The sequence below is a fragment of the Melopsittacus undulatus genome, chromosome 17, assembly GCF_012275295.1.
Source record: "Melopsittacus undulatus isolate bMelUnd1 chromosome 17, bMelUnd1.mat.Z, whole genome shotgun sequence".
Classification (NCBI taxonomy): domain Eukaryota; kingdom Metazoa; phylum Chordata; class Aves; order Psittaciformes; family Psittaculidae; genus Melopsittacus; species Melopsittacus undulatus.
Window position 1 is genome coordinate 6243 of NC_047543.1, and position 136214 is coordinate 142456.

The following is a 136214-nucleotide window of genomic DNA, read 5'->3' on the forward strand; positions in this document are numbered from 1 at the left end:
AGAGCTCCATTGGGAAAACACAGTCCAAGCAGTTTGGAAAGCAAAGTGATGTGCAAGAATTGAGTCATGCCCTACAGGCAGACCTCTGGCTCAGAACTCATGGTGATTCCCAGATGGGAGCCTGAAGCTAGTCCTGGCTGAAGTGAACACTAGCCTAAGGGTCAATCCTTCCTTCCCTTCTATCCCCCCCAAGTATATGTGCAAGGACATTGATGTTTGCATAACTACCTAGGTCTTTTTGTAGTCTGAATGTAGGGCTGAGCAACAGCAGAGCTAGGCTTGAGTTCCCACAAACCCCCAGTAGCCTGTGTGACTGAAACGAGTGTTACACATGTGACAACACACACACAGACTGTACATGAAATGCTTTGCATTGACAAAAAGGTCAGGACTCCGACTTCAATTCTGCAATGTTTGAAGTATTCCTAAATTCATTATAAACTGGTCTTTCAGAAGAAGAAGAGCTTTTCCCCTGCCAGTGAGTAGGAAATAGGTTTGGGTGCTTGTTCTCTAATATAACACAGCAACAGATTTAAGTATTTAGGAGAGTTTTTCCTAGAGGATTAATTAGGTCTCAGATGTTTAGTGTTTTGCAAGGAAGTCAAGGTTCACGTGATAGAACAGGAAGATCTGGACTAAACGCACTTGATTTCTTAGGCCGAGCTGTAAGAACCAACAGATACATCAGGATAAGCGCAAATCCCCCCTAACCCCACCAATTCCTTGAAATTCTGAATTATACAGAAGGCAAGCAGAGGTGTCACTGAAGCCCCTGTGACAAATGAAGGCTTCGTGTCCATCTGCTGAATGCCTGTGCCTGTGAGAGCCCACAAAGCTCAGCACAAATAGTGGGAGAAGGGAAAGATGAGCACACAACATATAGCAAGGCCTAGTGGAGTAAGTATTGGGAATGGCTGCAAGCAGATTATAACACACACACACATGAATTGTCATTAAAACCATGGAGAACAACCCTGAGAGAAGCTGCAGCAACCCTGGAATAGGAGGGTTTGGTCATTCCCAGCTGCCACATTACTGTGAGAAAGGGATTGAGAACAGATTCGCTGTTAATGTGTTTTCAACTGTGATAGCTCTGGGGTCTAAGAATCTGCTTTCTGTTAGGAAAACCCATAAAACTTTCAACAGATGATGAAGAACATATCTTCCATTGGCATAAAAGCAGATTTCCTTGCAGGAAGGGGTGGCATATTGAAAATCCCCTAGAAAGTAGAATACAGGAAGAATAACTGCCACTGGCAGCAAGCTCCAGCTCTCAGCAAATACACGTGTTACAAAGCTAACAAAACAAATTGACTCAAGACCTTGCATCTGTGCACAAGCCAGGTTTAATACTCTTTTAAACTTAAGATTGGGCCTTCAATTGTCTATAATCAGTGAAGTCCTTTCTGACTTCCATTTCCCACTTTAGTTGATGTCTCTTGAATTCTGTGTTAGGGCTTTTTCCGAAGCCAAGACTTGGGGGATTTTGTTAACAGTGCAATAAAAATAACTTCCTAGTGTCAGAGGGGAACTTTAAAGCCTTTTTTTGTGTGCTGCTCTGTTCTTTAAGAAAAAAAAAAATACAGACATTGTTTCTTTAAAAGGCTCCATCTGCAAATCCCATTAGATGTGCATATAAGGTTTCGGATGATTAATAGTTGCTGCTTTGCTTTGGTTGGAGGACCTGGGTGCATGTACATTAACCCCTCCCTCCCCTCTCTCACATTTCACTTCACAAACTTGTCACTCTCTCCCCAGCACCGTATTTAAAAGTGTTTCCCTCATGTCCAGCACTTCACGAGGAAGGAAGCTCCAGGCCTTGGGAAGCAGTTCAGAGCAATCACTGCCTACACCTGGTTACTGTTCTCCAGTCAGGACAATGAAGACATTCAGAAGAGTTCCCAAAGTAACAATTCTGCAACAGCCTAAAACCCACAAAGAACCTTTTGTTTAGGGATGAAATCTATTCTGTAAGATTTGGAAGATTTCCCTTTTGCTCCTTTGCTGATTTTGAAGCCTGAGCTATACCCAGTCACCAGCACTGGTGTGTGAACAGGATTGGAAGCACATGGATCCCACCAGCAGCAGCTGCATGCGCAGTCCACAACCTCCTGCCCCACTCTGGGGGTGCCTGCGGAGCACCCCCATGGATGTGACCACAGCTTCAGGGCTGAACCACTACCCAGCAGCATCATTCTCCTTCCATCAAAAGTCAGATTTTGCTGCTTATCCTGATTTCTCAACTTCCTGCCTGGTGACTGCTCCCCACAGCTTCCCACACGAGGAGCGGACATTTGTGGAGCAGCATCCCTCTTTCCAACACTCTGACTGGCATTTTGCAGCAACTGAAGCCAGAAGACGACTCAACCCAGGACTGGCCTTGGGTTCTGGAGAGTCAGAAGGCAGCAGCCCAAATCCAGTGAGTGCAGCGGTGGGTATGAATGAAGATGGTGAGGTACCAGTAAATACTACAAATGAGACTGAGAAGAAATCATCTAAAAGAAAAAAGGAGAACTCAGGTAGGTGATATTCAATCAGGGTTGTGGGATAGCACAAGCTGTAGAGGAGAGCATCTGTAAGATCAGGCATTAGGAAATAAAGCTGATGAGGAAAACACTTGGTAATTCTTGACTGGGGAAGCTTACACAATAACACTGAAACTAAATGGCTTATTCTTTGATGACCTCTGGTGTTTGTATCCCACTCCTGCAGATCTTGTGTACTGAACCAGGCATTTTACTCCCCAGCACAACGCACATTTGCTGTAACTAAACAGGAACCGCATGGTGCGTGTACACTGAGCTGTAAGTCCTAGGATGGGGAGCTATATATTGCATACCTGCCATTTGTCCAAGTGTGAGAAAGCTGCAGTCAAAGACAAAGATCTCTCACCTTAAGCTGCCTGTGCTAGCTGGGAATGTTATAGTAGGGTTTTGACGTCTCAGTTGCTGGTAAGAAATACAAGATGTGAAGTCTCCCTTCAGAGAGAAATTCCGTTTTGGTCTAAATATTCAATGTTTTTAAACTCAAATTACCTACAAAAGGTTTTCCCCATCAGGACAATGTCCAGCGAGACAGAAAATGTAGACAGTTTTCATTGTCATCCTAACTAGCAAAATGCATTCTACAGAGTAACAGGCAATCATTTCATAGTTATAGAAACCTCTGCTTTGCTGCTCTCTCAAATGAAGATATGTGAAATATGCATAAAATTGCTTTCTCCTAAGGAAGCTGTTAAAAATTAATAGGCTTACATACATCCATTTGCTACATTCATTTACAAGCTACAGTGGGCTTTTTCCCACAACACTGCTATGAAGTGGAGACCATATTCCAGTATTCCCATTTTACAGGTAGAGAACACAGTGATAAAAGTGTTTGTCTATTTATTTATTTATAGGTTTTGTGGGTTGGCTACAGAGCAGCAACCTTTAACCCAGCCTTCACTTCTCCAGGTGTTTTCTTTGGAAAGCCAGCTTTGCCAAATTTAAGTTCATTTTCCCAAAACACAAATGTAAAGAAGTTTAGAAAATACATAATCAAAGTGAGTGATACTTTTGTTAAAGCATTTGCAAGCCATGGGAAAACAATGATTTCAGTATACTCAGATTAGAGGGATAGCCTTATTCTTAAAGAGACTGATTTAAAAGCACATCTCCCTGTTTTAAGTAGAAGGCAAATGTTGCTTCTATTCTCTATTACCAGCACCCTCACATTTTCCTGTCATACTTGCTGCTGTCCCATATAGTTTTCATTATAGGGGAGCTGTAAGCAATGACATCACTGAAAGGTCTGGTGTTTCCTGCCTCTAGCAAGTGGTGCTGTCTGTACACGTTATTACTTGAGTGAATGCAGGACAATGAAAACATCCCAAAGGGGATTCCATGGCTTTTCATTTCACTCCTTTCCTTGCTTACTGGACAGCAGACAGAATTATTTGATACCCCTCCTGCAAGCTTTTCCTTCCTTCTGTCCCCAGACAAAATAGAAGGGGAAAGTCTGAGCAATTTCATTGTGGTTTCTTTCACTTCTACAGCTGGTCCAGAGCTGCAGCTGGACATAGCACACACTGACTGGTTATTCTAAGTAGAAGATAAGTCTTTTCTCTCCTCTTGAGAACCTTCCTAGATACCCAGCATCTCCTCTGAGACTAGGCTAGTAACGAAAAATATCCTGAAATCACTTCAAGACAAAACCTACAATATAAACTATTTCCTTTTAGCTGGTGCCTTATCCACCACAAGTTTCCCTGAGCCGCAATAGAGACACAGCATTACCATGATCTGTACCAGTGCATGCAAAACCCACTGGCTCTTGCGAAGACCCTCGTTATTACACAACACACAGTGAGGGGTTTGGAACATGGCTCATTGCAGAGTTTTCTGAGAAGAGTCTACGTCAAACACATTTCTCAGACAAATAAGCAGAATGTTATAAAAGTAAGAAAAAAGCTTGTTAATCTAAAACTTCCTTTGAAGGTACAGTAAAAACATGCAAAGAATGGTTTTCTCATGGCAATAACAGCAGTTACATCTACTACAAGTACTTGTGGGTAAACATGCACACAACCTTCCCCTCCTCTACTGTTTAGATGCCATATTCAGTCTTGACTTCACAGGCTTGCCAAGTGACCTGAAGGTAGAAGTTAACCTTGTGTTGGCTCTTACAGTTGCCTCTGCTGTCCATCCACAGCCATTAACATGTCAAAATAGAACTTCAACCAAGTTTGCCTGACTTGTCCTAACTTGTACTTGTGTTACGATGTACTTGAAGTTCTCAGATCTCCAAATATAGTACTGTAATACATCATAGAATCTGACAGCTTTATTTTATGGGAATGAAACAGTACAGAAACAATACAAAAAGTGCTGGCTTTATTGCATGTGGCATGCTAGATCAAGTGAGAGTGATAATACAGATATAAGGAATGAAAGTTAAAACATGGGGAAAGAAACTATTTTGATGCAATGATAGCATGAATGAGAGCTTCTTTCCCATAGCTGCTCATTTCTGATCTCACAGACTGAGGCAGGCTCTGACAGCACCCAATTCTGTGCTGTCCAAAGGCTGACAACAACAATAAGTCATACTGAGCTTGAGAGGGCACATGCAAACTTCTTAGAACCTCCATTAGTAGTTTAGCTCAGACCTCAGCAATACACAAGTTCATAAAGATCAGTGCAATTCCAAATGACACAATATATGTGCTTGCCTCTTAGAATCCCAGAATTCGAGCACCAAGGCAGAACCAAGCAGCAAATCCCGGAAGGAAAGGACAGCTTTCACAAAGGAGCAGCTACAGGAGCTGGAAGCTGAATTTGCCCATCATAACTACTTGACGAGGCTCAGGAGATATGAGATTGCTGTGAACCTGGATCTCACCGAAAGACAAGTAATGGATGAACCCCTGCTTCCCCAGCTTCTTCCTCCCCCACAATTTCTCCCTAAAGCTAAAGCAGATCTGTTACTCAAGGGTGGGCTTTTGCAATGGCACAGAGTAATTTCAATACAAAGCCTCCACATTCTTTTAAAACACATTTGTTACAAGTTTCTGTAATAGTTAATAAAAGTAATTCTGCTTATCTGACTAAAGACACCGATATCTACCAAGCTGTTGTTTACCAGCACTCATTGGTACATATTGAGCTTACAGATGGAATATAGATACCACCTTAGACTGCAGTTACAAGGAAGTTATTAGAATGATATATGTTTGATACATGCATTCTGTCTGTGTCAGAAAGTATTTTGGGGGGATAGAGAAAGACAAAATTACAGAGTTCTGGAGAAGGATATTTCTGTTCTCTCATTGTGATCTCAGGGTTTCCTTATTAAAGCTAAGTGAACAATTTAGGAGCTGCTCAATACTATCCACATCACAGTTCCTGAAGCATTAGATTGGATGGACTAGATGTTAAAAGAGATGCACTGTGCCCATTGGATTGACACATTTAGTTGACATAAGGACAGATTCTAGGCAAAGCACTTATACTACCTCTGTGGGTCTCAGGGAAACATCCACCTGGAACAGTTTAGAAAGGGTTGCTCCTGCCTTTGTTAGATGGATTACCTCAACTTGTGAGGTTCCTTTCACCTTTTCTTCTAGAATTCCACACAACATCTGTCTATGAATACTTGCATGTGTGCATAGGTCTGCTTATACAGCTGAGATTGAGGCAATAAGTAATCATTTCCTTGTTATCACTCAGGTCAAAGTATGGTTTCAAAACAGAAGGATGAAGTGGAAACGTGTTAAGGGTGGGCAACAAGTGTCGCCACATGAACATGACACAGAAGATGTGGACTCTGCTGCCTCCCCCAGCTCTGACTAGTCCTTGCAGCAGTGAGAGAGAAGCATGGAGAAAGTCAGTCATCAGAAAGTGGATGCAACACTGCTCTGGTTCAGCTACACCACGAGATGATCCCACCTGCAAAACCTGCAGCCATGACTCTTTAACAGGTATATGATACTACAGAGGCAACTAAAGAACACAACAGAAACAAGCCAATGGAGGGCATGATTCTGATCTTGTCTGAATTAATTCAGCTCTGTAGAACTTACTACCGCAGATGTGTCTTCATAATAAAAGCTAACACTGAATATGAACCAGGCATCATGTTGTGTAGGCTCTCAAGCACTCAGAAGATACAAGCTATCAGTCAGTGAGTGATAATGCAGCTGTGCCTTTCCCTCATCACACCTCTTCACTCTGCATTCAGACTTGCCCAGGTACATTTTCGTCATGCCTTACTTTAGAAGAAATAGACGCTTTGGTAGTCACTGATTCTTTCATGCAAATCAAATTGAACACCTGTATGTAGGTAGTGAGATTACAACATAAAAACGAACCCAGAACTAGATATGCAGAACTCTGCTTACCAGTTGCAGAAGAGGTGGCTTTCCCATTGACGCTCCAAGAGACGTGCCCTGTTGATGCAGTCTCAGAGGGACATTTCTTCCATTCTGACTGTAAATCCTGAAATGAAATGGCTAATCTGAATTGCAAATATCTTTTCCAAGAAACCATATCCCGACAACTGTAACCAACTGTCCCAGCAGGTACAGCAGAGATTAAGCCCTGTCATTGGTTTGTTTTCAACATTTCAATCTAATTTAACTAAAGGAAAACTCCTTTTTAGTGGTGCATTTCTTTCAGATTCATGCAATCTCTCTGTAAATCCACAGTTTTCTTTGGGAATTCAGGACTGTCGGAAGAAGCAGAAAAATGTTACCGGTAGTGATTTAACTGACTTTACTGTCTACAAATTCTTGTTTCATTTTTCACTGGAGACAAAACTTGCCTTCCAATAAACACATACATGTGTATAGTTAAGTTACGTATTAAACTATCTGTTAATCTGGGTATTATGTGGATTTATACTCATTACTTACTGTCTACTAGATCAGTATCCGGATTTATGAAATGTACAGTTATGTGACCAGTGTCACCCTTGAGAAGTGTGGAGGGGGAGAAACTGCACCAGTGATGTTTCACAGGGCCTCTGCACATCCTACACTGTCAGATCCAACAGTCCCTAGAAGAATGGGTTACAAGGATGCTGGAGAGGGGCTTTTCATCAGGGCCTGTAGTGATAGGACAAGGGGTAATGGGGTTAAACTGAAAAAGGGGAAGTTCAGGTTAGATATAAGGAAGTTCTTCCCTGTGAGGGTGGTGAGGCACTAAACAGGTTACCAAGAAGTTGCAAATGCTCCATCCTTCAGTGCCAGGTTGGACCCAGTCTTGGGTGACATGACCTAGTGTGACATATCCCTACCCATGGCAGGGGGGGTGGAACTGGATGATCTTACGGTCCTTTCCAACCCAAATGATTCTATGATGCTAATTCAAAGCTCTCACTTTCTACCTCCTAAGACCAAATACAATAATATCCTCCAGGGTCTAGGGAAGCAACACCAAACATTAATTACTCTCTACTGAGATGCTGCTCTGCTGTCAATGTAATGTGGAAGCAAAAGCTAGCCTACCATTTTCCTCCTTTCACTGGATATACTTCTCACTTGGCCAGAAAAGCCTAATGTTTTGCTAAGGAGTACGAAGGTTAACACACACCAGATGGCAGAGGAGCAGATTTCTGTGGAAGCTGGAGAAGTGCTCAGCTGGAAGAATGAACAGAGGTTTACTGCATTTCACAAAGGAACAAATCCCATTGAAAGTCCTGCTGCCTCCTAAAGGTCTGCAGAGCTGCTGCCCTGTGTCATGGAGCATCCCATGTTTTATATAACCCACCGGCCTATGGGCAGTGTGAGAGTCTGCATGTATAGAATGCTATGGAGACATGCAAAGCCCTCACGTAGGACATTGTGCCTGCTGCTGAGCTCACATGCAGCCGTTGTAGCTTTACAAAGAGAGTAGTGGAAATCCAGAGCTTGTGGTTAGCAGTGATTAGGGTTTTAGGCAGAGTGAACCGCTATTACCAACACAACAGCCATGGACTTGAAGGTGGCCAGAGCTCCACCTGATCACCTTTAGCTCACCCAAAACAGATTTCCTCCACCCCCTGCCAAGAACTCCTATGCTTCCACCTTCCAATGGCCTTTCATACCCCAGGCACCGAGATACAACCCGTTTCTTCCCATTCACAGATGAGACAGGTCTGGGGTCACAGAGATGCCATACTGCTCCCTGCTTGGCACACATCCCCACTGACACAGGGTGCTGCAGGAAACCCAGTGCACCCCCAGCACAGAGCTGGGATGCTTGGCAGCTACTGAAAGCACTCATTTCTCCTTCAAGCTCCCACTCTGTCATGAGCTAATGAGGAAAGACCTGAATCCCCCCCCATGCACAGTGTTAATGATGGGGGGTGCATGCTGTGACTAACGAAGCAAACCCTGCAGTTCACACTATCTGGAAAACAAAAGAGCCCTTTGAGCAAGCATTTCACAGCCAGAGATTCTGAATGGGTCGTGTTCTACACGAGCAAAGCTTACAAATCCCACTTCCAGGAGAATTTCCTACCACAGAGGCAAGCACACAGAGCGGATCAGGGCAGCTTACAGAACAGACACACAGCTTGTCAGTTACCAGACTTTCCCCCCCACCTCTTCCAGTGCTCAGATCGAGTTTCATCAGCCACTATCTCATAGTTTGGATAATTCCCTTCCCTTGAGGAAAGCACACAGCCCCTTCAAGAAATATTATATGTCTGTGTTAGTGACTGGGCTCTGAGCACTGAATCCGTGCAGCGCTTCCAGGCAGATGGACAGGAAATCCATTTTCTCCCAGTGATTACAGTAGAAGGGCTTCTGTCTGACTGGAACATGCCTGGTGTGGCTGTAAAATAATCTCAGCATCAGGCTATCACCTTTCAGGCTGTGTTTGGGAATTACGATGGGGTGATTTCCACTGCAGCCCTGGGTATGGGCAGCTGCCTGCAGAGCTCTACTGCTTCTTCCCCCCCCCCCCCCCCCCCCCCCAATGCCACATTGTTTTAGTTTCTACCCCGAGGAAGGATTTTCACCCAGGACCAGTTTTTTCCCCCACTATTCCCTCCGTCTATACTCTCTATATTTTAAATAACTTCCACACAAGGGTAAGCAGCCGGTTGTCTGGAAGCTCCCTTGGGAACAGTTTGCAAAGAGATAACAGGAGTGAGTAACGGAGAGGATGGTGACTTCATCCCGTGGAGGTTTGAGTGAGTCATGTTTCTCTCTTTCCTTTATAAAGAGTAGAACATTTCTCAAAGCTCCCTCAGTCATGCCCATTCTGTATTCCTAGATTTTAACCCTTTTCTATACATCCACCCTTTCCATTCTGGGCACAGTTTCCCATTCAGAAAAAGAAGAGTCTATCAGATCTAATTTCATTGCTCCATCCACCTTTCTTGGCTGGGGGGGTGACCTCTGGTGCCAGTACCATGATCACTTACAAATCTGGCCAGGAAATTCTTTTCCAAGGAAAAGGCTAATTCTCCATGATAAGAATTCATGATTGTTTCTGCTTGAAGCTCATTGAAATGGAAATCCTGGATACAAACATATCCAATACTCTATGCATTCTACCAAGGAAATGACAAAGTGCAAAGGCTTCTTCTTGAAGAGGACGAGCAGCAGGGACTTGTGTCCTGCTTCTTGCTGCTGTTCTGAGTCAGAGGAAAGTTATAAAGTTCTTCAAAGTATCACCTTGTAAAATAAATCTGGTAGAGAATGAGCCAATGAGCTGAGAAATCATCTGTCTCAATGAAACATTTCAGGCACATCTCTGCCTTGTTTATTTGCCGAAGAGAACACAGACACAACTGGGGTATGTTTTACATTACACAGCATAAGGGTTTGTGGCATTCCTGTCTGCATTGAAGACATATTTATACTGTTAGGTTCCATTAGGAATCTGTTTAATATCCTGTGAACGCTCAGAGTCCTTTGCACAGTGCAAGCAGGAAGCCTTTAATGCACATACTGAGAAGACATTTCCAACCACTCAAGCATCAGATAAATATGCATGGAAAACCAAGGCATTTGACTGCAGTAACCAAATTCTTCTTGTGCTTTTGCAAGACTTCTTAGAGAACAAACCCCTCACTTCCAGCAGAGTTGTTCATAAAGCCCAGGAAAGCCACGAAGGAAAGAAACTCAGTGGAAAACATACCAAGTCCAACATACCCTTTGCATTTTAACTGGGCAGCCATCAATGGTATAAAACTTAACTGCTGGATTCAACACTTAGGAGAGAGCAACCAACAGTGTACCCTGGCAGCCAGGAGGCAAACTGCATCCAACACAGCAGAACCGGCTGCTCGAAAGAGGTGGTTATCCCACTGTACTCAGCATTGGTGAGGCCTCATCTTGAACACTGTGTGCAGTTCTGGACCCCAGTTTGTGGATGTTAGGGTGCTAGAACTGCCCAGAGGAGGGCAACAAAGCTGGTGACAGGGCACAAAGGTCTCTCCTATGAGCAGCAGCTGAGGACTTTGGTCTTGTCTACTTTGGAGATAAGGGCTGCTGGGTGACCTCGTTGCTCTCTATGGCTTCCTGAGGAGCGGATGTTGAGAGAGCGGTGCTGATCTTCCTGGGATGCAGGGACAGGATGCCTAGGAATGGTTCAAAGCTGCATCCGGGGAGGTTCAGACTTGACAGTAGGAAACATTTCTTTACCAAGAGAGTGATCAAACACTGGAATAGGCTTCCTAGAATGGTGGTCAATGTTGTCAGTGTTTAAGAGGCATCTGGATGGTGCCTTAATAATATACTTTAACTTCTAGTCAGCACTGAACTGAACTATTCTATTCTAGTTGCAGTCACTTTGACATCTTTTACATACATGAAGAATATAACTCACCATTTGGAAAACAAGGGTAATAGTGTTGGGGTTGGAATATGTGCATAACTTCAAATATGAAACTTGGCTTGAATTTTCACTTCCCTTCACAGTTGCTAAGGCCAACTTGACCAGCATTATTTTTAGGAGAAAAATGAGCTCCTCTCCCTGCTGTAATTTCATTGTGTCTCTGCCAAAATCAAGATGAGAAGATGCCAAGAAAAAGGATGAGCTCATTGCATTTAACGGTATGAGGATTCACAAATATAAACTGCATTACTCTATTCAGAAGCAGGCAATGGTATGCAATACGGTTTTAAAGGCAGGTAATTTTGATTAGAAATTAAAAGAATATGCTTTATTCTTCAGGTGTAAAACTGGCTGCTGATGTGGAGAGTGCATTTCTTGCAGTACTAAATGATGTACCACATCACTTTAAAGGAGAAGGGATCTAGGAAATTCCTCCTGCTCGTAGTCAGAGAACTGCTCTGATTGCCCTTCCATAGGGGTGGAATTCCTGATTATTCACCATTGTTGTTCCTGCTCTTTTATGACCTCACATTTAGAGAACAAGAGAAACATTATTGGTAATACAACAAAGAGTCATTTGGATTTTCCTGTTCAAATCTCAGGTATAAATTTCAGCCTCTGGAAGCTGGATTCAGCATCCTTTCCACACCTGCTGGATTCTGGGTTGCATTGAGCTCAGAAAGTTCTTGCTCCAGAGAACAACAAAGCCTGCTCAGTGAGGCTGTACTAGTTCAGAGAAACCTCTCAAAGCTGACTGATCATCACACATCACCTCACCAGCCAGGCACCCCCTAAGCAAACTGGGGCACAGGCTCTTGCATAAGCCCCATGCAGACTTTCCACTGTGTTGCATAAAAATACAGGAGTCTTCAACAGGGAAAGACAGCTCAGATGTCTATAAGAAACATCCCAGTTCACAATGTATCAGACTGCTTGGCTGGACTTTTGCATAGGGCTTGAGCAGGTACAACTAAATCATTTCATGCAAGATAGGTAACACCAGGTGTCAAAGATTGCCTCATTCTCTGTGTGACCAAAATGGAAATAAAACCCAAAGATACATCATTTCCCTGCATCCTTATGAAAATCCTTTAGCTCCTCTGCCAGGTATCCCATGGCCTCTATTTGGAAAGCAATAGGAAGATAGGACCCATTCCATCTCCTCCCACAACATCACTGCATCACAGTGCCCTGTGACTTTCCCAGTGGTGTCCGCTTCAGTGTCTCACTGACACAAAATGACCTAATTTGTTATGGCTGGTAAAAACCAAAAGGAATGAAATCCAGGGACTGTAGTTAATCGGGGTCAGGTTGAGATGATTTATGATCTGAGGAATGCACTGACTGCTGACACTATCATCCCACCAACAGCATCAACCGGGCTCAGCAACACTTGGAATCAAATTAAGATGGGGATTTTCCAGCAAATGGGAACTAGCACAGGTAAGACCTAAGGAAGAATGCAGAGCAGTGAGCAGATGAGGATGTATTTGATCTATAAAGCCAGGCACCTTCTCTCCACACACCATCAACCACTTCACCTTCAAGTCCTGATTTATCATGATTGAGAGGAAAGATGTTGCCAGGAATAGGTCTATGCCAAGAAAATTTCATCTGTCTGGAATCTGACAGGAAAAACTGGAAATTTCAGAGGGAGGTGGGATTTGTCCTGGTTCAAGTGTCTCCAGCATCCCTGTGTTCACTCAGACGGCTCATGTCAGCCAGCCAGGCTCACTGAAAAATAGTGTCAAATGGTTTTTCATCTCTCAAGAACCTTGAGCTCATCCCAAGTCAGCAGGCTGTGCAGTGTAACCATGACCCTAAACAGCAGGAACCTTCAGCAGGTTCCCCCATGCCTTTTGCCTGTATCTTATATCAACATCCTTCTTTTCTCTATGGGTTGGTGGAAAGGATTACGGAAGAGTTACTTGATTTTCAAGTCCAAGGAACTTTAACACACTCAGAAGTTAAATACAACATGAAAATAGGTTCATTCAATACTGATTTTCTCTGGAGAGAATTCACTGGTGTTTATTTTCCTTGTTATGGCTCTGCTGCTCCATTCTTGCTCACTTTGCATACAGCTCTTACTTGCGCAAGATGCAGCCATTCATGAGCCCAGTGAAATCTGTGCCTGAACACATACTCCAGGCATACCCTTTTGCCCTCCAGTACCAAGAGGTACTTTAACAAGCCTGGAAAGCCCAGCAAGGAGCCTGAATCTTACAATAAATCCTGGAAATGTCCTATTTCAGCAAATACACAGCATTGCTGCTAAAGCGACCACAAATGGCTATGCTTGTCATGTCAAAGAGGAAAGGTATGTGCAAGACTGACAATGACCAGGTTTTGTAAACACTATGGGATGCTATGCAAATTACTTCATCTTGTGCTCAAGATTCCTCCCGACATTAGTGCAAGTTTTAACCTTAATGTGTTCTATGAAGGTCTGGAAATACATAGTATATTGAGTCTGTAACCTGGAAATCAGCCTTCTGTCTACTGCTTTTCTAAAAGACTAGAAAGGAAGCAGTTGTCTCCTGACTGTGTTATTACTGAGACCCAAGGGCTGGTTTGGGCCTTTTTCATTGTTTTGGATTAGTTTTTTAATCTCCATTTGTCATAGTTTAAACCCATCTGGCAACAAAGCCCCACGTAGCCACTCATTCACTTCCCCTTCAGTGGGAGAAGATCAGAAGGGTAAAAGTGAGATAAAGACAGTTTAATAAGTAAAGCAAAAGCTGCACATGCAAACAAAGAAAACCGAGGAATTCCTTCACCACTTGCCATTGGCAGGCTGGTGTTCTGCCATCTCTAGGAAAGCAGGGCTCCATCACATATCATGCTTACTTGGGAAGACAAACAGCATCACTGCCGTACATCCCACACCTTCCTTCTTCCCCCAGCTTTAAATGCTGAGCATGACACAAACGGCAGAGGAAGGGAAAGAGAGAAAGGAAAGTGGTTTTAAGCCCAGAAGTGGTGGTTGGACGAAGCCTCTGTAGGATGCTGTGCTTCTTATTCCACCCAATGTTGCTGACACATCCTCTCACCTGCTGGCTAAATGGAAAGCGCATTCACCCTTCACCTTCCTATGCCCTAAGAGGGTCTTTGCATACTATTCCACAGGGATATGAGCCCAAAACATATAAGGCTTCTTAGAAAATGAATTACCACTGTGGAGAGGGTGGAGCTGTGATCCAAAATGCTTTATAAGCAGCCTACACTGAATCATCTATGCTATAACTCAGTGGCTTCATCTAAAAGCACATGCTAAAGGAACAAAAAGAACATAAGACTGAATCACACTCTGGTCCCAGTGGAAGCCCAGAGTGCTCCAGTTGCAGCACAGGGAAAACTAGGAATGTAACTTCATCCTTATAAATCTTTCTGACTCACTATCATCTGCAAAGCTGTCAGTGGATGCCGAGTGTGGCAGTAACTACATTTGGCAGTGCCCTTTGCTACCTGCAGTTTAACTCCCAACCAAGCAGACTGCAATAACATGGGGTATTTATTCAGCTGTGCCTCTCTTGTGGATCCTGGGGAGAAAAGATATGTTCTGGCCTCATTAATCACTTCACCCTTTGCTGGAGCAAATAAGAGTAGCCACAGGGGGTTGTCTTTGCTCAGGAGGTTCTGCAAGGCATGGGGTTTGCTGAAAGAGACACCTTCACTAAAAGAACATAAAGGAGGGGAAGATGATCTGTGGTGACTACAGATGAGAAAGTGAGGGCAGAATAGGAATAAGCAGTGGTGCAAACAATTCCTTTCTGTCCCTCCCAGCAGGTCAAGCACCATCTCCACTGGAATAGCCAGTGCTGCACCCAAGGTAGGAAGTGTTTCTTACCCTACAGACATTGAAAACAACACACATCAGCTACTCCCTGATCCTGCCCAATTTGTGTCACAGGAGCAAGGGTGTATTCCCGGGCTGCAAAAGCTTCTGGGATTCACAGGTTTGGGTGTGGATTTGTTTGCTCCCTGCTCTGAACCATGTATCTTCCTTTGCAAGCCACAGTACAGTGCTCCCTTCCACAAAGACCTCTGACACACGGAGGCAAGGACAGTATGGAGTCTTGTTCTTCAGGCCCACTATAGCTTCACTTTTCAGACCACCACAGATGCCAGGAGTTAGAAGAGAGCCATGGCATCTTTGAGCCTCAGCTGCTGTTCGATGACTGGGATATGTTTGTACTGTAATGGTCAGGGCCCCTACAGCTCAGAGAAGCTGACTCAGGATTTGATGGGAACCACCATCCCTGACCCCACTGTAGTTGGAAGACTTTGAAAGCTAAGGAAGTATTTTTCCCTTGTCCAAGTATGTAAAAGGATTAAGCACCAAGGGATGAGAGGGAAGTGTGTATGGAGTGAAGGTTCAAAGCAACCTAATGGTCTGCCGTGTTGCTAATGTTAGACATCAGCTTTGCCAGGCCCGGTACTCCATAACTTCAGCAGCTTTCAGGCACATTTACGCTGACTTAAAATGGCTTTTAAATAGCTAATTTAAAATGGTTTTCGTACAAAACACATTGTATTTGTATATTTTTAGGTTTTCAGGATGCCATACACCAGTGTGTCTGGCAAAGCAGCATGAGCCCCATCCCATCAAGGGTGTCATTCAGAAAATGGATGACTCACTTCTTCCCCTCACTAAGCACCAAGTTCTCTCTATGAAGCCTACTTGGCCCAACACCAGGACTGAAAACAAGCTCAATACCTGATGAAGCAGGGTTCTCTCTTCAGCCTTTCAGAACCTGGGGGTTTAACATAAAGGCTACTACAGGAAGACAAACCTCAGCTCCTTCAGCTCTGTGACCTCCCAGTCCCAAGGCAGCATCTTCAGAAGATAAGTTCTCTCAGATTGTAATTCTATGCATTTTTCTTACTGCTTTTAGAAAGAGCAGAGGTTACACATGGTTTCCACTCCATCTCCTGGTGTTTACAAGCTTTCTCCCCTCCCTCCTTCCGCTTTCTGCTTACATGTAATAAAAAAGTCAGAGGCAGCAAGGCAAGAGAAAAGCAAAAAGGGTTTTGTGTCCCTGGGGGCAGATTTGCTGTATTATTTACAATACATTTGAAATGGAAAATGTGGAAAGAGTTTTGGCTGATACTTCTGCTTCCACGTGGATGTTCTTGGCTTCTTTACAGTGCTTCATGTGCAAGAATAAAGTCTGCATTGATTGATTGAGAGCTATCTCTGGAGAACTGATTTTCCTACATACCTGGCTTATTTTGCATCGCTGGGTTTCTCTTCATCTTTATGTAGTGAACGGGGATAGCAGATGATGTAGCACTTTGTAAAAGTATTTTACAAGTTAACTGAGCCCAGTTAACCTTAGCTTTAATTCCATGCACAGCCCAATCCGAATGATTCAGTTTTCAGGAGATCTGTGCTAATAACTTCTTTCATGATGCTTTGCAAAGTTTTGTTCTCATATTCTGTCAGATCCCTGTTTAGTTTCTGATGTAACAGAACAATTCCTGAGAAGAGGCAGTAGGAACGCACGGATTCTGCTTTTTGTCTTCTAGTCTTAACAATCAACCAATATTGTCCAATACCGGACAACAGAAACTGATTCGGGACAGGAATCAAGATGGATTTCTTGAGTCTATCAGATTCCTCTTCTGTCCTATCCTAGGCTCAAGATACCTCCCTGACTACCAGGGTTCTGGCTGACTTCTTCCACACAGATGGAAGATGAGCAGGTATGCTGTGAACTGACAGTGTGGCAGAGAGAGAAAGTGGTTCAAAGTCCTGCAGGAGGAGCCTGTCACTAGACCACTGCTCTCCATTACCACCACACTGCCTGGGACCCTGCAATTCCCTGCTGAGGGAAAGCCTGACCCATTGCGCCGGGATTCCTGCTCCCGTATTCCTGCTCCAGCCCTTCCCACCCCACAGCCACCTCCTGCGAACGGGGGAATGAGGCAGGTGGGCCCTGGGCCGCCTGCAGTGCCCTCTCCTGGGCTGCAGCAGCACAGACGGCCCTTTTGTGGCATGACAGCATTTGGAGGGTTAAAGGCTGCTGTGAGTTTTGTGGCTTCTTTCCAAAAGGTTTCAGTTAACACCAAAGGTCTCCTTATAGCTCACTCGCTTTAATAGATTTTTCCTATTGACTTCTCACTTTATAGACTATCATTTCCTTTTCTGCAGGGGAGCTATTTTCTGGGTCACTGATCCAGCCAACTTAAAAGGGATTTCATTGATTAGGTTTTATTGGTGGTTACTTTAACCATAATGGGATAAGTTGCTAGTACCTGCTAACAACTACGTGTCTTGCTTCGGTACCCTGGTTTCTTACCTCTACAAGTGAAATCTGGGTTCCTCTCTCCTGCCTTGATGGAGTGCCTGGTAGCTGCTAGCACCTCCTTACTACCTCAGTTGCTTTTGTCCTTCTTTTCAGTACAGCAAGTAAGTTGCACGGCCAAGTGTTGCTGACAAAATCCTCTACTTGTTGAATGTGGCACCTTATTCCAGTTGTGTCTGCTTATCTCTGGTCATCCCTACAGTCACACAAATACCTCCCAGCTGCCATGAGGAAAGCTAAATATAACATCGCAGCATCAGGCCTTGGAAGCTGAAGAGAATGACAGGGAATTTCTTTGTACTTCATGTCTCTTCACAGGACACAGGGAAAAGGACTCGAGGGGAGCAGGCTGCTGCTCACTCCCATTTCCCTAAAAGTCCCTTTCTTGGCACTTTATCTCCATATATCCTGAACAGATATTTCTCTATTTGCTCCCACAACTGCCCTGGTACATTATAGCTGTATGACAATCAATTAACTGCTCACTCTATCACAATAAAGCAGCCGCCCATCTTTATATAACTCTTTTTAATTGTTTTCTTACATTATAACATTTTGCTAAACTTCTTCGGCCATAACTTACATAATTTAATTTCTCAAAGTGCTGATAATCTAATTGCTTCCTTCCTGCAGACAAAGTGCCGGAGCCATCTTCTCTCATTCAGAGCATTATAAAAAGTAGCTGGCATGAATACCTAAAAGAGCAGTTTATTCACAAGACCTTATAGAGAACTGCTTTCTCCAGAGTCCCTGTGTTACGCCTCAGGCAGCCACAAAGAAATCTACCCAGACACTTCCTTGCACTCTGGGACTATCTTCCCTATAGAAAATCACTTTGAGATTAAAAGCATGGCAAGGCTCCTAAGCAGAGCTCTATGGGCTGGTGGAGAGCTCCTGCCATATCATAGAACCATAGAACAGTTAGGGTTGGAAAGGACCTTAAGGTCATCTAGCTCCAACCAGCCTGCTTGAAATTAAACCTTGACATTGGAATTACAAGTAAATAATTCCTGCTGCCACAGATCCTCTTGCAGGTTGCCAAAAAAGGCTGAAAAGAAGCAATCTTTGCCATTTAAGCTTGAAAAAAGGAATGTATCAGCAGAAAGACATTCAGTGCATTTCAAACCGTGATTAATAACCTCTGTCTGCGATTCACAACTCCCGAGTCTCCTGCCAATTATACCCACCCTGTTTCCCTGAGGATTTCCACCCTGAGGAAAGATCCTCATTTCTTCCTTTCCTTTCCTTTCCTTTCCTTTCCTTTCCTTTCCTTTCCTTTCCTTTCCTTTCCTTTCCTTTCCTTTCCTTTCCTTTCCTTTCCTTTCCTTTCCTTTCCTTTCTTTCTTTCTTTCTTTCTTTCCATCCAGGAGGATGGATTAACTATGCCAGAGCTGGGTTTGAGCTTCTTTGGCCACAACCTTTCTTTGCTACGTTCACATTAGTAAACTATATCATCAAGAACAGCTACAATACCCCAAAATGCTACATGATGGACACATTAGGAAGGAGATTGCATTTGTAGTCTGCAAGTTGCCAAGTGAGAACTCACGTTTTCTGTTTCTGTGCAACAGAGTGGCCTGGCTGATTTCATGTCTAATGTTAAGAAGCCCCAGTTCTTCATCCAGCTGTTTCTTTATTGTCACTTTTCTAAAAGCTATAGACCTGTTCATGCTTCATTCTGCAGCACAGAGAAGTTTGGGGGTTTTTAACTTTCACATTGTCACTTTCTGAGACATTTGCCATTTGTTCCTGTTTCTGTCAGGATCTATCACCAGCAGCTTTATGTGGCACTAACCATCGCTGGTGCGGACTGGGGTTCCTCAAACCAGTACAACAGATGAAGCAGTTAAACCTCGGGGGTGGACACAGGACAGGGAGAGGGATTAGACACACAACTCAATTGGTAACTAAGGAAAATAAGCCATAAACCCAGGGAAGAAACATTTTAGGCAGTGTGGATTACTGTGTTGGAAGAAATCTATTGCTAATACCCCATAAGAAAGAAGCAGCTCCCCCTGGTTTTGTATCACTTCTCAACCCTTCACATGCTCTATACTTCAAGAAAAAAAGGTAATAGAAGGCAATTAATCATCCTGAATGTTAATTGCTGAGCCTGCAAAGAGAAACTCCAGAATCATCGTCCCACAAGTGATTAGTCGGCCTTTGAAAACAAACATGAGACATTTGCACAACAAGCTCATGAGGACCAGAGAAGAAATTGTCAAACAAGGGACATAATTTGCCACCTGTAAATTTTACTAATCTGAATATTTCCTGATGTGAAGGCAGCAGCTTTCCCAGGAATCTCAGCCTCCTCTCTTCTCTCATACCCTGTTTATAAACTCTTAATCCTCCAAATCAGTCCCCAGCACTATTTGTATCATTTTGATTTTATGAAACCAGAAGAGAGAATTCACATAGATCCCTGAGGAAAGCACAGGACACAAAAAGAAGCAGGTCAACAAGCAAACTAATTTAAAACATGATTCATCCCCCAAGGCCATTGTTGTCATCAAGGGATAAATCAGAGACAGGCCTTACTCGTGATCAGCAGCACCTGGTTCACCTTTGATACATAACTCATCATCAATACCAGCTGTGATTGATCTCTTGAATGTGCACCTGGATGTAAGCTTCCTGAGAACACATTTTCATTCTGCTGCCACAGACAGGTCATGACTGTGTTTCAATTGGGTTTCATGATAGAGTGGGAGTCCTGGGAATGCTGGGACTGGCAGAAAGATCAAAATATACATGGACTAGGTCCTTACAGATGTTATTCTGCATAATGGGCATTACTTTCATAGCGAGCACATCAATGTCACACTGGTGGTGGCAGCTATAGAGAAAATGTCAAAAATGTACAGCCCTTTTTAGTCTTGGGGACAACTTTCCCTTTTCCTTCTTTTTCTCTCAAGTATCTAGCTCTCTTCCAGGAGATGGCATTCCATGAATTATTGTCTTCTCATCACCGCTCCCAACTATTTTGGATATTTTTTGTATGATAAATAGGATCAATAAATATTAAATGTGACCATGGAACTTAAAGGAGGGATTTGAAAGAATGGCAGGATGCACTGGTATGCACAAAAGCAAACTCACTTTTCTGCTGTGCGAATGCCAGGACTAGATTTTTATTTTGTATTGTTGTCCTTCAAGAGAATAACACTGATTTTGATAGGCAGGGCTTTCATTGTTTTCATTCCAGAGGAATGAGTGAGGTTTTTTCCTCTAAATCTTGTTGAAAGTTCAATAACTTCCCCAGAACAGAACTGAATGTACCTGAAGCTCTGAAATGACTGCAATGTGCGTGAGAAACAGCAAGCCTGATGGTGTGCCCCGCTGGGTGGGCGTCTGGAAGGGCAGGCTGAGCACAGCTCTGCCACTCAGCACAGGCATAGCTGGAGCGCCTTCGGAGCCTTTCATCAATGAACTTCGAGAGGTTTATTTATGAATGAGAGCTCCGTCATTGAATGAATACCAGGGCGCTGCGCTCCGATTGGCCCCGGAGGCTAAGCTCCGCCCACTGTTCACGGGGCGAGTGCCAACGGGAGCAGGGATTGGCTGGCGTGCCCCAGCCCGGAGCTTCATTCACAAAGTCGCTGGAACAAAGGAGTGGGCGAGCCGCGGGCGCGAGCACCGCGATGGGCCAATGGGAGGCCGCCCCCGGCCCCGCAGCGGCCTGACGGCCCAGGGGGGCGGGGCCAACCGGGCTCCGCGTGGGCTGCGAGCCGCCGGTGAGGGACGGCCACCGGCACGGGCACCGGCACCGGGACCCGGGGGGGGGGCGCTGGTCCCGGCCGGAGCTGACGAGCTCGTTCCTGCCTCGGTGCCCAGGTTGCGGCAGCCGCGGAGCTGCCGGGAGCGCTGCCCCCCGACGGGCCCCGGAGCAGGGACCAGACCGGCTCGCCGAGAGCCGGCAGCCCCGCGGAGGCGCCGGGATGAAGGCGTACCTGGACCAGCGGGTGCCGTTCACGCTCCCGCAGGTGAGCGGGAAGGGGTCAGGGGCAGAGGAGCGGGACCCCTTCGGCCGGGTACCCCGCGCTGATCCGCTCCTCCCGCAGCAGCCTCCGGGCCAGGCGGCTCCCGGCGGAGCTCCCATGGGCGTTGGGAAGAGCCCCGCGGACCAGGGCTTGCTGCCGGCTCAGGACTCGGAAGGTAAGGGGGAGCAGGAGGGGATGGTGACAGTGAAGGTGAAGCCGACTGGACGAGGAGCGGCTCCGCCGTCCCTCCCCAGCGCTCCGCTGAGGAAACCTCTCGCTTTCCGCGCAGAGCTCTTCCAGGACTTGGGCAGGCTCCAGGAGACCTGGCTGACAGAAGGTAGGTGCTTCCCTCACTCCCTTCTGTCTCTTGCCGTTCCCGTGCTCTGTTTGCCCAGCTTCATGCTGTACTCGCTTTATCCACACTTGCTAGCCTCTGGCTTGCGCGAACCAGGACGCGTGAACCGCGCTATGGTGCAGGGAGTTTGCTGGTGAATGGAGCTTGGCAGTTGGCCACTTATTTCCCTGGTTACAATTTTCGCTTCAGGATCCTTGTAACTGGTTCTGTTTCATGCTAATTCCGTAAAATCAGAGTCTGGTTTGGGTTGGAAGGGACCTCTTTGAAAGGGACGTTCCTGGAATGGACACTGCTCAGTTTGGTGTCTAAATTGTTCTGTGTTTTGACTTCAAGAAAGAGCAAACTTCAAATCCCAGGAAGTCCCATTAATGCAAAGTGAAACGGCTTTAACACCGTGCACTGAATTTGCTTAATTCCAGTGCTATGAATGATTGATTTTGATTTGATTAATAAACATTTAAACCAGATCGTCAAGCACAGCCTCTTGCTAAAGACAAAAGCGCTTATTAGTGCTTATTATAACAAATATTTCTCAACAATACTATAAAAATACACATACCGGTGAAAAAGGGGTTTTTAAGTCTCCAAAAAGGTTTTTGTCAACTAAGAAAGATTAAGGGTGGAAAAAAAAACCCCAAATCAGATATTTCATGTTCATGTCAAGCTGAAATGAAGCTGATCAGGCAGCGTTCAGGACTGGGAGGCTGTTCAGGATTGAAGCCCTCACTGAACTTGCATCAGGGCTGAAAAATGAGCTGCTGCTCATGTCCTAGATCTCTTGAATGGGCACACAGGCTCGAGACTGGTTTCTCTTAACTGTTCACCAGTCTGGAGCTGCTGAGTTTGCTTCAGAACTGATTTCTAATGGTTGGTAATATTTTTAGCTCACTAATCTACATAATTCACATAGAATCTCATACAATACGTTTGTGAGCAGCAGGGTGTTTGCAGGAGGGATTCACAAGTATCCTGGGATGAAGGGAGAGTCACACATGGTCTCAAAGCACTGCACAGAAAGAGGGATCTGCTGCTATACATGATCAGTAAATGTTCATGCAAACTCTATTGCATGGATATGGTTGGATTATAAGAAGATATATATATATAACTATAAGTATAGATGCAGGTTTGGGGAAAGCAAGAAAATGTCTATCTGTATTGCAACTATGTGAAGTAGATAGTGAATATTATGGGTTGGAACTAAACCTTCTTTAAGGTCCCTTCCAACCAAAATCATTCTATGATAATACAAAAATACATATTTTCTCCTGGCAACTTGGCCTTGTAGCCTTCTACTACAGCACTGCAAGTAGCACTGTGCAGCAGTGGGGCTGTGTGCCCTCACTCCAGCCATTCAAATCCACTGCCTGTTGTTAATGCGGTGTTATTCCCTAAGGTTTATTTTTGGCACGTCTTGTCTAGCTTAGCTTCAAGTGACTGAGATTAGTGGGTTTCCATTGCCCATGTCCCTTTACTTGGACTACATCACCTTTGCTTTAGAGCTGAGGGGGCGCACGCTGCAACATCCCAAACTCCGTTGGTCTGTTCTGTACCAGCAGCAGCATTTCTTTCAGCAGTGTTTTGTGAGAGGTTCAGTGAAATATCGACCTGCTGCAGGCAATCCCCTGCAGTAAAAGGGATGGAAAAGTAATTATTAGAAGTAATAAAATATTCTAACACAACATGTGCTGTGGTTAAGGTTCTCCCAAAGCACATCCCAAAGCTTAGGTCTTTACCACATTGGTTTCTGCCTCTGGATAATGGAGCACAGCTCAGGAGGTGGACTGAGGCCACCTGCTCTACTGGAAGGTGTCCCTGCACATGGCAAGGGGTTGGAACTGGATGAGCTTTAAGGTCCCTTTCAACACAAACCGTTCTATGATTCTATGCTAATGTTGTTAACTGTTTCCCTGCTCACTGCATTCAGCAGCATCTCGTTCCAATGGGATTGGCTGTTCTGAGGGCAATGAGGCCCTTACAGATTTGCAGATGTCTTTGTTAGACAACCTTTGACACACTCAAATATCCCAAACCTTGCTGTTGTTCTTGGACTTGTCCTAACAATGCTGTCCATGGGGCAGATGCCTCAAAATGAGCTTTACTGCGCTGATATGTGGGGAAAGAACAACCGGTTGCTGTCAGGACCTCTTTGACTACACCAGCATTTCCCATGGCAAACCACACATACTATTAACATTATCCACACTATTCACCATTTCCCCTTCCTGCTACCAGATATTCATTTTATTCCTCTGAAATATTCTCCTGCAAATGTATTAGTTGGTAGTTGCTTTTCCTATGCTAAATGCTTAAAAATCCCTGTGTGTTTTGTTTCTAATGAAAACTGTGAACCCTGAGCTAATAAACTTGCTGTTGTCCTTATTTCCAAGGTAAGGGAGAAAGAAGCTGGCAGATTTAAGGGGCAAATCTTGCAGGCTAAATAACTGTATTCATTAATCCCAAAGGGAAACTTGCCTTAGTCACTAAAGTGCATCCCAGCAGAAAGCTCAGATCTTTTCAGCATAGGCTTATTTCTGCCTTACTGTTAATTATACCATACAAAGAGCCAAATCTAATTCTCCTCTCCCTCTCTCCCTCCCCTGGCAGCTCAGGTTCCAGACAGTGATGAGCAATTTGTGCCTGACTTTCATTCAGAAAACTGTAAGTAGCACGGGGGTGATCACACATCTCAGGGGAGAAGGGCAGGATACACTTCAACCAAACCCACAAATGCAACACACGGGCATTGAGGCGAAAGGACTCGTTTTATTTCTGCATTGTTGTGGAATAGACTGTTGTGATGGTGACAAAAAACCCCCATGCTAACTGTCTGCATCTGCACAATGCACAAGTATCTTCATGCAGTGGGAGTTGCATAGTCCCTTATGCAGAGTGATTTCAACAGATACGTGTTTTAGTTGGGGTAGGTGTGAAGAATTAGCCCCCCCTGAATAGCTGAGGAAATGCATCACTGTGACAATCAGATGTTAGATTTGTGCTATTCCTCCTCCCAAAGCAAAAGAAATCAGCATGGAATTGTGGTGCTGTGACCCCTGCAGGTGCTTTTGGGGGGCTCTGCTCACCTGTGTGGCCCCTGCCTGAGCATCTGCTGCCAGCATGGCCTCTGTGAGGTAGTGGTCCTGTCTGCTGCATGAGGACACAGTATCCCTGGAGATGTGCTTGCCGGCTTGCTTGCTCTCTGTTCTTATGAGCAGATTGCCTGTACTCACACAGGAGTGTAGAGACTGTATCACAGATGTGTGCTCTGAGAACTGGGCAAAGCACTTCAGGTTACAATGGAGCTGAACGTTGCACAGGTCCAAGTGTACGTAGAGGAACCTTGCACACAATGGTACATGCAGCTCTTTCTGCTTTCCTCCCACTGGCCCTGCAGCACAGCCGGGTTTGCTCTCTGAGTCATGTATCTTGTTTCTTCCTCTTTTTGACCCAGAACTGAGGAGAGGGCTGGTCCAATGTTTCACACTGAATGAATGAATGAGCTGGTTGTAATGCAATAGCCTGTTCCAGCTAATAGGGGCCGGAAAGAATTGGCTGCTCCTAGCACAGCCAGCTTCTTGACACTTCAATGGAGTGCAGTGTACTGGGCAAAGCGGTTTGGTTTTGTCCATCCTTCCTTCCCCCCCCCCCCCCCCCATCAGACTCAGCTGACACATCAGCACTTTTAGATGGGTTCTATACATCTGTTTACGCCATGCATTGGAAAGAGCTGCTGGAGACAGGAAGGGAATGGATGCCTCAGGCATAGAAAGACCCTTTTCTCTTTCCACCCCTGCCTGGGCCTGGGGTGTTTGCATCAATGCAGGGGGGGTCATGTCTGGGGTACAGAATCCAGCCCAAGGCAGCACTCACCTGCAGCAGCTTGGCCAGTGCCAAGAGCTGTTTGTGCCAGGATTGATGTTTGATGGCAGCCCCAGGAGTGGCCGTGGGATCCACTTGTCCCTCAGAAGCAAACAATCTGAGGCTCTGGTACCTTATGAATTCATTTGTTTCTATTGCTGTCAAGCTGGCTGGATCCCTTTGGGTGCTGGTAGCGTGTAAGGATGGGCTATTCCGGCCCAGGCTGAAACCAAAGCAGGCAAAGGAAGCCAGGTTGGGGTTGGTTTTCCCCTCTTGCTGAGAAAGTTAATTCTGGAGAGGGGTGTTTGCAGCAGAAAGTGGCCTGAATCTCTTGTGCTTAGAGACAGCAGCCATCCCTCCAGGCATCCCCATAGCCACTTGTGCAGCACTTCTGAAGGGACAATGGGTCCCTTCTGTGAGGGAGAGCTGGCTTGAGGCTGGTTGGTGCACACAGAGCTCAGGTCAGTCCTGAAATGAATGCAGCAAAAAGATGAGGTTGGGCTGTTTCTTCCCATCCTGGAAACAATCATCACAGCTCTGAACATCCCAGGCTTTGGAAGCAGCATCACGTCAGCTTGAAGAGGTGGGAGGGAGCTCATGGGGAAGGACTGTAGCTTATGGAAAGTTCACAGTTGATGGGGAGGGAGATCTAGAGCCATGTACCTTCCTGGGGTCACTTTTCTTCCCTTCCTAAGTATCAGTGAGCTCCTATCAGCATCAGCAGAGCCCAGAGGCAAAGGCAGAAGATGCTTGACTGTGTCCTTCCACCGGGATCAGCTTTTCTGAGGAACTCGTGAGGGCAGTTCTACTCCCTGCTGGATTTAATCAAGCATAAAAAGTAACAATACCCACATCTTACTCCCTGGTGCTGTAAACTGCAACCCACATTTGTTATTCATGAAATTCTAACCAGCCCGAATATCCCTTCTTGTTTGCATTAGGCCACAAGCACAAACCACTGGGCTGGAAATGCAAAGAAACCCTTTTCCTTTGTGCCTGGATTGTCCCTGATGTTCTGGCTGAGCAGAGCCATTCAGGGATTCCCCCAGTCCCACATTCAGGCCTATTGGAGTGTCAGCATAGAAGGGGTTTAGCACAAGGAAACCTGCATTAGGAAATGACACAGGTAGCTGCAAAGTGCCTGTGTGGCAGCCTCCTGCCAGGGAAGCACCAGTATTAACCTGGTACAATTGATGACATCAGGTACTGAAAGGGATGGAAGCTGCTCTTCCACCTTTGAGGGATATCACAGTGAAAGCAGGGCCGTGGAAGTCAGACAACTGGTTTTCACTTGTATTGTGTTGCAATAGAATGCAATACAAGCAATAGTGTTTATTTTTGCTCCGAAAACCTTCAGCTTTTTAGCTGTGTCTACAAAACCCTGGACATTTATTGTCTATTGGACAAACGAAACTATCAGGATATCATGCTAGTGCATTATCGTTGAATGCTACTCCCAAGACATGCTCACCAGGGATGCCAGTGAAAGAGCATTGGGCTTGATGCCAAGCAAAACTTGGTTTTTATGTGGTTAAAACCAAGAGTATTTGCAAACTGTCCCAGCCTGTGCAGCTTAGGAAATACCCCCTTCAGATCCTTTCCAGAGTGCTTGAATGATCACAGGCCAGGTTAACACGTACCTTCAATTTGCTCTTGTAAGGTTGGTGTAGCATCCAAATCCTCCTAAACTGAGGGCAGAGCTCAGGTGCATCCAGCAATCACTTGTGCATCTCGTTGGTCCTCTGAGCCACCTGAACAAGCACAAGGTGGTGGAATCTCAACCAACCTTTTCCTGGCTGATAGATATAAATGTAAGCGTATTTCTCTCTCTATAACCAAGCAAAGTCTCAACCTGGTCTTTCATTTCTCTCCTACAGTAGCTTTTCACAGCCCTCCTGCTAAGATTAAACAGGAGCCGCAGAGTCCCTCCTCGGACCCCGTGCTGTCCTGCACCCATAAGCAGCTGTTCCAGTACCACAATGGCGAGCAGTGCCTTTACACCAGGTAACACAGCTTACACAGGGGAGAGGCAGGAGCTGCTCTGAACTCAAGCACTACTGCATCCTGTAATAAAGAGGTGTCATGACAACAATCTGGTTTGTCTGCTGAGTAAGAGCAGCATACACGTGCTGCAGTGGGATCAGAACTCCCTGGCACCATTGCCCACAGTCCCAGCTGCTTGCCTGAGCTTTTATATGGGTTCTTCAGTACAGACACATCCAGTTTTCTCTTTGAAGGGTTATTGCTATCGTGCATGGGGTAACCAGTGATCAGACAGGAAGGAGTTTATGCTGGGGGGTTTTGGCCTGGCTGGCAGCACAGAGGGGCACTGTGTCTCCCTGAGAGCTGTAATGCTCCAATATCTGTTTGTCCCCAGTGCCTATGATCAACCCAGACAAGTTGGAATCAAGTCCCCCAGCCCAGGAACCCCACTGCAGTCACCATTTCAACAGTTCCCTAGACAGGACAGAAGCTTCCTCACCCCTCCAGGGCCACCGCATCCCACATCCAGCTGTGGATACTCCAATGAAAACAGGTGAGTTACTGCCAGGAGGAGGCAGCCGCTGGGAAGAAGGGTTTCCCTGCTCAGTGGTTCAGGGAGGAGGGGCTGCAGCATCCAGATTAAAGCCCTCAGCTTCCAGCCATCACGGAATCCCCCCCATCCAAAGTACCTGGGACCCACCACTGCTGTCTGGGGCTTGAAGAAGTCTATAAGCATAAGCCTGTCAGGTTCTGTAGGTGCCATTGCAAACATCTTTCATGAGGGTCCCTTCCTTGCCCCAGCCACGTGTGCAGCTCCTGGAGCCCTTGTAACAGGCTGAGGCTGAGTTTCTGTCCCTCAACCAGCCCTGCACCGGGGCCAAGCAAGCAGCCAGCCCATGTCCTCTCCCCTCTTCTAGCTCTGTGTACCAGCCACCTGTGGAGATGTGCCGTTCCTTCCCCTCCTCCCAGGGCATAGCCCAGGAAGACCCTATTGCCTACCAGCGCCAGCTGTCTGAGCCCTGCCTCCCATACCCTCATCAGGGCCTCAAACGGGAGTACCAGGACCTGCAGTATGAGCAAGGCAGCCAGATGGGCAGCAGCCGCCAGTACCCAGCAGCTCTGGTGATCAAGCAGGAGCAGGCAGACTACATGTACGACTCAGGTAGGAAGAACTGGCTCTTTCTGGCTGGGTAAACCAGGCATCAGCAGGGGTGAGCAACCTCCTGGGTGAACATCCATCACTGATGGCTTTGAAACGCTACTATGGCATCTTCAGGCATGTGTGTGGTCTGGGAGACAGGCTGAGCACAAGAGAAAAGGGTTGTAATTCTGGAAACCTCTTCCTAAGATACCTCTAAGAGGATGAAGTTATCCTCTTATCTTTTCACAAGGGATAAGTCTTATTACAGCAGATCTGTCCATCAGACCCTGACATCACAGCATCCTCTTCCAGAGGGAATGGTACTTGTGGTCTCCTGATGTTTTAATGGACATTGCAGACTGTTTTCTTTAGCAGAATGGAATAGATAAGTCAAAAGCTCCTGTGAGGGTACAGAATCCACCACTGGGGCTATACTGATATTACACGTTCACTGGGTCTTTCTGTCCAGACAGGGCAAGCAAATGTGCAAACCCAGAAGAACGCCATTTGTGAGAGTAGTTTATGATTGTAATAACATCCAGTCTCAGTCCAGAGCAGCCTTTGCCCTTAGCATCAGCCAAATGTCTGCTGTAAGTACTAGCTGTACACAGGAATCCGAGGGAAATGGAAGGTAAATCTTCCCAAAGCTCCCAGTTACAGCTCATGTTTCAGGTGGGAATGAAAACCAGGTTTGAAACAGAAAGCCAAGATTCAGAAAACACAAGATACAGAACACAGGCCCTGCAGTGCTCAGGCACAAAGACCATGAGAAGACTTGCTGCTTGTTTTCAGATTCAGCCTGTTCTTTATGTTTTCTGAGCTGTTTGTGAGTGTATGATGTGGAAGAGACAGGGAGACTGAAGGCATCTGCAGTCATAGTTGTGAGGCACTGGCTACAGGAGACATTCAGATGCTGTTGCGTTCAGGTCTGTCACAATGTAAGGCCACCAAGAAAGCAAAGCGATGCTGCTACTCTCCATTAACATGATCTTAGTATTCCTGGGGAAAGGTGCTGCCTTCTCACCTGTGGAAACAGCAGCAGTGTGGTTATCTTAAACTCACATAAGGGAGAGGTGTCATAGAAACTTAACCCATTGTCCAAGGTTTTGTATGGAGTGGTGCACGGGTGACTGATCCTGGCTCCTCTGAAGGACATTATGAGATAGTGCTACAGAAATGTACAAGTGGGATTCATGCTTGGAAGTGTGATGAAGACGAGGTTGTGGTGGGATGGCTGAGACATGAAACGTTATCAGTCTGCCACTAACCTCTTAGGAGGGCCTTAGGAGGATGCTGGTTAGAAAGTGGCACTTACCTGCCTGCCTCTGGAGATCAAGCTCCTTCTGCTCCTGTGCTTCTTAATGAAACAAGTTTATTACTTGCTCTGTAGATGTTCCTGGCTGCCCTTCCATGTACACAAATGTGGAGAGTTACCCAAGCCATCCAAATACAGAAGATACACTAGGTAAGAACCGCAGTGACTATTGTCTTTTCCCTGCACTTCATTGCCCTCTGTACTACCTCTACAATTGCCTCTGTTGCTTCCTCTTGCAGGCTGCAGCTATGACAAGCAGATGAGGTCCTTCACTGATGATGTCTGTGTTGTTCCTGAAAAATTTGAAGGTTGGGAAAGAATGGCTCAGAGCTTGGGTGACAGATGGGGTTATCCAGCACCTCTGCCAACTGCTTACCCACTGTCTGCATAGCTGGTTACTGTGTTCCTGCAGCGGTGGTAGCAGGGGTTCAAACCTGCTTTTGTGAGATCCCATTTCTTGAGTTCTTTTAGCAGCAAAGAGGCCTTTTACCTTAAGCAGCTTAATTGTGAGGTCCTCCAGAGCTCCTCGGGGCAGAGCTGCTGGTGAATTGGCTGCTCTGCTGTGCTTGAACTGGAATACTCCAGGGCAAACAGCTGGGAAACGTGCTTTGTGTTTGGTAACTGCCTTTGCAGCACTACCTGAGCAACATCTGCATCGTTCTCTCCACAGGAGACATCAAGCATGAAGCTGGAGGGTACCGGGAAGTGCCCCCATACCAGCGACGGGGATCTCTCCAGCTCTGGCAATTCCTCGTGGCTCTATTAGATGATCCAACCAATTCCCACTTCATTGCCTGGACTGGTAGAGGGATGGAGTTCAAGCTCATTGAGCCAGAAGAGGTAAAACCATCAAACCATTTAGCTTCTCTACAGGCTCAGGGGAAGCAGCCACTGCTCCTGCAGCTGGAAGTTTCCACCTGGCTTTTCCTCTGCCCTGGGAAGGCTCCTGCCTACCAGTGGTACTTGCTAGACCATGCAGGGAGTCAGCCAATGAACTCTGCAGTGGAAAGGAGAATGATTTGCATCATGCAGGGTTCTTCAGTTTGAGTTCTACCCTTCTGGTCGAAAAGCTGCTGAGTAATTAGTTTGAATCTATTATTGTGTGTTTGTATGTGTTGTGGTACCATTGTACCAGAGAATCTGCTGGATAATGTTCTTTTGCCCTTGGGTTGGGTTCATGGACATTCAGGCATGTGGTTGCTTTATTCTCCAGGTAGCCAGGCTGTGGGGTATCCAAAAGAACCGTCCAGCCATGAACTATGACAAGCTGAGCCGATCCCTTCGTTACTACTATGAGAAAGGCATCATGCAGAAGGTCAGTTTGCAAACGCGGGTTTTAAGCCTTTAATGATGCTTCTCATGTTTGAGATAGAAAGTCTTTCTTCTTCTGTATATGGCTGCAGTCAGGAGAGCTGGCATTTATGCAGCTGCAAGGATGTATAATCAGTCTAGACTTCCAGCTGGTGAGCCAAGAACTGCTTGGGGTTGGTCCTTTGTGGCAGGGATGGTGTCTTCCAGATCCAGAGCACTGGAGAGGATAGCTGTGAGCCTAATCCTGTCCAGTACAGACCAGCCAGGCTCGGTGGATGCTGTTCCTACCTGCACAGTCAGCTGGCAGCATCCCACTGCCCAAGGGCTGTTTCAGGGGAGCCCAGAGCAGTAGGAGGACAGCACCAGGGGAAGTTTAAAACCCTGACACATCCCAGGGCGATGTGCTGGAGCAGGCAGAGGGTTTGCAAACCTCCCTGCTGCCAAGGAGCACCGCATGGTGCTGTCTGTGGGCCTGCAGCATCCATCCCTTCTCCCCTGCAGGTGGCTGGGGAGCGCTACGTGTACAAGTTTGTGTGTGAACCCGAAGCCTTGTTCTCTCTGGCCTTCCCCGATAACCAGCGGCCAGCGCTGAAGGCAGAGCTGGACCGGCAGGTCAGTGAGGAGGACACAGTGCCTCTGTCGCACCTGGATGAGAGTGCCGCTTATCTGCCGGACCTTAGGAGCCTCCCTGCACAGCTTTACAGCAAGGGATACACGTACTAGCAGTGCTGGGAGCACACTGCCACCCCTGCTTGTGTACAGTAGAAGTCTGGATAGTGTTCAATCAGTATAAGCCAGCCTGGGATGGCACTAAACTATGGATACCTGCTTCGGTCAGGAAAAGCGTTCAGGTACACATGTGGGTAAGCACCTGACAGGGCTCTTGTGCACTTGTGGTAAGACCCTCATATGGGTCAGGATGGGGCTCGGGCTCAGTGAAGCAGACATCGGAGCAGCAGAGCTGCCATCCCCCAGGGCTCTTACAGATACAAGGGTGCTACAGTGCTGCTGCTGACTCCATTCCTCCCCTACATGTATTCCACCTCTGTATAACCTGTCCTCAGTAAGGGCTGTATCTGACCCACATGGACTCACCTCTGCAAGGCCAGGCTTGCCTTCTTCCCAGGAGGGCTGCAACACAGCAGTCACAGATCATACAACCTTCCCTGTGACCTGCTTCGTGGGGATGGGGAACACTTGCCCTGTCCATGCGTAGTCCTGCCTTGTCACCTCCTTGCTCATAACACTTCATGCCCAGGCTATCTGTCTGAGCAGGACAGCTGGAGGCACTGGCCAGGACTGCGTTACCAATCCTGCCACTGTGGCAGCCTGTAGAGCAAATCCTGTATATTGATTGAAAGCCTCATTTCCCCCTCAGTCTCTCCCCCTGCATGGCTAATGCCAACCCTCCCAGCCTTGTCCCAGGAAAGGCAGCTCCCTCTGCTCTGAGGCCAGAGACTCAGAGCAGCCTTCTACCCCAACGCCTTTGCATGCCCTCTGCAATCCAGGGACTTGGTGTTCTGTCACCTCCAGTCCCTCCTGCCCTGCCAAGCACTTCCTCTGGTGTCCCAGAAGTGAGGGTGAAGGGGAACCCTGCCATTGGTATAAGCTGCCTTTACTATTTATGAGTGTAAAAAATACTGTAATTAATAAATTGGTTTATGTCTTTGGCCAAGTACAGCTTCATTCAGCCCCTGGCTGGTCCTCCCTTGCCTTCTGAGCTTGCTTTGCCTGGCTCCTCAGCAGCTTTGGGTAGCCCAGGCAGAGAGCTGAGGGATGCCTGGTTACTTCTGAACCATGGTGGAGTTCAATAAACAAACACAAGCAGTCCTACAGCCAGGACTGAAGGATCACAATGGAACACTGGCACCTTCTGCTGTACCTGCTGGCAGGGGAACAGCCGCAGAGCCAGGAGCAAGGGCAGCACCACCACAAGTCCTTCTCTTTCTTGTATGAAGAGCAAACAGTTGGGTTTTGACGTGTGCATGTACATGGGAACATGTGAGGTATTCTGCTGTGAATGTGGTGCTTGTGACAACCAGCTGACACATGGACATTGGCCACAGAGACTGATCATTCAGATCCACACCTCCCCAAGCAGAATAACTTTCTAGTTCTATTTAACTTTATGAAGATCTAAAAGCATGAAAAAGCTCAGGGCATTTATACAACGTAATAAACCAGTATATACAACATTCCTGCCCACCTCTGTACACAGGTTTCCAACTGAACTATTTGTTAATGTGAAACATTCTCCAATCCACAGAGTGTAGAATCTACTCACCAATGATTTTAGCAAATGGCCCAGCTTTAGAAAGGAGAAAAATAAAGATTGGGTCAAATCTGCAGCTCTGAAGTCAAGTTAAGTTTCATCTGCTCCCAACAGGAACAGTAATTCACAGATGGATCAGCAGCCACAGCACACACTGGTTTCATAGACAAGTGAGCTGTAAGAGCACATTGTAGTCAAAAAGCCAACAGTTGTGAAGTCACCGAGCCCTGCAAGTGGAAATAAAACACAAGGCATTGTAGAGAAAGGCGAGACATCTGTAAGCACTTATGCTCACAGACAGAGCCGTGCTGCAGAGTAGATGTGGTTAATTACTGCTCAATACATCAGCCTCCAGCACACAGAAGATGGTGATGAAGGATAAGACCTGCAGTCTGACCTGTGCCATTGGCCAAGTATGACTGACATCCTAGCTGGGTTTCAAGGGATCGTTTCTGCCTTATCCCAAAGCCACAGATACTAAATATCTCACCACAGACGGCTTGCATAAGAGACAGTTACAGTGAACAGGAAAATGCATAAAACAGGAAAAATGGAGACCAAGCAGCTCCTCCAAACCAGCCACTGTATAAGAGTGTGAGTAGATATAAATCCCTTTGTGCAGGGTACAGAAATAAACTATTCCAGCCCACATTTTTCTGCTCATTCAGAACACAGGCTGGAGAACAACTATTTTCTGCTCATTATCCTTTTGCTGTTGCTCAGCTCATCACCCAGATTGCAGACTCCTGGGGTTTTCTCTCTTAAAAGGAGAATGATTAAGGAACAATGGTTCAAGGACCACTTCACAACACTGATATCAGCTAGGGAATCTGACATTAACTGTTGACATTAACACACATCGCCCCCTTGTGCTTTTGCTCTGAAAAGACTTGTTTCCTGTTCGTGTTGGAATTAAGCTTCAACCCAAGGTCCATCCTTTCAGGACTCTTTGCAACAGTACAGAAGTCACAGTGAGAGTTCCTGAGGGAAGCAGGCTCATCGCCGCCTGAATGCCCGTGATATCCTCCAGGCATTGGGCTCCTCGTAGCGGTTGTAGAGAGGTTCCAGTCGCTGCTGCTTTTTCTGCTTACTCAGCTTGGTTGGATCAGAAACCTTGAAGAAAGCTGGTGCAAATTCCACCAGCCAGCGAGGATCAATAGTTGTCACTTCACGCATATACTCCTTGGTGGTCAGCACCAGCTCATGATACACCACCCTGTAAATAGGGACAGCAACTTTGGAACTCAGTTTTTCCCAACAAGAGAAAGATGGCAAAGGCTGGAGTATCTAAGCTTGGCCCTTTATCTCCCTTTCACCCTCCTTCTGCATAAGGTTCCTTATGCTTCAGAACACTCCAGAAGAACTATCTTATTTTTCCTCTGCTAGCTCACAATTACTCTTCAGTACAGAGCTACTTTGTTCCACTTAAAACGATTTTCCTCTCTACCCCCTCCCTAACACCCAGTGTTTTAAACTCACTTCCACAATACAGAAACACAGAAGTGCAGGCTTCAGGCCTGTCGTTGGCTCAAAAAGTCCATGTCACCTCTGCACAGGCACTAATTTTAACTGCAGAAAGAGCTAAAAAGCAGAGGCCTATACTTTGATCTGTACCCTACAAGCAATGCACACCACAAGCTTTTAACTTATGAAGTCTGAACTGAAACAGAAAATGACATGATATTGCCTTCCTTACCATTCTGGCTGCCTGTTGAAGAGAGCACTGGATGGGTGGATATAGACTACTTGTTGATCAATTAGTGTCCGATAGCCTTCCTGGGGATCCTTCTTTGCTGCATTTCGGAAGAAGCCACTACAGATGGCTTTCTGGACCCGAACTGTTGCCTTGCCACAGGATACCACATCCAGCTTGTGCCTGCCAGACAAGAGTTAGAAAGGAAATTAGAGCTGTTCAGGTCTACTACAATGTAAAACCATCGAGAAAGCAAAGTCACCACTTGTGCTTCTTGCCATGCTCACCTGTCCATAATGCCCAGCATCTGCTTGCGGATGTCCTGGGCTCTGCGTAAGGATCGGGCCTGGATAAAGTTTTCATAGCACCAGGGATTTGAAAACTTATTATTCTTCCAGGAATTGTAGACAGCCAGTAGAGTGAGGTGGTCACCTTCTGTCTGATGGAACTTGGCTTTCTTTTGATCAGCAAGTGCTTGTTTATCCTAATATATAAAATAGTTATCAATCAGCATCGAGACAATCCCCATGCAACATGAAGGACACGGGCTCCTTGTCACTCATACCCTGACATTTTAAATCCACCAATAAATAGGTGATGTAAGACTGAGAAGACAACACAAAATTTGGAGTGGTGAGTGGCTAAGCACCAAAGAGATGAGAACCTGAAGGTCACTGGCTCTCACTAGGCCAAAACCATGCCTGTATGAAAAGAAAGCCCAGAACTGTTCTTGCCAAAGAGAGACCCCAGTAGACCTCCCTAAAGTGCTTCCTATGGGTGACAAGGGAGCAATGAAGAAAGATGAAGGACCTAAGTGGCTCATGCATACAGTAGGAAGCCTATGCATGCACTGAACTAGCTATTTTTTCACCACTCTAAAAGCAACTTCAATTACTCATCATCAAAGGAGCTGAAGCAGCAGCTCTGACCCTGCTCACCTACCCACCTCTCCCCACTTCTCCAATGTGCGGATAAAACATTCATCAAATACTGTGGCTACCCAGATCAAAATAGAAGTTAGACTCAACTGCAGCAGTTCATCATAATGAAGAAATAATGGATTCAAGAAGAGTCTGCTACTGAGAAATCCTACCACAGCACAGGCTGCTGCTTGCTGCCTTAAAAGAAACCAGCATAGGGTAGGACTAAGGTTGATTTAAGATGTAAGGTTGGTTTAAGGCTGTACGTGTTTAGTGGAAAACACAAAAGAGAATATGGGATTTCTAACTTCCATCTTCCCATCTGTAAAGAAACTACCACAGCATCCACAGCTACAGGATGTTTAACCAAAAGGTACACTGGAAATGTAATGAATGAGCAAATAGTCTAACAAAGCTACAGATTTACTGTGTCAAATATGCTCACTCTGAAGCAGGGACAGAAAACCCATACAAACAGTAACACTGCCAATTCCTTACCTTTGGCCGGTAGAACACGTTCTGTACAGACAGCATGGAGACTATTGTCAACATCTCTTCGCTGCATCCCAGATGTACAGACATGATCAACATCTTACACAGCATAGGCTCCAAGGGGAATTCCGCCATCTGCAAGAAACCTGTTTCAAGTTACCCTGCAACATCTTGGGAAAACCTTGAGTTCTCTCAGTGCAAAAGAGAGCACTGGCCCTTTCTTCCATGCTTCCTTTCCAAAGCAGTGTGCTTTACCCAGAATAACCTTACTCAACATGAAGCAAATTATTTGGCTATATTCACTATTCCAAGAATATCCCAATACCTTATAGGCATTTTTAGACATTAATAAAAGTAATCCTATGAATAAGGAGAAATAATAGCTGCTCCTTAAACAGAAAAAGGTACATTAACTACAATAAGTGAAAAGCTACCCATAAAACACAAGAGAATAATAGCAAAAGGAAATCAATAGTGCTAGGCAAGGCCTTAGACAACTACTCTCATGTCACCCCCTGAATATTTACAACCCTGACAGTGCTAAGAAGTATTCTCTTTTGCCTACCCTGCGCCCAAGTCGAGTGAGCAGTCCCTCATCATCCAGAGCTCCCAGAGTGTACAGCTGCTCCATGGCGGTTATGAGAGTTTCCATTGGGGGAGCATCCATAAAGTCAAAGGAGAGCAAATCATTGATTCCCATGGCCTGAGGAGAGGGAGTGAAGAAAACCCAAGTTAAAACACTGAGAAGGAAGACACCAAACTCCAGCCACAGCCACAGCACCATTGCACGGTGAGGCAGACACTTGCTCCTTGAAATCCTTATGATCACATTAGCTTGCTACAAGCTGGGGAAATACCCACCTTCAGGGAAAGTACTGTACTGGCCAAATTTGTTCTCTGGATTTCAGGCACATTGGTGGTTAGCATTTCATCTCGGTAAGCACGCTCTGTATATAGCCTATAGCATTTTCCTGGTCCTGTTCTCCCAGCCCTTCCTGCTCGCTGCTTTGCTTGAGCCTAAAGGGAGCAAGGCATCTCAGTGATCAAACAGGCACAGGTGAACACAAGCCAAATAAAATTAACAACTAATCACAATTTTCTTGTATTAATAGGAAGAGATTTCCAATACAAACCAGGAAAGTATGTATTCCTTAGGCACAGCCTGAAGGAATCTCAGATTGTTACCAAAAACATGGCTTTGTTATTGCCTCACTTTGCTTTCATGTCCTTGTGTGCCACATCATCATGATACACATGACCAGCAGGGTTAAAAAAGGATTTCAAACACAGAATGCCTACCTGTGAGATTGGTGTAACAACCAGCTGGTCAATTCCAGTCTTGGAGTTATAAACCTTCTGCTTCACAAAGCCAGGATCAACGACGTAATATATTCCATCAATAGTCAAAGATGTCTCAGCTATATTAGTGGCAATGACAACCTGCAAACAGCAGTGATTTAGCAGCAGTTCTGTGTCTGATTGCCAAGCCAACCTTGCTGCTCAACTTAAACAACCCATTCTATGTGATACAAGCAGTTAAAAGTGCTGTCATTTATCATCTAAAGGAGAAATGTGTTCACAGAAGAACAGAAAGGAGCATTACCTATAATCAAAGGACAAGTTTCAAGTATATCTACATTTGGTTTACATTTGTGTAATATGGGAAAAAGCACGATATAATCTATAAATAAAACCAAGTGAAAGACCACTGTAAGCTTGTAAACACACTGCACTGACTACAGAGAGAATTCCTGCCTATCACTCACAGACCATATTTAGAGAAGAATCCTCCAGAGAATGTATCTCTTGTTATTCGCTGATAGGAAATTTACAACCATCCAACAGGAACCGCATTTAGGTTTCATTGAAGTTAATATCCCTTAAATGCAGCATTAAAAAGCAGACTGAGAACATTCCAGAATTTTGCTGCATCAGAGGTTTCAATATACATTTTCAGAGGCTTAGAGAACATGTATAGGCATGTACACATGCTACATGTACATGTACACATGCCTATACACTTGCGAAAACATGCACTAAACTACATATAAACCACCTCTTCTCCAAAACTACATTACTTTGTCTGAAGCTGTAACTAACAATCAGATGATCAGCAGTGTAATACACTCCACTATTAAAACATACCAGCAGAAACTGAAGCCACACCAAGCTGAACTTACCTTTCTGCTTCCTGGTGGGGCAGGGTCAAAGATCCTGGTCTGCATTTCACTGGGTAAAGCTGAATAGACTGGAAGGATAATTAACTCTGGAACATCAGGTCCTAGGGATTTCATCCTCTCATAGAGGATTTCACAGGCAGTGTCAATCTCTTCCTGACCAGTCAGAAACACCAAAATGTCACCTACACAGGAAGTAAATTACAGCATCCATAGAATCAATACTGTTCAGTACAACTCCTGCATGACCACCCTTCCATCCCTCACCTTTTCCATTCAGAGCAGAGTATCCCCAACTTTTGCTAGCCCTTGTGCAACAACTTAGCCAGAAGCAACTTACTTCAGTCTTTCACCCAATTTTCTCAGCATTTTATTTACTGTATTTTCAAATAACAGAGCATAGTGCTGAGAGCATTTTTCTCATGTTACTAATACATGATCCATGACTTGAAAGACCTTGCCTATAGATTAGTGTCTTTGAATGACCCATTACCCTAGACCACCACTTCTCTACTCACCTGGGGGCTCTGTCAAATGGATCTGCATTACTGTAATCAAACTGGCATCCAAATAATCTGTCTCTGGCTCTTTTGTGTACAAGATTTCCACTGGGTACGTTCTGCCAGGAATGGTGAAGATTGGTGCTTCATAGAAGTACTGAGAGAACTTCACAGCATCCAATGTTGCTGATGTCACAATCAGCTTCATATCCTGCCGCTTCTGCACTGTCTGTAGCAGCAAAAAACATTCTCAAGTTATTTAATGCCTCTGGGACTATTAACATATGGCACTTAAGCCAGAAAAATATGACCAGTAAAAGCAAGTCTAAGGTCTGAGTAGAGGGACAGGTCATTGCAGTATCAAGAATTTCAAAACAAACCATCTGCTAAGGTGACATTTCAAACCTACTGCAGAAAGCCTTTGTGAGATAAGGAAAAATCACAGCAGGAACACTCCTCTGCTCATCTATCATTGCAAACATCCTGGACTGCCAATTCTTATTGTTTCTGATAAATTTTACTTACTGTGTCTTCACGCAGAGGCTCATCTTATGAAAGTTTGGACTACAAACCCTTCTGAGCATTTGTTTTGCTTCAGAAGAGACTCTTAGAGCAAAGGAATGAACCTGACTTGTGTGCCTTTTCCTGTGAGCTCCTACATAGCACAAAGAGGACACCGAAGCAATGAACATCAAACGTTGCATTACCTTCTTCAGGAGTCCAAAGAGTACATCTGTGTGTATGGTCCTCTCGTGGGCTTCATCCAACATGATAATGGCATACTGGGTCAGATCAGGATCTATCAAACACTCCCTCAGTAACATACCATCTGTCATGTATTTGATAACAGTTTCAGGGCTAGTGCAGTCTTCAAATCGAATGGTGTAGCCAACCTAGGAAGAGGAGGTGCACAGAAACTGAAGCTCCAGAATTAAGTTCTTAGCATCATTAATTCGCAGTTTGATTATTTTTAAAGCTCACTGTACTACCTACACAGGCAGATACACACAGGCACACAAACAAACTAGCTCTAGGACTGATCTTTTCCACTTTTCTTCATGCTTATTTTGACATGATCTTCAGCACGAAAATTTACCTCTTGTCCCAAGCAGCAACCAAATTCCTCTGACACCCTCTTCGCAACAGACATTGCAGCCACTCTGCGAGGCTGAGTACATCCAATCTTTCCTCTTGATGTATACCCTGCCTCCGCCAGGTACTGGGTGATCTGGGTTGTTTTCCCAGATCCTGTCTCTCCAATAACAATCAAGATCTGGTTGTCATGCACAGCCTAGAAAAGGTCATAAAAGAGACACTTGTCAAAATTTATGAACAAAACACAAACCAAACCAACTCAACACAGTATATGTAGGACTCGACTAAGACCTGCTGCTGACCCAGACAAAAAAATCACACACATATTCTTACTGATCAAGTCAGCAAACTGCTTAACCATTCATCCCCTGCCAACATGATGCTAGTTTCAGTTTTGACTTACAGTCAATAGATTCATGGATGTTTGTTAAAATATGCAGATACATAATCCTTTAAAACAATTATTCCAAGCTACAGCTCTGCACTTAAAATGATTAACTGGCTATTCACATGACAACAAGCCAAACCAAGATTTGATGTTCCTGCTTGCTCAAGCAAGAATGCTGTTCCAAGAGCCTTACTTGTATCAGCTGCTCCTTCAGTCTGAAGATTGGGAGACTCTCTCTCTGCTCAATGATGGAAAGTTGGGTCTTCTTACCATAAGAAGCTTTGTTACCACCAAATGCATGTTTCTTCCACTCTGGGATATCATTGGGCATCATTCCAATACCTCGCATGTTTGCAGCAATTTGTCTTCCATCCACTAGGAAGGAAATAATCTCACCATTACATCTAGGTTCACACAGCAGAGACCCTGATGATCCTGCTCCTGTTACCCATCACCCATGCATTCTATACTTGTGGATTTAAGTATTTAAGTTCCCTACATGCATACCCCCACTATTACATTAATTGCCATATAAAAGAAACCCATGCTTCACCACCCACAGCATGCTTTTCATGGATAGCAGGATACACCTGTACATTTCCATTGACATTCCCATTTCCACTTTAGTAGCAAAGCGTTTCTTTGCCTCACTTGACAAGTGAAGCAGATAAACACAGCATCAAGATATTTCTCCTGGGTTGCTCAACTGTCACAAACATGGCACAGTTCACACTTCCACATATTCAGACATACCATCAGGGAGAGGATCCACCCAGTGTGTGTTGAGCCCCATGGGGATGGAATCCATCTCTGCTTCTCTCTGGGCTTGTTTAAGTTCTCGTCTTTCTTTAGCTAAGGCACTCTGCATCATTGCAGCCTGGGACAAGGAACCATCCGGATTCTGAAAAGCAAGAAAGAAGCTAAGATTTCAGGCACTCCCACTCCTTCAATTCTCTGTCACCACTGGTCTTCAGAAGCTTTAAAACATATTAAACTTTTTATCTATTTAACTTTCAGAATATCTCAATTAGCATGGTCTCATGAACTTCCATGGTTATGACTAATATGCAGCATCCCTACATTGTCAAATCAGAAGGATTATGGGACAGCCGAAGAAAAATAAGTATATCTAGACCATCTTCTGCTTTCAGAGGGTAAGAAAAAGCACAGCAGAGAAAGAATGCTCTAAAACACTTATGTGAAATGGTTGCTGCTGCAGTCTAACATGCATTTTGGTTCTATTATTTCACTTCACTGTCACCAGTTAAGTAAAGAAAGGATCTTCAGTTCAGTGACCATGTTCTTCTGGGCTCTCAGTAATGTCCAGGTGGAAAACCAGTTGTTAAACTCCCATATATTTAATTAAATCAAGTACATTGGGTTTAGTGCTGGATATCTCTTACCTTTACTATCTTGATAGGACTCATATCCATGCTCTGTTTAGTATGACCTCGAAGGAACGGTGGCTCTTCTTCAACTAATTCAATCTCCAGGTCTTCATCTGAAATCCAAATGAGAATTGTTAAACACCTTTCAGGTACATAAAAGCACCTCCTCAAACCATGCTTTCTGGATATTCTGGGTTATGATGTACTTACAAAGTTTGTGAAAACACCACAAATAAGAATGCACAGACAGGACACATCCAAATGGCACTAATAACAAGGCTAGAGCAACCCTAGTTCCAGATGTTTAAGATCACAACAAACTGTGAGATCCTTCACATTCACTTATATCACTATCTCTTTCGGAATCAAAACACATCCAGAAACACAAGGAATTTACAATAAGACTACTTGGAAATGGTACCTTCTTCATCATCAACTTTAGGAAGAATCCCAGTCTCCTCATCAAAATCAGGAAACTCTTCCTTGGAAAGCACATTAGCTGCAATCATCTGGGAAGAGAATGAACACAACATGAAGAAACACAGCTCATGTCTATGAGGTCTCGGTTCTAATACAATTAGATTTGTAAAACAGGAACAAGAGAATGTTGTGATTGCTGAACAAAGGAATGGTCCAAGGGCTGGAAACACCTCTGGAAACAGGCTGAGAGAGCTGGGCTTATTCAGCCTAAAGAAGAGAAGGCTCCAGGGAGACCTTAAAGCAGCTCCCAGTGCCTAAAGGGACCAACAGGAAACCTGGAGAGGGGCTTCTGATAAGGGCCTGTAGGGACAGGACAAGGGGGAATGGCTTTAAACTGCCAGAGGGGAGATTGAGATGAGAACTTGGGCAGAAGCTCTTCCCTGTGAGGGTGCTGAGGCACTGGCACAGGGTGCCCAGGGAAACTGTAGCTGCCCCATCCCTTGCAGTGCTCAAGGCCAGGTTGGATGGGGCTTGGAACAACCTGCTCTAGTGGCAAGGTGTTGGAACTGGATGAGCTTTAAGGTGCCACCCAAACCATTCTGAGATCCTATGAATACAAGAACACACCTGTTTTATTTCCCATTTCTCTGGGTCTGAAATCCGGGTGAGGCGCTTCCGTTCAAGGCTGTCATCCTCCACCTCTGGGGCATTCACCAGGGACAGGTGACTGGGTCTGTCTGGGTTTCTCATAGATGTTTCTTCATTAGTTTCTCCAACCAGGTTTCTCCTCCGGTTTGGATTCAAGTCTTCCCCAGTGTCTTGATCAACATCCTACATCAGATTAATTGATCAGTCTATTTATGCTGTGCTTCTCATCTTTTAACGTTAGTGCTTCCTCTAACACAAAAGGCAAGTACATTTCTCAGAGAGACTACTGCCAACAGCAACCCAGACACAGAAAATGCTAGTTTCTCATACTAGAAAAGGAAGACAAACACAGCAACAACTTGAGGTTTGCTGTCACTTAGCTACCACATCAAGTCAAAAACTTGTTAGGAACATGACATCACGAGACTATATAGGAAATGAGTAAGAAGTAATGGGCCACAAATATGGAACAGTAGGTCAAGGTTTTTTAACTCCTCCTTGAGGGGTTATGCATTAGCTTTCATCAAAAAGAGTTAAAAATGGCAAAAGAAGGGATAATCTTTAAAAATTCTGACACCACAAACTTATTATAAGCACTACAGAATGTCTTCCATACCTTCATGCTCAGGCTGGTTTTGGATCCAGTAAAGGATAAGACTTTAACTTTTACTCTTTGTCCTTTGCTCACCACATCAGCAACATTGGCAACACGTCCTTCTCTTCGAAGCTCTGAGATGTGGACCAAGCCCTCCCAACGCTTCCTGCAGGTGAAGCAGAGGGGCCTGAGATGTAATAAATTACTCTGATAGTCCCGATTCAGTCTGCATTATTTTGTTGTCAACTGACTGTGCATGTTCATAAATTAGCTTTTGTAAGAACATTCTCTGCTGAGCATTCCTTACTGCAGCCTTAGAACCTCTAAGATGCTAAAAGGAAAAGGAATTCACATGGAACAGTACCAGACTTATCATGAACAGCAGAAAGTACCTTAGTCCTTCCAGTTGCACAAAACATCCAAATTGCATTATACTTGTGACTTTGCCATTGTAGATGTCTCCAATGGCAGGCTCCTCAGGTGGGGGATGGTCAATGTGCTTGTCTCTCCATCTCTCATTGCTCCTCTCAACGTATCTGTCTCGATCTTTATGGTCCCTACTTGGACTCCAAGTTCTGCTCCTTGACCGGTATCTGGATTTTCCCCTGTTCCTATCCCGAGTTCTGGAACGAGACCTAGAGCGAGATCTGTGCCTTCGCCTCCTGTCCCTGCTACGACTCCGGCTCCTCCTCTTCTTCTTTGCCCTGAGTAGCAAACAGAACATATTTGCAGTGAAATCCCACATAAGAACAGAGAAAGCAGGAAATGCCAACTGCCACCACCCACTCCTCAGACACATGGTAGAAACCTACCGGTGGTCACTGCTCCTCTGCTTGCCTTGCCTGTCTGCACTGGGCATCAGAGCTTCAAGTTCTTTAAGGGCATCAGCTGCCACTTTTACATCATCTTCATCTAGCATAGTCTGTGAGAACAGAGAACTGGTCTGTAAGAAGGCTGATAATCAGTCTACAGAAAGAATAACCACTCACATGCCTATTTAGAAGGCATGTAAGAGGAAAAAAGATAAGATCTAATACAGGTTCTAGGGGAATAAAAGTAGTAAAGGCACAATATTGAGATGATTCTGCTTTATACAAAAAGCTCTGCCTCAATACATTAAATTATTACAAAAATAGAACATGCAAATCCCTCAGAGCATTTGAATGGCCAAAAGGTGTATCTAGTTTGTAATCCATCATGAGTTTGAGCACTATGTAACAAAGGATTCAACTACAACTTCCATGTCACAAGAGCCTCATCTTCCAGATATCCTGCAAAACAGCTTCCACGTGGCAACTGCTGGAACAACCATTTTTGGAAACTATAAGCAATAATATCAACCTTCTGCATTTCATTTCTCACAGTCTGCTTCTCTCCATGCATCAGCAAGAAACACACTAACATAAAAAAACTTGAGACAACTTAAAACTAAAAGAAACACAATCATAAATAATGTTTTCATATACAAAGGAAATCTAAAAGCATGACCGTACCCTGATATTGGGATTGTCTGGCCTGCAAAGAGCTGGAAACAATTCCTTCAGCTTCTCCTTCTCTGACTTGGGTTTGACAACTGTGTCTGAGAAAGAAAAGAAAAACCAAAACCAAAATAGAAAAGCTTCAGCCTTCTGTTTCAGTGATTCTGTGAAAGACACAAATACTTCCAATAGCACACTCAGAGTGGTTTTAGAGGCTAAAGAGATTTGCTAATCTACTGTTAACAACAGAGAGCCTCCCACTCCACAGTAAGATACAAAGCCTTGCAAGCCTCGAGCAGTATTACACCAGTTGCCCAAAGCATGGCCACAAACTAGAAGACCACCAAGCAAGAGTTTTGGTTTTCCATACCTTTGCTCATAGAGGATTTTGGTGGGGGCCGCATGGTCTGTATGAGACGGAGCAAGTTACTAATAAGGGAATCCTGAAAAATGGAATAAAATGCTTTAGTCTAAAGCACAACTGGAACCTGGCTTCCATTCTGAGAAAGCACCAGTGAGGGCTTATCAGCACCACAGAAAAAGGGCAATTCTGAAGATGTAGGTTCATTTTTAAAACATATCACTGGGCAAATCCTAAAAATATGTAATAAACTGAATCTGAAAACTATTCTGATTATTCCATTTAAGTGACTTTTCTAGTTTCAATCACCTTTGGGATCACCTATTGAAAACAACAACAGACATTAAGCCCAGCCCTTTCTCTTTAAAACAAGCAGCTTTATGAGATAAACCAGGCTAAGGAAAGTGCTCAGCTCTCACTCACAGTAAACTCAGCGCCATTCTTCAGCAGAACTGCTTTAAACGTCTCAAACGTGGTATTTTTCTCCGCGAGACTTATCACAAACTCGGCTGCGAGGAAAACACAGGAAGGAAATTAGGAGAAATAATTGCGAGGCCTTGTAAGTGCTTCACGTTGGGGTAGAAGCTGCTCCGCGGCTCTACCTACACCCAGGGCAGCAGCAGCGCTGCTACCACCAGCAGCGGGTCCGTTCCTGCCGCAGCAGCCCCCACAGAAGCTTTTCCTCCCCCTCATGGCCGGTTTTGTGAGGTAAAACAACCCTTTTCTTCCCCAGTCCGAAAGCCGCTCCGCGGCCGCCAGCAGCGGCTCCAACAGCCCCGTCCCAGCCCCGCCGCACGGTGATAGCCGCTCACCCAGGTCCTTGTCGTTGATGCCCAGGTGATTGTCCAGCTCCGTGCACACCTTGGACACGAGCGACAGGTACTCGAGCTGAGCGAGCTCCTCCACCGCCAGCTCCGCCATGGCGGCGACGCACTTCCGCATCCGGGCCGCGGCGGAAGCGCTGTGGGGACGGAGTGGGCGGAGCCTCCCGGTGCTGTCGGGCCTGTCTGTGCGTGCGGCTCTATGGTTGTGGCGTGGGGCGGGCGGAGCGCAGCCAGTGCGGACCCGGGCACCGGGCGGTGCTGTGGCCCCCGGAGCATCCCCCTGCCCTCCTCTGGCCTCGCTCCATCGCCTCCACGTCCCCATCGTGCTCCGGCCCCAGAGCTGCATCAGGACTGCAGGAGGGGCAGGATCCCCTCCCCGAGCTGCTGCTCACGCTCTGGGGGCGCAGCCCAGCACACGGAGGGGTTCTCGGCTCAAGAGAACAATGAAGCGGGGCCATGGGAGCTTCTCACCCGACACCCCCAAGGCCTTTGCCTCAGGGCTGCCCCATCCACTCGCCCCGAGCTTGTGTCTGTGCCGCTGAACTTGATGTGGTTGATTCCTTCTGCTCACAGCAATGGGTCTTCCCTTAACGCCTTCTCCCACCAAGCCTCCCATTTCCCCTCCATGCCCAATAGCTGCTGATCCAGAAGCTGCTCGGTCAGTGAGTGGTAGAGCAGCCACAGCCAGGGCACAGGCTTCTGAGCACTCTGGCCAGCATCCCTACCTGGAACAAGCCTGCAGGCCAAGAGGGCTGGTGTAAGGGCAAAGGATCTCTGGTCCCTGCTTCCCTCTCACCATGGTTGACGTTGAAGGCGCTCACCCCAAATAAGATACAGAAGGCACATCTGTACTATAGAATATATTATAAATTATACCATGCATCCATTAACAAAATATACAAAACCAACAGAGAGATCTCTATCTTAAGCCTGAGCATTCATTATCTAAACCCTACTAAAAATTAACATATGGAAAACCAGCATTTCACACTTCACAATTCACTCTGCCATGAAATGCTCCTCCCCAAATGCTGTAGTGCTTCATTCATTTACAGAACACTTCAACAGGCCAAGTATGAAGGTACACACAGAAAGAACATGGGTCCTGCTGGGCACTCCAGATCAAAGCAGATAACCACTCCATACTCCAAAACATCATCAACTACTGCTCTTCCTCCACATCCTTCCTCCTCCTCATTCTTGAGTAGGTAGCAAACAATATGCATAAGTGCAGGTGAGAAAAACACCAGTAGTTCCAAGTTAGAGAATGATCTTTACCTGGTCCCAGCAGACAGTTGTACTGGTGTAGAGATGGGAAACACTGCAAAATAGTTCTACTGTATTTCAAAATAAACATTTAAGAGTATCTCCCCCACAATCTATAAAAATAGGTTTAAAACAAAAATGGTATGATACATTTTATTTTCTTCACTTATTTTAATCATCTCTTATCTCTAAGGGTATTATGTCTTTTAAAAACTTACTACTACTGATCAACCTGGTCAGCCACAATCCTGATAGTGCTTCAGCTACAGTGGACACAACAGGAACATCTTGATTTGAAGTAGCAGTAATATAAAGTAGTTTAGGATTAATGGTCTTTTCCTGCAGCAAGGAAAAGTCTGCTTGAAAGCAAGAACGTAGCCAGCACTGCTGTCACCTCCAGAGGGACCAGACTCTGAGGAGTTAGCTCCAGGTACACCACTGCACAGCAGTGTATGTTGCTGGTCTCCTGTGATGCTTCAGAATCAAACCTCTCAACACATTTAGAAGAGTTCCAAATTAAAACCAAAATCTTGCGAGCAAACTGGATCCTACAGACACATCTGTGGGAACACAGGAGCACCTAGAACCACCACAGGATACTGCACCCATAAAACTGCTTCGGTTAATGCCTTGTTCCAACTGAACACAAGTCACACAGTCCCTGCCTCAAGCACTCTTCCCGTTCCTAAACACCACCAGAATTTGTACTCCAGCTCAGCTCTGGGTTTCTATCCTTTCCTCAATTCTTCTATGTGGTATTAAACACGAGAAGTTTGCACTACCCTTAAAGAAAGACTTTTAACATTTCCACAATAAGCCAGTAAAAGATTCTTCCGAAGGCCTTTCCTTCCCTCACATTCCACTTTAACATTTTATGTAAGCTGTACTTTCCCCTAAGAGATATGCTTTGTGCTATCAGTACTAGAGCTGGTTCTATTGCTGCTGGTAAATTCACTCTCCTGCTTCATGCTGCTACATTCTGGTATTCTTAGTTTAACAGTGATTCCAGTTTCAGACTTTTCAGAAGCTGTTTGATGCTTTAAGATGGCTTTTGTGTCTGAACAACCTTGTTCTCTAGAAATCATTTGTAAGGTTTAAGTCTGTCACATTACTACCATGCATTGGACAACTCAATTACTACATCATATCAGAAGAAACAACTTGCTAGTTGTGGGCATCTCTTGTAAATTAGGCAAGACTACATTGTACAGCAGCATTTTACATGGGCTGCTAGTCCAAAGCTTGTTAAAAGTCAACAAAACAAGTTTCCAGCTGCCTAAAAGAAAAACATCTTACATGTGGTAAGAGGGGAAGTTCTCATCCAGGTGGAAGTTTAAGGAATTCTACAGGGTTCCCTCATAAAAGGATTTGGTATTAAATTAGATTTACAAAGCTACTCATGAGGTCTAACTGTGAGGTCCAAATCAAAGGTGAAATTCTGGTCTCCAATTCCCAAGATGCTGTGACAAGCATTGTTTGACATTTCCATGAGAAAAACAAAGTCAAAAGCTCAAAGAAAAGCCAAAGTTGTAGTCACAGCTCCAAAAAGAACACAGCTGAGGCACAGCATGGTACTGCTGTGGTGTTCTGGGACAGTTTATTCAATGAAGATGACTCTTCCCTCTACCAGGAAGATTCAGCACCTACCACTGTACCAGTCACTGTTCCCAAGCTGAAGCAATTCAGTTACCACTTGAACCATGTTATTGTTATGTTTCTTCAGCAGTCGGAGGTTTAACTGCCTGTCACAGAACCCCATCTCACACAGACTGGAAAGAAGAGTGGCAGTTTGCTCTTCTGTAGCTGCAGACTGCTGGAAACAAAAGGAAGATAAGCTATAAAAAGAGTTTTTCCCATTTGAAGCATTATTCTGGAATATAATTAAAGCACAGAGATCCTTTTGTCCACAATTAAGCTGTTGATGTTCACTGTTAACTTGCAAAAAGGTGAATTACTACTCTTCCATGAGGCTGCAAGAGATATGTCCCCACAGTATGGATTTCCCTGCCTCCTCATGAAGCAGCATATTTCAAAAGGATGCCACTGAGTTGATCATTCTACTGTTGAATGAAGTCCTATATACAATCTCTATACATTTATAAAACATACACCTATAACTTTAAGGTTGGCATTCTATGAAACTCCCCTAGCATACAGGGAAGGTATTTACCTGTTCTATAGTGGGTGGTCCAGCAAACAGTGCTTTGTAGGCAGAAGCAGCAACCGACAAAGCACCTTTAACAAGTTCTCCTGCAATGCTACTTCCTTGAGGGTACCTAGAGAGAAAGAAATCAGCCATTACTTCAGGGTCAATAAAGTATGTGCTTCATGTGAAATGCAAGGCTCTTCCCTGTTGATGTGCCAAAGATTTAGTTCTTGGGGAGAGAAAAACCTGTGATCCAGAGGAATTACTCCTGTCTGAGGACTGACTTAAATGCCACATTATTCAAGTTATTTAATATTCCACTCAGTGTTTTATTACTCTTCCAGTGTATCTTCAGGTGCTTAATGGAGGCAATTTATAAAATCTACATTTTAAGAATCCCAAGATATTCCATAAAAAATCCAGACTTCTAGAAGAGTTCAGTTTGACCTCTTCATACACTTCTACCTGCCACCTCTACATCCTTTACCCTTCTGTCTAAGTAGACACCAAGATCTTCCAACAATACAGTATATCCAATCCAGCATATGTTTCCTTAAAGAAGTGAGGCCTTTCTGGAAAACACTAAGTGAAACCTGTCAGTCAGTGTGTTAACTAGGTGCCTAATTTAGCAGTTCTCAGCTTCAAACAGTATTTGTGAAGTCACAGCTTCATTACCTTGGGTATTCTGAGCGCTTCTGTTTACTAGCTAGAAATCCAGAAGATCCTAGCCCGTGATTGTCTTCACCACTGGGTTCTGGAAGAGGAAGAAGCAAATATCATTGTCAACATGTCCAGTAAATGGGAAACTGAAGAGACACAATATGCAGATAAACGGAAAGGAGTGGTATTCAATCCAAACTTAACATGTTAACATTTAGTTATCCAGATTCTAACTGAACTCTCACTGCAGTCAAAATAAGCAAAGTTTCAGAAGTCACTTGGCTGATAAGTCGGTGGGTGTTTACTTCAACAAGAGACAAGCCTGAGCTCTCAGTGACTGTAATAGCAGCTTAAATATACAGCTCATTAGTTTCAGAGCACGGTAATTTTCCAGGTATCTACAAACACTTCCAAGTCCCATCCTACCATTTCTTTCCATTTCTTCACTGATCCACAAACCCACTTATTTCTTTATTCAAATCTTCTACATGGTAAATTTTCAGCAGCCAGAGGAAAAAAAAAAAACCAATCATTACTTGGTAGATTTTTGCTCTCAAGCATAACAAGGTACCCAATGCAATACTTGGCATAAGGAATAGGTGATAACAATAAGATGCATCCTTCATCAAAGCACTATCAGTACCTTCTCTTATTTGATTATGAGTGGAGGAGAGATTCTCTGAAGCTGGTAGGTTTGGCTCTTGGAAGATATGACACTGAGGAGATGCAAGATTCCTGAGAACATAAGGAAAAAAAAATTGCTTTTACTACTTTAATTCTACATGCAGACAGGAAGATAAGTCAGGATCAAGTTTCCCATGCCTCTTGTACCCCCCTCAGCAGTGAGCACAGGCTATGTAAAAAGATGCAGGATTTACCTCCAGTACAAGATAAAAACATTGGTTACAACTATTTGTTTGGTCACTCAAGCACAACACCTGCAGACTCTACAGCACCATTAACATAACCATTTTGTTCCTGTCCGAGAAGCATACCTTTGTGTCTGGGTTAAGGTGTCTGCAGCCTCTGGGGTTAACAGTTCGGCATCCAGTGTTTGTGAAGCTGTCAACATATTGGTGACACTGTGGATCTGTGGCTGGCTTCCCCCTTCTGGATTCTCTGCTCCTGTTTCAGGTTCTCCTGTCTTCTCCAAACTGGGCTGGGAAAGAGCTGAACTATACATAGACTCCCCTAAAGGACGGCTGGTGTCAAAGCACTCAGGGAGAATAATGATATAATCCTCGGATGAAGCAGAGGAGCCCTGACTTTGAATATCATCCTTATCTTCAACATCATCAGAATTGCCAGTATCACTACAGGGACCTGCTCTCTCATCAGGTAGTGGTAGGTCACCTAATAGAGGAAAGAAAAACAAAGGACAGTAGAATACTAACAGTTGTCCATTTTGTAAGACTAGCACAAGGTCAGTATTGTCCTGGAAATTTCACTGAGTTTTTTAAGCAGCAGTTAAACCAGCTGCTTGTACCAAATACTGGCACCCATTTCCTGATGTCCTAGAACAGTGTCAGATGGTTTTATACCTCATTTTCTTTTGTTTAGCCCTTTTTACACCTTTATCTTAAAATCAAACCTATTTTACTTACCACAGACATTTTCTGTCTTTGCCTCTGACTGATGAATCTTCGCTGCCTTTTTGAAAGTGGAATTAGCTTTGATCCCAGAAGATTCTGCATTTATTGTATTACAACTGAAGGTATCTTGCAGTGTTTGTGAAGAGTCTAATAAAACAAGCAAGACAAGCAAAGCAGGATCACCACCTGCACTGCAGAGCCATTTGTAGCCAATAGCTGACTGCACAACAGTAAAGCCACAGAAGGCAGCAGAGACAGAACTTACTCTGGAGAACTTTCTTCTTTTGGGGGGGCTTATGGTCAGGTGCAGCATCCAGGGTTAGGGAACGAATGACAGTTTCACACACAAACTGAGTCCCACTCATATCTTCTTCCCCTTCCTCCTGGTTCAATGGATGTTCAGCTTTTGTTTTCACCAGACAGGTATCTGCAGGAAAGCAGGCTTCCCTCACTCCTTCCAAAGGGAAACAACAGGTTATTCTAATACCACTTCAGGGAAATGCTGAGTGCAAGAAGGACTTTTTAGGCTCACCAAGACTAACACTGACCCTCTATTAATGCTTCTCAAAAATGGAAAGATTATGGAATTCAGCTCAAGTTGAATGTGAAAGAGATTGAGAAGCATGGAGGCAACACCCAGCATGTCTGAGTATAAGCTACTCTATACAGGGCAAATTGTTCATTCTCCTGACAATTCTAGTGGTTAGACAAATGAAGGGAAACATTCGTATTTCTGAATTCTACATGTATTATGCTCCAACTTCTACAATCAGAGAACAGCATCAGACCACAGGTTTATAAGCAAACAACTGCTTTGGTTTTCCACAGAAGACAGGAGGTGGAGCCCCTCTGAGACACTGTCTGCTGACTGCACACAAGTGACAATACCCTCCTCCCCTCACGCCCAAGCTCCCTGCGACTCCTGCTTACCAGGCACTGGTTTGAATCCACTCCCCTCGTTCTCCTCCTCTATCTGACCTAAGCCAGGCTTCTCCACCAAAGGGCTATCATGTGGCAAAGGGGACATGCAGGGAGTCATGTCTGAAAAACAAAAGTAGCAAAGAGAGTAGGAACCTTCCTTCCTCCAGGTGGCAACCCTATAAGAAGCAATCCTTTTTTAAGGGATATTCTTCCAAGACAGAAGAAACTCAGTTATCTTACACAAGATCAGTTAGTGAAGTTAATCACTAACTTTGCAGTACACTGGCACTAGGTAAAGAAAGCAAACAGCAGCCTTCAGGTTCTGGAATCTTATGGCCTTGGGAATGTGAAAACAAGTTGAGACTGAAAACTACAAAGCATAACTGTCTGTGCTAGACAGCAAACAGACTACAAGAACCTTACCAACAGGAGTATTGTGTGGGACTCGCTCCAACTCCTGCACAATGTTTATGTCCAACAGCTCAAAGGATAACAAGTCCTATGAAAAGAAACGCCAGAGTTCTCATCAGCAAACCCTGAATGAAATCCTACACCATACTTCCCAGCACCAAATCCCATTAACTTAAAAAGAACTCACTTTGTTACTCAGCATGATCTCCAGAGAGCAGTTTTCCCATAACATCCACATCATAGAACGTGGCACACAATTGAGGGGAACAAGAGGCCCCTCCTTTGTCAGGGGCCAGAGAAAGGCCCCACTGACTCTTAGTCTGTCCCTTCCACATAGTGACAGTCCCAAAGACCAAGCTAAGAAAGTAGCTCTGCAATATCAAATGCAATATAGACTTCCTGAAAACAAAGTGGTTCTTTCAGATTTCAGAAGGGTTTTATTCTTACAGACATTTATGTACCTAGAGATGAAGCCCAAGGTGCTTTGCTTTATATCTATGCAGATTTAAGCACTTTACCTGTGCAGTGAGGAGGTCAACAGATGGGATATAAAATTCTCTCTCACTTGGGAGGTTTTTGACCTTTAAAGGAATAGTTGGCAGAGGTATTTCAACCTGCTCCATGATTTCACCCATCACTTGAGCACCAGTTTCTGTCTTAAAGGAAGCATCCTGCAAAAGGAAAAACCAGAGATGTCCCAGAAGCACCTCATGCAGCAAATAACAGTTACATGAAACATAAAGCCTGAATTCTGTGTGTAGGAACACAAGTAACTTGAAAGATATTTTAATCAACTCATTTTAGAGCCAAGAGAATAAGATCTAATATAAAGAGAATTCTGTAGTGTTTCAGTTAAAAGAACTAGACAAATATCTGCAACAGACTGATAACTAATCACATGTCTGTCAAAAAGACCTTACATAGAAGTTCTGCTTCTATTAAAGACACAAGTTAGAAGCAAACAGCTAAAAGAATCCCCTGGAAATCAATATAGCTAGGGACACTACACCACTGCACTGAACAAGATATATTGCTCCTTCTCCTAGGCAATTCAGAACCACCCCAAACACTGGATGAGGTACTTGCCTTTTTGGTGCTGGAAGTTTTAGCCTTCTGGCAGGAGTCAGCATCCTTCCCATTACCTTCTAGACATTCACCAGCTGGGGAAGGATCCACAACAATACTGCACCAGATCCTGGGCCCAAACTGTTCCCCTCTGTGCGACAATCTCCAGTGAGAGGTGTAAGTTCCTTCTATATTAGGAGCTACGAACTCAACTGAAACAGTTCCTACTTGTCCCGAGGGAAGGGATGGCACCAACACATCTTTTTTTTCAGAAGATGCCAAGGTCAGGTTTCCCCACATCAGTTTCAACTGAAATATACAATAGGAAAAGCAAAAGTTAACTTCACAAGCTTCTCTACACACTGGGCAGGAAGGAGCACTCAAAGTTCTTCTTCTGAAAGACCTTGTGGATAATGCCATGGAGAAGAGAGGCTGCTAGGAAACATTCTGACATTAGTCACTGTCACCACAAAGTAAGATGAAATTCAACATGAATGCCCTCACAGAAGAAAGGCTTTCTGAAGTCAGAAAAGCAACACATGTTGTAAACAAGGCTGAACTGTAACATAACAGCACTGGAAGATGTGTTCTAGGATGTTAATTGCTCTCCTCCTGTTGTCTGCAGTTGTAAAGAGTACCCAGACAGCTTTCTGTCCCAGAATTTCCAGCTTGTGAACTAAGAGGCCAAACAAAATCCTAAACAGGTTTTGACAGAGAATTCAAATTCCTAATGCATGCAAATATTATCTTCAAGAACTATTTTAGTGTGTACAAGTAATAGCAAAAGCAGGATACCTTTGTGTCTGAGCTCCATTCCACACTGCCAGTATTCTTCATTCGCCAGTGTTTGATAAACTTTGTTCCTGGTTTCAAGTGAGTCCCATCTGGCAAGTTCTCATCCACAAATACTGCACTTAGTACTGGGACAACTGCTTGGAAGGGTTGAGTAGGACTCCTGGGATTGGGGGAAGAAATAAACAGAAAATACAGCAAAACACCACCAAAATTGAGAAAGCCATTCAACTATTCCACTGGCTAAGACAAGAGGAGGCCATTTAGCTCAATTCCTCCTGCTAGCTCTAGAAGTGTTGCAAAATTCTAACATTGCAGCTACTGTTTTCAGATGAAATCTAAACAGTTTTACAGCTGTGCATTCCTAAAAGCAAAGGGGATGGGGAATGTAAAGGCTGCTCATGAGCCTCAGCCTAAGACCACAGAAAAAGAAACTAAGGTTACTGCACATGAACACATACCATGTACTTTATCCAAAGCCAATACAGCAGGAAGATAGACTGACAGTAACATTCCTTTACATCATATGCACATGCCTGGGATATATACCCTTGCTCCTAGGTTGGTATCAATATGTATGTTTCTGGTAATAACCAGCAGCTGGGTTCCTAATTCTCCTACTCTCCTCCCAGGTAAAACCAGTAAGAACCCTCCACCTTGCCAATTCCATTGAGGCAAAACTCTCAGAGGGTCCACTGACAAGTAACACTTTCACATAAGCTCCTGCTGTTGCTTTATATTGGCCTCACCACAAAAGGTCACACAGCACAACTAATAAATGCCCAGCTAACAACATCTCTTACAGGAAAGTGTTAGGCTGGAAACTCTCAGGTTTCAGAGTAGGTGAGCCACTCGTTTCCAGTACATGGACAGAGTTCCACAGATGAATCTTCCTATGCAATTTGAGCTGCTTTTTCAGCTCTCGGACCTCAGCTTTTCGCTGTTTCTTCTCTGCTCGCAATCTTTGCTTTTCTGCCTTCAGAAATCTTTTGTCCATCTGTTTCTGGAGCCTGCAGAGAGAATAAGCCACCTTGTTACAATACATTAAGCTGATTAGAATTCAGCTCTAGCCAACACAGCTTTAGTCTCCAAGGGAACACTTCAGGAAATGCCTCATGCTTCTAGACTGGATACCAGATGATTTTAAAAGAACATCTTCATAGTTGCTTGTGAAGATATTTTGAATGGCTTCAGTGAAAGAACAAACTTGAAGGCAGATTAGAGTATGCTCAAAGAAAAAGCAAGCTCTCAGAGCTTGCTGCCCACCTATGACAACATTCTGTCTTTTCTATGTTATTAAAAATGCTGTGAGATTCATGACTTAGGCCATTTGTAAGTCTACAGTTATTTTCTGCCACTCACAATGAAGTCCAAGTACAATTTCCATTTCTCATCATCACTAAATCTACACTAAAAGCTGAACATCAACCACACTTTGAAGTCAGGATAATCCTGTCAGGTACTGAGAGGTGCCACCATTTACCTAACTTGCTCCAGAGTAGTAGGCAGGCGAGGGGAGAATTCTGCAAGGCTGTAATTCTCAGCAACACATAGCACAGGTCTCCGCAGCTTCAGCAAGACATGATTAGGATCATGTGCATATGTTCCTGCTTCGCACTGTTCACAGATATTGTAGGCTGGGCAAAGGCTGCAAAGCAGAAGATGCAGAAGGTTACCAAGAAGCAAAGAATTAATGCACAGGAAAAGACACTGAAGGATAATTAAGGCTTAAATTTCTGCAGAGCAACAACTCTGTAACATGCTGCCATTGGAAGCAGTGCCTGAGGGACACAGAAGCTGGTTTTCTCACTTATACATCAATATTTGGAGCCATCTGGAATACATAGATCTCTCTTCCTGGCAAAACTGCAACACAGCTCCCACTTCCTTCTTGAATACACATTGAAAAAATCAATGCTTCCTTTAGCACACGCTATTAACAATTGTTGCTATGAAGGATAAAACATTCTACTGAAATCCAATGCCAGAAACAGCATCATATTTCTGAAAACACAGAGAATAAGTCAACCAAAGCATTCAGGGATGCAAAGCAGATTGGTCCTGCAGGACTGGTGAAAAACAGACTGGCATTTCCTGCCAGCAAGGAAAACAAACATCCAACCTCCTACTGGCATTCCATTCACTGCTGCTGCCTAGTTCTAAAGTGCTGACCTCTACAGCAACTGCCTCATTCAAATAAAGCCCTCACTTCTGACACCTCACTTAAGACACTTGTCAGAACCAATTTCATATTAAACTGACAATAATGAGATCTTTAAAGAGACATGACCTGCCTTAGCCTCACTGACTGACGGAACTAGCAGACTATTGTACACTGGTGGATGTAAGTTCTGCCCTTTTTTGTTTGCTTTTCTGTTTAGTTAACTGAACATTTTCCTTACCATTATTGCATGTTAAATGCAGAAAATGTAATAAGTGTTTGAGAATATAGCAAGTGTTATTAAAGTTCTCTCACTGTTTTAACAATCACATTTTCTCAAAACAGTATTAATCTTGTTATTATGCAGGTAAGGTCTAGCCACAACAGAGCACATAAGCTTTCTGAGACACGTATTACATGATATGAGACGCACAGCATGCTGCAGCTTAGAAACCTATAGGTCTACAACAGCAAGACAGCTTCTCAGACTCACTCCCATGTCAGGTTTCCCACACTCTCATCTCTCATGGTATTCTACCTGCACTGGTAACGAACTCCAACAATCCGGGCCTGGCAGTTGCAGCAGGAGATGAGCCAGTCACACTGGTTACCATCCTCTGACTGGATCTCTGACACTGGAGGTTCTGCTGTAATAGTGCTCTCTGGAAAATCCGGAGGCTGATTCTGCTGAACAAGCTTCTCATACAGCTTCTGCTCCAGCTTCTCAACAGTTTCCTTAACTACTTGTTCCCTGAACTGGAAACAAAGGAGTCAGGAATAAAACCCACCTACACAGCTTCAAAAGTTAGATTATACTGTCCCAAGTCTCCTAATACATAAACCATAAAGCAGTTCATAATCCACTTCCCATCCCCCCAGCACATTCCAGATTAAATTAAACAAGCATTGCATTCCTCAAAGGGGATTTGAGTTTTAGAAAATACCAGCCCAGAGCTTTTCACAAGAAAAATTCAGAAATCCTATACTCTGGCTTACAATATTCAGGTTCTTCCATAGCTTCACATAAAGGGAAGGAAACCGACTGCTGAGACATTAACCCCAACAAACCCCTCTGGAGTCACTTGAATTAGGTTTGGTCCACCAGGGATGTTTTAAATACAGGCACTAAGTCCCCCATCTTTTGTTTGTATAAAAAGGTGGCAAAGGAAGGGAGACTGAGAAAAAAGCTTAAATTAAAGCACACATACTATTGTATACTCCACCTTTTAGTTTCAAGAACTCACTGGCTAAGTTATTCTAAGCATTCATATCTAACTGCCTCTCAGTTATGCTTATTAGCTGTTCAAAACAAGTTAACACCCACAACTTACCTATAGGTTATATTAAATGGTCTTCTGAAAGTATTTTCTTAAACTGAACAATCAAGAAAAGCAAGGTCATCAAAAGCTCTGCTCCAAGTCTAGGAAACTAAGTATCACCCTACTGAAACTGGTTAAACCAGAGCATCCAACAGCAACACAGAATTTCATGCTCTCATCACAAGTGAAGCTCCTACAACTACCAGGAGCACAACAAAGGTTCTATCATGGGAGCTACTTAAACCTACACTTAAACTCATCAAGTGCATAAACCAAGCAATCCACTTTGCACAAGAAGTGGCATATATCAAACTCTTTAAGGTAACAGCTACACTGCACAGTCATACAGACATCTACCTTCCATTTATCACCACAAAAGCAAAAGGATTAAATGCCTAAATGCCCTTTAAGATTCCTAGTCACAAGTACTGAGAGCAAGTGTGATCAGATGAATAGTTTGCCATCATAGGGATCTTTTCTACCCACAGCCTCTTATGTATTCCTTTAATACTAAATTAATGAGAAAATACACTTACTGTTTCCAGGTAGCTAGTAAACCATTCTGGAGGTTTTTCATTTGTTCTTCCTGTTCTACTGTGGCTTACATTTCGCTGGGGAAAGAAAACCCACAAAAATAATTCACCAACCTCAAGTACACAAAGCTGCAAAACCCCTCACCTCAGCAAGTCAAACAATTGGGAACAGCTCTTACGTGGCTTTAGAAAAAAGAGATCAACTTATTTGGAAAACAGTGGGAAAGCAACACAACAAACACCTGACATTCTCCTGAGAGATTTCTGCATTGTTAGCATTTAAGTGTAATTCTGCATCAGTGCCAACGAAACCAAATCAACCAGAAGTTACCAGATAGCAATCAGGCTTCAAGAGACCAATTGCTTTGTTTATCAAAATAGTTAAGAATGGTCAACGTGAAAGCATCTGTATTTCTAAATGCAGCATCAAAATGTCTAGAAGACATTCAAACACTTTCACAAGCTACAATGGGTGCAGGTAGCTGAAAATGAAAACCAGCTTTCAAACTCACAGATTTCATGCATGCGTAAAGATGACAATCAGTCTATAAAGTGACTTACACTTGTGAATTCTTTGTTTTAATGCATACATAATTCAGCTCTGCCTCCTACCTGAGTTGCCAGCTCTTCATTTTTTAAGTCTTCCTCTAACCCCTGAGCCAGCAGAGAATAATGCAAAGGAAGGTTCTTCTCATCTTTAAGGGGTGCCAACTTTCCTGTTCCAGTTTTTTCATGTGGTTGCAAAGAACAAGAATATGAAGTTTCTTTCAGAGTAGAGTTTCCTTCATACACATTCATCTGGAGCTGATTTCCTTGTTTAACTGCAATCTAAATAAACAGTATATAAAATCACCATATTTGCTGCACTTACAACCAACACAGAAAATCCTGTAAAACACAGCACCACACTACACTGGAGAGGTTGGTGAAAGACTTGACACCCAAACCAAAGGAAAACCCAGTGAAATGCCAAGGCCCAGTAAGCTGATGTCTGATATGCTTATTAAAAAGTTGATTATAAGCAAAAGGATGAGAATGCAGATATTACTGCAGGAATATTTCACTCTGCAATAAAGTTGCTCAGATGAGCAGTAAACAACAGACATTCTGCCCAGGAGCTTACAGCAAGTTGTAATTTATGCTTATTTTGAAATTATTAGCAGACCATGAGCAAAAAGGTGAAAGCACTAATATAGCACAGCTGAAATGTACAGGAAAGCATTTTTTTGTCTATGTAGAATTAAACAATTCCAATTGCAGAAGGATGAATATGTTGGAAACCAAAGACCAGAGTCAAAGAAGGCATTTACCTTTAGAGCTTCCTCATATTCCTCTAAAGAAAAAAAAAGAATGAAATGTGAATTTTCCCTGTCTCAAGCAGCATGTAAGTTTAGCACACAGTATTTAGGGACCCCTACATTAAGAAGCATCTCCCATACCTTGTGTAAACCCTTTTACTAGTGCTACTGGAAATTGTACATACACCAACAAGCAAACATATTCTAGCGGCAAAGAGATTTTACATTCCATTAATTCAGTCATTTCCAATTTGGTCCTATGGATTGAAACCTCCCTTCCCTCAGGAAGGATTTCATGCCTAAGCATACACAAAACCCAGAAATCAAACAAGAAGTCTTCTCAACTGCTTCTCCAGAAACATCAACAACAGCTGGCGTCTGGTTACCAATTTCACTTCAATAAAGTAGTGGCTCACCTTTGCTGTTCACAGAGACCTGCAAAGAGAAACAGCAGGAATAGACATGAATGTATTTCTACAATTCTCTGAACATTAACATGCTTTCAGAATAAATGCACCCACTCCTTCAGATATTTGTTACTGCTGCCCCCTTTAACCATTCATCAACATTGTAGTGTTCTGGAGCAGAGCATGTTCTTAATTAGATCTGTGCACTAAGAAAAGGCCAGAACAAATGTGATCTCATCTACTGGCAGTAAACTGGTACTGCTATACAAGTACACAAAGGGGGGACCCAGTTACTTTTAATGCACAGCTGTGAAGTGTTTCATGATTTAGATACAAGCCCAACCCATCATCTACAGGTGCTCATTTATCCACTCTGCACACAGAAGTTACTAATACAAGAAGCTATTTAATCACTACAGCATTACATGATTCACTCTATTGGTATTTTAAAAACATCTTTAACAGATGCATCTATATCTTTATATAGATACAGGCTGGAAAACAAGGGGACAGCCTTTCCCTGAAGTGTTGCTGGAAGTATTCTGACATTTCCCCTTTGGGGAAAAAGAAATAAAAACATAGATCCCATCTCTGCAATTTAGTAGAGCTGCAAACCAAGTAATGGAACACAGAGTTTACAACAGTTACATTCTGTTCCAGAGCTACATTCTTCTTTAGATAACCAGAAAGAATATGAAAGGGTGAGGTTCTGCCAAGCAGGAAGTTACTCAACAGAGACATCCAGAAGTAACCAATTTGTTTTCTGAGTCAGTAATCTGCTTGGAGATTACAGCATTTGCATAAAACAAGCAGAGGATTTGAGTACATCAGATCACTGAGCTGAACATATGCTCATGACGGGGGACCTACATTTTTCAGAGGCAAGGACACAGATTGAAAAGACAGGGCTTTCCCATGGCTGTAGGCACAGTTACCACTACTTTATTCTCATCAAACGACAAAGAAGAATTCCCCAACAGAAGCTTTTTCCCCCAGAGCCCACAGAATAGAACAGGCTGTTTCTATGGGATGGAAAAAAGAAAGGCAGCAGCTTCTAAAAAAGCATTTTAAATAAGTATGCTACATTATGAGTGAAGCCACAAGACTGACAGCTATTTTCTTATCAAAGGGGCAAAAAACCCCCCACCTCTGATGGATAAGATACATTTCTGATAGACCCACTACACATTATCACGATGCAGGAAGGTTCACACCAGTGCTGGGAGGGTGGAGTAGAAGGTAATTTACCTCATCACTATCCTCATCAATGTATTTGATCTGAATGTTGTCCAGGTCAAACGAAACTTTAACCTGTAAGGATAAAGGAGGACAAAACCACAGTGAGACACAATGAGAAAGGACTACAGATGTTCCCAGTTAATCATGATTAAGGCTTTAACCCTGCCAGACCTCCCTTCAGTTTCTCCATTGAAACAAATACTGTCCTACAAAACCCATTCTGGAGCTGAACAACTTCTCCCAATGCCTCCAACCTTAACTAACTCCTATAATGAAAAGAAAAAGCTTTATTTCTTTCATGATTTCCCCTTCCCAGTTAATGTTTACCCCAAAACAAACAATAACAATCTTTCCATTCCAACAGGACATGCTCAGGGTTAGGAACTCAATCATGCCAAAGGTGCCTAAAGCCAACAACCACTACATCCTAACTTGTACATTCAAAAGCACCGAGAGGGCAGCTCATACAGGTGATCAGTCTCAAATGAGCCATAAGCAAAGGCACTTTTCATCCCCCTATGTTGAATAACAGCCTTTGAGGCTCACATATATCTGGGTATCATTTACCTACCAAGTTGGACTTTTCTCCACAGAAACTCTCTAAAAGTTTGATATATCTGAGACATGTTCTGCTAGCCTGAACCTCACATAAGAACACCACCAGCCTTAGAAGGCAGCAGATGGTTGAGATCTACACAGCACTTCAATGCCATAGCTACAGACATTCTGCAATGAACGTGCTACACACATATTCTTCCAGTGATACATCCCCAGTTCATTTCGGAATGAAGAGAATCAACTCAGCTTGTCAAGAAACAACCATGGTCTGCATCTACATTAGCTAGTACTATAGACTGTTCCCCTGAAACTGAAAGACTGGGTTACCCCTTAGGAACAAGGGACATTCAATAATGTATAAAAACACAGGCAACAGTTTAACTGATTCTACCTTGAAATAGTAACTCAGACAGCAAAGTGCAGAGACACCTCCTGGTACCACCTTGCTTCCATAACAAACATTACTGTCATGGAACACCACACCTTGCACAAACACACCCTCAAGCTTAAGAGCAACACTTGGCTTCCAGAGCCATCTGCAAGGAGGGTTCTGACCAGCTCAGCCATTCCTGTAGGGTTTATTTGCCAGCACATACTTTAAGCCTGAACTATCACCTCTTCCAGAAGAGTGAAATACAGCAAGTGAAGATGATGCGACTCAAGGTTTGAATGTGTAATTCACAATGCAAGCACTTCCTATGAGGTACACTGGAACACATTAGATACATACAAAGAACTGAGAGAGAGAAAACAGAACACTGCCAACATCTCTTTAAGATGCAACTTTTCAATTGATGCAGTTTCACTGTAACCAAAGGAATCCTTATTACATCCTTATTATAAAGGAATCCTTATTATAAAGGAATCATAACCTCAGTCAACACAGGCCTTTTCACTAACACTACAAATAAAACCAAACAAGAGCTCTTCAAGATACCAAATACATGACACACAAACCTCCATGAGCAACTATCTATGCACACATGAGCCAGTAACAGTTATTTCCAGATTAGCACACACAAGGCACCAGAAAGCAAGAAGCCAAAACCTGGCAGTGTCTCAGTACCCAGAAAGCAATGAGAGCCCTCCGGAAACTCTTCTGTAAGTACCAGAAGGGTGTTATTTTACCAGATTTACTTCCATGAGTAACAGAACGGGAATAAGAAGACCACACTGCACTGTATAGGGGTACAACGCCAAGAATCCGTAACTGTGGAGAAGAGCACACAGCTAAAGCCACAACTCGCAAGGAAAACACAAGTGACCCATAAAGAGCTTTAGCCCAAAAAGGCTTCAAAACACCCTCACGTACGCAATAAATACAAAAGTCAGCGTTAATGCCAAGAGCAAAACCGAGGCCGCAGCAGAAACAGCACCAGCCTGTGGAGCGGTGCACACGGCTCTGGCAGCCGAGAGCGGAGGCACCGGGACCCCGAAGCGCTCACCATGGCCTCCACGTCGGCCCACGTCGTGAGCAGCGGGTCCGACACGAGGAAGCTGCGGGTGTCACCGCGGCAGGTAACGCGGAGCTCCACCGGCGGCTCCATGGGCGCCGAGCCGCACGCTGCCCCTCGGCCCGACGACCCTAACATGGCGGCCCGAAAGCGGCCAGCCCCCCGCCCTCCGCGCCGCGCTACTGGCTGCTCCTCCTATCAATCATCCTCCTCCGCACTGTGATTGGCTGGTAGCGGGAAGAGGGCGGGGCCAGGCGCTGCGGGACCACAACAACAAACAGAGCCGGGCGCGCACGGGGGGGGGGCGACACGCACTTCCGAAGGGGGAGCCGCAGCTCCCACAATGCAGCGCGCCTGCCCCTGCGCACTGGGCTAAAGCCCCTGAGGCGGGGTCGAGGGACAGCAGCTCAGCCAATCAGCTTCACGCTCCGCCGCTCCGCCCCGCCCCCGCTCCCGGAAGAAGCTAATAAGAGGATGTTTTGACCCCACGTGCAGTGTGTTCTGCACGGGATTGGCTGCTCAGGTGTTGTGGCGTCACGGGGTGGCGGAAAGGGCGCGAAATGCGCTGCTGTGGGGCGGCTCCTGAGGAAGGTGGCGGAGCCGCTCCGGGCAGCGGCCGGTGCCTCTCGGTCCTCGGCAGGGACCGGGGACGGCGGAGGGACGGGGAGCACCGGGAGCACGCGAGCAGAGCGCTGGGCAGCGGTCCTTGCGCCTGCGGACAGCCGCGGTCAGGCGGGCTTTGGTTGTACTGAGGGCTTGTGGTACTCGCCGTAGGGCCTGGGTTGTGCTGGTCAGGGTGGGGAGTTCTCGGGTTCTTTCAGGAGTATGGCTTCTTTCTTCTTTGCATCCTTTTCCACATAGAAAGCTTTGGGGGTGTGCTGTTCCGCTCATTGCTGTGTCTCTGCGGCTGTGAACTCGTTCTGTTTGTTGCTTTGACTGCAAGAGACTTGGCAGGTTAAAACTGAACATTCAGAGCAAGAACACAGATGCTGTAAAGCCTTGCTCAAGAAATAGCAGCCAAGCATTCAGTATTGATTAGCATGTTATAGAAGAGTTGGACGGTGCAAAACATTGTCCATGGGATGCAACAAATCAGAAACAAAGCTGTTTACTTTTTTCTGTAGAATATTTTTGGCTGTGAGAGATGGACTTCTCGATGATTGCTGTTGGAGATGTGCAAAATGTGCTTTCTGCTATGCAGAAGAACTTGGAGTGCCCAATATGGTATGTCAGGAGAATAACATGAATCTGTGTTGCTAGAGTTTGAGGCTTTTGTTTCTTTCTTTTTAAATGCTTTGGAAGATTGATGGGTTATCAGAAAATAAAGAGAATTGAATTTCAAGAGTCCTGTGGGCTCCTGAACCCACCAGAACTGCACTGTCTTTTGCTCTTGCCACAAGAGTTGAAGAAGGTGTTGGTGTTCTAACACCAAGTTTCCTGCCCTGCTGAACTGGCAGTTTATGAAAATGCAGTCTTTCTGCAGTGGCAAAGACTGGGAAGTGCTGGCAGATCCCTGTATATCACATAATAACAGTATTTGTTACCATGCCTTGTTTTCAAAGGCAAAACTGTCAAATGTTTCCTAATTCTCTTCCCCACTATGATTTTTTCTTCTTAAGATCAGGCAAGTGACTATTTCTGAATCTTCTTTTGTTGTTCCTGGTTTATATGTAACTTTGTGCTCTCGTTTTCCTTCATTTTTCTCTTTGTAGCTTGGAGGTGATGAAAGAGCCAGTCTCAACAAAATGCGATCACATATTCTGCAGGTAGGATTGCAATGCTTGGCCCATCTGTTCTTAAATCTCTAAATAGATTTGTTTAGTGCTAATGTGTTTTGTGTTTTGGTAATGTAATATGTAGCTGTTTGAGGGGGAAAATCCATTCTGAATGAGAAACAACTGCAGTTTTATATGTGTCAAACACAACTGGTTAATTCATAAGAACACTAGAACAAGAATGCACACATTCAACTTGATAATGAAGGGTATTTACTAAGTGCTGTATGCCTAGGATCAGGTTTAAAACAAATGAAATTATTCCCTTTTGTTACCGTCGTGATTATTCTCTTTTCCCCCAGGTTCTGCATGTTCGAACTCTTCAGCAGAAAGAAGAGAAGTGTGACAAAGTGTCCACTGTGTAAGACTGAAGTTACCAAAAGGTAACTTTTTGCAATTGGGCTTGAGGATAAGAAGTTTGAACTCGAAGGAAAACTTAATCGTTGTCCTAAAAATGACTGAAATAATCAGGAAAAGTTGGGTTTTCTTAAGGTAGCTGTTACCTTCTAAAGGAGTAACTCTGTGCCTTCCCCCAGTATAAACCTGTTTCAGGTTTATATGCAGGTGAAGACACTGTTCTTAGCAAATGTTTGCACTGTCAGGGATAGGCTGTGTTACTGTTCAGTCATTACAACAGGTTTCTGTGTGCTAAACCTACATGAGGAAAACTATGACACCTTCATTTTGTGACAGTTTTAACTCCTACAGTAAGAGTTGTTTTGGGGTATTGTGTTGTTATTCCTTGGCATCAATTTCTCATTGTCCCATTTTCCACTTTGGAGTTTTACACCTTTTTTGTTCAGCCAGAATTGTAGGAGAACTGTTGCCATACATTTGTCTTAAAACAACTTCTGTGGTAATGTTATTTCAGAAGTCTGAGAGAAAATTCCAGATTTAAGCAACTAATTGAAGGATTGTTGGAAACTATCCATGCGTTTGAGCTTGACACTGGAATAAAATGTAAGTTGTATCATCACTATTTGCAGGGTATCTCATTTTCTGTGCAGTTTTCAATATGGGAAGAACTATCAGAAGTTTTTTTTTCTTGGATGTAGAAACATATATTCCATTAAGTTTTCACAATTTTTCTACAATAATCTCTTGCACAGTGTAAAGGGTTTTTACTGTGCCTTTGACTCCAACCAAATTCTTTTCAACTTGTTCCATCATTCTGAAATGACCAGTGGTAGATCCTACTCTTGCTGGATTATCCATAGAAGCAAAACTGCTTGGCAAAATTCTTTGGTAAGATCAATATTTTGCATAATACTTGAAGAGAACTCCTAAACAACAATCAGACCACTAACTCAATTGGATTTCTTTCTCTGACAGCTGTGTTTTAGCTGTATGTATGCTGGTTGCATCTGGTCTGTTTAAGACTGTTCAATTAATATATAATACTTGTTCTCATGATCAGTGTAAGGTAATATTTTTGCTTCTTATTTCTTGTTGCCATTTTTCAGTTTTAAACAGTCGTCACTTTCCTAAACCATCCACAGAAGCCACTGCTGCTGAGTTCCTATGCAAAGAGAGTTCTGTCATCCAAAGTAAGGGCTTCAGGAACAGGAAAAGTACTAAAGAAAATGGACAAGAAAACTGCACCTTGGTATTATTTTTTTTCACCCTTTTTTTTGGTGGATTTTATGGTGTTTTATTTGGAATGTGTATGTGTGCAGGTACATAAATGAATGAAATAGCAGAATTTGCTTTGTTTGCAGATTACTCTTTGACTTGAATATTATTTCAGACAAGAGCATCTAAATATTTTTGTCTTTCTAACCTACTTTTAAAAGTTTTTGCATGAAATGCCCTGAACTTGAAGAAAATACTGTCACTAAGTATTCTGTTACCCAAAGCTTTTTCATACTACTATTTAATGAGCTCTAAATATTTTCTGTGGTAGGACCATGATTATGTCTTAAGACTTCTTAAGCCATTACCAATCCAGTGTGTTTGCTGCAGGTGGGAGTTTTTTTCATGGTGCATTGGTTTCTAGTCTCAGCTGCTTAATGTTGAATAGAATGTTAAGGAAGATAAAACTTCATGATTTGAGCTGTTAAATGCATGTTAATTGCTCCTGTTAACACATTCCATTACTGATATTGGTCCAATAAGTTATACGTATTGGATTTTTGTATAGAAACTGCCAATTTAAATACTTAGTTCATATATATATCAGCCCCCACCCGCTGTAGTTTAAGTAACCTCCATTTATTTTATGGAAACAACCTCCTGTTATAACTAACTGTTCCTTTCTATTCTGTCAGCAGGAAGCTAATGTGGATACACAGCTTACAGATAGTAGGGTCAAAAGGAGGTCCCTAGGAAACAAACCCCAGAAATGTGGCTCTCAAAAAGGAATTTACATAGAGTTTGGTAAGAGCTGTTATTGATTTACGGTAGTTGGGCTTATGTATAGTAATGAAAGGTAATGAGGCTCAAAATCTGTATAAACACTTATTTCCCATTAACACCCAAAATAAAGACAAATTATGACAAATCCAAGTTGTTACATCAAAGGGCTTTTTCCATAATTTATTCTGTTGTAGAAAATAATGCTGCTGTAGTAAACCTTTAAGGCTCAGTGTGCAAGATCCAAAGAAGATGCTTACAGATGTGAAGAAAGTTGTTATAACTAATGATAACTATTGTCGACTAAAGAATATTAAGCTTTGTCATCAGTGATTGAGGCTCTAGTTAATAACCAGAAGTAAACATGAAACCTGATTAAGGAAAGAATACTTCCTTTCTCTCTCTCCTAGCTGGTGCTGACTGCTGTGAGAAACTGCTGTGCATAGTTCCTTCTCTCCCTGTTCCTTCAGGGAAGGAATTGCTCCTTTTAACAGCCATGTTCATCGCCTCTCTCTTCCTTATTGCTTCTGTCACCATCAGTCAGAGGACCCAAAGCAGATACTCAAATATATTGCTCTGTCTTCCAGTTCAAAATTCTAAATACTAGTGACTATTTTATGTAGGAATTGAGAAGTTAGAAACTTAACTCTTAGCTAACTAACCCTTAGTAGCTCTCTGTTACCAGTCACTCTAAACAATTTTATGCTGGAGCCATGTGGATATTTATATGTAGAAATTATTATCAAGAGGTTAAAATACTGTAGAATTTAACTTGATTTGTCTTATCAAAATTGCAAGCATCTATTTTTAGAAGGAACTAAGCTAAACACTGAATGTGGCAAGTCATCTTTCTCCAAATAATTTCAACCAGAGTAACAGCTGTTTTGGTTTTAGGCTCTGATTCATCTGAAGAAGTTTTCAAACAGTCAAGCAATACTGGGTAAGTAATAGTGATACAGGAATTCATATTTTCTAAAGATGTAGTCTCATTTCTATGCTTTCATTTCTTAGCACAGGATTAAGAGCATTCTTAACCTGTCAAGTGATTTTCAACTTCAGGGGCACCAGGGCAGAATGGGTGGCTGACTCCCAGCAGTTTGTCATATAATATGCTTTAAAGCTGGTTTATAAATGTTTTATTGCTCACCTAGACATTACATCTTCAAGAAAGGAGCATGTCTCCTATGCTTTAGAATGTCAATATTACCTTCAGGAAGGGGAGAGGATCTTTAAAAGAAGTGGCCCAAAACTCTGAAGGGATCTAGTTGTGGCGAGTGTCAATCAAGCAGCCTGGCTTCTTCAATAACTGTTTCAGAGAGCAAAAAGGGAAGATGAAGTATCATCTTTTATTATGTCTGTTGTTTCTTTCTCTGCTATAAAAGTAGATTTTGCTTCCCAACAGGTTAAAAGACAAAGAAGCACTTCAGATTTCAGCTCAAGAGAAGTTAGAACTTCAGAATGCTGAGATGGGGAATGAATATTCTTGCAATACACAGCATGACAAGCTGGGTGCTGAAGAAGTAATTCTACCAAATGTCATAGGTGTGTTCATTATGTTGGTGACAAAAATGATTAAGCTTGAAAGAAAAGACCACAAGTTAACATTTTGATTTCACATTATTAAATATGTGTACTTGCAGTCTTGTCTGTTGTAATTTTGTTGATGCCTACAGCTAATGACACCATAATACAAGAACTGTACCTGTAGACTAAATACTTAAAATGTGAATATTTTAAGTATATACACAGGAACAGAAGAGGCAGAGAAAGGACCTTAATCAAATTGCAAAATTTACTCTATTCTCCATCAGCCATATTATGCCTCTTAGTACTGACTGCTAATTCATGTAAGAAGTTGGATGAACACCTTTTCTCTAGAGGGAGATGAGTGCAGCATAAAATTCTAGTTTGGGGGAAATAAAAAGAGTTCTTTTTAAACAAAGTAGCCATTAAGTGTGTTCTTGTGCCTCTGCTTGTAAAATAGGGTTTAATAATCTCTAATACCTCTAAATCTTCAGGTGACAGTAATTCCTCGAAGGCAGTCTTGAGCAAGAAAAGCACTCAGAACATCACTGAATGTGCCCAAGCTGGCCGAGTGACTATGACTGAATACCAGAGTTCTCCTCTCGATGTTCTTGCAGGAAACCTCCTCACGGAGCAGTGTGACACAATAGGTAATGCCAGTCCCTTAAGGAGTGGGGACACATCTTTCTTTAAGAACACAGAAGAAATGGATGCAGAGCAAACTCAGTGCAATAGTAAAAGCAAAGAGTATGACTTAAAAGATAGCTCAGCGAGCAGGTTGGATAAAAGCAAGGAAATAGATGTTGCACAAAGTGTCGAAGCTGTGGAAATGGATGAACCTGAGAATGATTCTTCCCATGAGAAAGAACTTCCTGTGGAGAAACTGCTTCATCCAGAGCTGCCTCACTGTGCTGCCCTGAATCCAGTTTCCAGGAAGAGACTGAAGAGAAGCATTCAGAAAGTCAATGAATGGTTTTCAAAAAGCAATGAGATTCTCTCTTCCAGTTCTCCCCAGGGGGATTCTACTGGAGCAGCTGACATTTCCGAAGAAAGAGATGCATGCTTATCAGATAAAGATTCCTGTATTTCAGAGAAGACTGACCCTGCAGTGGGTTGTGTGGAAATTGCAGTGGTGCAAGGAAATGAGAGATCATCAAAACAAACAGCAGATAGCATCAAAGATAAAATATTTGGGAAAACGTATAAGAGAGAGAGGAAATCAAATCCTTCTGTTATCTTCAGAGACATTTTACCTCCTGCAAAAAAGGAAGATGTGGCTGCTGATAAATTCTTGGATCATTCAAGCAAAGACAGACTAAAGCGAAAAAGGAGGATTCCTCGTGTCCTGCAGCCTGAGGATTTCATCAGGAAAAAGGACGAAGAGGCAAATGGGTCCCCTCAAAGTGTTAATTGGTGCCTTGGAGATGCTGAAAACAAAAGATGTGATGAAAGTTCTGCTGTTAATGAGGGTCAGCTCTCTGAGAATCGGGAGCATAATACATTGGCGGAACTTGAGGAACCAGGGGAATCTGTATGGAAAACAGCTACTGAAAAGGTGCCTGGCAAGCCCAGTGCTGGGGAGCTGAAACTGAGTGACTGTGAACAGAAAAGCACCAAGAAAAGTTCTGCAGCAAAAAGATGCAGGCGTTCTACTAGATCTGTGTGTGCCCTACAGTTAGTAGTGGATAGAAGCTCTGATTCTGCTGACCTGGCTGAGCCACAGATCGATAGCTACCCAAGCAGTGAAGAACCCAGGAAAACTGATTCTGAGCAAAGACAAATCAGGCGCAGCAGGAGGCTGCAGTTACTTTCTGAAGAAATGACAAAAGAGACAGGAAAAGGAGTTGAAATGAAAGGAGCAAGAAGGTATGATAGCGATCCTGAAGGGGCTACCTTTAGAGTCCAAACAAATACATTAGTTCACACTTCTGCATGCAAAGATCTGGACAAGCCCTGGGTTATGTCGAGTTCCAAATCACTTACTAATCTCAAGGATAGTGATCTGGAAGCAAATGAAATACAGATTAGTCTAAAGAATTCATCTAATACTGCAGAAATTGGTAAAGCTGTCTTCAATCCTACATCTTCCTGTCAGCATTCAACTTGTAGTTCCTTTGTGCCTGATACAGGTTCTCAAGAAGGTGAAGTTCAAGGTAGCCCTCTTCTACAGTTTTCTTCAACGGCTGTTGTGCAACCTGCTTCCCACCCAACTGAAGAGGTGACTGAATCATGTACTGGACGTGATACACCAAATGTTCCAGGGCACTTGAGAACTGAAAAGTTGCCAATGGCTGAAAATGTTTTGGAATTGACCAAGGATGCTGAAGGGAGTGAGGTGGACATACCATTTGTGCAAAATATATTCAGGCATTCAAAACGCCTGTCATTCAGCCTTCATTCCATTCCCAAGAAAGTGTGTGCAGTAGAAGATTCTGCTTCTGAAACTTCTAAGACATCATGCACTGATCAGGTAGAAAATAAGCAGAGCAACTATTTAAAACCAGAAAACCTAAAAGGAGAGAAAACAACTGCTGGAAGCTTGAGTAGGGTTTGTGAGGAAGAGAAAGATGTTTCACAGGTTGCAAATCGAGGGACTCCGACATCAGTAGGGATGGGCACTGCTGGGACTGAAGACAAAAGCAGATTGCAAGGAGAGCAAGGGAAGGACAAGACATTGTCAACTGACACAGGAATAAAAAGCAGGTTGAGACAGAATCCAACTAAAAGTAATGTAAGGCAAAGTGATCAGGCTGATACAAGAACTGATACAAACACAGATGGTGAAATATGCTTCAGTTCAGAGAACAGTCGAGCAGGAAAGGCCAAAGTTGTTGATGACAAAGGACCAATAGAACCTTTTCATTCTGGCTCAATGATTTGTCCTACACCTTGTCAGCAAAGGGCTGCTGAATTCAGCTGTGAAGTCACTGGGGAAAAAAGTAGCGAAAGAGAAATCAAACCAGTAAAGGAGAATGAAGAAGAAGCAAGCCAGGCTGCCAGCACAGGGATGCCAAAGTTTTCACTTACAGAAGCTTCAGCAGAATCTTGTAAAAGGAATAGTGATTTTACATGTTTGTCTGAAACCCCTCATGGCTTACTGTGCTCTGATGATGAGATTGGAGAGAACATCAGCTTTTCTGAGGCTCATGGGAGAGAGAGATCTGCTGTGTTTGCAAAAAGAGGTGACAATGCTCTGGAGCAAGAGCTACACAATAGAAGCAGTAGTTCTAAGTCAGGATCTCAACATATTCAAAGACCTCGAAGAAGAGCACAGAAACTGCAATCTTCAGATGAAGAATCTAGTGAGGATGAGGATTTACCGTGTTTTCAGGCATTAATATTTGGCAAATCAGTGAGCACACCTTTGCAAAGCAGTAAACCAGCAACGTCTGTAGCAGAGGTTTCAGTGAGTCCCATCACATTGCCTCACACTGGAAGTCACAGGGACTGTAACATGCAGAAGGTGCCTGAAGCTGCCCTAAGCAATGAATGCATTTCCCCAAGCCAGGAGTCCGAATGCTCTGTCAACTTGTTTTCTTCCCAATCCAACACATCTGAAGAGTTAGTTGAAGTAGCACAGAAGCTCAAGATTCCTTCAGGACAAGCTCATACATCTAAACAAGTGAACGATGTGATAAAGAGTAAAGAAGCTTTCCGAAGTGGTAATGGAGGGCTGAAGAGAAGCAAAATTAGCTCCAAAGATGAGTGCCAAGAAGACCCAAGCATGGCAGCAATCCTAGGTACAAACCAAGGTTTCTATCTCTGCAGCTGTGTGTGTCATGTCATTGCACCTAGGTGTTTGACAGGAGCTTAGTTCTGTTTTTATGTGGTTCTTGCTCTTTTAAAGGAGTGTATCAGCCCTGAACAATCGACCAAAAAGCCCTCAGGGGGTTATTTCCTGAAAATTAAGTTCTTCCAATATTTTTTGTTCAGAGCAAAAATGAATAGAGTGGGCACTGGAGACCAGGCTGAGTCTGGCTGGAACTGATGTTTGTGTGAAATGCCAATTTCTTCCTGTGATGTGATAGCCATAAAGCCCACAGAGTTGTTTCCCCTCCTGAAATGTTTGTTGAACTTGACTCTAGAATTCTGTAGTGCTTATTTTGACCTTACAGCTTCTGTAAGTAGCTGGGACTCTCCCACTGCCATTGAAACACTGGGAGTGTGACATGATGTTCTTTGAAATGTTCAGTTAAAGTAGATCTGTGCTTCTAACTCCAGTGTTTTCAAAACTTGTCACTTTGTCATGATAGTTAAGAGTTGGCTGCAGGGGCTGTGTGGTAAGAGCCATGGTTGTTGGGTTGGTTTGATGTGGGTTTTATAACTAAGATTTTTCTTCTGTGTTCTTCAAGGTGAATCATCTGCATACAACAGTGAAACAAGTAATGCAGAGGATTCGTGTGAAGCATTCTCTCAGGATGAAATCCTTACTACACAGGTAAGTGAGCTTTTGCACTAAATTCAAAAACTGTTTTGTGTTGGAGCTACGTTGCTCCCTGATGTAGCTCCACTGACAGGGGTTCTATGCTATGCCCGGGCTGGATGGAATGGTGGCAGTGTGGTTTGATGGGGAGCTTTTAGGTTTGTTGTGGGATGGGGGTTTTCTGTCTGGTTAAGGTTATTTTACTGATTCAGTGAAAAGAAGTTCCACATGGTGTCAGTGCTGGAGCTAGAAATGTACCCAGTGCTGTGTCAACTACTTTATCCTATAGGGTGAAGGTTTTAGGTTTTTAAAAGGATCCCTGAAGCTCTGAGCTGCTTTCATGGGAAGGTGTATATGGCATGATTTTAGTAGAGGGTATTGGAATTTTTGAGAAAGTAATGAAATAAGAATGAAATACTTTATTCCTTTTAAACAGTCTTTGGGGCTTTCAGGAATGATGCCACATTGTGTATCCTTTGCAGCAGAAGAATATAATGCAAAATAACCTAAAGAAACTTCAGCAAGAAATGGCTGTACTTGAGGCAGTGCTGAAGCAGCATGGAAGTCAGGACTGTGAACTTTTACCTATCCAGAGGGAGCTGCCGCATTCCAGCAGTGAAGAAACACCTGGAATGGAACAGATGAGACAAGGAGGTAAATAGCAGTGAAAACCTTTCCTAGCTTTCTCACAGACAGTTGTGATTAGAGTTCTTGATGGTTTGATACAGTGTAATTGGCATCTTTAGCTAGTGAGTAAATGCTTCTGCTGCTTGTGAACAGAGATATGGGAATGTGTTGAGGGATTCATAAACTGCACTCAGTAGTGTAAATTTGCCTTTGGCCTGTTTTATATCCTACTTTTCCATATAATATGAAGCTGAGCATCTTAGTTTCAGAGATGCTTTAATAAATAAAATAAGATTTAATTGTTAGCCTGCTTCAGGTGGCTTTGTACTTTGTGTAGCTGTCTGTTTCGGGACTCTTGCCTCTCTGAAATGAATCTGGACAGAGATTTTTAGAGGGTGTTTGACTTCTTACCGGAACAACTAAGAATTGTTGCTTTTATTGTGCTTATTTAAGAAGTATTTTTCTTCCAGGGTCAGGGTCAACCTCAGAAGTCAATTTTGAAAATCACAGAGGCAGCAATTCAAAGGGATTTTCAGCCAATGATTTCCAAGTCTTGCCAAATGATTCTCTCAACAGTAAAATGAAAGAACTAGGGAAAGAAAGGTAAGTGGTTTGGGTTTCCTTTGTGTTGGTAGGGGGGAGAGGTGTTACTTCTAGTCTTGTAGTTTAACAAAATTGAGGGGTGAGGAAAAGCCTTGAAATTTTTGAGCTTTTGCCATAACTCAGCTGTGATGCTTAAAAGAGTAACAACAAAAAAAACCCTATTAAAACCAATTTTCCTCTCTGAAGGTCTCCAGAATTGTGCCTTCCATCTTCTAAGCACCATTTGTTAAAGAGACCAGGTTTGGAGCAAGTTCTTCAGTGTGACAGTGGTCAACAGAACAAAGCTGCTTCAGAAAAGAGAAAACCTGTGAAGGAAGTGGTGCAGGAACATAGTCAGCATCAGCTTGCAGCAGGTAACCTTGAAGATGGATCCAGTACATTTTGATTTCTGCTTTTTCCCGCTTTGTAACAGTTTTTCTATATCAGCAAGATGCAACTTTTTGTTGTAAATCAAGGATTATAATTTATATATTCCTGGCCAATTTAAAAAGATGTTAGTTCTTGTTTAGTTCGTTTTGGTTTGTAGCCCAACTGTAGCTGCCCATCAGGGTGGGGTTGGACAACATTTATACATTAATGGGAGTGATTCCCACATTTAAATTAGTACTTCTTGACAGATACACTACTAAAAGTTTCGCAGGTCTTGTGTCTCAGGTATAGATCAGGCAAAAGTAATGATGGAGGCAAAGGTGAAGTAATACACAAATAAGGAGAGGAAGTGACTGCAGCATATAGACTTCAAGGCAGAGCAACAGCCTTCTCCCATGACTAAAAGGAAGACAAAATTGTTTCAACGAGTAATTTCTCTTTTCCTTTAGAAAATGCAGATGAGCAGAAATGTGGGACCAGGTTAAGCAATGCATCTGTCTTATCAAATCTCTCTGGAAATGTGACCAAGAGTTCAAGTAACTCTTCCTCCTCTCTAAGACTTCTTAACCCTCGAACTGCAGAAGCAACAAATAGCTCTGTAGTGACTCAGAAAGCTAATAAAAGCTGTGCTCAAGAAAGCAAGTCAGAAAGAAGCATGTGTTTTCCTCTATCTGCTCTGCACAATACAGCTGGGAAAGAAAATCTTACAAGTCCAGTTGTGACTAATAGGAAAGCAATGTCAATTGTAGCATCAGGCCTGAGTCAAAGTGAACATGTAAGTATATTCAAGAAGTTTGAGATCACGTGTTAAGCATTCCTGATTATTATACTCCTCAACATAAAGAGAAAATAGGAAGTATAATGGAAACTAATCTTGCAGGACCTGCAGATCCAGCAATACAGCAACTCAGGTCAAACTTTTTCACTCCTAAAAGTCTGAGAATGCTTCTTGTAAATGAATGTTCAGCTTAGTGAAATTTGAACTTTTTAAATGAGTGCCTATTGGAAAATCCAGTTATTCCAAATGAAGAGGCTTTCATTTCTAGAAAGCCTTGTGGCTTGGAAGGGAGGGGGCTTGTGGTTGGTTCCCTGAATGTTCTCAGATGCTGCTTTGTTACTCAAATTCTGATCCAAAGTGAGAGTTTCTGTAATTAATCAATTCTGAGTTGCTAATAAACCTCTTTCATTAATAAACCTCCATGTCCAGGAGGATATGGCTTTTGGTTTAGAAACTACTGACCCAGAGCTCTTTGCTGTAGCACTTTGAATGGTGCCAAAGTTACTGACTTGTGAAGAAATGTATGTTCTGTGTGCCAACACAAATAAATCTAGGACTTTAAAGTAACTGTCGTACTATGTAGTACTCCAATAAACTGGAGTAGTTGGGGGGTTTAATCTGTTTTGCTAACTGCTTATTTTCTTAACTACTTTTCAGTTGGTGGTCCAGAAGTTTGCGAGAAAAACTCAGAGCACTTTATCTAATCACATTACTGAAGGAACCACCCACATCATAATGAAAACAGGTTTGTTGGGAGCTGTGTGAGCTAATCCTGAATATATACACTGTGTAGAATGTTAACTCTAAGCTAACCACCAAGCAAGACAGCTCAGCAGTATATCTGAGTAAGCTTGAGGAGAAGGTATTGTTTTGATAGAAAACTGGAAGTGGAACTTTGCTGTGTATAACTGCTGGTAGTTGTTAGTGAAGTTGTGCTTCCATAGCAACAAAGTAGCACTATTTCATCCTATTATTTGTGTGCTTAGTTAAGGTACTCAAGTTGGGCTTTGCTTTCGGTAGAGCTCAAGAATCCTATTGTAAGAAGTTGGAAGGAATTTGGTACAATACTACATTTGACAAATGTATTCTGAAACAGCATTATGTTGACTTGAGCAAAGCAAAACATTAATCAGGAAAATTAAGTTACTTTATTGCTGCATCTAGGCATAGCTTTTAACCAATGTTTTTAAAAGCAAGCTATTTTGAGCCAGATCTGGATGTAGGGATGTTCTATGCTATGCTTGCATTTAGCTTCGTAGAAGCACTTGTAGCTGGCTCATATTTGGATACAATCTGCTACTTAAGCCTTTCTTGCTTTTGAAAACCAACAGAGGAAAGGAGCCAGAAATTCCAGTTACTCCAAATATATGAACTCAATTTTTGCCCTTTTCTTCGGGACCATGACCATATGCTTTTGGAGAAGTATATGGTTTTGTCTTGATACAAATTCAAATAAGATAAACTGCCTCTTGAAGTTGTACTTGTTCTGGTAGAGTAAAAGATGATCTTACATGGCTAGTCATCTGAAAGTTCCTGCTGACATTAGCACTGAATCCTGCTGTTGCTGTTCTCTCTCTCGATTAATATTTGCTTGTTTTGTCTTTTGTCTTTGCTGAATGACAAAAACAGAGTTCAGAAGTTGTGTATGTGATTTGCTTCCATTCATCTCCTTCAGTTTAGTAGAATCGGGACACAAGAATCTGGGAATGTTTCGATTTTAGGTACAAATAACCTGAACTGTTTTGAGGGTTTTTTTCACTATTGACAAGCTGAAAGAACTCTCTCTTTTTTGCTCTGCAGATAAAGAGCTGGTGTGTGAACGGACACTAAAGTACTTCCTGGGTATTGCAGGAAGAAAATGGGTGGTTAGTTATCAGTGTAAGTATAACTTGGTTTGGAGCTGCATGGTCTCTGCCCTTCTACCAGATATGTACTCTTCACTTGTTCCAAAAAAGGATCTCTTCATGTCTCTTCATGTTGCAGGATTTCTTCTAAATACTTGAAAATCAAACTCTTAGCAGTGGAAGAACAATTTTGCTGCATAAAATGACTCATTCTGTTCTGGTCTTTTTCTTTAGGGGTAATTCAGTCTTTTGAAGAAGGAAGGCTATTGAATGAGGTAGGTCTTTTAGCTTAAGAGTGAAATCTCAAATGCCTAATGCTATCACATTGAGAGATTTATTAGAGTAACCTCAGATATTGTCTATATATTTAATATATGGAAATTTGGCTTTGTAAACCTTAGCATATGCTAAGACCAAAAGCCACTCTTGGGCTATGTGTCTTCATTGTTACTGAAGGTATAATGGGTCTTTAACAGTTTTTTGGAACAAGTTAGGCATATTTTTTTCTAAGTGATGGATGACAGCCTAGAGGAAAAGATCTATTGTTTGTTAAAGGAAATACTGTCGGGACAGAGCTACACACATAGTTTTGGTTTATTTTTAAACTTTAGAATACCCAACTACTGAAAATTCATTCCAGCATTTACTGCCTCTCCTGGTAGCAATGGTTTATTTGCTATGACCCTGAATTAGGTGGATTTTTGTATTCCTGGGTGGTATTTGGGTTTTCATCCTCTAGTGCATATTTTTGGAGAATGTCATAGTGACACAGGATGGATTTCATGTGTCTAATGAGCAGGCATGCCACTTTCAGGTAGAAAATCCATATGCCCTTTTGGCAAGCCAAGAAGAAAAGCCTTGGCCCCAAAAAGGCTCTAGGAAGGGGTATTAAAAGCCCTCCTGTGCTTGGGTGAAAAGGGGAAGTTGCTATAGCATTGACTGGAAGTGCTGGAACATGGGACACATTGTCATACACTCTCACAGAAGCAAGGAGAAGAGCCTTCAGTTATCATAGATCATAGATTCAATTCTAATTATAATGAAGACTAAACTTTTTGTTTGTTATGTTGTAGGAGAACTTTGAAGTTAGAGGAGATGTAATCAATGGGAGAAACCACCAAGGTCCTAAGAGGGCTAGGCAGTCTCTGACTAAAAAGGTATGAGCATGCTGGGGATGAAAACCCTATCCTGCTGTGACTGTTACAGACGTGTGGCTATGCCAACTGAACATCTAGAACCTTTTCCCATTCCTCTGCTATTCTCTATACAGAGAGTTGTACAAATTCAGCATTTCTAGAGATGAAAGTGAGCTCTGTCAGCAGCAGAGGAGGGGAGATAAGGTCCTGGCTCACTATGCTTAAAGTGAATGCTATCCTTTTTATAGCTGGTTTAGGATAGCACAGGTTTAGGGGGTTGAAACAGGGGTACTGGTGAAGTTTTGTAGGTTACAAAGAGCTTAAGATCTGTTTTGTGAAACAGAGATAGCTTAGTAACCAGTCCTAGAAGTGCAATGAAACAAGCATGTGAAGTGTTGTCCTATAAAGACACCATATGTACTCTGCTAACATGTTCCTTGTTTTTCAGATCTTTGAAGACTTTGAGATCTGTTGCTACGGCCCTTTCACTGACATGACTACAGGTGTGTCAGTTGAGTGGAATTAAACTCTTAGTATAAGAAATATTTGGAAAGGGGTTGTGGCCATTCACCAGAGGTTTGTATTTGACCTCTTCTTGGATACTTTTGTCCTTCTTACTCTGACATTTTCAAAACACCTCCATGAGGCAAAGGTAAAGAACTTTACCCAGTTCTATCTCCAGGTAGAACAAAGTGGTGTTCTCTTCTATTTGGCTGTCCTCAGAGAACTGCTCTGGCAATTTCACTCTATTTCAAAGCAAGCCTTTTATCTAGTTTCTAGCAGTGAAGGAACAGCATTAATATCATGCTGTCTGGCAGTTGCTTTACATGCTATTGAACTTGTATTTAAGCATTTTTTTTCCTTCTTAGTTAACATTTTTCTAGCAAAACCTACCCAAGTATCATTTTTGTAGCAGTTGACACATCCTCAGTGTAATCTTCTCTCTGGGAGCAGATGTTAAAACTGAAACACACAACAAAGCACAAGTTTCCATGCAAAGCAAAAGCTGCTTTTTGTTAAACTTGAAAATTTCAGCTCAAATTTTGTTACCTAAAAATATTTGTACCTCTCTTCCCATTTTTGTAGCTTATTCAGCAGTTCCTTTCTGATTTGTCCCATTTAACTTCATTTTTGACTGGGTGAAATATCCTCACATCTCTTGACATTTACAGTAATTACAGCAGAGGATGCAGTGCTTTCACCTGCTGCAGTGATCATCAGTTCTGGCTCTTAGACTTGAGAGTCTTATTTCTCTTCTTCACTATCAGTTCAACAGATTGGTGAAATTAAACACTCAATACTTCTGTTAATGAGAGAGAATTGCAGTTCTGGCTTATGGGTTTGAATTTGAATTTCATGGTTTTCATCCTCATGATAAAAGGAAATAAATTGTCAATGACTTTCTCTTTAGTTTGTGTGTGCACTGTTGTGCTGCATCAGGGGTTTGATTTTTTTTAGTCCTGACTGAAGGAAGAGAGTGAGTTGTTCCTCAGCAGGCTAGAATCTGAAGGGACTTATTCTCTACTAAGGCTTAAATTTCTTTCAAATTATGTTTTTTTATATCTTGGAACAAAGACATGAGGGCTTAGGGATTAGTATCAGTTTCAATGTGATAGAAAACATTGAAGTAATAGGCTGTTTGTCTGATTTTCTTCAGAACATCTCGAATGGATGGTGGAGCTTTGTGGTGCCTCTGTCGTGAAGCAGCTTCATCTGTTCACACACCCCCCAGTAAGTGTTACTGAATGTTACACTTGACATTGTGAAGAGTCTATAGTTGTGTAATACACAACATGTTGAAAGATTACGTGGCCTTCATGGGCTTGTCAAAGGCTAATATGTACAGGTATGGTAGAGAAGTGGCTGCACAGTGATGCCAAACTGCACAGCAACAGTTCTTGTGTTCTAGGCTCTGTTGGAAGACAAGCAAGCTTGGAGAGGAAAACTGATCAGAGTACTCTCTGAAACCAGCACTGAGCTTCACTTTCCAGCACAAAAAGCCTTCAGTGCTTAGTCACAGAAAATCATAGAAATCACAGACAGTTCTTAGGAACTTGTATCTTTCTCCCTTGACTACCAGTTCTTCAAGTTCTCTCTGAAGTGATGTGCTGAAGCAGAGTTAGCCCAGTTATCACTCTCTGCAGATGGGTGTGAGAGTCATTTAATGACACACAGATAACAGCACCATTTGTATTTTCCTATCTTGCAATCCTAGAATTCTACTGCTGTCGTGGTTGTGCAGCCAGATGCTTGGATGGAAAACACAGATTATAGAGGTAAAACAACTGTCATGGACTGTTTTGTGGTACACATTGAGTGTCTTCCTCATCTCAGCCCTTTTAATAGTTAAGCATCAGAGAGGTTTGTAGAGGAATCAAAATAAAATCCTGCTGTATCTGGAGATGGAGGTATGTCTCAGAAAACTCTGGAAGAACTAGGTATATTATCTCAAGAATCAGCAATAGATAGGTCTTAAGGTAGCATGGCAGGCAAATCCTATCCTTGGCTCAGTAGCAGTCTTACAGAAACGTTTCTCACTGGAGATAGTTTCTAAAAGGTGGAAGCGTGCCCTTGGAGCCTCAGACTCTCTTGGTCTGGAAAGAATATCAAACTGCAGAGCAGGATGTAGCTTTGCCTTTTTATTTTTGTTATTATTTTTCCTACTTTTTTAATAAAAATGCTCTAGAGAAACCATCAGACTTTGCCAGTGCACATGGTCCAGAGTGACTTCTGCATGAGATAGTGGGAGTTATGGGATGAATGGGAGCTAGTTAGGCTACAGCGAAGCTCAACAAAAAAGAGAAGCAGTAGGATGATGTAAAACCAACAGCTATTTCCATGGCACGAGGAAAAATGAGAAAACAAAGAAAAAGATCCTGAATTGGTGAAGTACAGGCAGGGAGCACTTCAGTGATCTTCTGTTGCTTCTCTCCATGAGACTTATTGCTTGTCACATACTCCATATGCTTGAGCAGACAGGACCTGAGGCTCTGTCACCAATCCTCAATGAAAAGATAGCTCTTTGCTATTGGTATTTATTCTGTGGTGTTCACATCTTCCTGCCTCACCATTTGCCCAACAGCTACTCTTTGGAGCAGCACTATTACCTGTGTTGTTTACAGGAGGAGTAGTGCAACATCACTGGCTTGAAACTTGAGGGTTTTTTATCAAGGCCTTTAAAATGTCGATGATAAAGCAAATGGCTTAACCTGAAAGACATCAATAAGTTTACCTTAAGCTTGCTTTGACTCACTGATAACAGATTTATGGTTTGTGTCTTTGTCTTACAGCAATCCAGCAAAAACACAATGTTGCCATGGTGACTCGCGAGTGGGTACTAGACAGCGTTGCTTGCTATGAGTGCCAGGAGTTTGATGCTTACCTTGTGTCCTAAGGCTGAGAAATTCTCACCAGTGCTTATGGCTTGGTAATTACTTAAGGACTGGAGATTTTGAAGTCACTTGTGCAGAGATTATGTGTATGTAATGGTCTTGTTCAGAGTAAGATAACTCCATTTGTATTAACAAAGTTACTTGAACAACATTACCATATAAAGATGGAATTACCCACTGTTTTAAAGATTAACATTTCCAATTTTAACATAGTCCTTTAAATTAATGGAAAACAGATTTGCAAAGTTAGAAACTGTAGAATGGCCTCCTCAGAGAAATGGTCAAGTATTATTTACCATTGCATTAAGTTCCTGTTTCTTACCTGAGGACATCTTGGAGACAGTAATTTAAAAGAGTAATATTGGTCTCAGGGCTTGAATGAAAACATATTTCCACTCCCAAGTAACCTCCATCTTTTGATTTTGCATAAATGCCCTGAATGAGGGTTTATACTGATATGATGGAGTACTGTTTTGTGATTACTAATGCAGCAGCCTGGTTAATCTCAGGCCAGGAGTTATAGTTGTGTTGAAAACTGTACAAACAGCTACCTTGTATAGGGAAGTGACAACCTGCCCTAACCAAGAAAATTATCGCCAAGTACAGGAAAACCAGCACTTGATTTTCAGCATCAACCAAGCCTTAAAACCACCAGCCTTTACCAGTGTTGTGTCAGTCTTATTTCTGAGAAGTGTATTAGGCACCAATGGAGAGATAACAAACAGATGCACTTTAGTATCCCAGTTGACCTATCATAAGCCCTCTAAGAAGCTACTTCTTAATAGCCCCTGCCTGCAAAATGAGGCTGCAAAGAAAATAAATTGCTTGATTCTGTTGCCAAGCAATTCACCTCACAGATGATCTTGGACTTCAAAGCAGAAAGAGAACTTGTTTTCAGAAAGTTGTTGTTTAAAGAAAAATGTAGCTAAGTTCAGAGAATTGTTGGGTGCTGGAATGCTGCTGGGTTGTCTTGGGAAGTACAGAAAGTCTGTTGAGAAATGCTGAATGCTCAAAGGAAATAAAATGAGTTTGGAAAGTGATTTCCTTATTTGTTCAGTCTGTGATGTGGATCTCTCAGTCTCTGCAATGAGGTGAATATGAATCGTATCTGGAGCCAGCCTCCTGCAAGTGGGGATTGACTGGAGGAGGCCAAAAATGTAAATTACAATTTGGGGGCTGCAATCAGAACTGTAGTTTCCATTGACCTGAGAAGTTAATGTGTTATCAAGTGCAGTTGCCAAGTAGAAGCAAATGTTCTTTTAATGAGGCGTTGCTACTGGTAGTGTAAGTGCTGGAAGCATTTGCTCAGCTGCCATGCTTCTGTGTGAAAATATTTCTTAACTATTGAGGCTGTTGTACCAGCTTCCCCTTCAGAGTGATGCTTCTCTTATCTCTAGAGCCCACATTGCTCAAAGGGTTGTTGTGTTGTTGTTGGAATAATGCCTGGGATATTGCCCTTCCTCCTTGGAGGTGTCTGGAGCTGTGGAAACCCTGTTTCTGATAAAGCAGCTATCATCTGTGAATTCCTGGCGTGATCTGTGTCTCATATAGATGTGAACCAAGGGAAAGGGTTTGACTAAGCAGATAGCCAGCTAAAGAAGGGCCATGTTTTCAGAGAAGTAGATGGTTTAAGGGGAGCTGATGTGGCCTTGATCAAACCCATATTGACTTCTCTAATTTGCCTTCCAGCTTAAGTAATAAAGCCCAGCACTTGGAGCTTCACAGCCACTCTGCGGATTGGAAATGCCATTTTATACATGAGGGTCAAGCTGCAATTCCTCCCTGTTTGCTCATGTGCAACTTCATGGCACCTCACCTCAAAGCTTTCCTACACTGGGAATGCAGTTCTGAGACATGCCTAGGCCAGGCTGTGCCTTTTGCAGTAGTTACCTCAGGGTAACAAGTAGCAGAATCAAACACCATGAAAGGACCAGACAGGTAGTTAAAGCAGCTGCATACAAACTATCCTAGTCAGCAGCATGTGCCTTTTATACTACTCCCTAAAGTGAGGGAAGGAACAAAGTATAGGCTGGTGCTGGTTGGAGGTTTGCCTGAGGCTCTGCCATCAGGCAAGTGATGTATTTGTAATTAGAACTGCTCTGCTTTTGTAACTGAACAGGAGCTTTTCTGGAGCTGGGTCAGCTTCCAAGGAACCTGAGCTCTGTTACTGTTCAGTGTGCATACCCCTCTGCTGCTGGAGGCATCCCAGTCCTAGCAGTGTCTGTTTGCCAGGAGCTTGGCAAGAGCTTGTCTGTGGTTTGGGATGGTAGGGATTTGCTCAGCAAGGGTATCTTGCAACAGCTCCATTCTGTGGCTTCTCTGTGGGTGCCTTAACATTAAAATAGTGCTCCGTTGAATTCTGGAAGGTTGGGCACGTTTTGGTCCCTGGCCTACCATTGGTGAGTGACTACTGCATAGCTTTTTGCTGAAGGAGTTTACTCTTTTAAATCCTTCCTCTACATTTGGATCCATACACAGAGAGTTATTTCCTTGCAGATCTGAAGCCATTTATAAGGAAGCAGCTTATTCAGGGATGTAATTAGAGCACTTGTCTGACTCATCACTAGAGCTAATGGTAAATCAAAGAAATATTCAGTCTGTACCTATAATTATTCTGGGGGATCTGCTGGAATGTCTCATCTTGGGTCTGGTTTTCTGTTGCTGATATTATGAATAAAAACCTTTTGCATAATCTGTAATGATCCATCGTGGTAGAAAACGCCCATGAGCTCACCTGCTTCACAGGCCAGATGATGCAAGCTGGGGCTAAGCACTGCAGGGCTTCGTCTTCTCCCTATGTTGTTCTGGGTATTTGCTGTCTCTCCATTAGAATCTCAGCTGTGATCCCAACACTGCGAAAGCACTGCTCAGACCCTGCAGGGTTTGTGCAGGGATGCTTTAGTGCAAGTTGCACTATGTGCCATTCTTTGCTGCATGTTTAATGTATTACCAGGAGGTTACAGAACTAGAGGAGGCTGGTACAGTTGCTCTCAAGTCAAACACACATTAGACTCAACTCATTCTCTATGCAGGTTCATCTCTATTTGAAAGGATGTGCTATTTGTTATGTGCCTACCAGCAACTTAGGCTTGAAAAGCATCAATTCTTGAGAGCTGCTGAGCACAGGATTATGCATCTTTTAATTCCTAACCTTATTTTTCCTAGGGTCGCTGAACTGGGGGCAGTTTTGTGTGGTGTGTCCTGCAGATAATGCCCCTCTTGAGAGCTGCAGGGGAGGGGAGGGAAGGCTGAGCTGACTCTACCCTCACCAAGCAACCAGACATGCATCTGTGCAAGTGTGTGCTGGCAATGCTAATGCAGCCGCTCCGCTGTACAGCAGCAGCTCCTTGTTTTGCTGCTCACCACCAGCAGCTCTCTAGAAACCACTGACCCTTTCCTGATCTTCAGCTCACTCTGACAACCAGGCTCCGGGGTTGCTGTTTGCCTGCATGGTACCAGAGCAAGGACAAGGATTCCTGCTGCTGTACATGAAAAACAGGAGCTGAGAATGGAGCTGGGTGTGCGGAGAGCTCTTCATGGGTGAACAGGTAAAGATGTGGCTTACACCTGACCTGCAGAGTGGTTCTTCAGATCCCCACAATTACAGAGGATTGTAACAAGAACAGCTGTAAAAGGCAAGGCTGAGCTGCAGTGCTGGGGGTCACCGTGCAGGGAGGCACAGTGTCACTTCCTCATGCTTCCAGCCGGTAAAATCTGGAAACCAACATCTTTGCATGAAATATCTCTAACTGATCCTGTAAATGGAGGCAGAAGGCTGGGAAAGGGTAGCCACTGACTGGAATTATGTCAGCACTATGGGATATAGGTGACCTTTTTCTTGCAACATGTCCTGGGCATACTTCTTAGTCTTGAATTCAAGTAGAAACCCTTCAATTCTTGTGATGGGACAGAAATGTGCTCCTGAGACATGGTTTTCCTAAGGCAAAGAGGTTTGCCAACTGCTTAAAAGGGTTTTCCTTTCTCTGAAATACCCAAAACTTATAAAGCTCATAACTCCAAATGAACTGTGTACAGAGCAGCCGGACCTAGAGCTAACCGATGGGAGCATCAGGGACAAAGGAGACAGAGACAGAGGTGCCTGATGAGGTGCTGGAGCCCTCCCTGCTGCAGACCACAGCATGGTGTGAAGGTGCCTAAGTGGGCCTGAAGGAAAAGGCAACTGCAGCAACACAGCCTGGTTCAACAGCCTAAAGCATAGACAGAGCCCGTGTACTACAAAGAGCTCTACTAGTAGTCAGTCATGAAGGATCCATGCAGGAGCCACTCTTCAATCTCGGTTCTGATGTCAAAGCAACAGGCCAGGCTTGTTCCACTACCTGGCTGTCAACAAGCTGACTCAAAGAGGAGGAGGAAACTTCAGCTGCATCTTGTACATCATTATCTTTCCTATCTGCCTTTGTGCCTCCCCTTCCGCCTTTCTATGGCGATAAACAAGAGCCAAGAATGCATTTGTGCAGCACAGGCAATAGCAAGAGGCTCAGGGAGGAGGTTCTGTTTAAGAGCCTCCCCAGCCAAGGCCTGGCCGGCTGGTACCTGCAGAAAATGTGTTTCATCATCTGTGTTAATATTCAGGCCATGAAGTCATCAGCATTTGTATTTATTCCTTTATATAAATGGAACAAGCTTCCCAGAGCGCTGCTGCTGACAGCACATTCCCTCGAGGAAGCGTTTGCCGGTTTGCATGCATACATTTCAATGAATTACAATGGGCTGATTGATGAAATGAAATCAGATGATTAATTAAGTGACAGTTGTAGGAATCAGCCGGGGTCAGAGGAAACACATAGCAAAGGCAAGTGGTTCACTTACAATTCCATTTTCACTTTGGTGGTTCTCAGTCACTTCTTAGATATAGGGGGGTTTAGCCCTGAAAACCAAAGGAGAGCCAGGAACCCCAGACTCTCTGTGCTTCTCCTGGTGTCTGATCCATGCGCTGAGCCTGGCATCTCTTTTCCACATTATCCATTTGCCATGACTGTGAGGGGTTAATGGTGCTGGTTAGAGCTGAGCACAGTCAGGTTCCTGTGTTCACCTCTTCCCATCGATGCACAGGCACAAATTGCAGCACTGACACTGGCTCTGCTGCAGTGTCACACCAGGCTGTGTCCTCATGCATCTGCCTTCCTCCCTGTGGCACCTCCTGGTGCTCTTTCCAAACCTCTGAGCACAAAATAGCTGAAACCAGTCCCATGCTTAGTATCTGCTTCAGTAATAGCTGGGGAATGTTGCTGAGGTAGGGATAGGATCATCTAAAGGGCATGAGCAGCCTGGTAGAGTTGTCTGAGGGTCTAACCTTTCAGTAGTGTGTGTCTGTGTCCTCACCAACCCAGCTTGGACTCGTGTCCAGATTCCTCCTGGAAACCTGTGCTCCAGTGTGCTGAAACGTTGGGATTGCTCCAGGCTGCTTTTGGCTCGAGCACCGAGATTGCTGCAAAGAGCTGGCAAATGCCAAGTGATGCTGGGGCCACAGGAGACAGGAGTAAGGTGGGTAAACCCCATTCAGGACCTGAGAGGCCCAGTTCTTGCACCTTTGCTTTGCTTCTGTTGCTTGAGTGACCCCTCATGAGCCCAGCCCAGGATGGTGCAGCCCTGGTGTCAGCCCTCACCTCCCCAGACTTCTCCTGCAGTGGGGCATCGCTACTGGTCCTGCTGCTCGCATCCTTCCTCAGAAGCTGAGGGTTTCCAGGCATCCTGATGGGGAACTATCCCTGCAGGAGCAGCAGGTGCAGAGCTCTCCTGGGGGAGCTCTGGCCTTTAAGAGGGTTACCAAGGTCCCACACTCAGGAGCAGACTGTTTCCTGCAGTGATGCAGACTGAAGGGGCTCTCTGTCCCACCCAGCGAGCTGCTCATCCGGCCCCATGGAGACAGAATGTTTTCCTAGCAGGACACCTGCACTGGCAGTGCTGCTCATCGACTTTTCTGTAGGCAGTAATTAGAGGCCTCAAGTCCTCCCCACTTGTCTTTTATGTGTCAGTTCCACTTCTTCCATCTGCACGGTTTTGTTCCTCTCTTCTCTGCGCTGACTCATCTGCCACAGGCAGCCCATGTGTGTGGAGCCTCCTCATGTCCCATGCAATCGAGCTGGAGATGTGCACTGCACCAGGATGGGCACCGTGGCGAGCTGGCATTCAGCAGCACAGAGAAAGCTGAGTTCACACCATGTAAGCTAGAAGCAAGATCCAGCACTCCCAGTTGAGCAAGAGCTCTCAAGGCTGTGATTTAGACCAGAAGCTACTGGTAGTGACTGGAGTCATTCATTTGGGGGAACCTGATTCCCTCCATTGGCGATGCAGGAGTCAAGGGTACCCATCCCCTAGCTAACACCCAGCCCCACCAGCCCACTGTAATGAACAGTGTTCATGCAGCCCACTGCTTCTGAGCTGCAAGGCTTGATACACACACACGTTGTGCTTCCTCTAGCCTCAACAGCACTGCGCCAGCTTGCTGCGTGTGTCTGCATCAGCACAGCATCCAACACAGCACAAACAGTCCCTAAACTGAAGATGGGGATGCTTGAGGCCCTCCTGCACAGCTCCACATTCCTCCTGCCTGATACCTCCAACCTAGAGCCATATTGGCACCATGTGCACTGCAGATGGAAGCAGCAGAGAACTGACTGCTTGCTGCTAGGTTTGAAGGACCATCAGCATCCTTTGTTCTCTGCCTTTCTCAGTGGGTGTGAAAGGACAGGCTGCAGGGTCACAGCTGTGATCATCCACCCAAGACAGGCACAGGCAACCTGCAAATGCTCCACAGCATTTGAGGATGCAGGATGGAGTAAGGTTATTCAAGGCAGGTGTTTCAGCCTCCAAATGAATACATGCAGCAAAGTCCTCTGCTCTTCTCTCAGGTGTGCAAGTGTATTTCAAGAGCTAGAAAGATGCATTAGGCCACAAATAGCAGCTGTGCAGCAAGAGATCATGAGAGGATGCCTGGTTCTGGCTATGACAAATGAACAGAGTCAAGAGCTGTGCATTTTCCAACAAGGTTTATTTGTTTTCTGAACCCACTGACACAGCTGGACCTGGCAATGGAGCAGATTCTTTATTCCTTAAAGTGTCTATGTGACATGAAGTCAAGGCGAACACTGTAGTCAAAGGCATTTAGAGAGGACAGCAGCAGAAGCAATGGGAGGTGTGGGAGGAGGCTTCCAGCAGGCAGGAGGGGAACAAGCACCTTCCCTCCCACAGCCACAGTGGAGACAGGGTGTAATCCTTTTGGTTACCTGGACCAGACAAACACAGCACCATGCAACACAAGCTGCAGCTGGGAATGGGTGGAGAGCAGGATAGGGATGGTGATGGCAGTCTGCTGCCTCGGAAGCGTGGCAGGAGCAGGCTGATGAGTAACCAGGCTGTCAGCAGCAGGGACACCAGCTCCTGAGCGGCATCTGCTTGCTGAAGGGAACCACAACTTGTAGGATGCAGCTACTGGGATGCACCTCTGCCCTGGAGCCAGATCCACTCTTGCTGCATTTCATATGGAGTTCAAGTACCTAAAATAGCACCTACAGCAGGAGGTGGGCTGCTGTGGTGCCTTGTCGGGTTAAGGTTCCTTCCCAGGACATCCCATCCCTCCCAGCTCCGGCCCAAACCTGCACCTTCCATGGTGATTTGCTGCCCAGCCTAGCTCAAGGCAGCATCACCTCAAACATCATTTCTCTTCTGAAGGGAGGTTGGAAGAATACCTTCTGATTGCACTCTGCTGCTGGCAACAGCACCCACCTCCCACCCTCCAGCCCAGGTCCCATGCAGCACCACGCTACAGGTGTGTTTTAGCTGCACACCGGAGGCTGGGCCATGGCAACAGGAGGGGTGGCACACACAGCATCACTCCTTCTCACTCCGTTTCACCCAGTCACAGACCTGCCAGCACCCGAATACTCCTCTGCCAAGTGTCTCCTTCCCCCCAAGCAACCCACGCAGCAGCAGCCAACCCAGAAGTCTCCATGGTAAGGGGCAACTTGTGCACCCCTGTTTGCAGCTGGGACCTTTGCTCAGCCCTAGGGACTTGAAAGGCTTTGGAAAGGCAGGCTGGCAACGCAGCCTCGTCTCCACCAGTTCCTGTACAAATGGACAACACACACGCGCTATTTACATGGGGTTTCACATGATGGAGCAGCTCTTGGCGCGGTCTTTCCTGATCTCGGTGTCGCTCAGGAAGTCCGTCCTGCCAGGCATCTGAGACACCCGCTTCAGTCCCCGTTTGGAGTTGCTGCGCTTCAAGTTCTTGTGCACCCTGTTGACGGAGGCGAGCGTGGTCACGTGGAACACATCCCGCACGCTGTTCTCGGACACCTTGGAGGAGCATTCTGCATAGGCCACGGCCCCGATCTGCCGCGCCAGCGCACTGCCCTGTGCTCCGGAGGGAGAGGGTTAGGGTTAGGACAGCAGCGCTCTGCAGGAGCATCCTTTACACAGCAGGGCAGCGCTGTCAGAGTGCCCACGGTGTTTGCTCATCACCTCTAAAGTGCTGTGAGAGCAGCAGACACAAGGGTGGCCTCCCCAGCAGACGGTGCTACCAAGTGCCTGTCACCAAGGCAGTGCCAGCCCTGCAGCAGGGTCCTGGACAGCCCTGCTTCCTAGGGCAGTTACCTGGGACCTGCTGTGTACAGTGCAGAGCAACCCAGAGTGCACCAAATGCTGGGGCTGCAGCCAGCCCATAGACACTGCTGGGTCCACTGAGAGCCACAGCACATCCCAGACCTCCTGGCTGTGGTTCCCCCACCCCCAGCAGTGCTCCCCAGCAGCAGTCACTTGGAGCTGAAGAGGCTGCAGGAGCACAAGGCTCCCCTTTAGCCAGTCCAACTTGTCAAACCAGGCATCCCCACTGCATCCGAGGGAAGACTTGTCAGCTACTAACAAGGAGGCTGTTGTGCAGAGCACCAGGAATAGGCCAAGGGCTGCCAGAGCTGGGGAAGGGTGCTGTTAGCATGAGCAGCTCAGCACCCACGAGCCAATATAAACCAGCTTCAGACCAAGACCTGGGCACAGTGGGTCAGTTGCTGCTGAGCTTCCCCATGCAGTGGGGCAGCTGCTGAACGTACCTGCTCGTGTGTGACAGGGATGAGGCGCTGCTTGGAGAGCTCTCGCAGCGTGTTCAGGTCCGTCCGCATGTCCAGCTTGCAGCCCACCAGCACAATCTTTGCATTGGGGCAGAACTCCTGAGTCTCCCCTTGCCACTGCAGAGGAGACAAGAGGGAGAAGGTGCACAGGGATGAGACACTGGAAGAGGTCACAGTCCCAGGGAGCTCTTTGCTCAGCACACCCATCATTTGCTTGGTACTGGAAGCCACACGTTAAAGACATTACAATATTTAGGGCATAACTACAGCCAGGGAGATGGAGGATTGAAGCAATGGCAGGAGAAGGCCACACCAAACATCCACTTCCTTCGCACCAACGGCTCCTTTCAGAGTTCCAAAAGTTAATGCCCAATTTGCAGCTAAGTGGCTGCAGCAGTAAATCAAACCATCACCTATGACCTCCCCCAGGGCAGAACCCATCAGCCTGTCAACATCCTGCTTACTGATGCAGTGTTTCCAAAGGAGGAGGCAGATGATAAAGGCAGATTACCCCTGGCTAAGGATGTCACTTGGAAACAGCGATTCCCTGCTGCACTGACTGATGGTTAAGCATATGCTCTAGGCAATTAGAAGGGGAAAGAAAACCAAGCCCACAGCCCAGTGTCCATAAACTGGTGGGGAGAGGCAGTGCTAAGAAGGACCCAAGTTTCATTCAACCAGTATCAAACCAAAGCAACTGCAAAATACCAGGAGATGGGCTCAAGTGTCTTCACCATGAACCCAAATCCCCTGCTGCCAGGGACATCCATCCCCACATCCCCAGCACAGCTTCTGGTGCCAAGAGCCAACACAGCCACAAGAAGAGGAGGATGTGGCTCTTTCAGAGCAGGAATTCAAGCACCCTCATTTACCTGAAGGATGGAAACTCTCAAAGGGACTGAGCTATGGGGTCTGTTCTCAGCAGGCAGGGGTCAGGGCTCTCTGGGATGATGCAGGCTCCCTCCTCTCACATGATTGACTCGAGGGAGCCAGAGATTTGCTGCGCTATGGAGAGTTGTGAGAATGAGGGCACCACCCCACAGAAACCTGCTTTGTATAGAATGAAGAGCTGCTTGTTTGCCTTCTCCTTCCCTTCAGACGTACACGCTGCACAGGCAGCCTGGGCACCACAAGGGCAGCGAGAGGAATAAAGATGTCCTCTGCTGAATTAACAGTTTTGCCTAAGGCTTGCATAGGGAGCCTCACTTCCCTGCTTCGCCTGATATCAAAAGCTAAAACCCATTTCAGCTTCCTGGTGTCTTCGGAATTTTCCTCACCCTCATAGGCTGCACCAAAGGAAATGAGGCATCTGCTCACTTAAGAAATCCCCTGTGAATTAGGTTTTATTCTAAGTCATCGTATCAAAAAGACATAGCCTAACAGCACTCAAAGCATCTGCGAGGCTGCTCAGGGAAGGCCAAGCACTGAGCACTGTGGACTCACATGAAGAGTGTGAAGAGAGACATAAATAAATCCCAACCCCAGCTAATTATTGATGGGTTTGCATCTCATTAAGGTCCAAGTGATTTGCTTGCATTATTATTCTGCTGACTGCCAAGCTGAGCTGGGAATTCTTTGAGTCCACATGAAACGCCTCCTTCCACCCAGCACGCTCAGCACCCCAGCCCTGCTTCAGGAACGAACACTGAGCCATTGACCGAGTTATCTGAAGGGTCTTTGTCCCCTCACCAGGACACTTCGGAGACACAGACCCACTGCTCAGCCCTCCCAGCGACTGAATAAGAGGCACTTGCTCCAGCACAACGTCTGGCAAGATGTGGAGAGGCCGAAAGGGGCAGTCAGTACAATGGGACTGGTTCGGACAGTGGCCACCCAGCCCAGCAGCCTGGGACCCACTGGGAGCAGCCTCAGCATCCCTGCTCTGTCGTGCTTGTCACACCTCGTGTCTCAGAGCCTCACAAATGAGATGCCACTGAGCTCTGTGAGGGCAGAGGATGCTCCATGCCCCATGGCCATGCAGCCCAGTGGCACTGGGCCATCTCGTTTTATTCATTCACAGCTTTGAGATTCAGCACCACAGCTCTGGACCCTTCTTGTCGTCAGGCTACAGGAAAGTGACTGATGCCTTTCTTACTGTGCAGACACTGAGCTGAGGGGACAGCTGAAAACCTGAGCTCTCTGCTTGCATGGAAACAGCACCAGGGGCCACTTCCCTACTGCTGCAAGCAACCCAGAGCATACCCATTGGTGGTTACACTAACAAGAGATGCACAACACCTTCCAAGGTCTTCATGAAAAACAGAACAAATGCCCTGCACTTCTCTGTCCACACATTTGTATGTATGCATACACACAGATCTCCCCCTCTCCATGCTGCAAGCTCCCATTCACTGGGCTCCTTTCAAATGGAAATATCGGCTTTCTGCACAGACCATGGAGGGATCAGCAGCATCCTCATCTGAGCACAACCATCCTCATCTGAGCACAGCCATCCTCATCTGAGCACAGCCATCCTCATCTGAGCACAACCATCCTCATCTGAGCACAGCCATCCTCATCTGAGGACCTTAAATCCAGCCAAGCTTTTTAGCCCTGATGGCAGTCCCAGGAAGCAGGACTGGTGCTGCTGCAGAGGCCCCATCTCACCAGGCAGAAGCACGTTGGACACTCACCTTCTTGAGCACACTGTCGAGAGTCTCCGGGCGGCTGATGTCAAAGCAGATGAGCACAGCATCCGAGTCTGGGTAGGCCAAGGGACGGACGTTATCATAGTATGCTGAGCCTGAGGAGAGGAGCAGCCTGTGAGCAGAACATCCCACCCCACTGATGCTGCTGCCTGAATGGGCAGGCTGGGACCCCCAGCCCTCTGCCAGGCACTGCAGGCACTGCCACAGGGTGCAAACTGCTCTGCCAAGAGCCAGAGGACATTGACCCAAACTTTCCCTCAGTGACCAAGCACTGTTGGGCTCTGCAGAGGACGTGGTCCCTTTGTTTAGGTGCGGAAGTCAGAGGTTTTGTGCTCTTGCATTTATCCCTTTGCAGAGTGGAAATAAAGGCAAGGTTCGCATCCCTCTCCCTCCCTAATAAACATCTGGCAAGGAAGAAGTGATGGAGTTGTGATGCCAGAGCATGCTGAGATGCCAGAGCTTGGAAGGGCTGCAAGGCTGAAGAGCAGCACATGCCTCTCCACCACTGCTGTTGTGTGTATGGATCCTATTGTCATGCAGTTGCTGCACTACTAATGGTGGAAAAGTGCAGCTGAGAGAAGACAGGGAACACTGTGCTATTTTTTATCCTCTCTAGCTATCTTTATACACGAGAGCCTGCTCACATGGATGGTGAGAACTGAAGTCAAGTATAAAAAGAACTGCCTTGTACTCTGGATTTGTGCTGGGAAAAGTCAGGCAGATTCTTTCTGGTACATAAAAGATGTGGCAGGTTTTGGTGAACAAGCTGTAAATTGGAGGGGATGATGTATTCTGTGGGATTTCTCAGTGAGCAGGCAGAAAGCTCAGCCTGAATCCTGCCCAGCTTCTGCCACACACACACCTTCAATGAACATTCCAGGCATTCAAGTCATTGCCCCACAATGATATTGTTTGAAGTGTGGTCTGTGTGCAACTGCAGATGCCTCAGCCAACAGCAACGGAGCAATCGGCTCATTGCTACTTAAAAACACTGATTCGGGTTTGCATTGGGCTTTACAATGGGCTTCAGCTTCCTGGAGGGATGAGAAGCAGATGTTTGTTTATGCAAAGGGGAAGCAGAGACACCAGAGTCCTTGTTGAATCTGCTCCTCCCAAAGGATCGCCCACCCCAAGGCCAAGGGAACCGGATGTGCTTCCTGCCATGGCCCCTCAGGATGCTCGGCCCAAGGCACTTTCCCACCCTGGGAAGAGGTGGAGCACCCAGAGCAGGTGTCAGGTGGCTCCTTGATGAATTACGGACCATGGTGGCTGGTGTATCCCGGGAATCTGCCTGGGATGAGCTGAGAGCAGAACAGGCTGATCCACTGTGGGAGCTCCCACCCTGGCTCTTGTCTGCACAGGGGCACACAACTGCACCCATCACAGCAGGGTACAGCCCCTCCAGCACAGCAAAAGATGCCGTGTGTGCCCTGCAAACACCCCAGATACCTCTGCAAAGCTCTGCCAGGGGAGCAGAGCCGGCCGTGATGGCACAGGGCAGGCTGAGGGCTGCTTTGTGTCTTCCCAAGCCCTTCCCAAGCTCCAGAGCATTTGGATCCACAGCAAAACCAGCTACAGGTATCTCCAGACACCACACTGCTGCCAGCCCCCAGGAGCAAAGGCACCTGGCACATCCCTGCTCCCATTGTGATAAGCCACAGCGTGGGTCTGTGTCCCTGCAAAGGCACCGGGAGGGGCAGCAGTTGGGATGCAGCACAGAAGAAGCAGACCCTGACCTGTGCAAAGCGCAGCCGTGTTCCTAGAGGGAAAGTCACGTTCCCTGCATGGAAAGCAGCCAGGCCCCAGGCTGGTACCCAGCGAGGTGACTCCACATCCCAGGCCCAGCGATCTCTGCCCTCGCTTCAGGCTCAAGCTGCTCCCGAGCATGAGGGGCAGAGCTGGCCCCGGGGAGCTGCTGCAGCCCTGCAAGGTGACCCAGCTCCCCCCCAGGCAGCACCGAGCTCCCCTTTGAACCGAGCTGTCGGGCTCCTGCCTGCTGCGGGTTTACAGGATGGGATGCGAGATCCAGCACTGATCTGCACTTGGATTTGCGGAGTCCTTCATCTGAGCCATGCCCTCTCCCCAGCGCACATTTGGGGATCTGCCTCCAGACTGGGGCCCCAGCGCATGCTGCAGGAAAGCATTCCCACACACATCCTCTCCCTGCAGCTCCTCCGCTTTACATAAACACTGCAGATAAATCTGCCCCCTCCCAGCCCAGGAATGCTCCTTTTGTAGAGGTGCTTCTGGCTCCATTCAGCACAGACATTGCCACAGCAAACTGTATCATAGCAACTTGCTGCTCCCTCAGCAGCCAGCCAGCTCCTCGGCACAGAGCCCGCAGCCCCTCTGTCACCCTGCAGAGCCACCGCCATCCCCACCCCAGTGCCAGGAACGGTGCCAGCATCCAACCTGGGACTTGATGCTGCTGGGTCTTTATTGAATCAGGAAATCCCTCTTGGGAGATTATTCCTCCAGTTTTTGCATCTGTTGCTTTTTCGTTGAGGACAACAGCTAAAAAGAGCCACCCCAAAACACAAAAGCCTCCCAAGGCCCCAGTGCCCTCAGCTCCAGGTCTGCAGTTCTATTGCTTCTGAGCACTTGACACCTCCCAGATCCTCCAAGCAAGACCCTGCAGAGGCACTTCCGAATACACAGGAACCCGGGATCCAACCTTCCTCCACTGCATGAGTCACTCTCCCACTTGGCACCCAGGTTTGCAAGAAACAGACCCTGTGAGCATCTGTTTGTGATTAAATTGGAGCAACCAAAACCCAGCTTAAACATAAACCCACGCAGTTGTAGTCTGAAATCCAGGGCGGGTGCACCAGGAGCAGCTCCTCAATGCCTGGCACTGCCACTCAGAGATGCCACTCACGGGCAGGGGACTGCAATGTGCTGTTTCATCTCTACCAGCAGCGTTAAGCTACATTTGTTCCCTATTAGCTGTCCTGAGAGATAATGAGCCTCCTCCCATGGGCACCCTCCTTCCAACAATAGCATATTACAAACCAGGAAAGCAAATACACATGCAGAGCCATGCTCTGCTCCGTGAGGGGCTCCTGCAGCCCCAGCCAGCTCTGGCTTGGAACAGAGATGAGCACTGCCAAGACATGCACTTGCCTTGGAGGACCCGCTGTGAACCCTCCCCATAGAGCCAGTGATGCTGTGGCACATGCGGCTTTCTGCAGGAACAGCCAAGAGCATCCTTCACAGAATGAAGCAGAAATACATCCCAGCTCTATTGGCTGCTGCATCAACGAGCCCAAAGAGCTCCAGGTTACCTCCCTGGGCAGCAATACCTGTGGCTTCAGAGACTACATGGGATGTCTTCTTTGCTAGGCAAATCCCACTGCCAGCTCAGCCAGGCCTTTGTCCTCTGCCAAAGCAGAGGCAAGGCAAAGCTCTCTTGGTATCCTCTCCCCATGCATGGCAAGAAGCCTGCACCACTTCTCAGCCAGCATCAAACACAAGACTACCTCCTCCACTGCCATGGGTCCAAATCACCCTTCACTGAGCTTCACCAGCCACATGGTCCTCCAGTGCTTCCCAGTCAGGGCTCAGGTCCCTGGGAGCTGCTCAGCACCAGCACACATGCTCAGGGTTTCCTGAGGTTATGCAGGACTTTCTGGAGCTGAATTCACAGCTTTCAGTCGTAAGAGGAATTCATCTGAGCAACTGCTTACTAGAAGCAAAGGCTCCGCATGCAGAGGCACAGCTCTGAGCCCCCTTCCCACCTCCCCACGCTGGGCAGCTGCAGCAGAGCTCTAATGTGTGAGGAGGATGCTCACATTCAATCACTGCACACTTTCCACACCTGAGTGCTCAAGACCTGGTTAATATTACATGAGGTGTCAATGAACACCATTACTCATTCCTCTGCCAAGGCAGATGATGATGAAGGTGTTAATAATAATAACAACATATTTCATTTATAGCACACCATTAAGACGGAAAATGAGTCCTCTGTGCAATTCCCAGGGCAGGAACAACACACCCGGCTGCTCCGCAATGGGGCTGCAGCTTCTGGTGGGTGCCCCCATCCTTCACCCAGCTCCAGGGCTCCCCAGTGCAGGCACAGACCCCGGCCAGCCCAGCCCAGCGGGGCCAGTCCCTATGGAGAGCCCGCAGGAATCTCAGCTGCTGTTCCAGGCCATCCAGGATGCTCCAGAGCTCCCGTTTCCTCTGCAGATGCAACCAGAGGGCACAGAGTCATCCGAAAATACTTCCCACTGCTCGAAAAGGGGAAATGGGTGCAGGGAAACAATGGTAGAGTCTACAGCAGAGGGAGAGGAGGAATTCACCCCAGGGAACACTGGAGATCAGAGTTAAACAGCCCCAGAGGTCATGCCCGGTCCCTTTATCCTGCTGGGGACAGACTATGAAAGGCATTTTTCTTCCATGATCCTTTTACCCAAGCTGACAAGCAGCTCCCCATGGCCCACAGGCAGGGGCAGCGCTGCGGATGCAGGGCCCTGCCTGAATGCTTCAGTTGCCTTTATAAAGGCAGAAGGCAAGATTTGAAAGAGAATGGCTCTGCATGCCTGGCACATGACAGAGCAGGGTATGCAAATACCCTCCTCCCTCCCTGTGTCATCAGTGCTGATGGAGGCCAAGCAGCAAGCCACTGCAGCCTTCCAGACTGCAATGGATGCACACCACAAAGATCTGAAGCACCCCGAGTCCAGAGAGCGGCTTTATCCTCAGTGTGAACCAGACCCTCTCTTCAGAAAGCAAAGCAGAAGGTTTCTTTGTCTGAAGATTGATAAACTGCTGCAATATTGCTGAGCACCCTGCAGGTCCCAGCTCAGCCACACTCAGAGCAGCTTAAAGATCCCCAATCCCCCCTGGCTGTATTGTCTGGAAGGGGAGGATCGTGCAGATCCCACTGGTGTCAAACACATTTGTGACACGGGTACAGTGCTCATTAGAGGCCAGCTTGGAAGAGGGACAAGCGGCAGAGATGGGAATTAAAACACCAAAGCACTGGTGACAGAGACACTGGTAGTGACAGGTTCTGGCTGTACCGAGTCCAAAGACAAGGCATCCAGCAAAGCTGGAGCGAGGGAGAGAGCAGCAGAGGGAACTGCAACTACCCCTAGTGCAGGCTTCCATGGGACACTGAGCAAGGCACAGCCATGTGCCATGTATGTACATGGGCATGCACAAGCTTCTCTCATGGCTGGACCATGGCATTTCTCTTGCACAGCATCCCCACAAACCCCTCAAGTGTGGGGAAGAAGGAGGTTGTTCCATGCCCTGGAGCAAGCAATCACCTAGAAAATGCATGACTGAAACAACTGGTCCTCATCTTGGACCATCAACCTCTGCTCCCAGCTCTTACAGTGCCCATATGAAAATGAGTAAACTCCCCAAGAGCCCAGCTGGCATGGATGCAGGATGGACATGATCGGGATGAAGGGAACAGTATTAGCATGGGCTGAGGTGGCATTCCCAGGCCCCTCTCCAGAGCTTATTACTGGAAACCTGTCTCTCAGGAGGAGGCTGTTCTGCTGGATTCCCTGGCAGGGGAATTCCCAGCCCAGGCAGGCACAGGGTCCTTCTGCCTCATCCGGATCCTGTGCCCTATCTCACATACGCAGGTTCTTAGAATCCCAGCCTGGTTTGGGTTCAAAGGGACCCTAAAACTCCTCCAGCTCCAACCCCTGCAATGGGCAGGGACCCCTTCCACTGGAGCAGCTGCTCCAAGACCCTGTGTCCAACCTGGCCTTGAGCACTGCCAGGGATGGGGCAGCCACAGCTTCTCTGAGCACCCTGTGCCAGCGCCTCAGCACCCTCACAGGGAACAGCTTCTGCCTAAGAGCTCAGCTCAGTCTCCCCTCTTCTACCTTAAGGTTCAAGGAGCTTACTCAGACACAAACTTCACTCTGGTAACTGAAGGAAGCTCTGGAAGCTCCTTGAGGAAATCCCCACTGGCATCTCTGGGGCTGCAGAGGCAGCCTGAGCAGCTCATCCAGGCTTCTCACTCCCATGCTGGAAGTCATCCCTGAGGCAGGGGACAAGGGAGACAAATGGGAGCCAGAAGCCCCTTCCTGGCACTCTTGCCATGTCACAAGGGCAGCCGGCATTGCCACAACCTGCCTGTCACCCTTTCCCTGGGTACAGCAAGCCCTAGGAGTGGCAACAGATTCCCACAGCAGAGCTTTGGCTTTGGGGAACGCATCCGAGGGCTGCACAGACACAATTATCCTTATGCAAGGTTGCATGTTCCAGGTCTGCTGTGTGTAAGCAGCAGACCCCTCCCTGACTGCTCAGCTCCCAGATAAGGCTTTTCCCCGCAGCAAAGGCTGGGCCTGTGCACTCCTGAAGTTCAATCCAGAGGAGATGCAATCTTCAGAGCATGGGGCAAGATGAAAGCTGCGCCCATGCCCTCACTGCCCATGGCAGCAGGGGGATGCTGCCCGGTCCTCCCCAGCTCTCCCTTCCACAAAGCCTCCTGCCATCCCAAAGGCCACTGGAACAGTCTGGTGGGGCAGGAGGAGCATCCCTGGCACCAGGCGGGGTGAAGGCTATTGGAAAGGCAAGTCAGCACAAGCAGAGGCCAGGGTGTGACTGCGCTGCTCCAGGGAGTTTCTGCAGGTCTGTGTGTGTGACTTCCTCGATAAGAGGCTTCCACTTACCCTAAACATTCATTAAATCAGTGTTAAAGCAGCATCAGGAGCCACAGGGCTGACAGAAGGAATAGGGAGAGCCCAGCAGTGCTGTCCTTGCCCACGGGAGAGCATAGATCAGCTCTGTGCTGTGGGAAAGGGGCTGCATTCAGAGCCGGGAGACAACCCACCCCCAAGTCAGCCCATTCCTGCCTGCACGTTGTCACTATGGCACCTCACCAGGATACCCCACGGAGGCCAAGCCTCCCATATCCATAAGGGATGAAGGACGAGGCTGCCCTTGTGCAAGGCAGTGCAGGAGCAGCAGCCTCCAGCTGGGCCCCACTCCCTGCCCAGGGACTGTCCTGTCCTGGACCCTCAGGGGCATCCTCCTCCCATTCCAGCACAAGCATTGCTTCTGCTGCAGCTCTGTGAGCCTGTGCGTGGTTCCTGACCTGCCTGGGAACGTGACCCAGCTGCACATATGTTTAGGTTTAAGCATGGATTTGTGCTGAGGCAGAACAGAACTCTGCTGGTTTCGGGCTCCCAGCCTCAACCCGGAGCATGGGAGGAGCTATTTTGGTATGGAAAGGGCAGCTCCACATGTTTTTCTCTGCCTCAGAGTGCAAGTGGCATTGAACTCCTTCCCAAGAGAGAATTCACTCTTGCACACTGGAAGAGGCAGCCATGGCAATCCCCGAGCCCCACGCTGGGAATCCAGGCACAGCCTCAGCATCCATGGAGATGCCATTGCTAAACTCGGCCCCTTTCAGCTCTAATCTAATCAACATTCCTGGGTAGTTCCCCTAAAGAAGGATCTGTTATCACAGTCTGTAGGTTCCCACACAGGCCATATGAAGGCAGACTGTTTGCTGAGCACAGGCAAAGAGGGAGGTGGAGGGGGATTTGCAACTCACTGTGTTATTCTTGACTTGAAAGCACATCTGCTTGAGAGACAGAAGCTCTGGCAAAGACCTGGCAGCCGTGCAAGTCCCCTGTTGTGAGCTGCAGCACTGCTGAACCCATGGGCACTGATCTCTGCAGTGGCACAGGCTGTGGCAGACACTGTGGCTATTGGCAGCAGTGCATCCTGCTGGTCCACAAAAGGACAGGAATGGCCTCTCCAGCAGCTTTCCAAGGCAACAGTGATAATGTGCAAGGCCTGGTCCCCCTCACCCTGAGCCACTGGCACAGATGCCCCTACCAGAACCAGGCAGCTTAACCCTGCATCAGGATCTGCATCAGCAAAGCAGCTACATGGCCTCAAGTCACATCACTGCCTTGCCTGCCTGCACTCTGAGGACACAGAAGGTGGACAAGAGCCTCTGGGCACAAAGGGCCGTGAACCAAAAGCACAGAACTGAGCCCAGGCTGCCAAGCAGAGAGCAGCTTCTTCCCCATCATTACTGGAAACAAACCAACCCCCTACCCAGGTAGAGAGCAAAGCCTCAGACCTGCCAGCTCTGGTGCTGGAGCACCCTGGCTGTGCCCATCTCTCCCCAGCAAGGCACCGGGTTGGCCTGGGGCTGTGGCAGTGCATCCATGGGCAATGCCTGAATCCCTCTGGGAAAGCATCAAGAGCTGATCCCTGGGAAGGAGGGAGCTCAGGAGCACTGGACACCTGCTGTCCCCAGCCCCACAGGGAACACAGGTACTGCATGGTGAAAACGAACCCGCCCAGTGCACACCTACTGGTAACTGCTCCCCCTTTTACACCTCTGAAGCACAGAAATGAAACTCGCCTACTCCTTGTAAAGCAGCGCTGGTGATCAAAACCATCCATCCTCCCTCCACCTGGCCGGGGCTGGGACCAGCACTGCGGGTCTGGAAGGCACCCAGCCCTTTGGGAGCAGCACTCCCAAAGCCACCAGGCATCCTGTCAAACAGGAGTTTCACCATGCCACAAGATACCAGCACCGCGCCACTTCTGCACTGAGCACGTTTGGCCAACAGGCAGCAAAGAAAGAATTTGCCATAGCAAGAGCAGGAGGAGCAGCAAAGCACCGTGTCCCCTGTAAGGCTTGGAGCAAAACACCTATCTATGCTGTGTGCCTTTTAAAGGAAAACAGAGCCATTTGGGAGCCATTCACTTCTCCATCACTTCTGTTCACCCTATGGTAGCGTTTCTCTAACCAGATTTACTGCCTGGCAGCTGCTGATGTCAGAATCTGCATTTGCCACTTAGCAGGAGGGGCACATTCCGTCTGAAAGTGTTTTCCAGCACACCTCTATCAGCCCCAGGGAGCAGAAACATTCCCGTTTGTATGGGGTCAGCAGCAGGACTCCAGGCAGGCCATGGCCATGCTTGGTCCCAAGGAAGGGAGTTTTGCACGCAGCCTGTCCTTGCCCTAGCACTGCTGCTGGACGATGCTCAGCTCACCCTGCACAGCTTCCAGAGCCTCCAACCACCTCCACAACTATGGAGCAGGAGGAGCTTAAATGAATTAACTCATAGCCAGCTCCTCTGCCCAGGTCTGGTTTTGGAGGAGCCCTTCAGCTCCAGTCACTCAGCAAAGAGGTGGCAAGTGTTTAAAGTAAAGCAATTGAACCAGGGTGATCCTGATAGGAGGGGGGAGAAGATTCCCAGCACCTCCCTTCCCTCTCTTGCTGGGATGGAATTCAGCAAGAACAAGAACCCCCTGTGTGCAAAGCTGCTAAAAACGGACAGGAGGTAGCAGAGGGACAAGGGAAAGTGCATCCCAGCGCCTGTCATCCTGCATGAGGGCAATGAGCTCCTCTCAAGCTCCTCAGCTCAGCTGGTTCACTGTTGTGGCAAAGTGCTTTTACCAAAGCTCCTGCTCACAAGTGTCTCCAAAGGGTACCAATAGCAGCTTGCAGTCTACAGCTGCAAACACCAGTTTGATTATGAGGGTGCATTGCTTTGTATGACCATTATGTGAAGAACTGGCTCCTATGTAGTGCAAATCAAAGCTACAACAGAAAGGAACTTATCTGCAAAACTACAACAAAGCTGTTAAAAAGGTCTTGCACTTTTCCATAAGGAGAAGGGAAAAAAAATCAAAGTCCATTTTGTCTTGGCTGTAGAGATAAATATTAGACAAACTTACGTCTTTTGTTGAATTTTGTGACAGCATCAGATGCAGGTATCAGATACTCCTATACAGCTTTAAAGACTTTCTATCATAGCCTTTTCTTTTGACATTTGTAAGATCAAAGCCAAGCATTCTGGAGAATTCCTGAAAAGCAGACAAGTCATCACACGCACTTCGACACACACAGGGAAGTTTTTCGTGTCAAACAGACACTTGGAGCACAGCCACCCTAACAAAGATGCTCCTCGCAGCCCCTTTGGCAGGCTGCAGAAGTCCCCAAGCTATGGGGCATCGCGCTGCGGGTGACACACGGGGTCACCCTCACTCCCATGCACCCCGATAGCACTCACCCCACTGGAGCAGCGCCAGCTTCTGTGGGAAGGCCCTGAGGGACCAGGGTGGCTTTGCTGTTCCCATGGGACTTGACACAGACACGCCAGCCCAGCACCATTCACCACGGAATGATTCCCAAGTCACAGCCACTGCTCTGCACTTCGGGCACAGCTCCCAGTCAAATGCTGAGAGCCAATGCTTCATCCATAGCCCCAGTACCAAAAGCTGCCCTAAGAGCCAGCATCTTTGTGGCTCGCATCCCAGCACACATCGTGTGGGCAAAGCAAAAGACCCATTTTCATCTCAGGGAATAAAAAGCAGCAAAAGCAAGATCTCAAGGTTCAGAAAGGCCCAGAGCAGACTCAAACACATTTTACATGCTAAAGCTAGTCCAAGCCTCAGTAAAGCTGCTACTCCAGGTAAAGCTGTGTGCATACTACAGCTGTAATCTGATGGATGTACGATCAGAGCAAGGAATTTGAGTGTACAAGAGCCAAGAAAGTCCTAGGTCACGTTTTAATTTGCTATTGCTATTGGACATTGAGAGGACATAAGGACTCCAGAAATTACAGGGAAAGCATCAGCAAGTCTCTGATGTATGCACATTAACATAGCTCAGCATTCAGCTGCACCATGTGTATAGAACAGCCTAAAAAGCTTGTCAGGGGCAAATCAAAAAGTGCACGTGAACTTTGCTGGATGCCAGCATTTTTATTAGCTTTGCATCAAGCACTTCGTTTGCAACTCCCTTGCCCCATCCCTGGATGGGGTTTGGAGCAACCTGGTCTAGGGGAAGGGGTCCCTGCCTGTGTCATGGGGTTGGAGCTCGATGAGCTTTACAGTCCCTTCCAAACCAAACCGTTGTGCGATTCGGTTTAATTTGCCCCTCCATACAAAGCAGCACGAAGTTTGGGAAGGGCTCCGATGGGCTGAGGCTGCTGGGACAAGGCTTCATGCAGCATCACAACAGGACATGAAGAAGCACAACCAAACCAGACCAAAAACCCGGCCAAGAATCCCAGGGGCTCCGCGCAGAGGGCAGTGAAGGGCAGCGCATTGCTCCCCACGGCGAGGGCTCTGCTCTGCCTGCGCCTCACCCGCTCCTCGCCTCTCGCTCGGTTCATCCTTGCGCGGACACGGATGCGGCATCGGAGCCGCCCCAGCGCGGCGGCGGAGGCTGCCCGGGCCCCGGCCGGGGGCTCACCGGCTGCTGGAGCTCAGGGAGGGGGAGACCCCGTCCCGGTCCCACCGCGCCCCCCCCGGCCCACCTGAGGTGTCCCACATGTTGAGCTCGGTGCGCTGCTTGTCGATCTCGAAGCTGGCCGTGTAGTTCTCGAAGACGGTGGGCACGTAGCTCTGGGGGACGGAGGGAGAGCAGAGGTGAGCAGAGGTGAGCCCAGCCGAGCGCAAGCGAGCCCGGCCCCCCGCGCCGCCCGGCCGCGCACACCTCGGGGTAGCAGTCCTTGGCGAAGACGTGCAGCAGAGCGGTCTTGCCGCACTGCGTGTCCCCCACCACCACGATCTTGCAGCGCGCCAGGTGCCCCTCCATGGTGCGGGACCGCGCCGGCCGCGCCGTCGCTTTACCGGGACGGCCCCAGCCTGGCCGCGCCCCCGGCCCCGGCCGCACCAACCAGGAGCGGAGCGGAGCCGGCGCTGGGCAGGGATGTACCGCCCCCCCCCCTCCCCTCCGCCCTCCGCTGCCCCCCCCCCAGGCTCGGAGCAGGGGCCAGAGCCGGGGGTCGGGCACTGCCCCGAGGGGGCTCCCCACGTCCGGCCCCGGCTCCCCAGCACCGCGCTGCCGAGCGCTGCGGGAGGGCACAGCGGGGACCGAGGGGCCGCGATCGCCCCGGTCCCTGCGCCGGAGCTGTCCCGGCCCCGGGGTCCTCCCGTCGTGGCCCAGCGCAAGGAATGGGGCTCGTTCCCCCGAGGAGTCCGGCGGAACGGGAACTGCCGGCATTTCATCCCGCTCCACACGAGCTTCAGCCGGTGCCCGTGAGTCAGTGGCCGTGTGGAGGCTGCACCAGCCGGGGCCTGGCTCACGGCTTTGTGCAGGGAGAGCAGCACCTTGTGCCTTCCATCCCCCCAGGTCCAGGCAGTGCGGCTGGAAATCACAGCCAGCCATTTGAAACAGAATCATTGAGGAAGCAAAGGCTCCTGTAGTTACTGCTGCTGCTTTGCTGGCCACGCTGCAGGAAGATTTCCCATAATAGCAAACTTTCATTTGCTAGAGACAAGCTGTCACAAAATGCAGTGAAAACAGAGACAATGAAAACAAAGCAAGTCTTAAGGAACGGAAACTGAAATGTTTTGGCAGTGAAACTGGATTTATTAATGGACTGAGGGGGCAGTTTGTTTCTGTGGAAATCACAGTCTCTTGTCTTGTATAAATACTGGTGCTGTGCGTGGAGCCGGGATGAGGAACGCCCGCGGACACAGGGCAGGGCACGGGGCCATGAAGGCACCCCATGGCTTCCAGCACTGCTTTGCTTTCTGCTGGGACACATCAGCCTGGGCCAGTGTGCACTTGGCAGAACTGCCCCATGTCTTAGGGCCAAGTGCAGGCGGGGCTGGAGGTGTGTCCTGAGCACATCCAGCTGGTCAAACGAGAATTCAGGCCCCCCACATCCATCCTATCATCACATACCAGACAAGACCTAAGACAAGACCAGACAAGACAGAGGGATAAGGCTGCCCTGGGATCATGGTGGTGTAGCTCACCCAGTCTGACTCCTACATTATATGGGCCAGGAAACTGTTGTCAGTCGATTCCGCCTCCCCTGTGTGTTGCTGCCGCATCTCTGTGCCTCCCAACCTTGCCTTAAGCAATGTGATGAGTAACCGTCACATGCTTGTTTCCTTCCACCCTCCCCAGGGAAAGAAGCTTGTGCTCCACTGTGTCATGTTTTGTGAAGCCCTGTAGGGTTTTTTGCCTTCTTGTATGTGTGTGTGTGTGTCACCCGGCTTTCCTGTGGAGAAACAGCAAGAGAAGTTCACTGTGCTTGCTACTGTGGGTAAAGGAGTGCCCGGTGGCCATCACTGTCACCTGGAACAAGCTGCTGCCCTGGACAACACCCTTTCTTGGGAAAGCTTTTCACTGTGTTTCTCAAAAGGAATTAGAGTTTTGCTTTCAACCAACAGATTATTGTGACCCTGCTTCAGAGGAAGCAGGAAACTCTGTAGTGAATCATAGAAATCCAGACTGGTTTGTGTTGAAGGGAGCTCAAAGCTCATCCAGTTCGGGCAGGGACCCCTTCCACTGGAGCAGCTGCTCCAAGACCCTGTGTCCAACCTGGCCTTGAGCACTGCCAGGGATGGGGCAGCCACAGCTTCTCTGGGCACCCTGTGCCAGCGCCTCAGCACCCTCACAGGGAACAGCTTCTGCCTAAGAGCTCAGCTCAGTCTCCCCTCAAGCAGGTTCAAGCCATTCCTGTGGCCTCCTGTCCCTCTTGTGCTGCTGCCCCAGAGCTGGATCAGGGCTGCGGGGGGGGGGGGGGGGGGGGGGGGGTCCTCAGAGCGCAGCAGAGGGGCAGGATCCCCTCCCTGAGCTGCTGCTCACGCTCTGGGGGTGCAGCCCAGCACACGGGGGGGTTCTGGGCTCAAGTGCACACTGAAACCAGGTCATGGGGAGCTTCCCATCACCGAACACCCGCAACTCCTTCTCCTCAGGACTGCTCTCAGTACATAAAATATGTATTAAATTCTATTAATATATATCACAGTGATCCATACATCAATACAACACTCCAGAGCGCTGTAAATCTGCCAGCCACATGGGGCTTTCCTCGGGGACGGAAAGCAGCTGCGAGCGCCTTTTGCTTGGAGCCACTTGGGGCACTGTCAGTGCCGAGCCCTGTGCTCCATTTGGTGCAATGCACCTTTTGGCAGGCGCCACTTGCTGAATCCTGGCAACCTTCAGTCACGGTGTAAATGCTCCGAGTAGGATGCAGAGAGAGACGTGCTGTGACTGTCACCACGTCTGGTGAGGCGACAGATGGCTCTCGCATGTCTGCTCCTCAAAACGCTTCTCCAGTGGCTAGCCCATCCCTCGCTGATCCATGCTCTCTGGGATTCTAATTGCCATGAGGAATTAGCTTTATTGTGTTATGTTTGTGTTATTCCCTACACAAAGGAACCAGAAAACATCCTCAGGATCTGTAATAGGGAAATGTACCGGGGGAAGGCAACCTTTACTGAGGACCTACAGCCTGAAACGTGGAGCCTGTGACATCTTGTTCTCATGCTCGCACAGTCTCAAAGCCTGGTCCTTGACAACCACTGCAACATCCTATTTCCACTGGTAAGCCAAAAACCTGGGACAGGAATAAGGGACACACTGTAATTTCTCGTCAGATCTTAAGTATCTTTTTGTCTGACTTGTCAAATATGTGAAAGAGCTAGAAACGTGCCAGGCAGAACTGCAGCGTGTAGCTGTTAACACGCAGCAGTTACATCATTCAGTCCTGAATGGTGTGTTATTTGATGGTTTCCACTGCAAGATGAAGAGGTGGCAAAGCAGTGGAGTTTGAACACACACACAGAGCAGAAAAGATACAAATCAACAGCAATTAGGAAGGTTAAAAGGAAGAGAGAGAAAAAAGCCAACCCAACAGCCAAATCCCCTTTCATGTGTCCAGCCTGTTTACATTCTGTGCTAGAATAACGCTGATCTGACTCACTGCTGCCATTAATGAAGTTTACACCTCTGGTTGAGCACATTAATTTATCTCAGCAAGCCAAAACTCATTATAAGAGTCCATAAATGGTATCAGATGAAAGCAGCATCCTTCAGCAATCTCAGGGATTAAAGCAAGGAGGCATTCAGCTGACAAGACTTCCGCTGGCAGGACTGCAGTCGGCGCACACATGGGGTGGGAAGCACAATACCTCAGTTACAGCTGCGGATTTCTCTCTATGGAGAGTGATGTGGAGCCTCTGCAGCACCTCTGGAGGTGAGCGGCTCCCTTCTCCCCTGCTCTCTGGACACTTCTTAGGATCCATCAGGCCCAGCAGCAGCTGAAGGACATGGGAGGGTCTGGGGGACTCCAGAGGTTGGCTGCGGACTGATCCCTGTGCAGGGATGGGCAGCACCAAAGGCAAATAAAGAGGGTCAGGGTGGGAGGAGGGAAACGGCTGATTCTGTGATTCTGTCCCCTTGGGTGTGGAAACCTCCTCATCACACACATCCCCTCCCACACTGCATCTGGCTACTTGAAATGCAGCTTCCAGCCAGCACTGGCCTTGCCCTGGGTGCAGGATGTGCACGGTCCTGCCCATTGTGCTCCTTAAGCCAGAGCCAGTGGCTCCCAGCACTGCTGCTGTGGGTTACAGGGGAGCCTGGCTGAGGGGCTCAGAGGGAACAGCTTCTCCAGCAGTAGGAGTGATGTCCATCACCTTTGTGTTTGAAAGCACTCGTCAAAATGAAGTATTTTTAGTTTTGCAGTTCTTTTTCACATGGAGAGTGGTGGAGGGTGGGAATGAACCGAAATGAACTCGCAAAACTTCAGCTTCTTTTCCATTTATGTCACACATGAACTGCACATCATGAACACAAACTGGGCGTTCCTTTTTAGTCCTCCTTCCAGCAGGCCCAGCACAGTGCAGCAGCAGCTGGGTGAGGGCTCTGCACCCTGCTGTGCCTCAGCACCACGCTTGCTTTTCCTTGTAGAGCAGCCCACATCCCTGGGGTGAGCCCAGGGAATGCCGTGTGTGTGGCACAGCCCCTGAGATGCAGCAGTTCTCCGTGGTGCAGAGAAAACCATCTCCCTTCACAAGACACACACCATGTCCTATGGTTACCCCGTCCCTGCAAGCTGCAATGAGCACACTGAGGGGAAGGAGGTTGTGCATTTTCAGCAAGGGAAGACATGCTGGCCAAACGATCGGCTCCTCACGGGTGCACAGCATGTGGATGCGCTAAGCCTGTAATTTTGGGACTGCCATTGTCAGTAAATTATTGATGCTGCGGTGGAAGGTTGAAGTTAAGGAGAGGGATTCTCATTGCACAGGATTTCTGCAAGGACCGCAGTGGAAAAGGTGCCTGCCTCCAGAGGAGGACATGGTGGGATGCTGTTCTGTGCACACCAGGAAACCAGCCTCCTGCCAGCCGTACTGCTTGCTTGTGCTGCACATCCTCAGCCTCTGCAGCTTGGGTTTGTGGAGGGGAAGATGCTGAAGCATCCTCAGCAGTGCTCTTTGTGGCAATGATAGGCTGTGCTGGAAGGGTTTCTTCAGTCTGCTGTCATCATGAGGACACATTCACTGAGCATCAGTTACCACTTGGCAATCACCTCCATTGTCTCTGTGGTCAAAACAGCAGCGCAGGGAACCGTGGCTGTGAGTGGCAGGAACGTCTGAGGGGTTGTGTCACATTTCTTCTACCTGCTGCTCTACCTGTCAAATCTAAATGTAATTTACTGTGATACAGGCACAGTGTCACCCAGGAGGCACAGCATCCTTGTATGTGTGATACAGCTGGGAGATCTCATCTGTGTGCATCCCAATGCTGCCAACACAGGTGAGGCAAAGGCAAAACAAAGGCAGGAGGACTCTTGAGTTCACATGAACCCAGATAGATGGATCAAGGCACTTTCAGCCCCTGGCCCAGGGGGGACCCAGGCTGACTCAACAGATGAGGGGAGGCTTTTGTGGGCTTGGCCCTGCTGGGGGTCCATCGTGAATGAGCTCAGGGGCAAAGGCCAAGCTCTCACAGGCAGCTGTCTGCGGACCCACCACGGCTTTGTTATCTCCTGCCTGTTCCTTGTTCAGTTTCTTGAGAGCAGAGGAGAGGAGAGTCCTGCATGAAAGTAAAGGGAGGTGGAACAAAGCCCTAGGCAGGGTGGCCAGCACAGGGTGCATCCCAAAGCCAGAGGCTCCCCTGTGTCAGGTTAAAGCCATTCCCTTTGGCCTGTCCCTACATCCCTTGTCCCAGGCCCCTCTCCAGGTTTCCTGCAGCCCCTTTAGGCCCTGGATCTGCTTTCAGCTCTCCCCTTCAGGAGCCTTCTCTTGTCCAGGCTGCCCCAGCCCAGCTCTCTCAGCCTGGCTCCAGAGCAGAGCTGCTCCAGCCCTCGCAGCACCCCCGTGGCCCCCTCAGGACTCACTCCAACCGCTCCACATCCTATTTATCAGTCTTTAGTTCCTAGAGCTCTATTCCAAAGCTCTGCTCGAGCTCCTGCGGACTGGAGCTCCACTCCTCCCTCTCGTCCGCTCCCACTCCCGCAGCCATTTCAGGGCTCCCAGGAGCGATGTTTATGACCCCTCCGCACCAGTGGCAGCAGTTACAGTAATTGCAGCATCTCGGGCAGACGCCGCCGCATCTGAACGGGTGTCCCAGAGGAATCCGGCCCTTGGGCTGCTCCACCAGCACAACCGCACGCTCCGCCCCACCCCGCCCTCGGCCGGGCCCCGGCTCTTCGCCGCCCGCCGCCGCCTCACTCCCGCATCCGCTCCCGCAGCTCCGCTCCGCCATGTCCGCCGCACCGGCCCCGGCTGCCGCCGCTGCCGCCGCCCCCGAGCCGGCCCCCGGCCCCGAGCCGCCGGCGGCCGCCGATGGAGCGGCCGAGCACCGGGCGCTGGTGCTGACGGGCTTCGGTGGCTACGAGAAGCTGAAGGTGCAGCCTCGGCGCAGCACCGGCCCGGGGCCGGGGGAGGTCTCGGTGCGTGTTCACGCCTGCGGCCTCAACTTCGCGGACCTGCTGGCGAGGCAGGGGCTGTACGAGCGCCTGCCGCCGCCGCCCGTCTGCCCCGGCATGGAGTGCGCCGGCGTCGTCCGCGCCCTCGGGGACGGCGTCCAGGACCGGCAGGTGAGGGGGGGGAGGCTCGGTTCGGTTCGGTTCGGAGGGGCTCGGCTCTCCCCGCCGCACTGCGGTGGCCCCGCCCCACCGCCCGCAGGTGCGGCCCCGGTGGCCCCGAGAGGTCCCGGTCCCGGCGGGGGTGGGGGCGCGGTTCCCCGGCCGCGCAGCCCCGCAGCAGACAAAGCCCCGGGACAAAGGGCGGCAGAGCCTGAAGGAAGCTGGAGAGGGGCTTGGGACAAGGGATGCAGGGACAGGCCAAGGGGAATGGCTTGAACCTGCCCGAGGGGAGGCTGAGATGAGCTCTGAGGCAGAAGCTGTTCCCTGGGAGGGTGCTGAGGCGCTGGCACCGGGTGCCCAGAGAAGCTGTGGCTGCCCCATCCCTGGCAGTGCTCATGGCACAGGGGCTTGGAGCAGCTGCTCTGGTGTGAGGTGTCCCTGCCCATTGCAGATGGATGAGCTTTAAGGCTCCTTCCAACCCAAAGCTTTCCATAATTCTCTGTACAAACCGTTCTTGGTGGCAAGCACTGGGAGGATGTTGAGCTAGAGCAGGACTGTGGTGCTCCGGAACACATTGTGAACATCCTTTTAAACTCCACAAATGTGGAAGGAAACCTCAAGCTGCTGCAGGGCTGTCAAGAGCCTTCCGAGGGTGCTGAGGTGCAGGCAGGAGCAGGTTGGCTGCTCTTGGTGCTGGGTTTGTGGTCTGCGAGGCTCTGGCTGCTGCATTTCCAGCACCTCAGGGGACAGGAGGGTTGGCTCTGCACATCCCAGACCTTCGTCTCTCAGGGTCCTGCAGTTGTGCTTTAAAACGATTCTGCCGTGAACAGTGAGGAAAATGAAGTGTCTCAAAAACCCGATGCTCAGAGGTGATTCCCTTCCCTCCAGGAAAATGTCTGGGTTGACTGAAGTGGAAATGCCAGCCCCACAAGCTGAGGAGCCTTTCTGCTCACTGCTGTGGCTCTGCCTCTTGTCTGCTTGCTGTGTTTGCTGTATCTTTCCAGTCGCAGAGTGAGCAGATGTTTCTTGCCCAGTGGCATTAAGAGCAGATGTTTGGGGATGCCTCAGACTCCAGGCTTGAGGTTTAGACCTGAGAGGTTTTTCTAAGCTTGGACATGCGTTTTGCAGGGTTCTTCCTGTTAAGCATCCCCCAGGCCTCCTGCCTGTTGGCAGAATGATCCTTTACAAGGGGCAGCAGTGATGTTTCAGTGCTCAGACTCCTGCTCCCAGGGCAGGACACAGGCCCCATCTGAACTCCTTGGGGGTCTGTTGCTACATGCGGGTCCATGGCAGGAGGTGCCCTGGTGTTGGTGCCCAGGGAGTGGACCACGGGGTGCTGCAGTGCCCACAGACACGTGTGTGCCTGGCCCTGATGTGTGATGTCTTCTGCAAGCCTGGCCTTGTTTCAGACCACCTTGTCCTCTGTTTGACTGTAGGTTGGTGATAAGGTGATGGTCCTGGCTAAGTCAGGGCTCTGGCAAGAAGTGGTGAACGTTCCAGCCCGTCAGACTTTCCTGATGCCTGCAGGGATGAGCTTCGAGGAAGCGGCTGCTCTTCCTGTCAACTACATCACTGCCTACATGATCCTGTTTGACTTTGGAAACCTGAGACCCAACCAAAGTGTCCTCATCCACATGGCTGCAGGTAAATAGTCCTTGCCAGCCCATGCTGAGACTCTTGGCTTCAGTGTACAGCCTCTGAACAGGTCCTATAGGGAGGAAGCAATCAGAACAGGGCAGGACTGACCCCATTTCCCAGCAGCTGGGGTCAGTCTCCACCGGTGTGTCACAGGCATCGGGTTGTTCCATACCCTCCTGGTGCTGTGCCGTCAGTCCAAGCAGGGATAATTTACCTCTCCAGGGGTTTTCCTGCCAGCTGGGGATGTTGCCTCTAAGTGTTTCTCACTGCTGTTCTCAGGTGGTGTGGGAACTGCTGCCATCCAGCTGTGCAAGACTGTAGAAAACGTCACCATTTTTGGCACAGCATCTGCCTCCAAGCACGACGTACTCCGGAGCAGCGGAGTCGCTCACCCCATTGACTACAGAACGATGGATTACGCAGAGGAGGTCCGGAAAATCTCTCCCAAAGGTACTGGGTGCTGGAGGACTCGTACACCCGTCCTGCGTGTGTCTCCAGTGCAAAGAAACTCCCGGTTACTCTCGATTCCTTCTAGGTGTTGACATTGTCCTGGATCCCCTGGGAGGATCTGATACATCCAAAGCATTTAACCTCTTGAAGCCGATGGGCAAACTCATCACTTACGGTGAGTGTGAGCAGAGTGTGCCCCAAGCCCTGCTCCTGCCCCAGGGGGAGTGTGTGATGGCAGCGTGCTGTGGATCTGCATGGGATGCTCGGGATGCTCTGTGCCTGTTGCTCACTGCTGCGTGTAGTGCTGGGATTTCACAAAGGTCTTTAGGAAGCTTTGCCTGAGGGGAGTGAGGTTTGTGCTGTGTTCTCAGAGCTTTGCTCACAGGCTCTTCCCTCCCATGCTGAGATGTCTCTCCAAGGACGAGCCAGTGCCTGCAGGGGAAGCTGGAATGTCCTCAGGAGGAATGCTGGCACAGCTGCTTTGTCCAGGCTGACTTAATGCACAGCACTAATAGAGCCTTGCTTTTCTGCCAGAGGATGTGTGGGTGATGAGGTTTGAGGCTACTGAATACTTATCTCTCCATTCCCCAGGCCTGGAACACTGTGATTTTGTCCCCTAGACAAAGCCCTCACACAACCCCCAGTGGGATTCCAGACACATGCACCAGTGTACGGCTTCTGTCCCTGCTGCTGCAGCGTGTGGCTCCCCTGAGGAAGCCTGGCTCTAGAAGGGGGTGCTGTCCTGCCAGCCTGGCTGGATGTGACCTGTGACCCTCTCTTGCCTCTGCCAGTCCCACTGTGCTGCTGCTGCCCTCCCAAGAGAGAAGTTGTTCTGGATTTTGGTATTTATGGGTGCCCTATGGTCCAAGTTCTGTGTCCCTGAGGCTGAGGCAGGTTCCTGCTTCCATGGGAGGTCAAATGGGCTGATCCTGGTGTGATCCAGTCCTTGCCTCTCCTCCATCACTCTGGTTAGCTGTTGCCCTGCATATAGTCTGAGCTGTTCCATGGGGTGCCTGCTGCCTCTCGGGTTGTGGTCATTCCAGCTCATCTGTGGCTTCCTTTCTTTTTAGGGGTAGCAAACCTGCTCACTGGGCAGAAGAAGAGCCTCGTGGCTATGGCTAAAACCTGGTGGAACCAGTTCAGTATCAATGCCTTGCAGCTCCTCCATCATAACAAGGCTGTGTGTGGCTATGACCTGGGCTCCATGGAGGAAGAGTTTGAGCTCATTGGACGTGTTCTATCCAAGCTGGATAACCTTTACAGTCAAGGGAAAATCAAGCCCAAAATAGACTCTGTATGGCCTTTTGATCAGGTGAGTCTGAGTTAACATATAGGTTGCAGCACCCAGAAATTACTGGGTGAGTGTATTCTGCACAGTGAGCTCTGGTTCAGTGTGAAGACCTTGCTCATGGGGGCTCAGCTGTTGCAGATGTTTAATAACCATCTGTCCTCGGGTATTCAGTGCTCTTGTCCTCTTAAGATGTTAAGGGGGAGTAAAGGGGCTGGGCTTTGTGCTCCAGTGCACAGATCTGGGCAGCACCAGACAGCATCCCTATGGAATAGGGCAGGTGCTCAGCTGTGCTCCATGGGCAGCAGCAGCCCAGAGAGGGTCTGGGTTCTGCATCAGACTGGAAACTGCCCTGAGTCTGCAGCCTGTAACAGAGCAGACAGCTGGGAATGATGCTACTGCCCTTCCACCAGGGAGACAGAGCCCAGGCAGGGAAGCAGAATGAGGATGTTGGGAGGGGCAGTGTTCAGCAGCTCTGCTCTGTGCTGATGCATCCATGTATCCAGGCAGATTCTCCCCTTGGGAATCCTATGCTGGGGTAGGACATAGTAACAATCAGTGTTTATACCCATTGTCTGGCACAAGTGCTTAAGGAAAACTGATGAATCCAGGCCTGGCGCAGGTGCTGTTTTGCTTAATAACAATAGACCCCTGTGCATGTTTGTTCTGTGGGGCTCTGCCTGGCTGTTGGCTGGGTTTCTGCAGTGCCCCCTCTGGAAAGGAAGCTGTGAAGACGTGCACTTCACTCTTCATGGTTTGCAGAGCATCCTTCTTCCTGTTGGAGCTGGTCTCTGTGAATCCATGAGGACAGTTTCTCACTGGGGATTCATCATGTCCCTGGACTGGGGGAGCTGCCCAACTCTGTCCAAGATGCACCCTGCCAGGAAAGCTGCCCCTGGATGGCCCCTGGACTAGTCTGGGTGGACCAGGCACCCAGGAAGGGCCAGTGCATGGCGGGTGTGGGTCTCACAGGGTTCCTGTTGCTTCCAGGTGGCAGATGCCATGAGGCAGATGCAAGAGAAGAAGAATGTTGGGAAGGTCATCCTGGTTCCTGAAGCACCCAAGGAAGAGTCCAAAAAAGAAGAGAACTAAGGAGAAGAGATGGGTGCAGATCATGAATTCGTGGGTTAACTCCTTGATCTCTTTGGGACCTGGAAATGGACAGATCAGTAGCTTCCATCTTCACCAGAACATCGTGCTTAATGTTCAGCTGAGGTTTGCATGCTTTCATTGTGACCGACCCCTTGCCCTCGCTGTCTGGTTTGAAGCCTGCTTCTTTCATACACTTTACTCATCACTTGTTTCTCTACCAAGTTCCCAAACTCCCCTCCTTTTCCCCTGGCAGTGCAGGTGGAGCTTCCAGCAGTTGGTGGTTAAGAACTGCACAGCCCATCACTGTAGAGACAAGGTGTTAAATGCTGTAGGAGCTGCCAAGGCTCTCCACAGAACCTGGTCCTGTGCTGACAGATGGGGCCAGACTTGGGAAGTTTCCTCCACAGCCAGAGCAAAAGCAGAGCTGCCCCAGTTTCATTCTAGCACTGGCTACTCTTCTCTTTACACTAACCACACTCTTCCCTCTGCTTTCATAGGCCTCTAACACCAGTCAGTTTATAACAGCCCATGTTGTCTTTGCCTTCTAAATGACCATCCTGGAGTCTAGGGCATCTCACACTTCATTTGCAGTCACTTCTCTGCGCAGTCAGCAGATAACCTGACAGGCTGGTCTGTGGCTGAACACAGAAGTTCCAATTGGGTAACTTGATCTTGTCCATTTTCTGATTCCAAACTGCATAGGGAGATCTAAATTGTGTCTGATTTTTAGAGACCATAAGGACTCAACTGTGTCTCAAATGACTGGAACAATTGATGTTGGCTCTGTGCTTTAGTAATGTTGGGCTCCAAGCTGGTATTGTTAAGGCTAAAGTTCACCCTCGTGTTTGTGTTTCCAAGGGCTGCAGTGTTGAACCAGACTTTAGCAGGATGGGAACAAACCAAGCCCGTTAATGCTTGCTTTTCGGTGTGTGCTGTGGAGGGGCTGCAGTTGGGGGAGTAACTTGCAAGAACCAGGCCTGCGAGCCCTGCCCATTGGAGCTATTGCCAGGTTATTGCTGTAGATGGTAAAGAGCTCAGCTCTGCCAAGCCTCTTGGCCTGGGCATCTTGAGCAGTTGAAACAGTGCTTTCCATCCTCCTCTTGCTAGCTCGATAGGTATCCACTCGGAGCTGCTCTCAGCTCGTGATTCAGTGCTGCAGCAGGGCTTGACTCTTCTTCCTCTGAAACTGCAAGTCATGGGACTCGTGGGCTCTCTTCCAACACCGAGGGCTCAGGAGCTGCCTGGGATGCTCCTCCCAGGCCAGAGCTCCAGTTTCTCCTCTCTTTCTTCCGTGCATTTGGAAGCGGAGCTGTACAGAGCCTCGAGCCCAGTCCTGTGAGCGCTTATCCTGGTGGTGCTTCCTCTTCCTGCTGGACCCTGTTTCCAGCCCTGAGCAGACTGAGGTGCAGTCTGTGCCTGCCTGAGGCTGTGCCATGGGCTGTGGGTGCTGCAGGCTTTTAGGCTTCATTTCGGATTTGAAAAGGTAAACGTGAGGGCACCAAGAAGAGCTCCCTATTGTGGCAAACCCTTGCTACTGGGAGTCCTGCTTACCCAAACCCCAAGGAGGGGGTGAAGGACCCCATGTGCTGAAGAGCAGCTCTGTGCAGGGCTGGGGTTCCTGTGCAGGTGAGGAGGCTCCAGCTCTATCCTGTCAGTGTTCTGTTCCAGGTGCTTAGGCCCTAGTTCTTTAGCAGAGCATAGACACAGCCTCTGGGGGCCCTGCTCTGGCTCTACTGCTGCTTTTCAATACATTGAGACCAAATGAAAGCTGCTGTTCAGTTAAAGCTCCATCGTGGGCAGATTTGGGTGTCCCACGGATTTGTCACTGCGCTTCTGACCCGAGAATTCATTCTTAAGGTTGTGGCCAGTGCTCCAAAACGTGCAGTCACTCACCTGACAAAGGGAGGGCTTTGACCTTGAGGAGCTTCCTTGGATGCACCCTGACCCTAGGGAGACTCCTTGGCTGCAGGCTTGCTGCTCAGAGCAGGACCACCTCAGAATGCTTCTCTGGCAGGGCTCTATTTGTACCCCAGTCAAATCTGATCTGTGGTAGCCCCCCTTGCCTGAGGACCCCCCCTTCCCCACTGTGTACCTGCTGCCCATCATCATGGGGGCATGACAGGAGCTGCGGTGGGAAGGCTTCGTGGGATTTGTTTGGCCTCTGCCATGGTGGGAGCATCTGGCCCATGAAGTGTTCAACCAAGCCCATTCCCTTGGAGCTCAGAGGAGGCTGGAGCCTGTCACACATCCTTGTCAGTCCATCTCTTGTGCTCCATATGTGAACTTCACAAACATGGTCTAATGAAACTCAAAAGCACAACTTTGAACCTTTCCGAATCCAAAATCCTGCTGCTTCTCCTTTGAGCCTGCCCTCTCGTGCCAATTCAGGTTCAGTCCAGCAGAGCCTAACGCTGCTTTACCAGGTCTGACAACAGAAGGACTGTCTTAAGTTGCTCAAATGGGAAGTCTGGACCTCTGAGTTCCTCTGAGAAACTGGACTTCACCTTGAGGAAGGAGCGGTGTGCTCACAGCCCTGCACACCTTCAGGTGCTGCACACTTGGAATAGGGGAGCACTCTCCCACTGTCTGTCCTAGTAACATCCTCTCCTTGCTTTACTCTTGGCCAAGCGTGTGCTCAGTGCCTTACTTGGATGCTCTTGGATCAGGCAGCATAGAAAGGCTCTCACAGGCTGTCCATCCCAATGCAGCTTCCCATAGGACACCTCTGCCGTGCTGCCTTGTGCTCCACCTCAGAAAACAGTATCTCGGTGCCTTCTTCTACATGCCTGTAAGGACTAGGAAGTCACTGGAGCCTTTTCCATTCTGGCCTTTCAAAGTATTGCCAAAAACCAGTTACGACTTTTGCTAGCTCTCTTTTGTGAACACTAGTGATGTAGTCTGACTTGCCGTGAATGAGACGCTCCCTTTTCGTGTGTTACAGCCTTCCCAGGCTGTGGTTCCCTGCTCCCCAGTCCAGAGGAGCTCCATCGAGCCCTTGTCTCCCCCAGGGCAGCTGCTCGGCTTTAGGCAGTCCTTGAGCAAGGCTTTATCTGCTGCCTTGGAATCAATTCCAGCTCTCGACTCCCTTCCTGTAGCTGCTCATGTGCTCTCCCTGCGCATTCCTGAAGCCCTTATCAGGGCCGGAGTGCTGAGCAGTTACTGTTGGTTTGTGTTTAGCACTGTCTGGTTTACGTCCCTTGATAGCAACAGTGTTTTCTACAGAAAGCCAGGATTAAGTGTAACCTTGCTCTCCACCGCCTCACTCCCACTGCTCCCCTCTATGGGTTGGGGTTGGTTCTTCTTAGGTGGGGTTTGTTTGGGGTTTTTTTTTACCTTGTTTTTTTAAATGGACATTTTATGGGCTAAGAAGTATAGAACCGATGTACAACAACCCCAAGTGTCTTAACTCAATGTTAACCAGCAGGTTTGTGTACTAAGGACCAAAGCAAAAACCAAACGAAACCCCAGGATCAGAATCATTCCCCTCACTGTTGCTTAACTGCTTAGGGCAGAGTGAGGAAACAGGAGCTTGCTGTGCTCAATAGCAGGGTGACATTCCAGCTCCAACAAGTGCCATTTAGTGTTTCTGTTGCTGATTGCCTGATCCAGAGGTTGTGGTGAAGAGTCCAGGTGAGCAGCTCATGGCAGGAGCAGTGTGCCCAGCCCTATCTGCTGTGGCTGCTCAGTGCAGGGGTGCCTGTGCAGTGCCTTTTACTGCAGGTGCCTTCCCGGACTGGTCTGGGACAAAGTGCAACCCCTTTGCTGTCACCAGGCTGCTTCTGCCATGTTTCTGACTCTGGATTCTCCCGAGCTCACCTGTGTCGCAACTTCTGTTTGCATAGAGGAGCATGACCCCTGCCAGATACCTTTGAGCTGTACCGGTTTGGACAATGGTATTAAACTGGAATCGGTTGACCAGGGAGAAGTAGGAAGCACCATGGGCCTCAGGCTTTAACTGGTGCAGGATCCTGGCCCACTTACAGCTGCTGTCAGAGGTGTGAACCCACACTTGTTGTCTAATGAAGGCTCCAGTGTGCCAAGCCCTGGTGATGGCCGAGTGGACTGGCGAGTATTACACGAGCATGATGTGAAATGCATTAGACTGAGCCTCTCACACCATCCAGTGTGGTCTGTGCTGTCCGAGTTGTGTTGGTTTGGAGTGTGACCTGAGTGAAACTCATCCTACAGCCACATGGCAAATCTTTGTATTCCGCTTTGTGCGTGTAACCAAGTTGGACAGAAAGCAAGTGTGCCAATGCTGTTTACATGACTATGCTGTGTAATGCTCTTCTGTCTGATGTTACCATATGCCTTATGTGTTTCAGATATTAATTAAAAGCATAACAACCCACCCTGCCCATGGTCTGCTGCTCAATCTGCTGCTGGAATGACCCCTCTGCCTCTTCCTTCCCCAGGCAGGCAGCAAATGGGTACAGTCAGTTTACTTCCCAAGGGAGAGAACACACCTCTCAAGGAGGACTGCTCACTGGTTACTCATTGTTGCAGTGATGCTCTAACACCCTGGTCTAGAGGGCACCTATATTTGGGTAGCAAGCCATTAGCTGCTCTCTGCCCTTTCCTCTGGGTCTGGCTGTCTCTGTAGCCAGCTGAGGTTGAAGCAGGTGCCTGGGGTGATAACAAGGCATAACCAACCCCTAAAACTGTAGGGGTAAACGTTGTTTATTGTGTTCCTCCCGGTACAGGCTCTATGGTCTCATGGAGGCAGCTCTCACATGTGCTGTGGGTGCTCCCCAGCAGAGCAGCGGGGTTCCTGCTGGCCCCAGAGCAGGGCTGGGGCTAGGTGCTGGAGGCTTTGGGACTGCACCATCTGCCCGAGCTCCTGCTCTGGTTTGGGTTGTGCTGCTGAAATCCACGTCAGGGCTGCATAACTGGCTGCTGAGGATGCGCATCCCGGATCTGCAGGGGAGCTCTGGTCCATGCTGAGGCTGGGGATGGAGGTGCTGCTGTCACTAACCTGATTCCTGGCTGCCTCTGGGGCCACAGGAGCTCCTTGGACAAACATCAGCTCTCCCTTGAGCTTCTCCCTGTCCTCTGCCTGCAGCGTCGGCACAGTGCAGTCCCCAGCACGATGCTCCGAGAGCTGCACCCCCCCATTGCTGCACAGCTCAGTGACAGCAGGGCGGAAGATATCCTTCAGGCAGGACCGCTTCAGAGAGTCCAGGCTCATCCAGTCCCTCACCCTTCCATCCCCCCTGCTTGCCCGGGGTGTGTCCTGCGGCTTCTCTCCTTCCTTTAATCTTCGCAGGGAGAAGCTGTTGGAATGTTGCAGAAGAGCCTTGGGTTCAGAGGGTTTAGAGGTCCTTGTGTCAAAGGCACTGGATGTGCCAGCAAGTGAGTGGTGCTTGATGGGACCTGAGCCTCTAGAGTCTCTGTTGTCTTTGCCCCCAAAGGCAGACAGAGCCTCGTGTCTTGTAAGCCTGGCACCTCCTTTCATCTGCTCCCATTCTTTGGGGTCCTTCTGCTGAGACTCTGCTGCTGAGCCCAAATCCACAGCTGCTGTAGAGCCACCAGGCTGGTACCACTGGGTCCGTGCCATTAGGTCACCTAGACTTAGAGCACCTGTTTGCAGTGGGTGTTTACCAGAAGGCAGTGCCTGCCCCACCGGTGGGGGGTCAGGGGACCTCTCAGCCTTCATGGTGCTGAAGCCGGCAGGCAGCTTGAGCTCACGTCCCTGCTTTGGCCTGCCTGGGCTGAACCTTGAGGCTGAGGTGCCTGCAGGCTCCTTGGGCTTGTGCAGTGCATCCTCTGTGGTGTGGGAGGTTGTTGGCTGTGAGGGCAGGGAGCTGCTGGCCGTGGCCTGTGCAGCACCTCTTCTGGCACTGAAATCCTGAAGATACTGCTTGGCCTCAGAAACATCAACAAGGTTTCCAATAAGATAAAGCTGCTTCACATCCTCATGGCAGAGCAACTGGGGATACAGCTGCTGCAGCTCTTGTGTCAGTGCCCTCAGAGCCTGGCTGTCCATACCCAGTCCTCCCTTGGTGATCTTCTCCTTGCGCAAGCTCACCTCCAGCTGCTGGTAAAGCTCCTGCAGGGCCAAGCAGGCCTCTCGCAAGGCAGCCGTGTCCCCAGCCATCCCCGCAGCAGGCTGCAAGTACAGCGTGGTGATGCCATCACTGCTGACATCCACCACATCCACCCGATGCTGCTGTAGCACACCCTGGTACTTGGCAGCACAGAACCTCTGCATGTACAAGTAAATGTCTGAGTCCATCACTAGGGAAAAGTCCTCCAGGTGCTCCACAGCTTTCCCATCCACAGGTCCCCAGGGTGATGGAGCTGTACCTGCGTCTTCACATGCCTGGTCCCAGTTCGGCTGCTTTGCTGTGTCTTGTGCTGACTCAGCAGAGTCGGGCTCTTGCTGTGGATCAGCCATTCTGGTCTCTTTGGCCACATGGCTGGGATCTGGCAGGAGGATCTCTCCAGCAGCTTGGCTCTTGAGGTTCAGGCTGCCCAGCAGCTCTCTGCTGAAGGCCTGCAGCTCAGTGAACGGCCCCTTGACTATGCAGTGGGTATTCTTGGAGTCAAAGTTGAGCTGCACATTGCTGTAGCCTTTATACAGGTTCCTCAAGAGGGCTTTTCCAGTAGGAAGTTTGCCATAGTCAACTATCACAGAAGCATATAAGAAGATCTGCAAGTAGATAGCAAAGGAATGAAAGAAGGATGAAAAATACCCCCTTCTAAGGCAGATGCACCCAGTGCTGCTTGCCACAGCCCCTGTGTTGTTATGGCAGAAAGATGACATGACCCAAACACCTCCCAGCATCCTGCTTTCACAGGGGATGGGAGCCAACAGGCAGGACTGAGAGCCCCAGGGAGCCCAAGCAGCTCTTGGACCTTGTACACACGGTCAAAAGCTTTCTGCAAGCAAGGAACAGGAGGGGCAAATCGCAGAGAGCTGCAGCTCCACGTCTGCATGCTGACAGCTCTGCACACAGCTCACACCCAACAACCCCATTGTCCCTCCTGCCTCTGGAATGCAGCTGCTCTCCTTCTCTCCCCGAGCTTCAGATGCAGACCCTCAAGCACCACGGGCTTGCAGAAAGGTCTGCAGTGCTAGGCTGACTCCCATGCCCCTGTTGTCAGTGCTCAAGATGAGGTTACTGCCGTTCTCTGCTGAAACTGCAGACAGAGGGAAGAACTCCCCAGCGCCTCCTAGCACCAATCCCTCTCCAAAGCTGTGCTGAACAGGACACAGGAGCAATACACAAGGGCACTAACAGGATCCCCCACTTGTCACCAGATGGGCTAGGGAGAAGTGCTCCTTCCCTCCAACCTGACTGTTCACCCTCACTTTAACAGGCACAAACACCAAGGAGCACATGTCCAGCCTGTCCCACTGTCCCTGTGCTACCAGCATGGAAAAGATTCCTCCTTTGCCTAGGGTTAAAAGTGGATTTGCCTTAAGTCTAATTAAGGTTAAAGGAGGGCACGAGGTCTCCCTTTCCCGAGCACAGGCCCAGCAGCAGTGGGGATGCCATGGCCACGTCTGCTCTGTGCTACCTCATCGAGGCTCAGCTCTGCGGTGTGCGCCGTCACTTCCAGCGGGTAATTCTCCCCTCCGATGGACAGGATGTGATTCTTTACCTTCAGGATCCTCTGGGCCACTGGGTGGGAAAAGCACCAGCGTCAGCCCAGCCCCGTGCTGAGGCACAGCAGCACCGCCCCTGCCAGGACCACACGGGGCAGGGGGGTCCGGCAGCGGGCAGAGCCCAGGGCCGGTCCCTCGGGGGGCCGTTACCTTCCGGTGTCTCGAAGGTGACGAGGGCACAAGCCTGGCGCCCGCCCGGCACCACCTGCACGTCGGTGATCTCTGCGCCGCCGTTGCGGGAGCGCAGGAAGTGGATGGTCAGCTTGTCAACCATCCTGTCGGGGGGCAGGTCTGGGGGGAGCCCCCCGACCCGCACCGTGCTGCTCACCATGGCTGCGCCGAGCGCCCGCACCGGCCCCAGCCCCGCTCCGGCCCCGCCGCTCCGGGAAGCGAAAGAGAAACGGCCCCGGCCCCGGCTCCGCCCCGAGCCCGCACCTCCCTCCCGGCCCCAGCACACGGACACGCCGCTGCCTGCACACGGTTTAATCGCCGCTACTCCGCGTCCTCCGTGAACACGGCCACGCCGCGGCCGCCCGCAGGGATGTAACCGAGGGCATCCACCTCCCCCCCGCCGCGGCTGGGCTTCTGGAAGTGGATCTCCAGCATGTCCCTCATGGGCTCCTCGCTCAGCACGTCCGGGATCCCCGAGAGCAGGACGGTCCGGGGACAGCGGGAGGGCTGGAGCTGGGCAGAGCGGAGTGAAGAGTGGGGCTTCAGGAGCCCCCCGCTCTGCCTGGCCCTGAGCCGGCACCAGGGGTCGGGCTCTTACCTGCAGGTTCGAAACCTCTCCACTCACGCACGGGGATATTTTGAGCTCGTATGTTTGCTTCCCCAAGGGCACCTGGATGCGGCCTCTCTCAATCAGCAGCTCTGCCACTGCCGGGGGGGGAAAGGGGAGAGGAAAGCCCTGGATCAACCCAAAGCCCCCCTGGGATCCTGGGGAGGTGACAGCCCTGGCACAGACACTGAGGCACTGCCAAGCCTCAGCTCACCGGCACCAGCAGCCTCAGGAGGGACAGGGGAGCCGGAGCCTGCTCTGCCTTCCCGGCTCCCCACAGACACAGCTCCATCTGCTGCCAGGACATGACCTGTGCTCAGCCCTCAGCCACGCACCTCTGTCCTCTGCGAAGGTCAGCACTGCCTGGCCACAGTTGTTCAGGAGCTTCGTGCTCTCCACCTCACCACCCCCGTTCTTTGCCTTGCCGAAGAAGACCTCCAACTTGTCCAGCAGTGCCTCCTCGGGGATGTCCCCGCTTGGCAGCTCAGACAGGATGATGCTCCTGCTGCTCTGAGTGAGCCTGATCTGTGGGTAGCCCATACTCGTCAGAGCTGTGACACCGACGCACTGGGCTGGTGCTGGGGACCCAGCAGAGGCATGATGGTGACAGAGCAGAGCTGGTCCATGCCCTGGGCAGCTCAACGGGGAGCTGCAGGCCCTTGGGACCTACCTCCAGGGCAGATGGCAGCAGTACATCCACTGGCGCTGCCTGCACCCGCACTCTGCACTGCTCCAGCTCCTCCAGCTCCTCCCCACAGCTCAGCTGCACCGTGTGCTCCTTTGCCTCTATAATCCTCTGAGCCACTGCAAGCAGGGAGAGCCCCCAGCACAGGGGATTGATGCCTGCCCCGAGCACGCCATAGGCTGGGATATGGGGCAGCACTGTGGGGAAAGGGCAAAACCTCCACAATGCTGGCAGAGGGGACAGAGCGCCAAAGCCTGGCCCATGGAAGGGAAGCAAGGCAGGCTCCAAAGTCGAGTAACCACAACACTCAGCTCTGGTGGGGCTCTTCTCACTCTTACCCTCTGCCTCCTCAAAGGTGATGAGAGCTGAGCCACCCTGCAAAGGGTAGTGGACCAGTGGGGTAAGCTTCAGTTTGTTCAGATCCTTGTTTGTCACAAGTCCCTTAAATGCCATCTTCTTCTCTGGCAAGACAGGCAGCATCTAGGTTTGAGCATACAGACAGCACCTGCAGAAGACTGGACCCTGCACAGGGCCTGTCCCTGGCAATCCAGACTTAGAGACAAGCTCATGGCTCAAAATCACAGAATAGTTTGGATTGGAAGGGACCTTAAAGCTCACCCAGTTCCAAGCCACAGGCAGGGACCCCTTCCACTGGAGCAGCTGCTCCAAGCCCCTGTGTCCAACCTGGCCTTGAGCACTGCCAGGGATGGGGCAGCCACAGCTTCTCTGAGCACCCTGTGCCAGCACCTCAGCACCCTCACAGGGAAGGACTTCTCCCTTATTTCTAATCTGAACTTGCCCTGTTTAAGTGTAAACCCAACACCCCTTGTCCTATAAACAGCTAAAAGAGCTTCAACAGAGTCTCTCCCAGGGTCTGGCTGTGCCTGAAGTCCCAAAGCCAGTGGAGCTTCTGGTCCTGTCACGGGAGCCACCCGCTGGCAGGAGCTGTGCCAGTCCTCATACGGTGCCCAGCATCATTCGCTTGCAGCCAGTCCAGCCCCGTGCCAGCAGACATGGGTGCCCACACACACAGTTACCATCTCTGGATCCTTCCAGAAGACCATCTTCCTTTTGTCTTCCAGTGTCTTGGTCAGAATCTGATGCCTCTTCGTCAGCGTGTTCTTCAATTCCCTTGCTAGAAAAATGCTGTCCTGCAATGAAGGAAAGAGGAGGCAGCAAGGGAACGACCCAGACACACATGCTGCCCTTAAGCACAGCCCTACGCTTGGGCACAGCTCCACTTGCACTGATTTTCTGCTCTTGATGACCTGCAGCCCTACCCTGGGGGGTCACAGCCCTCCAGTGCATGGCACAGGCCTGATGTGGTGCCCTGCGAAACCTCCACCGGGTGCAAAGTGACCTCAGAGCATTGTGCCCAGCGACGTGTCCCCTCCACCCAAGTGCCACCGTCCCCAGCCCACGTTGCCTCTGGTCCCCAACCTGGAGGCAGATCTCTTCTTCTCTGTCTAAATACTGTTGCTGCTTGAAGGTTTCATAAAGCCGTTCTCTCTCCTTCCTCAGCTCTCTCGTCCTTTGCTTCACAGCTGCCGTTGCCGTCTGCAGCTCCACATGGTCCTGCTCCAGAGCGCTGCAAAGCTCCTGGGAGCGGTTCCATCAGTGAGCCCGCAGCCCTGCTCCGGGCAGCCCCAGCCCCGCCTCCCTTCACCCCCTTAACTCCCGACTCGTAGCCCAGGTTACCGAGGGACCCCGAGCTCGCAGCGGGACGCACCTTCCAGCGCTCTATCTCCTGCCGGAGGTGCTCGGCGCTGAGGACCACGGACCCCGAGGGGCAAGGCAGCTGCACGAAGGACTCCTACAGGCAAGAGAGGTGTCAGGGGAGGGGGCCCGGGGCCCTGCGCCGAGCCCCGCGGCTCAGCCCTCACCTCCTCCGCTTCCATGGCCGGGACCGGGACCAGGACCCTTCACTTTCACTTTCACTTTCGTATCCGGCCCCGCCTTTCCGCTTCCCGCAGCAGCCCCGACGGGCGCCTCCCCGCGGCCCGTGCGGCAAACGGCACCCACGGAGCCAGCCCGAAACGGGACCCCCAGTCGCACATCAGCACATGGCATCACATCACACAGACACCGGGAGCCGTCTGGCCTGCCCCTGCATCCGCATGCACACCAGTTTGGGCACTGGGGATTCCCAGCAGCAGCAGGACATTGCTCGCCCCTGGGCAGGAGAGGAGCAGAGCTGCTCCAGCAGAGTCCCACACCTTCCACAGACACCCTAAATGCTCCAAAGCTCTCCCCGACCACAGAGCAGGAGGATCTTCTATGATGGAGATATGGAACTGATGGACAGGGGTAGAGCAGTAGACATCATCTACCTGGCCCTGTACAAGGCATTCATTCAGCGCTATCCTGCATGACATCTTTGTCTCTAAATTAGACAACAATTTGATAGGTGGAGCACTCAGTGGATAAAGAACTGGCTGGATGGCCACATGCAGAGTTGTGGTCAAGGGCTCTGTGTCCAGATGGAGACCAGTAATGAGCATTGTGTGCAGTTCTGGTGCCCTCAACATAAAAAGGACATGGAACTGTTGGAACAAGTCCAGAGGAGGCCACGAGGATGATCAGGGGACTGGAGCACCTCCTGTATGAAGACCTCGTAGCAGCCCTCCAGTATCTGAAGGGGGCCTGTAAGGATGCTGGGGAGGGACTCTTCATCAGGGACTGTAGGGATAACGGGTTAAAACTTAAAACAAGCAAAGTTTAGACTGAATATAAGGAAGAAATTCTTTACTGTGAGGGTGCTGAGGCACTGGAATGGGTTGCTCAGTGAAGCTGTGAATGCCCCATCCCTGGCAGTGTTCAAGGCCACGTTGGACAGAGCCTTGGGTGACATGGTTTAGGTGTGAGGTGTCCCTGCCCATGGCACGGGGGTTGGAACCAGATGATCTTAAGGTCTTTTCCAACCCTGTTCTATGATTGGCACCACAGAGGAAAAGGCCCAACACTGCCGCTTCTTTTATGCAACAAAACAAAATGGATTTTAATAAACATTTATTGATGCAACCTGGTCACACCTTTAGAATCGCAGCTTCTGGAAGAACCACTTGTTCTTGCCTGTCTTGTACCTGAAACAGGAAGACACGGAGGTCACAAAATGCTCCCATAGTCACAACCAAGCAGTCCGCAGCCCCCAAGGCTCCCCCAGGGGCAATGCAGCCCATGTCCTCCAGCCAGACTACAGCCAGAGCTGCTGTGCACATCCCAACTCCCAAGGGAAGAGGTCAGCTCCCAGCTTTGTTCTCATCATGAAGGATGCCCACGCTCTGGAAGGTCCCCCCCTAAAAGTGCTGCTCCTGCTGATGAAGGAGCCTCTGAACAGAAACTGAGAAGCATCATCAACCCAAACGCTCCTGGGCCAAGCCCTGGCACACCTGCACCGCAATGCCAACACACCATCACCTGAAGGCCCTGCTGGTGCTGGCCCAAGGCTGCAGCACTGCCCGAACACCAGCAAAGTGTTCCCTGCCCCACCACAGCAGCTCCCAGGCAGACACCCCACAAGCTCATGGAACAGAGAAAGATTCCCTCAACCCAACATATATCCAAGGAAGCTGGGGCAGAAGGGTCCAACCTGGGCCTGGGAGGTGACACCATGAAGAGATGAACTTCCAACTCACCTTTCCTCAAACTTCACCTTGGCTTCACGTCTTGCTTTGCGCTTTAGAGCAGGGTCCCTGAACACATCCTTGTTGACCACTGTTTTGTCCAGTGGAATATCGACGGAATACCTGGATGAGAGAGCAGCAATGCTGGGAAAAGTTATGGCACTGAGCACAGAGGTGAACACAGCCGAACACGGCAGCGCAGGGACAAGAGCTGGGATGAGCAACCACAGCTCCTAAAGCCTCTCAGGTCAGGGAATCACCAAGCCACCCGAGCACCCAGTAATGTGGAATTCAGGCTGTGTGTGGGACAGGCAGCTCCAGCTGAGCTCAAAGGGGATGGGAAGAAACACATCCAGGCCATGACAGCTCTGCCTGTGGCAGAGGAAGGAACCGGCTGCTTTATTTTGGATGATCACCAATACTTCCCCTCAGCCTCACACCCCAGCCCGTTCTGCGCCCCACTTTTACCCTGTCCTACAACGAAAAGCCTCAAGAGCTCCACGTTCCCTGCAAGGAGCGCAGGAGAACAGCGATGCCGGCAGCAGCCGAGGCTCCCGCAGCCCCGAGGCTCCCGCAGCCCCGCGGCTCCCGCAGCCCCGAGGCTCCCGCAGCCCCGCGGCTCCCGCAGCTCCGCACTCACCGGGTGGGCATCAGGTGGTTGTAGTTGTAAACCTTCACGAAGGACTTAATCTTGGACCTCTTCGCGATCTTCTTCTTGCCCATGGCGGCCGTCACCTTCCGCGGGTAGCGGTCGATGCCGGCCACCAAGGCGTGGCTGTAGGGCCGGTCCGAGGTGCCGTCATCGATGTTCTGTAACACACCGGGAGCGGCGGACGATGGCACCGCGGAGCTGCCGCTGCGGGGACACCCCCGGAGCGCCCCGCGGCCCCGCTCTCACCTTGACGATGACAGCCTTGCGGCCCGAGTAGCGGCCGGCCAGCACCAGCACCACCTTCCCCGGCTTCATGAACTTGCCCATGTCTGCGGAGACACCGAGCGGGAGTCACGGCCGGAGCCCCGCGGCCCCCGGCCCGGCCCCGGCCGCGGATGGCGGCGGATGCGGCGTCCGGGCCCCACTTACCGGAGGTACCACAGCGATGGCGCCCAGGCCGGAAGAGAAAGAGGAGCCGCACCGCCCACCTTTCACCGTGCGTCACTTCCGCTTCCTTTAGGAACCGGGCGAGCTGACGACGCCGCCGTTGCCGGGCAACAAGCGGCGGTGCCGGTGTCTGCTCCCCCCCCCGTCCGGTGACACTGCGGTCCCGATGGCAGCGGTAACGGGGCGGGGGGGGGGGGGGGAGATCACCGGTATCCACCCCAGCACCGAGTCCCCGCTCCCGGTATTCACACCGCCGAGCACCCACTGCGCAGGGGCTGGTGACGGACACACAACACGGGCACCGGGGTCTCACACACCCACACTTGCTAAAGCGGTTTAATGTACCGGAGGAGACACAGCCCCCCCCCCCTCCCCCCCCCCCCCGCAGCTCTGCCCCGGTTCTCCCCCACGGTCACAGCAGGGAGGGCAAGCCACTGCCTCGGTCTGCGGGCCAGGAGACTTGTAGGGCAGAGGCAGCACAGGGGCCAAGCTGTGGCTGCAGAGGGCTCTGTGGCCACTGCCAGCCCCACACACTGAACACATACCAGCAAAGCGGTTTTGCCCTTCAGGGCCGCATAAAAGGGGCAGGGTGAGGTGCTGTACAGCAGCAGCCCTGTAAACACAGATTTCCAGTATTGAGACACCATGAGATTTCCCTAAAAGCAAGTATCAATTTCAAAAAGCCAAACTGGGTCTTAAAAAAGCCAGGCTTTGAGCCCAGCAGCTGCCCTGCTTGTGGAAAAGGGACGATGTACAATAAAAATCCATCAAAAAGCGTCTTTGATGTTCTTCAGCTGCCGGACAGCCAGGTCTACTGGGAGGTTGAATTTCAAGTTGCTCAGGCGACTGAGAACATTGAGCGCGCTCTCAAAGCCTGTGTCTGCCATGTAGCTCCATGGCTGGTAGTGGGCCTGTACCAGAGCTCCAGATTTGCAGATGAGATTTACCCAGGAGACCAGGCGCTGCTCGTTCAGTGCCATACACACCAGCGCCTTCAGCTCCGAGTCCGCGCTTCGCTTGAAGGGGTCATGCTCCGTGAGGACGGTGTGAATCGCTGTCAGCAGGCTCTGTTTGGGGGTCACAGCCACACCTCCTGTCACAGGCAATGCAAAGGACTGGGAGAGTTTGCGAGCTGGGGATTCCACAAAGGCCTGTCCGTTCTTCGCATTGTAATACTTCACAAAGAGCTCCCAGGGGTGCATGGTCTGCGGCGAGGAGATGAAGGCAGGAATCAAGCACGCGATGGGTGCCAGTACCAGGCTCATTCCTTGGGAAGAGGCGTAGAGCCCGTGAGCCATCAGGTCTCGCAAAGCGATGGTCAGCTCCTTCCGCACAGCCAGAGTCAGCTCATCCCTGCCTCCTAAGGGAATGTCCTGCAGGTCAAAGGAACTGATAACGTGGTCTTCCTGCTGGTACTTCATAGCCAGCTGCCTCACCCGCTCTACCGACAGCTCCAGTTTCTTGATTAAGGGGGCATAGTCCTTCTTGTCTTGGTCCTTCTGCCAGAGGGTGCGAGGAATCTGACCCGTAGCACAACCAAACTGACTGACAGCAAATATCTGCAGCACAGCAAGCATGCGACGCATGAGGTGCAGGCCTGTTTCTCTCATCTTTCTGGCATCTTCTGGGTTCACTGATCAGGTTAGACAAGAGAAAAATAAACTTTATCATCAAGGAATCAACAGCTCTGCTCTTTCAGACACACAAAGGCAGTACAAATGTCTGCTCCTCCTCCATCCCTTGGGGGATAATTAGGAGATACCAAAACTTTGCTGATGGAGATCACTATTTTCAAGCAGTGCCTTGCTTCAGCAGGCTAAGATGCAGTGATTACTCCTGATGCCACCATTAAATTCAATTTGTAGGAGAAGCTACGCTGGGTAAGACCCAAATTCCATCTGGGCCACCTCTGACAGATCACTGAAGGTAAAGGTATTGCAGGATTTCTCTAGTACACTATTGCAACCCCAGTAAATTCATGTGTAAGTAGCGAAGTCTCAAATTATATAAAGAGCTCTGGATCTATCCAGCTCAGTGTATCCACTCACAGAGCTAAGAGCTCAAAGAGCATTAATTACAGTGCTGCCCAATGGTGTGTACATGACAACAGCTCTGTCTGCTTGAGAAACCCCTTTTCTTCCTGATCTCCACCTGAGGACCAATCCCACCCTCTGTGCCACATGTTCGGGTTCTCTGATGGTTCCAGGGAGCCCATGGAGGAATGGAATGGAACTGGAACACAGGCTTCCTGTCAGAGGGAGCAAACAAGCATAGATGCCAACTGCCAGGAACACAGCAAAGCAGCCTGGCATGGCTGGCTGCTGGTTCCTGCTCATGAACCTCATGTGAGTGCTGGCAAGAGCCATGCCGGGAGCTCCAAGCCACACAGTGCCCACCTCTATTTCCAGGAGGACATGTACTTGGTTTGTGGGAGCCACCACCATCTTTTCTGCCTGCACATTCACAGTGTCCATCTTCTGCCTTACCAGAGCTTCCAACTTCATCTAGAATGAGAATTTCACACTATTAGCTCACACTTGTAAATTTAAGCTGCAGATCCCAAATATTAAGGACAAATTCCCTTATACCTCTCTGCACCTTTTTGGTCAGCCTTCTTCCTACCATCAGTTCAGAGACTTGTACTTCCCTGTGATTCAAAACGTCCTTCTGCATCCTCTGACATTGATTACCTCCCCCCTCATGACTTTCTCAGGGAATCAGAAGCATTTGAGTGTCTGCTCATTTAAAAACTCAGCACTGACCCTGAATGAAGTTGATGAACATTTCAAGGTCCCTTATCTGTGTCTTCAGCTGCTCCACCAGCTGCTCCTTCACCCTGGCAGGATTCACAATCTGCGCTATGGCAGCATCCACACGCTGTCGCAATTCCTCTGGAGAGAGCGTTGCAAAATCTTCACTCAAGTCCATGTCCAGCTTCTTTATCAACTCATTTATAATCATCTGCAAAACACATCAGCAGCACAACCTGTGTGGCACCGCTACCCACGAGCTCCACAACCCTCCCTGACACATTTGTTGCCTCGATGGAGAGGGGCTTTGGACAAGGGCCTGTAGGGGCAGGTCAAGGGGAATGGCTTGAACCTGCTTGAGGGGAGACTGAGCTGAGCTCTTAGGCAGAAGCTGTTCCCTGTGAGGGTGCTGAGGCACTGGCACAGGGTGCCCAGAGAAGCTGTGGCTGCCCCATCCCTGGCAGTGCTCAAGGCCAGGTTGGACACAGGGGCTTGCAGCAGCTGCTCTAGTGGAAGGGGTCCCTGCCCATGGCAGGGGGCTGGAAATGAATGAGGTTTGAGCTCCCTTTCAACCCCAAACCAGTCTGGGATTCTATGATACCGATACTTTACTACAGCTGCTGGTGTGAAATAAGCACTCACCAGCTCCTACAGTCTGTACAAAGCTCCCACATGCTTGGAGTCCAGAGGCCTTACCCGTTGTCTTTCCATAACCACAGACTGTGGCAGAGAATCATAGCTGCCCTCTTGGTATGCGAATGTCTCCAGGTCATCCAGCTGTGTCTTGAGCTGCAGTATCAGCTCCCTCTGCTTCTCCTTCTGCACCTCCGTCTGCTCCTGCTTCTCCCGCTCCCCCTGAGGAACAGGGCCCAGTGAACAGAACTGAGGACACACGGACCCGGAGGCCCCAGGACCGCGGTGCGAGGGGAGCTTCCCTCAGCTGCGGCCCGAGCAGAGCCCATCGCGGCGAGGACCCGGCCCCGGCCCCAGCCCCAGCCCCAGCCCCGGCCCCGGCCCCAGCCCCGGGCCGCACTCACCGGTGCTCCGCCGAGGCCCAGGGGCGCGGGGCAGCCGCGGAAGGCGAAGTCCTCCAGGTCCCGGAGCAGGCGGCGCTGCTCGGCCGGCCCGGCCCGGGCCACCTGCCGCAACCGGAACTGCACCTGCGCGAAGTGCGAGGCCAGCGCCAGCAGCGCCCCGTGGAGCCGCCGCCGCTCCGCCCGCAGCCGCCGCACCGACTGCGGTGACCCGCCCGAAGCTTCCTCCTCCTCATCATCCTCCTCCTCCTCCTCCGCCGCAGCCGACACGGCGCCCACCGGCGCCCAGCGCTCTCCCGGGCCCAGCGGGCCGCCCTCCGCCTCCATGGCTGCCGTTACCGGCTCCGCTGCTCCGCCGCCATCTTGCCGCCGCGGCGCGGGGCGGGGCCTGCCGGAGGCGGGGCGGGGCCTGCCGGAAGAGGGGCGGGGCCTGTCGGGGGCGGGGCGGGGCCTGCCGGAGGCGGGGCGGGGCTAGCGCGCCCCCCAGAGGCCCGGGGGTCCCGGTCCGGTCCCCGCCGCCGGCCCCGCGACAGCCGCGTCCCCAGCCCGAAATAGCGCGGGGCGGAGCCGGCCCGGCCATGGCGAGGTGAGTGCGGCCCGCGGGGACCGGACGGGCCCGGGCGGGCAGTGCCCGGTACCGGGTCTGGCACCACCCGGGGCTCGTAGCCCGAGGCCTCGCTGCTGCCCGTGTGCGGCGTGGGAGCGGAGTGCTGCGGCCCAGCGGCCGCTGCCCGGCCCGGCGCCCACCGCGTGATGGGCAACACGCGTGTGTCTGGCGCATCCTCCCTGCCCCGATCCCTGCCGGTGCCTGCTGGGCACCATGGAAGCAGCCACTGCTCTGCTCTCTGCCAAGGCAACCCGCAAGAACACTGTGGTACGACCGTCCGCGGTACGTGTACCTGGAGTTCTGCGTGGAGGACAGCAGGGATGTGCAGGTGGTCATTGAGGAGCAGCGGTTGGTGTTCAGGTGAGCTGCCCTGGGCCGGGGGTGCATCCCTCGGCTGGGGGTGGTGTGGATGCAGGGGGGCTCTGAAGGGGCAGGGCCCATCTGGCCTCACTCCCCTAAGCGAGGCTGTTGTGGTGTTTTGCCAGTTGCAAAAATGCAGACGGTGTAGAGTTCTACAATGAGATCGACCTGTACGCCAGGGTCAACTCCAAGGTGAGGCTTCCCTCCAGCAAACTCTT

The 136214-nt window shown here is 47.9% G+C and overlaps 12 protein-coding genes across 18 annotated transcripts in view; 5 read left to right on the top strand and 7 right to left on the bottom strand.

Annotated features, from left to right (window-relative positions):
• MEOX1 (mesenchyme homeobox 1) overlaps window positions 1–7285 on the top strand; it is a 10948-nt gene extending 3663 nt beyond the window's left edge. The window contains exons 2-4 of one of the 2 annotated variants that reach the window (XM_005139857.3): window positions 1759–2519; window positions 5220–5392; window positions 6210–7285. In XM_005139857.3, coding sequence (XP_005139914.1) covers window positions 2069–2519; window positions 5220–5392; window positions 6210–6332 — 747 coding nt within the window. In that variant the 5' untranslated portion in view covers window positions 1759–2068 and the 3' untranslated portion in view covers window positions 6333–7285. Of the gene's footprint in view, window positions 1–1739; window positions 2520–5219; window positions 5393–6209 lie in introns of those variants that run through there. The other variant, XM_034070201.1, reaches the window with a different exon arrangement.
• A 14049-nt stretch (window positions 7286–21334) lies between these two features.
• Window positions 21335–33242, top strand: ETV4 (ETS variant transcription factor 4). 4 transcript variants are annotated; one of them, XM_031045244.2, is made up of 12 exons: window positions 21335–21606; window positions 21688–21778; window positions 21893–21940; window positions 24566–24619; window positions 27694–27820; window positions 28194–28352; window positions 28717–28961; window positions 30331–30405; window positions 30495–30563; window positions 30926–31095; window positions 31469–31570; window positions 32068–33242. In XM_031045244.2, the coding sequence occupies exons 1-12, from the start codon at window positions 21562–21564 to the stop codon at window positions 32287–32289; spliced, it is 1407 nt and encodes a 468-aa protein (XP_030901104.2). In that variant the 5' UTR covers window positions 21335–21561; the 3' UTR covers window positions 32290–33242. The 4 variants fall into 4 exon arrangements, with proteins under 4 accessions (XP_030901104.2, XP_030901096.2, XP_030901100.2 ...); XM_031045240.2 differs by having other exon boundaries at window positions 21343–21606; window positions 21685–21778; XM_031045236.2 differs by having other exon boundaries at window positions 21335–21778.
• A 421-nt stretch (window positions 33243–33663) lies between these two features.
• Window positions 33664–46918, bottom strand: DHX8 (DEAH-box helicase 8). The gene is made up of 23 exons (XM_005139856.3): window positions 46806–46918; window positions 46417–46502; window positions 46003–46075; window positions 45648–45733; window positions 44967–45076; window positions 44547–44858; window positions 44176–44320; window positions 43539–43742; window positions 42913–43000; window positions 42507–42604; window positions 41857–42004; window positions 41297–41478; window positions 40717–40911; window positions 40328–40513; window positions 39639–39849; window positions 39124–39305; window positions 38243–38383; window positions 37805–37960; window positions 37509–37646; window positions 36950–37078; window positions 35819–36015; window positions 35535–35714; window positions 33664–35054 (listed from the first exon to the last, which is right to left on the bottom strand). Exons 1-23 carry the CDS (start codon window positions 46912–46914, stop codon window positions 34835–34837), a joined length of 3576 nt encoding a protein of 1191 aa, XP_005139913.1. The 5' UTR covers window positions 46915–46918; the 3' UTR covers window positions 33664–34834.
• A 744-nt stretch (window positions 46919–47662) lies between these two features.
• NBR1 (NBR1 autophagy cargo receptor) lies at window positions 47663–64788 on the bottom strand. Of its 2 annotated transcripts, none has more exons than XM_031045057.2 (21): window positions 64631–64788; window positions 62637–62699; window positions 61398–61416; window positions 60994–61016; window positions 60296–60511; window positions 59687–59761; window positions 58370–58587; window positions 57154–57318; window positions 56474–56680; window positions 55674–55833; window positions 54900–55187; window positions 54332–54484; window positions 53826–53901; window positions 53412–53522; window positions 52747–52935; window positions 52494–52628; window positions 51885–52242; window positions 51533–51624; window positions 50905–50983; window positions 50254–50359; window positions 47663–49893 (listed from the first exon to the last, which is right to left on the bottom strand). In XM_031045057.2, the coding sequence occupies exons 1-21, from the start codon at window positions 64775–64777 to the stop codon at window positions 49720–49722; spliced, it is 3054 nt and encodes a 1017-aa protein (XP_030900917.1). In that variant the 5' UTR covers window positions 64778–64788; the 3' UTR covers window positions 47663–49719. The 2 variants fall into 2 exon arrangements, with proteins under 2 accessions (XP_030900917.1, XP_030900914.1); XM_031045054.2 differs by having other exon boundaries at window positions 47663–49896.
• A 558-nt stretch (window positions 64789–65346) lies between these two features.
• BRCA1 (BRCA1 DNA repair associated) lies at window positions 65347–84502 on the top strand. 2 transcript variants are annotated; one of them, XM_031045202.1, is made up of 23 exons: window positions 65347–65366; window positions 65764–65863; window positions 66352–66405; window positions 66717–66797; window positions 67286–67374; window positions 67878–68020; window positions 68682–68790; window positions 69661–69706; window positions 70169–70308; window positions 70785–74030; window positions 74643–74728; window positions 75196–75367; window positions 75811–75943; window positions 76130–76296; window positions 76762–77087; window positions 77748–77835; window positions 78891–78968; window positions 79169–79209; window positions 80008–80091; window positions 80519–80573; window positions 81728–81801; window positions 82286–82346; window positions 83361–84502. In XM_031045202.1, exons 2-23 carry the CDS (start codon window positions 65784–65786, stop codon window positions 83462–83464), a joined length of 5457 nt encoding a protein of 1818 aa, XP_030901062.1. In that variant the 5' UTR covers window positions 65347–65366; window positions 65764–65783; the 3' UTR covers window positions 83465–84502. The 2 variants fall into 2 exon arrangements, with proteins under 2 accessions (XP_030901062.1, XP_030901066.1); XM_031045206.1 differs by lacking the exon at window positions 65347–65366 and having other exon boundaries at window positions 65733–65863; window positions 68685–68790.
• Window positions 84503–90455: 5953 nt separating this feature from the next.
• Window positions 90456–106795, bottom strand: RND2 (Rho family GTPase 2). The gene is made up of 5 exons (XM_034070002.1): window positions 106641–106795; window positions 106462–106549; window positions 95182–95291; window positions 92531–92665; window positions 90456–91838 (listed from the first exon to the last, which is right to left on the bottom strand). Exons 1-5 carry the CDS (start codon window positions 106740–106742, stop codon window positions 91590–91592), a joined length of 684 nt encoding a protein of 227 aa, XP_033925893.1. The 5' UTR covers window positions 106743–106795; the 3' UTR covers window positions 90456–91589.
• A 5861-nt stretch (window positions 106796–112656) lies between these two features.
• VAT1 (vesicle amine transport 1) lies at window positions 112657–121804 on the top strand. Its single transcript, XM_034070146.1, has 6 exons — window positions 112657–112992; window positions 114417–114624; window positions 114898–115068; window positions 115154–115243; window positions 116139–116380; window positions 117347–121804. Exons 1-6 carry the CDS (start codon window positions 112657–112659, stop codon window positions 117446–117448), a joined length of 1149 nt encoding a protein of 382 aa, XP_033926037.1. The 3' UTR covers window positions 117449–121804.
• Window positions 121805–122110: 306 nt separating this feature from the next.
• LOC115945773 (uncharacterized) lies at window positions 122111–125398 on the bottom strand. Its single transcript, XM_034070144.1, has 3 exons — window positions 125211–125398; window positions 124973–125076; window positions 122111–124100 (listed from the first exon to the last, which is right to left on the bottom strand). Exons 1-3 carry the CDS (start codon window positions 125389–125391, stop codon window positions 122178–122180), a joined length of 2208 nt encoding a protein of 735 aa, XP_033926035.1. The 5' UTR covers window positions 125392–125398; the 3' UTR covers window positions 122111–122177.
• Window positions 125399–125524: 126 nt separating this feature from the next.
• On the bottom strand, window positions 125525–128480 carry LOC101870295 (interferon-induced 35 kDa protein homolog). Its single transcript, XM_005139875.3, has 9 exons — window positions 128407–128480; window positions 128253–128336; window positions 127964–128122; window positions 127561–127674; window positions 126862–127003; window positions 126509–126642; window positions 126174–126363; window positions 125830–125936; window positions 125525–125744 (listed from the first exon to the last, which is right to left on the bottom strand). The coding sequence occupies exons 1-9, from the start codon at window positions 128419–128421 to the stop codon at window positions 125553–125555; spliced, it is 1137 nt and encodes a 378-aa protein (XP_005139932.1). The 5' UTR covers window positions 128422–128480; the 3' UTR covers window positions 125525–125552.
• Window positions 128481–129515: 1035 nt separating this feature from the next.
• On the bottom strand, window positions 129516–131374 carry RPL27 (ribosomal protein L27). Its single transcript, XM_005139854.2, has 5 exons — window positions 131228–131374; window positions 131045–131127; window positions 130787–130956; window positions 130159–130269; window positions 129516–129606 (listed from the first exon to the last, which is right to left on the bottom strand). The coding sequence occupies exons 2-5, from the start codon at window positions 131123–131125 to the stop codon at window positions 129558–129560; spliced, it is 411 nt and encodes a 136-aa protein (XP_005139911.1). The 5' UTR covers window positions 131126–131127; window positions 131228–131374; the 3' UTR covers window positions 129516–129557.
• A 522-nt stretch (window positions 131375–131896) lies between these two features.
• Window positions 131897–135420, bottom strand: RUNDC1 (RUN domain containing 1). Its single transcript, XM_034070237.1, has 5 exons — window positions 135033–135420; window positions 134692–134850; window positions 134008–134206; window positions 133642–133749; window positions 131897–132878 (listed from the first exon to the last, which is right to left on the bottom strand). The coding sequence occupies exons 1-5, from the start codon at window positions 135354–135356 to the stop codon at window positions 132013–132015; spliced, it is 1656 nt and encodes a 551-aa protein (XP_033926128.1). The 5' UTR covers window positions 135357–135420; the 3' UTR covers window positions 131897–132012.
• Window positions 135421–135520: 100 nt separating this feature from the next.
• The window catches only part of PTGES3L (prostaglandin E synthase 3 like), a 1984-nt gene continuing 1290 nt past the window's right edge, over window positions 135521–136214 (top strand). Inside the window, exons 1-3 of the mRNA XM_034070243.1 lie at window positions 135521–135615; window positions 135883–135996; window positions 136122–136188. Of these exons, the coding sequence (XP_033926134.1) occupies window positions 135608–135615; window positions 135883–135996; window positions 136122–136188 (189 nt within the window). The 5' untranslated portion in view covers window positions 135521–135607. The remainder of the gene's footprint in view (window positions 135616–135882; window positions 135997–136121; window positions 136189–136214) is intronic.

Coding starts and splice junctions, on each gene's coding strand:
- ETV4 (XM_031045236.2), top strand. CDS start 21,562: ATGAAGGCGTACCTGGACCAGCGGGTGCCGTTCACGCTCCCGCAGGTG. Junction 28,962..30,330: donor AGACTACATGTACGACTCAG/GTAGGAAGAACT, acceptor CTTGCTCTGTAG/ATGTTCCTGGCTGCCCTTCC. Junction 31,571..32,067: donor AGAAAGGCATCATGCAGAAG/GTCAGTTTGCAA, acceptor TCTCCCCTGCAG/GTGGCTGGGGAGCGCTACGT.
- DHX8 (XM_005139856.3), bottom strand. CDS start 46,914: ATGGCGGAGCTGGCGGTGGAGGAGCTCGCTCAGCTCGAGTACCTGTCG. Junction 43,001..43,538: donor AGAAATGGGAAATAAAACAG/GTGTGTTCTTGT, acceptor TTCTCTTCCCAG/ATGATTGCAGCTAATGTGCT. Junction 41,479..41,856: donor GGTGGATCCTCTCCCTGATG/GTATGTCTGAAT, acceptor TTTCCTTCCTAG/TGGATGGAAGACAAATTGCT.
- NBR1 (XM_031045054.2), bottom strand. CDS start 64,777: ATGTTAGGGTCGTCGGGCCGAGGGGCAGCGTGCGGCTCGGCGCCCATG. Junction 57,319..58,369: donor GGAGTTCGTTACCAGTGCAG/GTAGAATACCAT, acceptor TCTGCTTTGCAG/CCTTTGCCCAGCCTACAATA. Junction 56,681..57,153: donor ACTACTCTGGAGCAAGTTAG/GTAAATGGTGGC, acceptor TTCTCTCTGCAG/GCTCCAGAAACAGATGGACA.
- BRCA1 (XM_031045202.1), top strand. CDS start 65,784: ATGGACTTCTCGATGATTGCTGTTGGAGATGTGCAAAATGTGCTTTCT. Junction 77,836..78,890: donor CCACATCATAATGAAAACAG/GTTTGTTGGGAG, acceptor TTTGCTCTGCAG/ATAAAGAGCTGGTGTGTGAA. Junction 78,969..79,168: donor ATGGGTGGTTAGTTATCAGT/GTAAGTATAACT, acceptor CTTTTTCTTTAG/GGGTAATTCAGTCTTTTGAA.
- RND2 (XM_034070002.1), bottom strand. CDS start 106,742: ATGGAGGGGCACCTGGCGCGCTGCAAGATCGTGGTGGTGGGGGACACG. Junction 92,666..95,181: donor TCGACAGTGTGCTCAAGAAG/GTGAGTGTCCAA, acceptor TCTCCTCTGCAG/TGGCAAGGGGAGACTCAGGA. Junction 91,839..92,530: donor TCCCTGTCACACACGAGCAG/GTACGTTCAGCA, acceptor TCCGGAGCACAG/GGCAGTGCGCTGGCGCGGCA.
- VAT1 (XM_034070146.1), top strand. CDS start 112,657: ATGTCCGCCGCACCGGCCCCGGCTGCCGCCGCTGCCGCCGCCCCCGAG. Junction 112,993..114,416: donor ACGGCGTCCAGGACCGGCAG/GTGAGGGGGGGG, acceptor GTTTGACTGTAG/GTTGGTGATAAGGTGATGGT. Junction 115,244..116,138: donor GGGCAAACTCATCACTTACG/GTGAGTGTGAGC, acceptor CTTTCTTTTTAG/GGGTAGCAAACCTGCTCACT.
- LOC115945773 (XM_034070144.1), bottom strand. CDS start 125,391: ATGGTGAGCAGCACGGTGCGGGTCGGGGGGCTCCCCCCAGACCTGCCC. Junction 125,077..125,210: donor CACCTTCGAGACACCGGAAG/GTAACGGCCCCC, acceptor TTTCCCACCCAG/TGGCCCAGAGGATCCTGAAG. Junction 124,101..124,972: donor CAGAGCTGAGCCTCGATGAG/GTAGCACAGAGC, acceptor ATCTACTTGCAG/ATCTTCTTATATGCTTCTGT.
- LOC101870295 (XM_005139875.3), bottom strand. Junction 126,364..126,508: donor TGCTGCCATCTGCCCTGGAG/GTAGGTCCCAAG, acceptor GGCTACCCACAG/ATCAGGCTCACTCAGAGCAG. Junction 125,745..125,829: donor GAGAGGTTTCGAACCTGCAG/GTAAGAGCCCGA, acceptor CGCTCTGCCCAG/CTCCAGCCCTCCCGCTGTCC.
- RPL27 (XM_005139854.2), bottom strand. CDS start 131,125: ATGGGCAAGTTCATGAAGCCGGGGAAGGTGGTGCTGGTGCTGGCCGGC. Junction 130,957..131,044: donor GCAAGGCTGTCATCGTCAAG/GTGAGAGCGGGG, acceptor GGTGTGTTACAG/AACATCGATGACGGCACCTC. Junction 130,270..130,786: donor AACCACCTGATGCCCACCCG/GTGAGTGCGGAG, acceptor TCTCTCATCCAG/GTATTCCGTCGATATTCCAC.
- RUNDC1 (XM_034070237.1), bottom strand. CDS start 135,356: ATGGAGGCGGAGGGCGGCCCGCTGGGCCCGGGAGAGCGCTGGGCGCCG. Junction 134,207..134,691: donor TGGTTATGGAAAGACAACGG/GTAAGGCCTCTG, acceptor TGTGTTTTGCAG/ATGATTATAAATGAGTTGAT. Junction 133,750..134,007: donor GTTCATCAACTTCATTCAGG/GTCAGTGCTGAG, acceptor TTCTCATTCTAG/ATGAAGTTGGAAGCTCTGGT.